At 42.0% G+C, this 140,750-nt stretch overlaps 13 protein-coding genes across 32 annotated transcripts in view; 5 read left to right on the top strand and 8 right to left on the bottom strand.

The window, feature by feature from the left end:
- Positions 1-26,539, bottom strand: part of LOC110979041 (beta-1,4-galactosyltransferase 6-like) — a 43,907-nt gene extending 17,368 nt beyond the window's left edge. Inside the window, exons 1-2 of one of the 3 annotated variants that reach the window (XM_022234526.2) lie at positions 26,376-26,539; positions 8,507-8,650 (exon numbers count right to left, since the gene is read on the bottom strand). In XM_022234526.2, the coding sequence (XP_022090218.2) occupies positions 8,507-8,650; positions 26,376-26,475 (244 nt within the window). In that variant the 5' untranslated portion in view covers positions 26,476-26,539. Of the gene's footprint in view, positions 1-8,506; positions 8,651-24,282; positions 24,939-26,375 lie in introns of those variants that run through there. The other 2 variants (XM_022234507.2, XM_022234517.2) reach the window with 2 other exon arrangements.
- Positions 26,540-27,537: 998 nt separating this feature from the next.
- On the bottom strand, positions 27,538-29,997 carry LOC110979767 (protein mab-21-like 3). Its single transcript, XM_022235819.2, has 4 exons — positions 29,508-29,997; positions 28,994-29,132; positions 28,552-28,729; positions 27,538-28,278 (listed from the first exon to the last, which is right to left on the bottom strand). Exons 1-4 carry the CDS (start codon positions 29,922-29,924, stop codon positions 27,777-27,779), a joined length of 1,236 nt encoding a protein of 411 aa, XP_022091511.2. The 5' UTR covers positions 29,925-29,997; the 3' UTR covers positions 27,538-27,776.
- Positions 29,759-35,604, top strand: LOC110980137 (dynein axonemal assembly factor 11-like). Of its 3 annotated transcripts, XM_087148925.1 has the most exons (16): positions 29,759-29,879; positions 30,401-30,478; positions 30,962-31,055; positions 31,539-31,612; positions 31,738-31,815; positions 32,081-32,177; positions 32,388-32,463; positions 32,604-32,714; positions 32,815-32,900; positions 33,050-33,145; positions 33,278-33,370; positions 33,539-33,619; positions 34,045-34,180; positions 34,281-34,376; positions 34,537-34,634; positions 34,867-35,604. In XM_087148925.1, exons 2-16 carry the CDS (start codon positions 30,469-30,471, stop codon positions 35,039-35,041), a joined length of 1,401 nt encoding a protein of 466 aa, XP_087005051.1. In that variant the 5' UTR covers positions 29,759-29,879; positions 30,401-30,468; the 3' UTR covers positions 35,042-35,604. The 3 variants fall into 3 exon arrangements, with proteins under 3 accessions (XP_087005051.1, XP_022092208.2, XP_087005052.1); XM_022236516.2 differs by lacking the exon at positions 29,759-29,879 and having other exon boundaries at positions 30,268-30,478; XM_087148926.1 differs by lacking the exons at positions 29,759-29,879; positions 32,604-32,714 and having other exon boundaries at positions 30,268-30,478.
- Positions 35,605-35,784: 180 nt separating this feature from the next.
- Positions 35,785-39,790, bottom strand: tekt2 (tektin 2). 2 transcript variants are annotated; one of them, XM_022236533.2, is made up of 6 exons: positions 39,637-39,790; positions 38,837-39,291; positions 38,381-38,595; positions 38,035-38,257; positions 37,646-37,869; positions 35,785-37,131 (listed from the first exon to the last, which is right to left on the bottom strand). In XM_022236533.2, the coding sequence occupies exons 2-6, from the start codon at positions 39,260-39,262 to the stop codon at positions 36,927-36,929; spliced, it is 1,293 nt and encodes a 430-aa protein (XP_022092225.1). In that variant the 5' UTR covers positions 39,263-39,291; positions 39,637-39,790; the 3' UTR covers positions 35,785-36,926. The 2 variants fall into 2 exon arrangements, with proteins under 2 accessions (XP_022092225.1, XP_022092218.1); XM_022236526.2 differs by having other exon boundaries at positions 38,837-39,277; positions 39,637-39,775.
- Positions 39,636-45,479, bottom strand: stpg1 (sperm tail PG-rich repeat containing 1). The gene is made up of 9 exons (XM_022238032.2): positions 45,081-45,479; positions 44,433-44,554; positions 43,946-44,050; positions 43,207-43,386; positions 42,925-43,036; positions 42,389-42,492; positions 42,153-42,220; positions 41,435-41,628; positions 39,636-40,955 (listed from the first exon to the last, which is right to left on the bottom strand). The coding sequence occupies exons 1-9, from the start codon at positions 45,157-45,159 to the stop codon at positions 40,879-40,881; spliced, it is 1,041 nt and encodes a 346-aa protein (XP_022093724.1). The 5' UTR covers positions 45,160-45,479; the 3' UTR covers positions 39,636-40,878.
- A 3,051-nt stretch (positions 45,480-48,530) lies between these two features.
- LOC110979313 (ribonucleoside-diphosphate reductase subunit M2-like) lies at positions 48,531-54,891 on the top strand. Of its 3 annotated transcripts, XM_022235009.2 has the most exons (8): positions 48,534-48,765; positions 49,062-49,112; positions 50,405-50,461; positions 50,722-50,814; positions 51,028-51,332; positions 51,885-52,113; positions 52,778-52,996; positions 53,169-54,891. In XM_022235009.2, exons 1-8 carry the CDS (start codon positions 48,676-48,678, stop codon positions 53,319-53,321), a joined length of 1,197 nt encoding a protein of 398 aa, XP_022090701.2. In that variant the 5' UTR covers positions 48,534-48,675; the 3' UTR covers positions 53,322-54,891. The 3 variants fall into 3 exon arrangements, with proteins under 3 accessions (XP_022090708.2, XP_022090701.2, XP_022090716.2); XM_022235016.2 differs by lacking the exon at positions 49,062-49,112 and having other exon boundaries at positions 48,531-48,765; XM_022235024.2 differs by lacking the exons at positions 48,534-48,765; positions 49,062-49,112 and adding an exon at positions 49,189-49,402.
- A 626-nt stretch (positions 54,892-55,517) lies between these two features.
- Positions 55,518-63,230, bottom strand: LOC110979331 (putative E3 ubiquitin-protein ligase RNF144A). Of its 5 annotated transcripts, none has more exons than XM_022235038.2 (9): positions 63,068-63,230; positions 62,034-62,225; positions 61,298-61,402; positions 60,714-60,774; positions 60,489-60,598; positions 59,740-59,864; positions 59,108-59,252; positions 58,773-58,862; positions 55,518-58,245 (listed from the first exon to the last, which is right to left on the bottom strand). In XM_022235038.2, exons 2-9 carry the CDS (start codon positions 62,160-62,162, stop codon positions 58,105-58,107), a joined length of 906 nt encoding a protein of 301 aa, XP_022090730.2. In that variant the 5' UTR covers positions 62,163-62,225; positions 63,068-63,230; the 3' UTR covers positions 55,518-58,104. The 5 variants fall into 5 exon arrangements, with proteins under 5 accessions (XP_022090730.2, XP_022090739.2, XP_087005053.1 ...); XM_022235047.2 differs by having other exon boundaries at positions 63,072-63,228; XM_087148927.1 differs by having other exon boundaries at positions 62,851-63,227.
- Positions 63,231-65,989: 2,759 nt separating this feature from the next.
- LOC110979149 (patched domain-containing protein 3-like) lies at positions 65,990-84,383 on the bottom strand. Of its 9 annotated transcripts, XM_087148581.1 has the most exons (7): positions 80,425-80,765; positions 78,084-79,340; positions 77,380-77,612; positions 74,103-75,618; positions 73,114-73,176; positions 71,940-71,987; positions 65,990-67,920 (listed from the first exon to the last, which is right to left on the bottom strand). In XM_087148581.1, the coding sequence occupies exons 2-6, from the start codon at positions 79,228-79,230 to the stop codon at positions 71,977-71,979; spliced, it is 2,970 nt and encodes a 989-aa protein (XP_087004707.1). In that variant the 5' UTR covers positions 79,231-79,340; positions 80,425-80,765; the 3' UTR covers positions 65,990-67,920; positions 71,940-71,976. The 9 variants fall into 9 exon arrangements, 7 of the variants coding, with proteins under 7 accessions (XP_087004707.1, XP_087004706.1, XP_022090440.2 ...); XR_015428266.1 differs by having other exon boundaries at positions 73,114-75,618; positions 80,425-80,764; XM_087148580.1 differs by lacking the exon at positions 71,940-71,987.
- A 253-nt stretch (positions 84,384-84,636) lies between these two features.
- On the top strand, positions 84,637-91,955 carry LOC110979182 (uncharacterized). Its single transcript, XM_022234777.2, is given in 3 exon segments — positions 84,637-84,779; positions 89,872-90,007; positions 90,009-91,955. Coding segments are annotated over 2 exon segments (1,041 nt in total). The 5' UTR covers positions 84,637-84,779; positions 89,872-89,890; the 3' UTR covers positions 90,933-91,955.
- A 1,882-nt stretch (positions 91,956-93,837) lies between these two features.
- On the top strand, positions 93,838-107,325 carry vps28 (VPS28 subunit of ESCRT-I). Its single transcript, XM_022237613.2, has 7 exons — positions 93,838-94,062; positions 96,579-96,610; positions 97,037-97,164; positions 97,913-98,018; positions 98,667-98,768; positions 99,609-99,754; positions 105,033-107,325. Exons 1-7 carry the CDS (start codon positions 94,020-94,022, stop codon positions 105,154-105,156), a joined length of 681 nt encoding a protein of 226 aa, XP_022093305.1. The 5' UTR covers positions 93,838-94,019; the 3' UTR covers positions 105,157-107,325.
- Positions 107,326-107,466: 141 nt separating this feature from the next.
- On the top strand, positions 107,467-112,629 carry LOC110980698 (actin, cytoplasmic A3a-like). The gene is made up of 6 exons (XM_022237603.2): positions 107,467-107,680; positions 108,109-108,246; positions 108,650-108,889; positions 109,426-109,672; positions 110,273-110,413; positions 111,056-112,629. Exons 2-6 carry the CDS (start codon positions 108,121-108,123, stop codon positions 111,430-111,432), a joined length of 1,131 nt encoding a protein of 376 aa, XP_022093295.1. The 5' UTR covers positions 107,467-107,680; positions 108,109-108,120; the 3' UTR covers positions 111,433-112,629.
- Positions 112,630-113,841: 1,212 nt separating this feature from the next.
- Positions 113,842-122,376, bottom strand: spo11 (SPO11 initiator of meiotic double stranded breaks). The gene is made up of 14 exons (XM_022234252.2): positions 122,366-122,376; positions 121,487-121,556; positions 118,774-118,964; positions 118,282-118,395; positions 117,880-117,968; positions 117,489-117,555; positions 116,881-116,989; positions 116,541-116,627; positions 116,380-116,416; positions 115,886-115,995; positions 115,484-115,583; positions 115,214-115,251; positions 114,691-114,879; positions 113,842-114,592 (listed from the first exon to the last, which is right to left on the bottom strand). The coding sequence occupies exons 1-14, from the start codon at positions 122,374-122,376 to the stop codon at positions 114,473-114,475; spliced, it is 1,332 nt and encodes a 443-aa protein (XP_022089944.2). The 3' UTR covers positions 113,842-114,472.
- On the bottom strand, positions 122,323-139,722 carry LOC110980863 (uncharacterized). The gene is made up of 2 exons (XM_022237895.2): positions 138,129-139,722; positions 122,323-124,350 (listed from the first exon to the last, which is right to left on the bottom strand). Exons 1-2 carry the CDS (start codon positions 138,732-138,734, stop codon positions 124,285-124,287), a joined length of 672 nt encoding a protein of 223 aa, XP_022093587.1. The 5' UTR covers positions 138,735-139,722; the 3' UTR covers positions 122,323-124,284.
- Between the last annotated feature and the right edge of the window lie 1,028 nt (positions 139,723-140,750).

Here is a 140,750-nt window from a genome sequence, read left to right as displayed (position 1 = left end):
ACCATGAAATACAGGTACCGGTAGTTACTTGCAATGTACATTTTGCACATTTGTAGTCTATCCACTGTCAACTGATCAGTGTCAATTGATCAGTGTCAATTGATCAGTGTCAATTCCACGAGTGGCATGCTCAACTCTTCAGAAAGCTTCTGAAATTAAAAAAGTGCTAACTTGTCCATCAGGGATGAGCTGAGGTTACAGTCTGGGCGCCAACGTACCGTATAATCAATTCAGAACTCGGAATCTTTTTTCTTGAGAAAACCAGCCACATGCTTATCTTAGATCTTTGGGTAGATTCAAGGAGCACCAGACACTTTGAAAGTGGGTCGACCCAAACGTGACTTTATGGGGAAAACTTGAGTCTACAGAGCTACAAGTGGGTCAATCTTCCTAACATTCTTCCTAGGCTGGATGCAAGATTTGCACGGGGCACTGTGTCTTCAACTTCAGTGTGGAGAGGGGGATATGGTGTGCTGTGTGACTAATTGCGAGCTTTGAGGTGCTAAATTAGTTGATACACGTGCGAGAACAATTTAGAAAATTCAGCGTTCATTGTTCCTGATCATGTGACCATGTGAACACAGTATTTAATACGAAATGTAACAAAATGAAACTTTCGTTATATTATTCTTTATAATTACATTAGTTACATGTTCATGTTTGACGTCTCCATCACTCCCAAATAAAATGACTGGACGTGCACGGAAAATCTTGTTGCACTTATTTCTTTGAGTACCTTGGAACAGGTCAGAAAACTTTTAAAGAGATGGTAACCAACTACATGTACATGTAGGCTCAGAACTGAAGAAAGCTTAATCAGTACAGTTAGCACCTGGATTTTTAATCTGTTGCCTTCCAGGAAGCCAACGGAAGATTTACATGTACCGGTACACTGCAGGGTTGATGGCTGTTGATGTCAAGCCATGTGCTTCACTGAATGTCTTTTTTAATTAATTTACCAGCCCAAGTGATAAATTCCTACGGAGATGTGCCACATTTTCCCTAGTTTGTAAATAATAAACCATATCAACTGTTACCGATACGTGTACGAGTAGTTCTAGACCAGGCATTGGTAAATTCCTATGACATACCCCCATGTGAGAGTGAGGTAATGTGTGGTAAGTGGGTCAGGTGTTTTCGACGCACACTGTAATGGGAACAAGATTGTTAACCGTAATACAGGTAGTCATCCTCCCAATGCTTGTATCAATACAGGACTTCGGTAGTAGGTTCTACTTTGGCATTGGGCTATGCCGATGATGAACGTCGGTCATCATCACAGGCAAGTCACATGTGTACTATTTGCATAATCCTATTGTCCAAAACAAAAAAATGATAACTTGGTTGAATCGACTTTATCAAGCATCACCATGGTTACATGTACCATTAAGACCTGGGCGAACACGATAAATAGCTGTCCACGTGCCTATGACATCAAGCTGTGACAATGACAAACACTTTAGTCACCAGAGGATGACGATGCGACCATAGCAAAATTAAATCAATCAATCAACTCTCCATTGAGAACTATCACCAATGAAATGGGACGATAAATTGGAGGACAAGGCTAGATGTGAAACACTTTGAAAATACCAGTATTTCAGGAGAAAAAGTTCACCCGTAAAACCCATTCCATCACCATTTTCAAATGGGACGATACAGAATGATAAGGTCATGCAACGTGACGTCAGTGACGAGATTCACAACGCCAACAACAAACAACCGTTTCTTAGTCCAGCGTGACAATGAGGTCACGACTCTCAAAATAAGCTCTGTGCGTGACTGCATGGTGAGAGTGCCACCTGTACGGTCATGGTCATTTTGACCTCCGACTAATACTCAAGCACTCACAATAGCCAACTACATGTACATGTATTGTTGCAGCCGTTTTCAGCTCGGCAAATAAGAGCCGGAACAAAAGAGGGTGCTATTTTCTCAGCGACGGATGCTCCTTTTTCCAGATCCAAAGAAACCATAATGCTCTGACATAAATCAAAGAATGCCTCCTTCACAGAATCTCCAAAGCCACTTTGAAAAAAAAAACAAAAACAGCCCCCTTAGCACAAAGCTAAAACCACAGCCAGTTACATCCAGGGTTCTTTTTTCCATTAACCCTCCTATGAAAAGACGCATTCTCAACACAGTTGTCCTATCAGTCAAAATCAGTCAAGTGGCATATGATATGTCTATGTGGAAGGAATTTTCGACTGTTTTTGACGGTTACAGCAAAAGGAAGCTTAATTAACCCTCCTAGTGTTTTAACTGTCAAAAACAGTCAAAAAAGGCCTTCCAATTGATTTCCCCCAGTACGCAGACACGTATGGGAAATTTGACTGATTTTGACGGATATGACAACTGTGTCAAGAATGTATCAAAGCTTACGAGGGTTAATAAGGCATCATCACTGAATAATACATGTACATGTACAATTCGAGATCAATTTTCTATGTAGCTCTTGCTGAAATACAGTTCTACGTTAATTGTTCCTGATGAACAGTACTTTCCACCATTTCATTACGTTACATTATTCTTCATAATTACATTAGTTACATGTTCATGTTTGACGTCTCCATCACTCCCAGATAATAAAATGACTGGACGCGCACGGGAAATCTTGTTGCACTTACATGTAGTTCTTTGGGTACCTTGGAACACGTCAGAAATTGTTAAAGAGATGGTCATCAACTAGGCTCAGAACTAAAGAAAGCTTACCCGGTACGGCTAGCACCTGGATTTTTAATTTACATGTACATTGTACACTGCAGGGTTGACGGCTGTTGATGTCAAGCTACATGTATGCGCTTCACTGAATGTCTTTTTCAATTAATTTGTCAGCCCAAGTGATAAATTCCTGTGGAGATGTGCCACATTTTCCTATCCTCTCCATACATTCAGACAATATCTGACAGCTATCCATTTGGGTAATTGGTCTTAGATCTAGACTGATGTTGCCTTCAGAGTAAACTGTGAGGAAATTTACCCTCTGTCCAACAATTTGGCTTGACAACGTGCCGTTTTCAAGGATCCGGCAAGTCACCATCTACATTACCTCCACGGCAATAGACATCAGGTACATGTATGACAAGGAAGACATTTTCAATCTGCTTCTCTAAAACTGTTTTTACAAATTGTTAACTGTTGATTTGGATGGTACCAGACTGTTTTCTGATGGCGTGTGTTCAAAGCCTCCCTTCGACGTTATTCAAAAGCTGGGTTAAAATACAAAGATACTCTAAGTTTAATTATTCATCAGGTAGCCAGGTACTTATTCATTATCAAACTTCCTAATATCGCTTTCTTTCTTGCTCTCAAGTTTCAAAAAAGAAGAGTTCATTTCACTTTCAATTTCAAAATGGCCGACCCATGAATAAGGGCTAATGATGTACGTGTACTCTGTCCTAAAAATATATGTATACCAGAAATGATGTATTTTTCCAGACCTTCCCGTGTGCAAATAATCTTTTCTCCAGTCAAAATAACAGGTTTACACTGTTTCCTGGAACAAACGGAAAGAAAAGGTGAATGCAATTTCCTGTTTGTTAATTCATATACATGTACAGTAAGTACATAAAACTACCTATGATGCATGTGTTTCAGGGGAAACTAGTGATTAGGCAAGGGCCGTTAAGTGTTGCCAGCCGGGAAGTGCAAAGAACCGGGAACAATTTTCTCATGAGCTTATTACCTGGAATCGTGACATGATTCGCCGCGATAAAGGCAGGTGTACATGTACATGTGCATTTCTTGCATGTTTTGTCGATCACTTCCAAAGTTCCTGTAAATGTGTTAGTAGAATCACCCCCTGTCAAGTGATCGCTCAAAGTTGAATCTACATCATTGTACATGGGTACATTGTAAAGCTGGGCAATTTTCCTCCGAAAACAAATCCTTTACGGGGTACTCTTCTTTTTCTTCTGATCCCAAAAGAATTTCTTTTTCCTGCAGCACTTTGTTACAGAAATGCAGGTGTGTATTGCGCTAGTAAAACTGAACAAAAGTGTGGGTTCAATTTTTGGACGGGTTTCTTTTTGGACCTCTTCTCCTGTCTGTATCCATAATTCAACCATGTACCGTAGGAGGTATCCATGCAGCAGAAATACCGGTTTTCCATGAAATTTGGCAACGCACAGTGTTTTTAAATTAGTCAGGTTAACTACATGTACATGTTAGTGCAGTTCAAAAACATGTGTGTACATGTGTGTGCCTATTCATGTATGATACATGTAAATGGGAGAGGGTTGCGGACCACATCCACAAACATGTATAGATCTATGTACATGTCTGTACATGTACAGTGTACATGCACCACTATTTCCCTACATGTACATGTACTACACATGTACCAGTATGTAGCATACATGTACATGTAGATGCACATACATGTTAACCCTAACCCCCCAAGGGTTGCTAGCCCTAACCTTCCCCATTCACACAAACAATGACAAAGGTACACACCCATATGGGACTTTGTGCGCAGAGGCTGTTGGACTTTGTTTTCCTGAGGTATGCCAAACCCAATGCAAAAGCTAGCTGTTATGGGCCTACCAGACCTATCCCCCCAAAATTAGACACTTCACTGCTGTTTAACTCTGTGTGGTTGTGGAAGGTTAGGGTTAAAGTACAGTAAAGTACATGAAAATGTAGGTGTACATGTACTGATGATAAACAGAGATTAAAGAAGTTTTCTTGTTTTTCGTTGTCTGTTGCAAACACAAGCCCTTTGACACCATTTCCTACAAAAAAGCTACCTGCTTGAGACATATTCCAGTACAACTGGAAATTTAAGGTCCAGTTTTGTCCAGTTTCTGTTACCAGTCCATCTGGTGCATGGTTTCTTAAGTTTCAAAATTTGTTAATTTTCCAAGAGCGAATGCAAATTAACTGCCGAACAAAAGTACAGGACATACTTGTATAGCTTGATATCTCTTGTCAAATTTTGCAGGTCAGGTGTAGCATGGACAGAAAAAGTCAAGTGTTGGACCCACAATTAATAGAATGGCTCAACTACACATGATGGGTACCGGTATGCAGTTAAGGAACGTATATCGGTAATTTGGGGGTAGGGAGTAAATGGATGTCAAATATCCCTTGTGTGCGTGACTCCTTACAGAGAATTTTCTAACCAACGATGAGAAGTGAAAGCTATCCCATCCCAATCAAAACTTAGATGGATACTTCGCTGACATTAAAACAATACTGTGATGTTCCATGCCACATTGAAACGTTATGACGATCACCATGGTTACAGATCCTACTGCCCGCGTGCAGGACGCCAGCTGGCAGTATCATATAACACTGCACAGATATACGGTACCAGTACTCTGCATGAGTCAGTGACATCAGACTGCGCACATCTCTTAATAAGTTCGCTGACGATTGGCGTCACGTACTACATGTGGACGTTTGTGGAGGCAGCATTTTGGCCGAGATGCCTGGGCATTCATTTTACTTGTATCCTCAGCGCGCCGCCTGGGCACGTCAACACTTCAGGGGCAGGAGACGTCAGAGGACGTCATGTCATGTTAGACATGCACACATTCGCAGCCAGTGAGTGCTCACAAACGAGATGGTCAAACTCTGTGAATGTATAGGGCACGTCACGGCCCGTCCACAGTCGTACCAAGAGTGCGAAAGTACATGTATCATTGGCATAGGAGGGTAACAGGAAGAGAAATGAGCTTGGTTGTAAATGGGTCACATTTCTGCCCGTTTTGAACATTTGTTCCATGATCTAATGTGTTTTAAACACAGTTTTACATCAATTTAATCGTATGAAATCCTCATGCGAACATGCAAAAGAAAACAAAGTACAAAGAAAGTTTATGTTTCAAAACACAGCTACTTAAATTTCCTCCAAGTCCATAAAAAAATCCTTTGAAGTCTTGCAGCCCTTCTCTCCGTGGAACTGACCCGGGGGACAACAAAATTCGGCACAAACAGGCCACGCCGCACAAGCGTACGTCATGCATCAACACAAAAACAAGTGTGCAAAGACTATGGGGAAATAAGCCTGCGTGGAGACGCACATCATGGGTGCCCTCGCTGTGTTTCACTTTCACACCTTTGGGAAAGCCAACATAATAAGGTTCTGGCTAGCTCTTGTATGGACGTCACGTACATATAATGCACGCTCTGGCTTTCTGACGTACATGTATAGGCCTAGACTTTCCCCATGATGGCCCGTAACACTCTCACAAAATGTGATATCCCCCTTGTTGTCCCATTCCGCTTGGGCTCACGCAATCCGCGTCCCCCGTCCCGGCAAACAAACATTGCAGTCGTGAACAGAATGAGTCAATTCGTTTTCTACGATTCATGTACATGTACTTTCCCACAATTTTAAAAAAATAAAACAAAATGAAACGAAATTTTAAAAATAGAGAACAATAATGAAAAGGTAAACGGTAACTCGGATGAACATCCTGACTGCCTGGTGTACCAGTACAACAGGTGCCATGACAAGCAGTATCACTTGAATATGCGTCAATTCCCAAATGTTTCACAGACATTTATGTACATGTACATGTACATACTGTATGTAGATAAACCATGCATGTGCCCATACAAATATATGGCACATGTACAATGCACATGTGAAAAAAAGCTCAAATGTACATGTACTGCCATATGTGTACGACAGTAGTGTAGAGTACATGTGTGGATAAATGTACATGTACACTGTACACTAGACAGGCCTCCAACACAAAAACATGAAGCAGTGTACATTTGTACCAGCAGGTACCTGGTTGCACATGTTCATGGGAGCAGTGATTTTGAATAGCACTGCTGTCACCAAATCAATCTGTATGGCCCAACATTCCACTCAAGGAAGCTGGCACATGTCTGTAATGTAAGGTACAATGTAGGTAACTGCCATTGAAGGGAGGGGCCTTTGTGCTTTCATAACCCCACACACCATAATTCAACCTGGAAAGCTTCACTGGCAGACTGAATGGGCCATGGGTTGGACCATTGTGCTCCACTTATCCCATTGTTAAGGCACTGTCTGGCCCTGCTTTATTGAAGCCCTTTTGGGGAGTTGATCTAGCTTTTGGTACCAGTGCTTTCTTCCACAAAAAATACAGGCATTGCCAAGGAAACATAGCTGTGGGTAGCCTGACTTGACCTCGGCAAGGCAGTTGCAGTTTAAAATAACGCATAACCGTAGCTAGAAAAAATCAATAGTGAAATGTGAGTTGTGAATGGTACATGTACAGTGTACATGCACTAAGAACAGACTACAGGAAAAACAGTCCTCCAAGTCTGCTTGGGTCTAAGCCACGGACATATGCAGCAAGGTATGAGACGGAGAGAACCCCCCCTGCTTTGTGTTGGTCATTGTCTCGCAGGAATCTGGGGAATTCCTTTCAGACATCTTGGGGGGGATGTGTTACATGTAAGTAACAATAGTCTGGAATGTGTATGGAGATTGGACATGTTGGGGGGGTACCCCTCGGTCTCATTTCTTGCTGGGTACAGCTACGGAAGCAAATTACATTGTAGGTCCTGCCAAGGCACTTCGTTCAGTGTTTCACAGCTGGAAATTAAATTGTGTCTTCTAATTACAAAAATATGTGAAAGACTGATCAGCGCACATTATCACGTGTTCTACATGTACATTTACTGCTGCATGACGCTGTTCAAAATCGGGACTTTGTAAGGTTGAAGTTTTGTTTTTACTATTAATCTATCCACCCTAGGCTGAAGTGCTCCCTCATAAGCAAACGAAAGACAGATGGTACCGAGTTTTCCAACCAGGTCCTTGCACGCGTTCAGCGTGCACGAGAAGATCATATACTATATGCAGGACTAATTTCGTTGCACGTACTGAGCGTGCTCTGCGTCAAATGCGCATAAACTTGCATGCCTATGCGGTGAGTGCATACCAAATGATGGTCAATTTCATTTCAAAGCATGCCCTCTTTTGTTCCTGCTTGGAGTGGATTAAATGTGGCAGGAGCAGGGGGCCTTGTGAATACAGTGGCCTGGTGGTCTGTGCTTGCGATTCCTGATTAGGTGGTGGGGGGGTCGAATCCAGCAGCTGGCCCTATGCTGTGTCCTTGGGCAATCCACCTCATGCCAAATTGCCTCTTTGCACCAAGGATGATACTTGTGCAAATGTACAATGTAACTGGGCACCTGTATTATGTAAGGAATAACCAGCCATCAAATAGCATCCCATCCTGACAGACTAGAACTTTTTTGGGTTATTTTGTGACAAGGAAAGTGGAGATCAACACTGAGCCTGATTAGCCATACAGGTACCAGCTTGAGATAGACCTTTTCTCTCCACAGTCATCGTGTAATGCAAAAACCTAAACAACAACCTGAAATCCTGACCCACAAAATGTCCAAGAACGGATAATTCCTGCTGTATCTCCAGCTGGTGTATAAAATGCACCGCTGTTGAGTCTGGTCAGTATCAAACAGGTCTTACTTTCTGAGATGGTCGGGATTTTGTCCAATAGGTCTACAGTAAGGTGCAGGGAGAACAGACCTGTCTTACCTCTTCTGTAAAGGCATTTTTTGTCGTCTGCTAGACTGCCGTCAGCCCCTCTCTCTGCTTTGGTCGACCGTCTGATGTCCCTCAGTATACCGAGGATGTCTGTGTGCGGCAGCACAGGGCCCGAGTCTACGGGGACTTCAAAGACTGCAAGAGGGGAACCAGAAGGCAAAAAGAAACGAGTCAAAGATAAGCTGCTGACCTGGGTTAATCACACCCTGCTGCCCTTCATCTTACAAGATCTTTGGAGGGCGAGAAATGGGGCATTCTTTGCGCTTTCAATTCAGATATTCAATTAAATACATGGGTAGTTGAATGTATTATGAACTTTCTCACTGATAAATGTTGAAGTGGAAATTTCACTACACACCTAATGTATCAGTTACAGCACTTTGGGAAATTGGTGGGGGGGCTCTGCATTTTACATGTAGGGGCACAACCAAAAGAAGTAATTAACAACGATATTTGAAACCCTCCACCGGTCTTGAGAGGAAACAGGACTCTCTCAAGGAGTTACCACACTTTTATAGCCAGATCCCGAGGGGTGTGAAAATGTGAACAACAGCCATAATTAAAGGTGCTTCTTGTGAGCTTTGACAAACACAAAAACCGTCTTATAAATGCTGGTACCAATGTAAGTGTACCAGTGCATCTTCACATTATTAAAGTCAGCTAGGTACAATGGAAGACTCGTGAATCAAGACAGTGTGACAGCTATCGGTTACCAGTACATGTATAGTGCATGTGCATGTTTGTAAAATGTTGCAGATAAAGAGGTGGGCTATATAGATGTACATGTATGTTCACCAAAGCAAAATTTACTGCCTTCTAGAGATTCAATTGCAGGGGCTGACTAGTGCACGCAGGTACATGAACATGTACCTACATGTACCTACACTATACAATGTACATGTGCATATACAGTATTCTCATAATCTCAAGGCCCCTCAGCTACACTGCACATTAGCATACTCAATGCACATGGGCCAACACACCCTTGAGGCCCCACGCTTCAACTGACACTAACAACAAAACTGTGCAAGCAACACACATGTTGGACTAAACTCATTCTTCACAGCTGCGCCCCAAAAAATCGGGCGTGGGACAGCCCAGTTCTTAGGGAATTCCCCTCCCCCACCCCGAGATGTGAGATGGTCAGAGAAAGCCGCCTATTTCAAGGCTAACAAACACGCTGAGTCTGGTCATATTTATGATAGACAGTCTAATGCCCAAGTAATCAAATCTGTCGTGCATCTCCCAGACCACATAAGCGGCTAGCAACTGGCGAGAGTAAGCTGTAAATGAAACTGGTGTGGACAGCAGCAGTCTCCTTCATTTCACAGCTGAAAGATTCTCCTTTTAAATCTGTCAGGTAAAATAAGGAGAAACAATTATCTCCGATCCTGTCTCCCCCCTCATAAAATGAGTCATAGATCATGCACGTGGGGGTCATACATATGAAAGTCTGGATCCTTTGTGGAAATCAAGGTATGTACATGTCCATGCACACGTACAATCGAGATTCAAACACAAAGCCTAAGCCATACGGCTAACACTCACTACCACACAGGTACAGCGTAGTGTATGTGTACTTTCTGAGGGGCCATCGTGAACAAAATTTCAAACAAGACCTGCCTAAAAATTTTGTTATGTTAGTACTGTACCAGTACTAGCACTAGACAATACAGAATTTATTTCAGGCCTTTTTGAATATACTTGCGTTTGTTTCAGGGGCTAGAATTTTGGCAAATTTGTTCGACCACCTAAAACATATCAGTACCCAGGGGAAACTCTGACGTACATGTACGTTGCCTTAATCCTTCAAAATCCTAGGGCAATTCCTGTCATTGCATTGTGGCAGGCACATGATACATCCTAGAGCAGTGCCGATGATTTCAAAGATACTGTACATGTACATGTACCACTATGTACCATACATGTATAATCCAGGCCTGAATATACACGTACATGTACACCTAAATGACACGAGGTCTATCGCAAGACCTTGAGACCATAATGCATCCTTTGCCATCGGCCACATCTTTTTTGCCATTCAGGCTCAATCCCCTAATGTCCTCCACAAACCGCCCAGAGGGTTTAGGAATTAATGGGATTAATGGGCTGGGATTAATAATTAACTTTAATTTCCCCTTTCTAGTGAGCATTCACCCGACTGGGCAAAATCAATCATATTTACTCCATTCTTAAACTTTTATTTTTCTACATATACCTGTCCATGCGTGTACTTGTGCGTGCATGCGCATTAATTTTTTAACATAATTGTGGCATACACGTAATGCCTCTTTTGTGCAAATCCATGTACAGTGTACAATGAACAACGTGATCATAAATTGATGGCGTCCCCACTACATTTTAACTATTGATCTGCTATCCATATTGGAGCAGCTTGAACGATATGCACATTATAATGCTCTGAATCCATACAACACAAGAGGTACAGAGACGCGTACATGTACTGTGCGTGGCCATGCAGTACCGTACATCCAGCCAAAAGCCCCTCTCCTGTGAAATACGCCTATTCATACTCTGCCCGCCTCCACGTTTAATCCCAAGGGTTCGCAAGTTGCATCAACGGCCCGCCTCGGTGAAGGGGGCGACTGACAGAAGTGCATTCACCGGGAGGTAATCACTGGCTAATGTTCCCCCTGCAAACTGTACATAAACCTGTATAGATCTAGCCACTATGGTTGTAGGGACGAGAAATATGGGATGCCAGCTGTTTTCAGGGGCTGGATGGCTGAGCCAGTGTAAATGTACCGTACCCCGGTAGTTAACGTAACTGCAAGAAGGCACTGTGCAGGCGTGCAGACCAACTGAGTCCATGAACACTTGTGAATATTTTAAATAAACAGAGTATCCAATTACATACATTTCAGTGTTTTTTAAGCCCTTTCTCAACATCAAAACTTTACACTTTCACAATTGCAAATAACAATGGAGCTAAATGTTCTCGTACCGTGGGCTGGCAGGTAAGGGCTGTGCATTTACAAGTATTTTTGGAACCAGGTACCGATTTTATGTCAATGCCAGGTATCCCGATACCCTTTGGATATAAAGAACACTTAACAAATGGCATTGTGTGTAAGTACCCGGCCTGATATATCGATGGGTGGGTATATGTACCGTACCAGGGTACCCAGCACAGGCAGGCAGGCAGGCTTCAATTCAGCCCAAATGCTGGCCAGAGATTTAGAATGCTGGCTAACACCGGTGGCAGCCAGTGCCATCTAGCATTGGTAGCTACCAATACAACCCTGCTAGCCACCCCAATGGGCTGCAAGCTTAACCAAGAGAGGACGGTACCAGTATTTTCCAAAGCAACAGAGGCTCCTTTGGCATTGAACTGTACTTCATTGGTTCACGAACGACTACAAAATGCACACGTCACAGTTGCCTCACTACGGCCACATGAAAGCTCCGACCAACACGGCTCTTTTCAACCGATGAGGGGGTGATTCTGTTCGAGGCGGACACCCTCTCCAACCTGACCAGGATTCTTCCCCATATCTTCCTATGCCCTCCGAAATGCAAGAGATCAGCAGAACATTATTTGCACTTCAAGCTACCGACAGCCAGGTTTACTTGGACCACATCACAACCGGACATGAGGGCAGAATCCGGAAGGCTCTGCCTTGGAAAACAAACGTATTGTGACAATATTGAAGTAATTGCCCAGGAAGAGGATAATGGATTCTCAGAATCTCAGTAATAAAATTGCAGTTTCTGCCATGTACACGTAGCGGTACACACAACATCACTGCTCTGGCTGTTGACGACACATTCAAGACGTAAAAGCCAGAGAGACCCTGTAACACAATCCAATGTCCAAAAAAAAAAACTTGAACATTAACACAAGGAATGGGTCATAAAGGTAGAGACATTCAATTTCGCAGGCCATTTGTATGTCAAGTGCCAGGTGCACTGAACAATACTGTTCATCTCATTTCATTTCCTTACATGCCATTCACGATCAAATGGTTTTGTTTTAATATCGGTATATACCAAAGTGACTGGGGAATGGTTTGGTAGTCAACGAATCCACCAAAACAACCCTCCATTAATTTCTGAGAAATATGGAAGGGTTGCGTAGCACCGTGATCAGAATATTGACAAGAATATAATATCAAATCACAATGCACATGGCCCAACCTACGTAAAAATATACATTGATGCTGGGGCATTTAAAACAAGCAAAGTTTTAGAATCCACTTTTTCTCCAAAATCCAGGAATGCTGAAAGGAAAAAAAAAATGTCACAGGCATCATTTACAATCAAAATGAACACCAGACTCCATCAATAAAAAACATCAAACCTCTAAAAGGGGCAGTTCCATTTGAAAGTTTGGGAAAATCTGTAAACGGATTTGAAGCCTTTTTTTTTTGTTAAAACGTGTCAACATCCCACCCTTAGAAGCCATCATCGTACCGGTTGACGTCCAGCGTGCACTCTGTACGTGTATGCTCCCACAGCAGCCTGCTGTTGGTCACCTGCTTCAAACTACCGTTACATGTAGGGTAGAAACAAGATCTTGGCTGTTCTGACAGTGACTGTGTCATGGCGAACAGTAAAAACTGGGAAACAATTGGGCCTCAAAAAAAATAGATGTAGCAGAAATTCCAAACCTCCGGTGGGAAAAAACAGCACCAAAAAGGCAAATACTTCAACACAGTACTTCACAAAACTCATGATCACACCGCGGCGCCGGTTTGAGTGAGGCCTAAATGTTGTAACGAATTAGGGTTTACTTGGAATACATTATTGGAAGGGGTTTGACAGGGGTTTGAGCACGCCATAAAGAACACACGCCAAGCACCAACTTTTAAAAACATTAAGTTCCAAGTTTTGTGTACAGATCCAAAAACACTTTGGTTTGTATGTATGCTCCAAGTAAATCACACAGCAGGGTACACTTTCCCTTCTCTGGCAATGCTTTTAAGACCAGGTAGTCTGTTTACCGCTCACCGCCGTCATGGTCTTGTTTTCCTGTCTACGGCTAATAGCCTCAGCAGCAACAACAAGAGCAGTTTGTCACTGACGTCTCCAACTCATCATTAACAACGTCAAGTCCATCGTTTCCTTCTTTTCCCAGGTTCTCTGTCTGGCAAAGCAGCCTCTAGAGGTGCTCCGATCAATAACGTTGGCTTCTCAGTTTCTGTATCGCGCCAGGTATGGACCCTAATGGAATCCTGAGTGTTTGGCCAAACGGGGCACCACACAAATATTAAACACCATTGACATTCTCTTTGTTTGCTTAATGAGGCTTACGTATTCGTACAGGTGCAAGAACCGCTACACGTTCACTGTGCGGTACCACCTACGAGTACATGTACATCGCGTACACCCGCACAGATATTGGTACCGATAGTAGTGTCAGTTGTGCATTCGTTTTCAAGGAAGCAGGTTTTGGAATCATGTTAAACCTCCATGTACCGGTAGTACACATGCAATGTACATGTACAAACATAATTTTGTTGTACATGTACATGAATGCCCATAAAATGCACATACATATACTGGTAACGGTCCATGTACAGTATGGACATACATGTACATTTGTACATGGGCATTGTATGTGTACATGTACATGTACACACATCTGAACACACACCGGTACATGTACATTAAACACGTCCTCAAGCCGACCTGCTAGAATGAATCTTACATGTAGTATTCTAATCTTTAATTTGGAATCACATTGGTTGAAAATTTATCGAGGCAAATGTAATTTTGTTGTTCAAATGAAGCTGTCTCAAGAATCTCAGGGTGAAACAACTTATCTTCAAGAAATTGACAAATGATGCACATGGCAAATAAACTTCCTTTTTTCTTGGCTGCAGGTGAAGCCATTGGGTCTCGTACTCTCAGTTTCTGAATTCAGCTTGTAAGCTGCGTTAGACGGGGGTCGCTCAAAACCAAACCGTTACGTGTCATTTTAGCACCCAAAATGCAGTCACTAACAGAAAACTTTTGTTTTTTGACAAAAAACAGTATTTTTTTCTGCTTTGTCTGCCTTGTAATGTGCAAAAAAATACTTGTAAACTGAAAATCCAATTCACTTACACGGAGGCTCACTATATGCACATCTGGGCACACTATTACTGTCCTCATACATGCACCAGTGCATATACATGTAGTTTACTTTTTGAATCTTTTACAATAAATTTACAGAACAAGTAAAGAAACAGAAATTCCTGTAACATACCGAAATAAGTATTTCGGGTTTCTATGATAAACACAACTCGGTTACAATGTAAGTGGAGAAAATTACCAGTACATACAAGGTTCAGGGTAAGGCACGATGTTTTTTTTTTTTACGTGCCTGGAATTCATCAATTTATTTCAGCCACTTCCTCTTACTAGAATTAGAAGAAACGTGCAGGTGGAAGTAGAATAATCCCAAGCCAACTGTCGAAACCCCTTCAGGGACGAAGGCGTTGCCATGGGCACAGCTTTTACTCGTTAGTTACAGATCCAATTACATTTGGTAAAGACATTTATGTGATACCTACATGTAACTGGCATTTTACCTCTGGAGGTGAGCGGTGAATACTACATGCATACATGTACATGTATGCATGTAAGGTGCCTGCACAAACGACCCCTGTTTATGGTGGCCGAGTGTCTACCAATTTGCACTCAAGACTGGTTTCTTTTCCCTTGAGACGTGAAATATGGGACTAGTGGGGGAGAAAACAGGCTTTGTACAGGGAAAAATAGCAACGGTCTTGCATTAAAGCAACAAAGCACAAGGACTACGGACAGCAACGCACACGCTCTATTTTCAGTTTTGCTCTGCAAGGTGAATCATTTACATGTAGCACAAGGATCTAAAACTGCCTACATGTACAGAACAAAGGCATGGGACTAGACTAGAAACCAACAATGCAATCTGCTAAACCAACAAAGGAGATGTTCACCTAGCAGGATCAAAGATCAGAAGTACCTTACATGAACATCAGACCAACCATAGTTTGCCTGTACTCTCCAACAACATTACAATTATACATGTGTACTGTAGGGTACACTGTACATTTACAAGTACATGTACATGTAAATGTATGTCCCAACAGGAACCTTCTCAATAGGAACTGGTTCAGCTGTATTAAACCTTCAATGGATTACAGCTACCAGTACATGGTAGCTGAAAACTTGCCCTCGATTCTCAACATACATGTGTACATGGTAGTTGTGCCCCTTGACAACAAGCCTTTAACTTCAACACAGAGAGGTAAACAAGTCAACAATGAAGACTATGATACATGACATCAATGACTAGAGGTCCACCAGCACTGGTGCATGTACAGCCCCAATGTGTGCAGTGTCCATACCTGTACTATCGGTGCATGTACATAAACTTATGCATGGGTAATTCTAGAAATTAGGAGTCCGTTTTTTTTTTTTCCATGTCCCTGTGATGAGTTTAATGCAAGTTACCTGCCAAACAAATATTAGTAATAGTTTGAAATCAATTCCGTTGATAGTTCCAGCTCACATAACAAAGGTCAGATGTAACAGGGATACACGAATGTCACACTTCAGGACCGCTACTTTCTGGGATTACATGTATTTGTGTACAGAATTAAGCAAAATCTGGCAAAGTGCATTGGACCGACCGGTACATATACATGTACATGTTCACATCTAGTTTATGAACATTCACAGTGTGTCTTCATGCAATACATGAGCATGTGCATCAAAGGGGGTCGACTCACGATTTGCCACACCATTTAATATTCAAACAATCATCTAACTTCACCCTTACTTAGAATATCACACATCTTCCATGTGCACTCCACAGTCTGACACCAAGTTAGATTTACAAGAGTAACGGTACCACCGATTCACACTGGAGGACCCATGTATTCGTAATACTGTGAGTCCCGAGCTGGACCAAGAGAGGGTGCTATTTTTTCAGCGACAGCCGCTCCTTTGGTCAGAACTTCCTTCACTGGTTAACAAATGACTGTGAAAAACGCGCATTACTGGCACATTGCTACCAGCAAAATGAACACCCCTGACCAACTCGGCTCTTTTTCAACCAAGGAGGGGGTACTTCTGCTCAAGACGGATGGGTTCAGCCACGACAGGTACCGTTACACCGTATTTACATGTCCATACCGGTAAAATCATCTTTCACTGCACCCGCTTCAAGAACCCATTCTGCTGGTAAATGTTTTCTCTTTTTTTTTTCAATGACTAAATTCCAGGCAAATTGAGCTGAAAAAAGGAAGGATCTGCAGGCGTCTGAGTTAATACTCAAGGTTTTTTTTTAGCTCTATGGGTAACAGGATGTGTATAGGACCAGTAATGAGTATGAAATCTGAAAAAAGGCGAAAACCTCAAAGGAAATAGAGAGTCTGCATTATGGGCAACCATACCAGAAATGGTAGTTTACTCACAACAAATTTTGCTATACAGGCACTCTTATTAAATGCCAACATGAGGCTTGTGCAGGAGTAACCTGGTTCATTTGGGTCAACATTTGGCAGGGAAAAAAATAATTAGGCCTACATATACACGTACAAGTATCGAAAGAAAGAATTTGTTCTGCTTGGTACGGTAGTACATTGTAAATGCATACAGGCATCTGAAAACAGATACATGTATTAGCCATCAAGCAGGGTCCACTGAACATCTGCAGTCAGTACAGAGTAAACCTCAAACTAATTAACAAAATATGCAACTTTTACGGAAAATGAGACGGCTGAAATGAAATTTCACTACCTGACTACCCCCCCCCCAAAAAAGTATTCCTCCTGATGAAAATAACCAACATGAATCATGCTGCACCATCTGTTACAACTTCACAAAAGCCAGCCATTACACGCAGCGTAAATTCGTTCATCATGGGAATTAATTTCTGGATAATCTTGCATGCGCGTGTGCACCCATGCTACAGGTGTGTGTGTGCACACATACATAATGCAGGTTTGCAGGACGTGTCGATTCCAGGCATAACTTTAGCCCTAGAAGTCCTCAATCCTCCAACAGGTGAAGGATGGAAGAGTGTTAGGGCTAGTTATTTAAGTAGCATATAGGGTACATATGTGAGTGCAAGGGAAAAACCCAATCCTTCAGTGAATTTTTTTTTCCATTTATTTTTTATATACACATGGACCGTTACATAAACAACGCATACATTATCCACCATGTACCGGTACCCTTAGGTTTATACAAACAGCCACTGCATGTTATTTTGCCCAAGGTTGCAAAATTATTTTGACAGGGTATACAAACCTACTCCTCAAGCTTTAGCCATCTTTAATAGAAAGATACTTGCGCAATGTTAATAAATTCTCAGACAGTCCTTGGCCCCAAAGACCGTGCAGTTTCTGTGGAAAATGGTATTGTACATGTATAGTACATGTTCGTGTGCAAAGCATTCTATACGCACCAATTCACAAAAAAATTGAAGTGACCACGCAGGGCCTATAACCAATTAATGAATTAATGCATATGAATTAATGCACGCCTGTAGGCTATAGTGTGACTGCAGGTCAATGACACGAGATTGGTGCTTCAAAAGCAGTCCCCATCCTGTGTCCCGTCTACACATCTCTGCGAGACACGCTGCATGAGGCTAGGTACAATGTAATGACTTTCCCCAGGACAGCGTGCCGCCAAGCCCACGCTCGTATCTAAGCACAACCGGTACCTGTTAGCCATACATATTGGTGTGTGAACGTTATGGCTCTTTTATGACCATGTAAATTGCAGACGCTACATACACTTGCACAGGTCTAAAGAGAGCTGCCTAGAATCTGAATCGGGAAAATGTCCTAGATACAGCATCATGTATGGACATGCAATTGTGCAGCTACATGTACATTATACAAGCAAACAGGTGTTTTGGGCAATCGTGGACGTTCCTATTGTCCTTTTTTGTTCATACTTTAACTTTTTTGGAAGGCCTCTAATATGTTTTGTACACTTTTGGCAATCGTGGACGTATCAGGAATCGTGGACGGTCATTAATTCTTTTGTTTAACGTCCACGATTGTTTGGGAACATCAATGCATACATGCAGAAACTTCACACGAATACATGTAACTCAAGAAATCGGAGTATCTTCCAAATGTACCAGTAATCCTTAGCCTTTCTTTAAAAAAATGCATTTGCCAGTAAATGCTGTTTAATATACCGTATTTTCCTGAAGAACTGCTGATCATTTGAGAACAAAATAATTACCAGTACATGAAGACAACACAGACAGAGAAATAACATGATACATGTAAATGGAAGAGATCTTATCCAATAGAAGCATAGCAGAAAGCTGCTTATGCCCATATACTCAAGTGTATACTTCAAATGCTGAATTACACAAAAATTGAGACAATCAAACACACACACAAGAGCAAACAAGTGCCATATCTAGAAGCACCATGCGGTATGTTGATGTTTGCCTTTAGCCAATGAAGGAAATTTATACCCCCATCTACCTGTACATGTACATGTACTGGTGGGGGAAAAGGCATCTTTTTTAAACCTAACCAGGATAATACTACAAATTACTACTTGTAGTAAAATGTAGTAATCAGTGCTGCTGCTTGTCAGAGGACATGACCGCATTGTTCTGTGAAGCCACGAATATGATAGATAAGACAATGTACATGTACCATACAGTGCTGTGGTACTATGAATGCATGGCTTTATTGTGCTCTGTACAAGTAACAATGGATTACCTAGCCAGAAGTAGTAATTTGTAGCGCTAGGTCCTTCAGGCTCAGGCTACTACTTAGTATTTTGCAGTACTGAGTACTGTAAGCCAAACAAAATGCTTGGCGGTTAGGGTTAATGTGCTGGTACATCATAGACACGTACACGTACATGTAGTCCTCTGGGTATTAATTTGAAAGGTCGAGCCATTCACTGGAATTCTTCACGGCATTTCTACAGAGTGCAGGGGAAAAAAACGGGCATACATGGGAAAAAAACGGGGACAGAAGGACTCTGGACCCTTGTACCCAAGCTGCATCTTGAACATTAATAGGGAGTGGCCATTCAGATGTATAGTACACGTACATGTACGTCCCTTACTGGCAAGTTACCCTTTGTACCTAACTGTATAATGAAGGAACTGGCGCATGATTAACATACATACAGACTGTATACAGAATGTACATTGTACATTTCTCCATTGCAAATTTAAATACAATTCTCGGACAGGTTGTGTGATCGGTTAACCTTCTTTGGACTTTTCCCCTCACAATTTCAAAGGGTATTATTAGGCTTACAGACCTGTGCAGTATCTGCCTTGTTCAGCTCTTGTGTTCGTGAGAGTTTCCACAGACTGTGATGTCAAGCCAGGAAGACAACCTCAATGTTACTTTGGTTTGTGCACAAAAATCTTTTCCTTTTTGTTTTTCAATTTTACTGGCCTAAATTTTCTTTTCTTTGATGATTTACCGGTACTGTTGTGTGTAAAATACCCAGTACTAGTGCACGTACCGGTACCGGTGTACGTGGCAATCAACAAGCCAGCAAACCTTCCTCAGAAATGTATCCAGAGAGTAAATTCTACATGTAGGTTCACAAGTGTGAAGAGAAAACCTACAGGTACATGTACCTGTAGGATGCACTGAACAATGTCTTTACTGGATGACATCTCAGCAACAGCGCCCTCAACTGTCCAACAAAGCACAGACAATTTTCAATGTAAAAGGTGTCCTTTTCGATACACGACATGTAAACTACTGCTACCTGTAAGCGGGATACTGTCAAAATAATTTTCACACACCGAAGGAGGGTAGAGAGCTGCAACAAAGTTGAGTCTACAAAATTTATTGCTGCCACCCTCTTCACGGTAATCTGAGCGCGTGTGGTATGCTCAGAAGTTTTCTGGTCAGCCTGCCAGATTCAAATCACATGTACCACGAATAATCGCGCATGCACACTGCCAAATACTGCAGTTTGCATGGCGCGCGGTCTTCGGCAGTACCTACACGTACACTATTATTACTCATGGTCTTGAGCGCGCGAGGCATGCTCAGAAGTTTTCCGGTAAGACCGCCAGATTCTACAAGACTGGTTTCCGGCAGTTTGTCTCTCGTGAATGTAGCGCCCTCTATCGGTAGTGCTATTGGGCTGCGCTCGCCAGCCCATGTCGCCTGCATGCACAGTGCACCAGCCCAAAACAGGAACACGGGCAAGATGACATTGATACTTGATGTACCACAGTACCAGGGTACCAAAGAAAGAAACTTCACCCCAGATTTCAAAGAAAAAAGGAAAAGCAACTGACGATAGCAGATTGGAACTGCCAACTGTGCCTTACAACCAAAGACACTCACCGATTAAACTCTTAAATTTGGGCACTGTACCAGATAGGGTACAAGAACAGGATAGAACAGTGTTCATTAACCCCCTCCCAGAAAATACTGTACACTTTTAAAATATTCTTTGCTGTCTGCCTGAAAAGACAGTAAATAAAATATGGTTATAACAGTACATGTACACGTACATGTACATGTTAACATACATGTAAGGGAAACGATTGGCTGGTAACAAAATTATAATATGAAATAAACCATTTCATGCGTAGGGTATTTTTTCTGACTGGTACCACTTTCGTTTAGCACACACCTCAACCCATCGGTAATTTACATTGTAGGTTGTATTTCATTCTCATGTACAGGTACAATGTACGGTGTGGAAGCCATATGGCCAAGTGTCCTGATGTTTACGGTAACTCTAAGTGCAATGCATATTTAATACACGCTAGACACTGGCCAATTTAGCAAGGTCCCTGGAAGAAACGCCGGAGGAAATTCTACAGCTCACGGTCTCACGCTGCAAAAAAAGAAGGCCAATGTTCGGCCACGACATGTGATTCTGCATTAATGCGTACAGACTGCGACAAGCTCTCTCGTCATAAACCAACCATTAAAATTTATTGGAATTTCCACACAAACCCACACCTTCACATTTTGAACACACACTGTCCTGTGCACATCTGTACATTCAATTTGTTGGGGTCATTTAGTTATTTATTTTTTGTCATTTTATTTATTTAACTCTTTTATTTCTTGGAGACGGCAGATTTATCGGCGGAAGAAACAGCGTAGATCATCAAAATGATTTACCATTCATGATTTGTGTGCAAGAAAAATGACAGCCTTATAAAATGCAAGTGGAAAAGGTACATGTATATGGTACGCCAACGAGGAATCAGACAACTCAATAATGGGACACCTAAAACGTTCTGCACATAAATTGTAACGGATCTCACTGCATTCTTCTGAGATTCTTTAAGCTTCATCCAACTGGAGTTGTATCTCCAGCCTCTTCAATAAATTGGACAATTTCAACTAAAATACGACAATTTTGCCGTCAGGCATTTTTGGTGTGGAGTTTTTTCAAAGCACAATTGACTCTTCCAGCAATGTCTGTGAAAAACTTCTTCTTTTTTTTTTCACTGCAAAAAAAAAAAACAGAGAAGAAATTCTTGGACACTGTGAATGTGCCTCCAGTTATTGATGGCTGTTCAATAAGCCATTTGCGAGTTAAATTTGAATAAAATCTGGTACACTGAGTTATCTGATTGCACACAAACATAAGAATTTCAATTCCCCAGACTAAATACACTGTTGGGGCAATCTTTTGCTTAGCGACCACCATCTCTGGAATGGACTGGTTCCTTTGTGCGCTTCTTTTCCATTGAGAACAGTGTATTGTTGCAAGGTGTCTCTTATGTAACTAAGAAAAAGCTTGCCTCGAATCACGAGGTATAACAACAGTGGCTTTAGTATGGAGAATTCCAATTGTTATGTTCATTTAAAGAACTCTGTGTACCAGATTTTATTCAAATGTAACTCGCAAAAGGCTTGTTTTAAAGTGTCTAGAAAAGGTACACTGTATATACCGACGTACACTGTATATACCGACATACTGACTGATTTGAATGTGCCAGAGGATGAGCATGTACCGGTACAAGAACAGTAATTCTATCAAATGTCCTTTGTCTCAAACTAACTACAGAAACCTTACATGCACTAGTACATGTATATGGTCAAGGACTATGCTTAAAGGTCCTCTTACAAGCGACAGGGCTGAATACTACATTTTACTGCAACTAGTAATTTGTAGTATGATGTAGGGTTACGGTTTTAATGTAAATGTGATCCTTTGTGAGAATGGAAAACATAATAGTTGAAATCATCATGTCAAACAATACAATCTACAACAAATAATTTTTTTTGATACAACAAAGTCAACCCGTGAAGTGAAAGGACTGCCTTATAAAGTTGGAAAATTAAGGGACGTTTCTTTGTTCTTGTATTCTATGGTAACAGTAATTTCACTTGCACCACAGTTACAGTACCTGTGCAAATTCTGTTGCATTCAGAAGCCCACTCCATCTTTTCTCCCTTTCTAAATGCAAATTTGTCTTGGGAAATAAAATGCAGATTGGAACAAGTGAAAATCGACCTGTAGTTTATGCATGCACACAAACCAATCATTTTAAATTTAAATGGACATTCTCGAATGATTAACTCACAAATTAACTTATTTATCAAGATCCTCTTACCAGAATCCCTGAGCTCAACACTGGAGCAACGACAGCTGCTGGGGTTTTCCAATCACTTTGCCCAAGGTTACTCCCCCCCCCCAGCAGTTCTACAGTAAACCCCGTGACCACATCATCCCATCACAACATCGTCCCATTTTACCCCAGGCACTGTAACCTTTTGTGTCTTTTTAAGTTTAGTTTTAATGTAATTTATAATGACGCAATAATTTGTGAACCTAATTGGCTGTAAAATACAGTGCAGATGTTAGAAGACAAATGAGAAATAAACAAAAAATACAGTATCAGGTTTACAACTCTGTGACATTTGAATCAGGGCCAGTCTGGTTGGGCAAATGGGAATAAGTCCATCTAGTTCATGATGTCTTGTCACAGCCGTTTTTGTATCCGTGGCAGAATGCAAGTTTTTCAAGTAAAATTTCCTGTAGGTGATGCGTCATTTTTCTAGAGTTTGCCTATGACTAGCGCACTGAAGGTGCAAAATCTACGGTACTCATGTAAGCATTGTATTTATACACGAACACTGACAACACAGTAATCACCTGTGTCCACTGTCACGGACAATGATAGAATGTGACATGGGTGCATGCCGCTCACACCCGGGTCATTCGGTGACGTTGGGGCACAATTTTGTGACGGTGTCGGTTGTTACATCGGTTCCGTAAAAATGAACAGCTACAGTGAACATGTACCGGTGTTTCCCTGCATGCGGATTCCAAATGGACATTTGGAAGGCTACATCTTGCAAGGCTGAATTTACAGAGTAAATGACCTACTCTACAGGTCACGACAGGTGGTTAAAAATAACCCGATTTAACAAGGACACCATCACAAATTGTGCCCCAACCTCATGGAATGACCTGTAATCGATGACCAATGGACGAAAACACTCTGTCAATCAATGCAATCTGTTGATTGCATTATATATATCATTATATCATGCAAGTGATACTGATAACTTGTGAGTAAAATTTAGCTAATCTTCCTAAGAATTTACTTGGAAAACACTTTTTTCAGACAAGTCTTGTAGGTTTGTGCACGGGGGCATCAAGTGTTTTCCCAACCAATATCAAAATGTTAAAAAGGAGAAAAATCCTCATGATGATCATGACAGCACACCTGTTTTGAATAACATACACGACATGATGAAAGAACAATTTTATGTCACGATTGCACTATGATAACTTAATAATAAACAGTTTTTCAACTCCAATACAAAGATAATACTCACCACTCTTTAACTGCAGTGAAATTAGAACTGTCCAGATCATGAAAAGAGTCACGCAAATTAGGAACAGTCGCGACAGCCATGTGTGGTGTGTCCTGTAAACGACTGTTCCCATTATCATATAAACACGCATGGTGAACTCCTAAAATCACTACCCCTTCTCCGGTCCAATCACCGGCTGGGGTAGTCCAACTTGAGGGAAATAAGGTCGATAGATAGATGTCAGAGATATCCCAGAAATCCCCTTCGATTCGGGGCACTAAATTCAAGACGGGCAACCGGTGAGCTCGCAGTCCACCCACCCGGCCGATGTTGCAATAATGTCCCGCTCGCGTTGCCAGTCCAGCCCCAACGGCTCCCGGCTCGGAACCTAGCCATTCCGGACGACTCTCATGGTAAAAAATCCACGCCGAGAGAACGCCTGGAAGACCCACCAGATTGAAGAACAACGATCCAAAGTGTCCAGGCTACGTTTCAGATGACATCCTGGCGGAAAAATCGCGAATAACTACGGGAAAGAAACTGACCAGGATTTTTGCGGCAGTCCACCATCTTGCATGCATGTCTCATAACTAAGCGGCACGATCACATGAGCACAATGCGTGATTCACGCATTACCGTACCCACAGCACAACGCCTACCCGAACCCTCTGTGCATAGTGAATGTATTGATCTTCCTGGTTAAAATAAGCACTTCTGATTAGTCAATGGCCTTCTAAACACCGCCCTCTATGATTAACTTAGGCCGCACAGTGATGGGTGGGGTCGACTAATTGTCAGTGTACTCCAGCAATGGCTACTTGGCCAAAATTAACGCGCAGTGTACATGAATTATTGTCCAGTGTTGAATACGGAGGCGAACATCGAAAATATGTCCAAACTGAGAAAATATCAAAGTCTTCAGGAACTCATGGCAAGCGCAAGCCAGACTCGAGCAACACCTAGATTTCCGAAGTGGCTAGGGCCTGAGGCAATGAAAAAAAATACCTGGGTGGGTCATGCTTGGGACGCGAAGCCTTCCATGAGTTGGAAGATAGGGTAAATACAATTAAGCACAGCAGGTTTGTTGAAAACATCTTATGAAAAATGTTATGTACAAACTGATTAAGGTGTCATCAGGAACTGAAGGCTAAACCCTTCAATTATGCACGAGAACGGTCAACAAATAAAAATAAAAACCACAAAACACCGTCCCGTTAGTTCCTGATGTAAATCATATTCATAATCATTAATGGCCCATACATGAAAAACTTTAATTTCTTGACCATATGCATAAGAAATTGTATGTTTGCGAGTGTGCATGCATATATTTATGTACATAAACAAAATGTGACCCGCATTTACAGGTCTTGTACGCACCAACTTTTAACAAAGTTGGGCGAAGCTATGGTAAAGCGCGGTGACGTGTGAAATGGAAAGGGGTCATAGTTGGAAAACAAACATCATTAATGATTGAACTCATCCATTAATGACTTCATGATTTTTAAAAATTCCTCTAAAAGGCGACTCTTTTAAATATAAGATTTCGCGGACAAGAAATATGTCTTACAGAGTGTTTAAATATTTTTTGGAACTTGAAGTTGTCAACTTATAAGGGAAGTCGTTGACAGTTGCGAATGTCGAAGCTCTCGTTGGAAGAAGGTTGCTACAGAGATGTGATGCTGAAATACCCTCTAGTGCCTGCAACTAAATTATCTGACAAGTGCTGGGTAAAATTAAGGATAAAGAGACTTTTAAAGAATATGACAGACTGCAGACGTAAACTAACACGGCGGAGTTGCAGGCAAAACGTAAAAATGTGCGGATAATAAAAGTGGGCCTAATCAATTAGGAGTAGAGATATAACAGGCAGATTTCACCTAAGAAGAAAGACAATTTCCTGTTACTGTGACCTCATTTAATCCCGGTTTTCCGATAATAACAATCTCTGTAATTTTGCTGAATAGCTATACTTTGGCTGAACGCAATGGCATAAATTATTTGCAGTTCCGCGTCACCAGCTTTGGGCGGGAACTTTGTCCGAGTGATATATATAGCTCCCCACCCTTGCTGTCAACTCCCGGGTTTCCCAACTGGAAAATGATAAACCTACTCACAGTGTACTCGGAGCATAATTCCGACCAACTGAATAATACAGAGAAGAGCCACCAAGGTGTATATCACTCCATGCCGAAGAAACAGACAAGTCAAATCCATCTTGGAAACAAACAACCTAGAGTCTAGATATCTTGGCTTTATAGTAATCCGAGTACAGTGCGAGTCATTTCTTTTATCTCCATAATCACATAATTAATGTTGGAAGTCGCGGTGGTACTTTGGACCGGAGTTCGTGCCCCGCTACTGAACAATGCCGTGTCCAAAGGTCTAGGCCCTATGTGACAAGAATTCTGTATTATTATACGTTTTCAGGCTGCTCGGGTTCATTGAAAAGTGGTCCACTGAAGTTAATATCGATTGTGAAGGCATACCAGCGAGGCACACTTTCATAGTGAGGGTAGTGGTGGCATCGAGTATTTTGACCTAGCTTTGTCGACCTTGTCCTTCTAAACTTAGCCGATTACTTCATAATATCACAAATCAATATCACGTTTGGATCTACAAGTGAATACGGTTTAAAATAATTGGTTAAAATGTAGAAGTGGGAACGGTGACTAACAGTGTGAACCAGATAACGAAGACAGCGGTTAACCGTTACGTAAAAGAAGACCGTAACAAAGCTAACTTGTCAAGGTGTGTACTACTCCGAAAACTCAAATAGCGGCAGTACTTCAACGCCTTGCACATACAAACTCAGTATAAAAAGAACGTTGATGCAGTTATAGGAATTGTTGGCATTTTCAAGGTGAATTTTTATTTGAGGGGCTATTTCAATGCTTGTGGCCCGACAAACTTTACGCTCCATCAGGCACGCCCTATTGAAGCGATATCGAGTGTGACGATCCATGCATTTCAAGCGGATACGCATCTCACGTAATACAATTCTCTCAGAGCTCTAATAAGGCGGCATACCGAAGCAGCGCCCCCAATGACCAAAGCCAACTCTCGTCGCCACCGAAGGAAGGCTTGACACCCCAACTGACAGTCAATTCTTCTGTTTAATCCGAGACAATTAAGTCTCCACTCATAGTTCTTTTAGTGAAAATCGTAAACAAGGAACCAAAACGCCCGACACAGCAATGGGGTTTTGCGGTGTAATGCCAACCTCCCACAAGAATAGTCATTTTGTGTGGATTAAAAAAGTCAAGTTTCAAACAGATCTTTCATCCAAGGTTTTTAATATCTTCTTGGGTCATTTATAATTTTCTTTGAATACAAAGAAAGGTACTATGCAAAATATGTTAACAACTGTAAGTAAATACAAGTTTATTGTAATTAAAATTATGTTTACTCCCCAAAATCTGCAACAACATGAACAATGTTCTATCCGAGTAAAAATAATAGTTTCATCCTTTCTAAAAGTTCTTTTCAGCCTGCTATTTGCTGGTTATCACAGTATGTTAGAATTTCGGACCACAAGTTGTTTTCAACAGAGAGAATTTCTTCCGTCCACAAGAGTCTCCCAAGAAGTTGGTTTGGTCAGGACGCTGCACAACGTCATTCAGAATCACCTTGAGGTGGTCGGCAACCCGCCTCAGGTCTTTCTTGTCGTAACCGGCCAAAAGGTTTGTTTGGGGGAGAAAGAAATGAGAACAAGCCCCTTTGATAAGGCCTTGGATGATGGCCAGGAAAAGGTCCACGAAGGCGCGGCCCAGCTTGTCTGGTTCCCAGTCTTCGTCCTGGGGATACTGCACACATTGGTGCAGGAATGCAGTGCGGATGATGCGAGAGGTGACTGGGTGGAAGTCCTGGCGGTTCTCGTCCTGCACCGCGAGCATAGCATCCAGGGCCCGATGTCGGCATGTATCCTTGCTACCATCATCTGCCTGTGAGGCTAGAAGTATCTCACCAGGGTAAAAACAGCCACACCACAGTTTACGAGCATCGTCGGTCCCTTTAGGCCTACAAGTCAAAACAAAAATGGATTTCTAAATCAAAACCAGTTAAAAAACTGGCTAGAATACTTCAAATTTTACAAATGGTCAAAAAGTCTTTGAAAAATGTTATTGAAGATAAACATCCTTGGCTTTTTCTCCATGGAAAGAAATAAGAAAGTTCCACACACAAAAATTATGATGGTAAGAAATAATAAGGCATTCTTTTTCTTGAAAAAAAGGAAACTTCTCTGACAAAAAATTCCTCTCTCATAATATCTGTCAAACTACGGCCACATACCTTATTGCAAAGAGGTAGAAATGTGATTTGACGGACTCAATTTTGTTCAATGACATCCATGAACAATGAGGCCAATGGCTCAATATCTCCACTGGCCATGAGTTCACATGAATGGCTGGTAAGAGACTAACAGTGTAGGTACTGCCCCTCATGAGAACAGTCAGTGTCACAGACGGTCCTGAAATCAGAAAGGTCATGTATCTTTACTTGAGAGATCTTATACAACACAATCCTTCAGCAAATTTAAAGCAGAATTTGTATGATTACACCCAGTTTTATTGAAATAAACCAAGAAAAAAAGCAAGTATGAGTTTATTCGAGAATCTGGGTATAGGTATTCTGTCCAATGTCCTAGATACTTGCACGGTGAAGTCTGGCTAAAGTAGCCACCCAAAGAAAAATGGCCACTGTGGACACTCTAGCACTGTATCCCTGAACTGACCTTCCAGCTGGATCATGACCTGGTAGACTGTCGGCTCTCGTTCCCAGAAGCATTCTTGCTCCAATGTGTGGACTGCTGCCTCAATATGACGATGGAATCGACGCAGGACTTTACCAGGCATCAACAAAGAACCCTGCTCCTGTGAAAGTAAATTCATTGGTACATTCATCCCCTGAACTCAATAACACTTGGAATTAAAAAAGTTAAGCTCAATGTATCATCCTTTGTAAACAACCCAAGTCTACAATCAACTTTATTTAACAGGTATATTTAAATTGTGCTTTTATAAGCGTTGCAAAATATTTTTAAAAAATTAAATTCAGAGAATTTTAAGAGATTTTTCAGAGAATTGCTTGATTGTTTATTTTGTTTATTGTATTCTAGGACAATTTGGAGAATTCTGAAATGGGAGGGGAGGAGTGTTGAAAGTTCACAAGGAAATGTTTTTAATGGTCGGGATGGGGGCATCTAACCCACAGAATCACGCCCGCCATCTGTAACCATAGCAACCTACATCCTCATTTCTGCCGCACAAATCCTGTAGAAGCGTGACAGTCGTGTCTGTCCTCACAAACCCAAAGCCAGGCAACGGCTTGACGTAAGGATTAGCGCTCTGACTAGAATCCGTGTAGGTGAAGCACTCCGTTTCTGCCGGTACACCTTGACTTTTCCGGGTGAGGAGATTACGAAGTGGGACCAAGATATCGAAGCGGTGTTCGCCAACGGCGGTCACCCCGAAGGTACAGTCTGAAGTGCGGGGTACATCGGTCTGAAAACGGTCGTCATTCTCCCCGACAAGCTGAAGAATTGGTGCCACAGTCCTGTCAATAAGTCCCTGATGAGACAACCTGATGTTTCGCTTTTCTGGGTACACATGGCCCTCGAGGTAACTGGTTATATTTGCGGTTAAACTTGGCTGGGACTTAGCCATCCCGTGTCATGTTTTTGCGGGTTTTTTCACAAGTGGAATGTTTGGTCGGTACCGCGCCGGTATGCCCCAGGCATGCACGCCATAGTTAGGAACAGGGAGTGGGAGATGGGAACTAGACACTATACCCCCCCCTCCATCAGGTTATCCTTAATTTCGGATGAATTATTCTTATTTATTCAGTTTCAATCTACAAAAGGCAGACGGTACAGTAAAATTGGGAGAAATCTTATAATAAAAATTAAATGGTAATAGCAGACAACAGTCTTCAGATGGATTTCTAAGGAAACTATTGATCAGACGATCTGAGCTATTGGTGGCGCTATTTATTCTGTTTACACACAGCTAGCTACTCTCTGGTTACATCAAACTAGACTGTGGTGTGTGAGTAGTCAATTCAAACTAAGTTTGTTAATGAAGTTTTGTTTATGCGTCGCAAGGACAGTTAAACCACCAGAGGTTCATTACTGCTCTCCTAGATTCGAACAAGTGAAGTATTAGTCTTGCAGCTGCAGTGGTGGTGAATTTAGCTCTGGTCTTGACAAAGATGGTTCGAAGTAAGTGACGACCGCACTTTTTTCCCAAGTTATAACGTTACACGAAAAAAAATTGATGTTGCAAGATTTCTTCACCTTAATTTTTTAGTATTTTGTCTATGTGTGTATTTTCTGTGTTCATCAGTTTAAGTTTAAGTTGTTTTGCTCGTACTTGAAGTGAGCATGTTTCCACGAAATTTCCTGCGTGCTGAGCTTTATTCGATCACCCGGGTACAGCTGTCCAGATGCAGATGCATGATCAACAATTACCAGACCGATGTGAACAGAATTGTGTATGTCGCTTTGAAATAAACTTGAAGAGGATGAGAAATAACACCGATGCTAGTCCAACTGGAAATGGGGCCTGGTGGAAACGGGGCAAAGTGGAGATGGGGTGATGTGGAAATGGGGCGAAGTGACTGTAAACCGTTTTATTATTAACGTTAATAAAGAGATTTTTCATTGCCTTTCTGCATAGTGTCTTTTCATTTTCACCCCGTCAAGTTTCAGAGGACCTAATCCGCAAGCGGGCAGAACACAATAACATGGAGATATCAACACTGGAAGAAATCTCCCTCCATCAGCAAGATATTGAACGGTGGGCTCAATTTTTGAGCTTTCTTTCATTCAGAATCCCAACCTCTCTCAGTTGCATGCAGTTAGTTTCAACAGGTTTTATTTAGTTATCTTAATTGTGTCAAGCAAGTGAACAGTGAAGTTTTTTAATGACATCTGGTATGCTATTGTTGTTCCTTAAAATCCCACATTTGTGGAAAACTTGCACAGTTTTCAAATTAATAATTTGAATTTGGGAAATGAACACTTCTTTTTTTGTTTCCCATTTTCACATATGTGTGTGGTACTAAGCCCCAATAATGATTTTTCAAGGTATTTTTCTAACTTCTATTTATTTACAAGTAAAACAAAGTCACAGAATATCAGTACAACTTTTATATAAGTAGGGATAGAAATTTTAATGCAAGCTTATATCAGTGAATGGACCTGTCTGACACATGCCGCTGATTGGTTTATATATCCTTGTATTTCATGAATATTCATACATGTTTATCCTCATCAATAGGATAGAGCATTTGGATAAATGGTGCCGTGAGCTGAAAATCCTGTATCTACAGAGCAATCTCATTCCCAAAATAGGTGAGAATGAACCCAGAAATTTACTGTAGAAAATAAGAATTTTTACCATACTAACCAAACCGTATTAACCAAACTGACATTATTTTCTTGACCATAGTTTCATTGTTTGACCTTTTTTTTCTCAGAGAATGTCAGCAGATTGAAGAAGATGGAATACCTCAACATGGCACTGAACAATGTTGAGAGAATCGAGAGCTTGGAAGGTGAGACCAGTCATGTTTTTGTCCTTACAGCTGCCCGCGTTCCGCCAGCTTTGCCCCAGAGAAGAGACAGAATTGAGCACGGGCAAACAAGAATGCAATGCTGCAGCATGCATAAAAACAAAGTGATCTGATTGGCCTAGTGACTCCACAGAGGGAAATGGTCAAGGTTCATATGGACTAAAACAGTTTGTTCTCATGTGTACCCCTACAACTCACAAAGATTACGTGGTACCATTCTTTCCTCCATCTCCCTATTGTTCCTCAGGGTGTGAGTCACTCAAGAAATTGGACCTCACCGTTAATTTTGTAGGGGAGCTCACGAGTCTTGAGAGCCTGAAGGAAAACTACAACCTGAGAGAGCTGTAAGTAAAATCGATATTTGCGTCGATGCAAGACTTGTGTGATGTTACAAGGCATTTGGGTGTACAGTATATTTATTCACCGTAAGCCTGCGAGATTCTTCAAAATTCTCTGGAGGTCTGGATTGATTTTTTGTAGGTTTTTTAAAATTAACCCAACCAAAATTGCAATCACTCCAAGTATCGTTGTATTGCCTCGTGTTCTTTATTCAGGTTCTTAACAGGCAACCCATGCACAAAGTTTGAAGGATACAGGGAGTATGTCATTGCCGTCTTGCCACAGTTAAAGGTAAGCAATTTCATAGGAATGAGCACAAAAGTACAGGTGCAGAACCCCCACATTTCATTACTTGTAATAGACTTTCTCTTGTCTGTTGAGAATCAATTGCAGTAAAATGACAAAAGTGATGAGGGTTGTTCTTTGGACAGTATCTTGACGGTAAAGAGATAGAAAAATCGGAGCGAATCAAAGCGGTCCAAGCCTTGAGCAGCATCCGACCCAAGATACTTCAACAAGAAGAAGAGTACAGAATAAAAAGAGTAAGTATCAGATGCACTTCTGTTGTTCATCATCCCTAAAAAAAAAATGTGTGAGCAGAATGGTTTCAGCCTTTGGATTTGACACTTTCTGTCTTGGAAGGAAAAAGAGAAAGGAGAAAGTAAGAAAATGGAGGAGAACAAAAGGCCTGGATTCGATGGTCGCTGGTACACTGATGTGAACGAGGGGTGAGTTTACTTCATATCTGTGCTGAAACATTGAGGTATTTACACTAATATGAAGTTTTACAAATGCTTATTAGTCAAACCTTGCAACTAGGTCCAAGCTGATGTTGATGTTATTTGATTTAGAAAACTTTCCGTCGCTGTTTTCTCAGGGACTCAACCAGAACAAAGGAGAGCAGCTCAAACGGCCAAGGAATTCAGGAAGACGATGAGACAGAAACCATGGAAACGGAAGAGGACTTAAGCAGGTTGGTTTCTCCTTTGGACACTAGTTTCAAATTGAAAGGACTGGTTTGAAGGTTTTGAGATATGTCAACTGTCTTAAAGCAACAGGATGGAAATTTGAAAGAGATGTTTTTGTGACTGCTATTCATGTGCAGTTTCTGGCAGGAGGAAACAGAATTCACTCCCGAGTCCAGAATAGCAGTTCACGAACATGTCAAGAAGGCGAGGGAAAAAGACGAGAAGAAATCGTAAGTTGATATCATTTTCCTCAATCGTTTATCATTAATTTCTTCTCCATGCAATAAAGCAATGGTAATTCTCGATCTAACCCAACCAGACCCCATGCTGGTCCAATACTCTGTTTGCACTCGTCCTTGACTCCTGTGTGTTATTGCCATTGCTTTTGCTCACGGAAGGAAACCTGGTCCCGATGTTCCCAAACGGAAGATCCGGTTGAAGACTGACAATGGCAAACTACTGAATGTCAATGAAGCAAAGTGAGTCCAATTTTAACCCTTCAAGGAGAAACAAATAATGCAAGCCTTCATGAGGTGTCATAAGCGGATGTGTAATTGTAAGTCAGTATGAGGGCAAAGAACTGATCTTTGGAAGGATGTGAGCCTTTAGATGGCCAAAACCTGTGTTGCAATGCTGATTTTTCTCCCCCGGCTAACCTCAAATGGCTGTTCCCACGATTTGAGAATGGAATATGCTCTTGTGCTGCAGTCGTTTGTAGGAAATCTGAATGTACACATGTCGACTGTTCGTTCTGAGTGAGTTGCAGTGAATGGATGATCCTCGGTCGTTTGACTTTCATTGCCAAAAGTCGGGGACAGCTTTGAAGTCACTTTACTGGAGATGCCATTGATGTCACATCGTATCTGCACGTGCCATAACAGATCACAACTTTAACTCTTGACAGAATTGACTTCTCACTGACAGACGACGAAGAGAACAATTGTCTATGCCTGGATGTGGCATGCTATAAATACCTTGATACCTCACTCATCGATGTGGATGTCCAACCGACCCACGTCAAGGTTGTCATCAAAGGAAAGGTCAGGAATCGGCTTGTCTGTGTTTCTATACAACAGCAACTGTAAATTTGTCAAATTGATTACGGACCAATCTCACTTTTTTTTTCTTCGGTTTTCACAGGTGTTCCAGTTGGTTTTGACAGAAGAGATCATGCCTGATAGCAGCAAGGCCCAGCGGTCACAGACCACTGGACATCTGCTTATCACAATGCCAAAGGTAAGAGGTCAATATGCCAAGGTCAAAGGTCACATTCCTTGAGGTCATCTGGGCATAGATATCTTTACCTGAGGCAGCACTATGGAAGTACATGTACATGAAATGCGATTGCCAAATGTTTGTAATTGGTGATAAATTTTTAATATTTTTTATTGTAAAGGCAAACAAGGTCATTAAGGCCAAAGTCACAAAACCAGCCAACACCGCAAGAGACATCAGATCCATAGATGAGGAAAAGCAGAGGAAATCAACGGGAAGGTTTGTTGTCATTTGTTATAATTGCACCCCATTAATTTTTTCAAATAAGGTTTGCCTCATCCTTAATCCATTTGTTTAGATGAGTGACCCCACGTTTGTTAATGAAATGAAATTAGTTAGGCATAGATAATGTAAACATTTGGGGTGTTGTATCTTTGTCAAAATGACCTGGACTTTATCATGTCTTTGGCAAATGGTAAAGCCCAAGATTGCTTTTCTTTCCTCTCCTCAGCCCGTTTGGTGGAACATTGGAGGTCGATCCAACGTTGGCAAAAAATGTGGACCTCATGGTGACAGAGAAGTCTGGCCAACATGGACCGTATGAGTGTACAAAGAGGAAGGAGGCTGTGGATAGACCCAATAGTGAGGACTTTGTGGATGACCCTGACGTACCTCCATTGATTTGAAATGAGGGGTACGCTGTGCTCGTTTGCATGAAATGGAAACAATGTTTTAGTTCATTGTTTTTTTACAAGCGAATAAGGACTGTTCACGGTTATATCACAAACAGACATTGTTTCATGCATGCCAAAACATGCCCCAGGGTGCTCATGCGGAACATTCCAACTGCTCCATCCGTCCATTAAATAATTTGATAATAAATTCCATGGAAACTGCCAGTTGTATATTTGTAAAGTTGGTATAGAATTGTCTTGAAAATCGTGATGGCACGCACACTCTTATTTAATGTTTGCATATACATGTACTTCTACACGTACAGGTGTATTCAATTAAAAAATATCTTTGAACTCTCTGGAAACTTTCAACTGCTGCTTAGTTCTGAGGGAGGTTGTTTTATCTGAAGAAGTACAGTCCTGTGTCTGCCGGATTAGCGAAAGGTGGAAAATTTCCATTCATCATATTGTATTTTTTTCATGCTTTGTGTTCGAGTGCTCGATTTCAGGAACCTGTGACATTACATGTCTGTATGGTTATGTCTGTACATAAATTTACAAAAAACGAAAAATGAGTTTCCTTGTTTATTTAGTCTTTCTTTCTACACTTATTTTGCAGTCAAAATAACCTATAAACATGCTGAATGTTGCACTGGAAATATGTACATGTATAATGTGCGTTCTATTTCTTTGTAGCGTTTGGAAGAAGACTTTGACAATGGGAAAAACACTAGTCAAATTGAAGAAGTCTGAACTGAGTTTATGACAGTTCTTTATTAGAATATTCATGCATTGCCACATTAAAGAAAATTTGATGCATATTAATACTCACACTATATACAGTGCTGAAAATAACAGAAATTGCTCAATGTGCATTTGACAATTCACTGGATTTCTATTTCACTACAACCATGCAATAAGGCATTTGATAAGTTAGACTTGAGTACAAAATAAATCCATGCATATCATTGTCCCTTGCCTAAGCCCCCTTCCCTCCCTCCGAAGTCCGATTTACTGAAGAAAAACTCGACCCAGTTTTTACTGCTTTACTTCTTCTTTTCACTCAAAAAAATATTGAAGATAATTGAAACAGGAGAGCTTTTAAGTTTTAAGGTTTATAATTGATTAAACTGCGCCCTGTAACTGACAAAGATACTGTTGGTGTGGTGTTCCAGCCTCAGAAATGTTGCTGCCAGCCTACACCAAACAGTAACACGACAAGCCAGTTAAATCATGTTACCTTTTAAAGCATATTTAATATTAAAAAAAAAAGAACAAGCAGCTCTTATAAAATGCTGTCTGGCTGCAACACATGGACAGATTTTGCAGGACAGTAATTGGCAAAGTGGTCATTTGCTTTACTCGTGTTGAGAATTATTGGAAGGTAAAATTTCACAGTCTCATGATGGTAAAAGGGTCAACTGACCAGAGGACTTACTGGAAACATTGGTTATTCTGTACAATGTTTTTGGAAGTACGGGATATAAATTAACATTTCTCTCTCGGGCTTGAAAAGGAGGACATAATCTATCCACTTGGTAGCAGAAACGCTGACTTGGTAGGGCTCTATGTAAATGTGTTCTCAGAATAGGGAAAGAAACAATGACAACATTTGCTTTCATGTCTCAGAATCCGTACAGGTTTACAAATCTGATCTGGTTTGAATACGGTACACCTCTGACTAAAAAAAAATCTCATCAGAGAGAATTCGGGAGCAGTTCTTGAAAAGTGCCGCTCGGAACCCAAGACACTCCGAGGTGATTAGCAACAGTGAAGAAAACTCCTTTGTCTCTGCTACCAAGTCAACAGATTTCCACATACTGCAGTGTCGAATAACTGGACCTCCCTGTTAGAGCTCCGACCAACAACTCCCCCCCCTCCAAATCCTTGATAAGCCTCAATATTGGATGGCATTCATGGCAGTGTACAGCTCCCGATCGGTCCGGAATGTGCCCAAGTTCTTCTGGGTTTGGGTGACGGGGCCGGAGGTCAGCTGCTCCCTGACCTTCATGCACTTGTTGTCCAGGTCCAGGGAGTTGTTCTTGAGCACTAGATCCTGCTTGATGCGGTCAAGTTGCTTCTCGTTAGCATCCCTGATGTTGCTGTGAAAAGAAAAGGGTAGTCAGTGGGTTAGCTTTAGGTACTGGGAAAACAACCAAACAAACCCAAAAAAACACACTGTTTACTTCAGTATTTTACAGGGGTATTTGAAAATTCATTAGTTTTTTTTTTCATATTCTTTTTTGCAGTATCTCTCCTGGAATTAAAAACTTCACACTCAGCATTTGTAGCATTGGTTTTTATTTAATCTCAACTATGTCTCAGGCTTCGTTTCTGACGTGGAAACAGTTTGCAGGCCAATAATGTCGAAACTAAATGAAAATGCATGTATATTCCCATCCTTCTCCAACGAAACCTTTTCATGATCTGAAACTCCAAAGTCGGGGGTAAAAATTAGGCAGAGACAAACATAAAGGTTGAGATTTGGAAATCCTCTTGGTGCATTCTCAATTTCTTCTCTATGAAGATTAGGCAGTGACCCAAAGGCAGCATCTGAAGCATTGCTTTACAGAGATGATCCTTGTCAACTATGGTTATTAAGACTGAGCGACTTACTGTGAGTCCTGCAGCTTGTTCTGCAAGGCCTTGATTGAGTCCTGGATCTCATGTACTTCCCCCACCAGGCCGTACTGGGCATTGTCTCGGCAGAGTTCCACGTTGGGTCTGTAGGTGCGGTTCTCCAGGCGTGTCATGGCCAACATCAAGGGCTTCTGCTTGTCTTCAATGGCGCGCTCGAGATCTCGAATGTTCTTCTCCTGTTTGGCAATCTCCTCTTCTGTCTGTTTCAAAGGAAGAAAATACATCAGTGATAATCATAAGGTGTATCAATTTATGAAATGAATTTTTTTCTGTCTGGAAATAATGTGACTTTATTGCATTTGAACTTGTCCTGTGTCAGGTCCAAAGTCTGAGTCGTAAGTCACGAGACTCTGTCCTGCACTCACATTTTTCTTCTGCCACTCGTCCTCATCTTTGGCCTGCTCCATCTCGTGGATGCGTTTCCGTAGCGCAAACTCCGAGGCCTGGCGCTGGGCCTCCAGGTCGTTGTCGGTCTGTTTGATGGTGTTGTTGATGGCCTCGCGTAGGTGGGTGGATGAGCGGATCTCGGCATTGGCGCGGTCTGTGTTGTACTGGCTGAAGTCCTGCCATGTCTGAGGGGTCACACTCCTATTCAATGAAATTCAAAATTCGGATATTAATACGCGGCATACATGTACTCGATACAAAAACACCGAGAGACCATTTGTTGGTTCAATTTTCTTAACGGGTTTACAACGCAACAGGACCAACCCCTTGGGCGTGCGGGTGGAGTTTGGCTGCAGGCAGATGTCGGGTGAATCGATGCTGAGATCCTTGCAGTATGTGTCGATCTGTTTGGCCTCCGTCTTGTCGCGCAGGTCTGCGGCCAGCTGCTGGCGGGCCTCCTGTAGAAGACACAGCTGCTCAAAGGCCGAGGCCACTTTGGCCTGCAAGGCCTCCTTGATGCCTTCGATTACCTCTACTTCCTGGTCAGGGAAATAAGAAGTCATGTTTACATTCTGAAATGAGGAGTTTTAGGTGACAAGTGTGTTGTAGAGATTTTACAATGCTCCATTGCTGAAAGTAACTTTACTCATCCCAGGAAAGAATTTAATTATTTTGTTTATGACTCTTAAATAAATAATGTAATCTGCTGTACATTTTGAGTTTCTTTTTCCATCATTTCGTGCTTCATTTTTATAAGCATTTCTAGACTTAAGTTTTTACCTTATTCAACTGTGAACTAGCCTCATCATCAACAACATCAATTTTTCTGCGGCCGTCTCGGAGTGTTACACACTCAGTCGCAACATCAAGGGGCAACGCTTTGGCCTCCAGTGCCCTCTCGGCTTCATCCTTCATCTGAGCGAGTCTAGCAATCTCCTCGTCCGTGTCAGCCAGTGTCTTCTCCAGTGTTTCCCGCCACTTCTCGATGTCGTCGATACGGTTGGACAGCCGCGTGGTGCTGTCATGGATGCCCCAGGCTGTGCGGTTGTAGGTCTCATTGCGGAGTTGGTGGGAGCTCTGGCGAGTGTCATGGGAGCCATCGCGGAGCTTCTCAGCGTTTGTGGCAAGGAGGTGGTTGTTGGTGTGCCAGTCAGACGGAGCGAAGTGAGTGACTGGCTTGCTGGCTATGTCTGCTCTGATAGACATGATTAGGCTAGGCCCCTATGGAATTTTTCCTGCAAGACACAGAAAAAACAAATAGGCCTAATGCGCACAGAAAACATAACATCTTTCAACATAAAATCTGTAGTGTTACCAAGCAGGGATAGTATCATCTGTGGACCTAGGTCTACTAGGCCCTATTCAAACCTGAGCCTGTTGGCCTTGGCGCGTTGGCTCAGCCTAAGGTGGTCATTAAGATTAACATGATTAGCCTAGCCTTACGTCTGAAAGTTAACCTAATTTCACAAATTTAGGCCAAACTTTGGAAAAACAATATAACGTAAGGCCTATCGTTTAGCAAAGTTACGGCAGGTAGCTCAATTCATTCCAAACATGCTAAAGCTCAGCAATCAACTCACCACAAATACACTCAACAGAAACGGAAGAAAAATGTAGCTTGCTACAACACAAGTAGCTCAATAAAACCCTAGTTTCTTCTGGATGTGTGAGCCCGTAGATGTGTGTGCGCTTTTTCACTCTCACAACACGACGAATACTAGCCTGCCGCATGCGTGTGGCACGACCAAAACACACTCCCATATGTTCGTCGCTAAGCAACACAACATCCACCGAGTCACAACTCAAAAGGGTCTGCTATTTGCCACTTTGTTTTCATTCTGTGTTGCAGCACCAATCAAATGATTGTTTATAGACCCCGCGGTGGCGTGTTAGAAGGCGTCGTGTTAGCGCCATGGAAACCGTGACGTTGGGTGGCTTGAGCAGCAGTTACCGTTGGTGGCGCTTTTGTAAGTGAGGAGTCGTCTGCACCAGACACTTGTTCGTAAATTCCAATGCTATGAAATCGGACGAAATCCAATTTTAAGGTTTGGATGAAAAATTAAGAAAAACCTTTTTTTCTAAAAAATATACACAAAGCACAAAATTCATATCACCTTTTTTATTTTAATATTATAGATATATACATTTAAAAATTAATTTACAAGCAGGTACGTAAATGCAATTTTATTTACAAATAAATATTGCAAGCTTTGGAAAACAAAATGCCTGTATCTAAAAATCTTAAGATTTTTTTTATCCTCCTGACAGTAGAAGCAGTTTTATACACCAAAATTAAAAAAAAAGATTCTGGACGGATCACAGTTCACCTTCTATTCCCAATTCACAACCCCCTAAAAAGTGAGTGTCAGTTAAATTCCTTGTAGGAAGATTTCAAATATTTCAGGACCCATCTGGAACACTCATATTCTATTTATCATCAGGCTTGACTTGTTACACTTTTAGAAAACACTCCAAAATATTTTTACTGAAAAAATGAAACTGGATTTTTAGGGGAGCAATGCAGCTTAAATGCACTGTGAAGTTTCAGAGAACGTTTTCATTCCAGAGCTGGACAACTGTAAAAAAAAAAACAACTTTCCATTCCTTTAAGCTGACCTCGTACATTTGTGGACGTGTTGTATGAATAGCTTAGCTTACAGCTCTACGGGTTCTGAGGTTCTGTTTCAATCTTTCCAGAAACAAAGTTGCGAATATCTTCTTTTCACACTTCGATAAAAATTGAAATCCTGCCATCCCCCAAGGGGACAGCTACGACAGTCCACAAAACTGAGGTCGGACGGGTAAGCAGGAGTTTTGGAGGATCATGGTAGGATCCATTTCTTCTGTGCGTTGTACAGGAACGACTGGCCTTTATTGACAGGTTCTGGTCGGTACGTTGCTGCAGAGTGAATAAAAAAAATATGGCAATCTAGCATTGATCAGAAAGAAGTTTCAATGCCTCTTGAGCTATGCAAGTCTCTGTTACAACAAATGGTACTGCAGATAAGGAAATGAGCAGGCGGGATGACTTTGCATGCAAATGCAACCTGGGTTTATGAAAGCAAGAATTTGGAAGCAGGGTTTGTTCACTTGCTGTGGACTGCAAAGTTGAATACTTTTTTAGTAAATGGAAATTGAAGTGGGGAAAACAAAAACACAAATTCAATCAGGGATGTCCTGAATCCACAAGTGTACCCTGTAGAACCAAAGAGAAGCAATAAATCTGCCCCCATCCGGACGTCTGATCCACGTTTTAGGCCTCAACAATTTGACTGCCGACTACAAGTCAACCTGTTAAGCAGCAGAGACCAACTTCCAGAAATCCAATCCACTGTGACAGTCCTGAAGAACAATGTCGAATCAACAAAAAATGTATACCTGGTCCCGGGTTATCCAAGGTCCTGTGGACGTTGCCCGTCCATCGACTTGTCGTCGACACAAACACTGCTCCGGACATGTAATGCTTAGATGGACCCTTGTAGTTGACCAGCTCGTAGCTGCCCGGGCCCGGCTCTGGTAAGGGAGGTGGGAGGGGCATAGCAGGGGCGGATATACACAAGTAATGCTTTCTCCTGCAACAGATGGGGTAGGAGGCCATTAATGATAGTAGGCATTGCTTGTGATTCCCAAAGTATGGTAAAATAATAACCACGCAAGACCACACACTCCCGCACCGTAGTTGTGGGGACATATACTCGACATATCACCTATTCTGTGGGGACCCTAAAAAACGTTGTGGGGACTCAGAAATGCCCCAAAAACTCGGTTCAAATTTCCCTAAGAAAAGAACTTGTCCCCTGAACGTGGTGAATGCCCACCCACAGTAACTCCAGCATACACACCACATGTTCGTACGACATTTCACCTGCATTTGTAGATGATTTGAAACTGGTGCTGTACCAGATTGAAACTCAAGTATAGCACTAACTTTCAGTCATGCAACAAAACTATTCTGTACCTCAACTTTGTCAGCGACAGAAGTTGAGAGACTTAATAAGCAAGGATGTAGGAACAAAAACTAGAATTCAAGTAAGCAGTTGCATGAAATGTGCTTATTTGGAAAGAAGAAACACTAAAAACCGGACTGTGAACTTACGGCATCAGTAACCTGTTAGCAGGCTCTTCGACTGGTTCATGAGGCTTGTAGTGGCCGGGACCTGGGTTCTACAAAAACATAAAGCAAAACAGAAGATTATGTGAATTGTGAACAAAGGCGTCGTCTTCTTAGCATGAACTGTAAATTTTTGCTGGATCTTGGAGTTCATGTACTTGGATTTATGCGTTCATATCCAAGTGGGACGCAGATGTGCAATACATGCACTTCTGACTTACATTGACAGGCATGGCAGTCATTTGTCGTTTGGAGGTCGATTTGAAGCAACTGGTGGGAACTTTGCTGGAAGTTTTGGTGAGACTGTCGCTGATTGTATACTGGCCTATAGTGAGAGAACAGAATAACATTACAGAAATGAACCAAGATCAAAACTAACTATTTGAGAATTTTCTTTAACGAGCACGCGCGTTTTCTTTCTCTTCATCATCTTTATAGAAAAACGCTGGGCTCGTTTCGCCTAACTAGCATTAATTCATGTAATGCACCTTTTTCTTTGGTAAATTAATCACTCAATTATGAAGCACATTTTCACTAATTTTTGGTCTGCTTTTTTAACAAATAACAGGTTGTGTTTAATTAAGGACAATGAGGGGCGAACCAAAATTAAACAAGAACAACAACAAAAAAAGCACTGGGTAGTTCTTCCTGCCCTTGTTATTTTTACTTCATCTCCAAAGAGGTCTCCAAACATTTAAGTGAAGAGAACTTGCTAAAAGTCAAAGACACCCTAAGCTTTTGAGGCTGAAGTACTTACAAGGAGCAGGCGCTAATGTCTTGTGTCCCTGGAAATCTACCCTCTTGGAGGTCGACTTGAATGACGCTTGGAATTGGCTACCATGGTGCTTGTGTAACACATTGTCGGATATCTGTATCCCAACGAGAAGGCAAATCAAAATTTGATTTTTCGCAACGGTGAAAGTATCACATTATGAAAACATTGATTTTGGTTTCTCAAGTTGGCGTACAAATTGTACACAGAGTCGGTATAGATAGGTCCAGATATGACAACAGACAGGCCAGTTAAATGAGCACTCACGTTGTATTGATTTGGTGCTGGTTGGTTCCCGCGCTTGTCCTGCGCGACCGCAATGGGCTTGTGGAAGGAACTGGAGGCCGGTGCCTGGTTGTAGTCTGACTGGGTCCGTAGCAAGCTGGGGAGGCTGTAGGCAGCTGCCCCTGGGCCGAGTGTGCCCTTCTGCCTTGGCATTCGATGCACCTGGTTAAAAAACCATGGGAAATCTGAACTCCAATTCTTGTCTATGTTTGGGTCCAATTTCACGACTCTGCAGTCAACTGAAATTTACATTTATGATCCCTGTCTTTTGCTCATAGCAGATAAATTCTTAGTACTTAGCTCTAAGTTCAACATAAGATGGATGTACGTGCTTAATCTAAAATTCCTTGTTAGCCTCCAAAATTTTTTAGTATTAACAAGCAGAAAGCCTTTGCTCATGGTAGACAGATACATGAAAATCAAACCTTGCTGTCAGCTGTGCTGGAGTCATCAACAGTGACACAGTCCTAACTAATAAATAACTTGACAAAGATGAGACTCAAGTTTCTCAGTTTTAGGAGTTAATAACCCCATTGAGAGTCAGGCTGGCTTCGATACCACCCCAGATCCCTTGCTTTCGTGCAATGTGACACAAGTGGGATGTCCCACTCACAAGTGTAATTGTTCATGGAATGAAGCAGCATAGTTTTGAGGAACTGACTGAATGACCATACCTCAGACCCACCCCCTTAAAACCCCAAGTAAGTCCCTCACCACTTACCTTGGAGACAAAGCCGACGCCCATCCCTTTCTTTGAGAAGGACGTGCTATCCTTGACAGCTCCCACTCTGAGATTGCCATAGGTTCCTGGACCAGGATTCTCATTCTAGCAGAATGGTGAGACAGCACAAATACTTCACTTATACTTTGCTGACTAAGTATTGGTTCTCACTTCAAAACGACTGCTATGGCAGAGCTCAGTTTCAATAAGAACAATGACCACCAAAGTAAGTTGCAACGAGAGATGTACATGTATTTAAACCCTTTTTTAAGTATTCAAGATATGGGATGAGTGTAAATACACTTATTGGTGAGTGTTCATGTACAAATGAACACCATCAACAGTAATAAAACACCGATCTGAAGTTCAAGTAGTTTACTACGAGGTATATAACATCTACTCGAAAGTAAAGAGCACCTGTTAATTTATTAATTACACTAATCATAAGAGTGCCTGTGTAGACACAAGTCCAAATCTTTATACTTACAACGTTCAGGTCATAGTTGAATCGTTTTGTGGTCCCGCCAAAGCCCCTTTTATCCGTATTTGGTGTAACAATGGTCTGGTACTTGGTTGGTATTGATGATGTAGCTGCTACAACGCCTGGCCCTGGGTGGATGCAGAAAAACAGAACATGACACAAAAAATGCTTTCACAACATTGAATTTGAGTCAGTAGAGCTAAGTTAGGCCAGAGGGCAGACTACAGCAAAGGCAGAAGTGTCTTAACGGGTACTTTTCACAAATTCTGTAAGGCTACAGAGCCGACAGTCACAACTTATGAAAGTGTCTCAGTCATTGGGAATCATTTCTTTGGCTATCTGACTACACCTCCCTCAAATCGAATAGCCTAAACACAACCAAAAAAGACATGCACACACAAAAATTGTCCAAAAGTAAAAGTGCAATAGAAGTGGCAAGGTCAAGGAATTAAATTTAGTGACATTGCATGACTAAATCAGCTAACGTCTGTCCTACTGCTACCAAGACCACTAGCTACAGCTGAAAACCTTATTCATATTTTTTATGGTGATTCCAAATGACAGATGATACAATACATGATATTGCAGCCATAGCCAGTCAGTGACTCGAGCATGTCAAGTCGGTAAACTAAACACTTTTCGATTCGGACCTACCTTTGTGAATTCTACCGGATTTTTCCCCACCTACAGACCTTCTGTAACCGGGCTCTAACGTCTGTACACTATCTGCCATTATTTTCCACCACAATGATTAATTACAAGCTAGAATATGATCCAAGTTTGATAAAGCGCACATGCAAGCATTGCACCGTACAGACACACGTCTTATTTTGCTAATGTGCCCTGTAGCCCTTCCTTGTTTGCTAATGTGACTGCGCTAGTGAACTATTTTGTTTTAGTGAAAATTCGTAAACGTGAAAGAGAACCGAGTGGGGTTGAATCTTTCTCTAAATTATTAATTGCACACCAAAGACAGCTTAATGCTTGAAATCAACTATTCTGTTGGTAAATTAAACGGTATGAATGCAGAAGCGGAACAATATCGTAACCATGGCTACGAAAGTTGTCTTCGCATTTGGTACGGTATGGTGCCGGTGGTACATGGTTGGGCCACTATAATAGAATTTATTATAGAGATCAGTGTTTGGGCCTGCCTGCAGCTAGCCCAGTAGTCTTGGGCCAAGACCGCAGAACTCGATTGAGCATTATTCGCGCGTCATTTCTATTGCGCCCTCTCGTGACTTCATTTAACCAATCGACTAGTTCTACCTTCTTGGGAATCTCCAACAAACCGTTTAACTTTTTCTTTACTTTTCCTCCGAATTCTGGAGGAACCAATCGGCGCCCGGGAAATTCCAGTTGAATCTGTATGTGACGAATATGGATCAATGACCGGCATCACATGACCTACATGTATCACGCGATTATGTACAAACCACTACTGCGCGACGCTAAACGTACTACTTAATATAGAATATTGACAAGAATATAATATAAAATCAGTGCTTTGAAATATGTGATTGCCGAGCTTTTGTTAACTGAGTACCTTCTTCAGGGCAAGCAGACTTAAGCCTGCGTCTGCATCCCGATTGAGTCTGCCATCGAGTTCTGCCGTCTTGGCCCAAGCAGCTCACAGCTAACCCAGCCGCGACATTTTTAACACACGCTCTGACAAGCCGACTTGAATGAAGGCTAAAGTCTTGGCCGGAGGATGTTTTTTTCAAAATTATTTGCCCGTAGTACATGTTGTATTTTCCGATTGTTATAAAAAATATTGGTATTGATAACTAGCGACCAGGGAACCGAGACTACGTGATGTAAGTACCTGCACGCGGCCGTGCATGTATAGATTCATTCCAAATATTTCGGTAGTGTACATAAATCCAGTCTTGTTTGGAAAAATGTAATTTTTAATTACCAGGAGTGAACATTAAATATAATATTGCCGTTCCAGGCCTGAAGTCCTGGAATGGCCGAATCTCGCGTTGGACGGGTTGGGTACGTATTGTCTTCATTGACAAAGTCACCAGCTTTTGGCCACTTCAAACTCAGTGCCCATATCCTAAATTCTGCAGGTAAATCACGATGTACACTCCAAAACTTATTTGTAATAACGTTATTTATTGCACAAAATAATCCAAAATTGGATCGGAATGGTGCATACGAAGTGATCTAACTTTGATTAAGGTTTGGGATTATAAACCTTTAAAATTAAAGGAGGGCGCCTTGACCATCCTTGCATTACGTTTATTCTAGAAGTTCTGGTTAAGAGCTCCCGTCCTGCATACGTGTCAGGGCCTAGCTGAGCGGATTTTTATGGCCATGGATATCCAGGCTAGATTAAAGGCTAGACGTAAGTACAGTACGTTTGTGTGTCATCAATACGAGCGTTTTACAATAGTGCGCCACCAAGAGTTTGCAACACGTTGGCCAATTATAACGCACGAAAATTGTCGACCCTTTCCAAACGCGCACTGGGTCGACAAATTTTGCGCATTGTGATTGGCCAGCGCGTTCCAAACTCTTGGTGGCGCACTATTGTGAAACGGCCGTATTGTTTTTTTCGATCAATATTTTTCAGTTGTATTCCACTTTCAAATGCAGCAAAATTCCTTTCCTTTCTAATTCTTGACTCTTTAGGATTTTTTTTTCAAAGTCCGAAATTTCAACTGTCACGAGAGGTGAAGACTAGTCTCCTTCCAAGACTGGCTATAAACTATTTTCCCAATCACATTAGAGTGTGGTATATGTCAAGACTATATATTGTGCAGAGTCGCTGACTCGAGTCATGTGACTTGGACTCGAGTCCGACTTGAGTCGCTATTTTCGTGACTTGTGACTTGATTTGTAAATACCAGCTTTGACTTGTGACTTGACTTAGAGTTGCAAAAAATGACTTGTTATCAACCCAAGTCAGACGCTACTTCACCGGCCCCATGTATTTGTATAACTTGTAACTCTGTAAGTTGACGCCTAGTTCTTTTTGCTTATCACAGCTGGACAAAATAATGTGCAGCTAGCTTGACTTGTACTTGGACAATGAGACTTGTGACTTGACTGGTGTTTAGACCAGCTTGACTTGTGACTTGACTTGGACTTGCAAAAAAAGTTTTGCTGCCACTCCTGATAGTGTGAAAAAAATCTTGCTCCCGTACAATCAAAAGATGCATAGCAGTGTGTTTATCGCCACACTGTTGTATTGCCGTGCTCTCTCAGATTCTTCGAACGCCCCAGACTTTTCGATCTTTAATGAAAAAGATGTGGTTGATACTTAAATGTTAAGGGCACCACGTTTTGTGACCAACCGATTCTGCTTCTGAACTTACTAGAAATTGTTCTCTGAACTTGAAACTTTCAAAATAGAGATATTTTGGTAGCCCTTTTTCCATTGGCGTCATCGTACCCATTAGCTACTACCCTTGACACTATTCTTTCCACATCAAGGACGCGTCGAGGTCATCATGCCTGGGAAAGTTTTTTTAGAGAAAAGAAAAACGAGTCTTTGATTCACATCGCTCGCTAAAGGTTTTTATTAAAAAATTGTAAAAAAGTAAAGATAGAACATCACCCCAGTGCAATCATGTTGGTCTACAACGCATTATGTATATTTCGGTCGTCTCATCATTTGCAGAGGATATAGACGAAAGGGGGTTTTGATATGGGGAGGGAGTCAGGGGACTAGGGGCAGGACACAATCAGTGATAAAATAGTTCCGATTGTGGTCCAATGTCTGTTGGACTATTCCAAGTTCTCAAGGTTGTCTTAAAGGTTATCTTTCTAATAAATTGCACTACGGCTAATTACCAACATTTAATTAATAGTGCACGTAACTCATATGTATAATAGATTTATTGAAAATATTCACGAGTACAAGTTACTGCATTTTACCCTTTGAATGACCTTATTGAAGAGACAAGATCGGTGAACACCCCTGTTTGCATTCTATGGTCCTACCCAAGTACGCCATCTCCGCATGGCTTGCACTCAGCAACCAATCATGGGAAGTTTATTGAGGTAAGATTAGTCAAGAGCCAATTGGCGTACTTTATTCTTGGCGTTGTAGCCCGGTTTGTTCTCTTTATGTAAATATGCTGGCGGCCGGGGCGCCGGCGCCAAAATCAATTTTAGGGTGGAAGAACCGGTCTTTCATTCGACCAGTTGCTCCCGTCCTGTCCACAAGTCCATATCCCACCTCAAATACCATCAGTTGAACTGCCTTTCCCGCCGTAAGGTAGCCCCCAAACTCAAAATGTTGTCCATGCACTCACCAGATTCTACCAAGATGAAGACCCTGACCAACAACCTCCAAAACGCGAGGATCAACGACCAGGAAAACCAGGTAACTTTTTGTGTTGGTCATGCTTTTGTTCGGGAATCGACAGACCCAGGACTAGTCGCCTACTATAACTGTACTTAACTTAGAGTGCACTGAAATTTGGAAACGTTCATTGGGAAGTTTTGACATTCACTGAATTCACTTGTTTCATTTAAAACTATGCCAGTAAGCCTACATATTTAAACTTAGTGATCAGATCATGGGGGAATAAGAACATTTTCGTCAGTAAAATGATGGGTTCCTGGTTTAGTCAGGACTACCATGACCTCATGGACCGTATTTTTCATTTCCACGTACAGCACCCAATGAAGACGAAACAATTAAAAGTTTTGGGAGACAGTCAGAAACACGTAAGTGAAGGCGAATGTTCTTTGTTTGCACCGACCTTAAGTAATGTTTCGGTTAAAATCGGTTGGGATTTTTTGTTCTGCTTGTGTAATCAACTGATTATGCAACATTAGCTGAGCGCGGGAAGGCTAACCGAAGCCCATTGTTTGCGTGTCTTAGAATCGAATGCCTGCTGCGTATTCAGAGAGGATCAACAAGTGAATGGTGGTGGTCGTACGTGGCATTGCCATGTTCAGTAGTGGGATATTTCAACAGCGTGGATTGAATGAAATCAATTCAGCAGGAATTTAAGGTGGGGACTGGGGTTTCGCTGCAAGACTTGGCTAAGCCTAACTTAATTTACGATCATGCTTACGTACAAGTAGAAGTAGGCCTAGGCGTAACATGGCTAATGCAATAAATGCACAACTGTTTGTTTGAAAACTTAAGCTTAATTGATAGGCCCTAGGCCTAATTAGAAACCAGGATTTTGGTGAAAAATGTAGTTTGTTCAAAAAATGGTGGGAAATAAATGAGTCTTGCATCTGACGGCCCAAGGCTTTTTATAACCCTACCCTGCTCATGTACTTTACGGTTCAATAAACCCTTGCATCAAGGCGGAGTTGGAGGCTATTTTTTATTTCAATTTAATGACAATGAATACACAAAAGATTTACTCAAGCCTGTCGATCCTAGAGAGGAAGAAATGCCCTCTAACATTATGCCATACACAGGGGGTCTATACGGGCGATTCACAATAGTGCATCTCCAACGCAAGAGTTTGCAACACTTTAGCCAATCACAATCAACATGTCCTCAGGTCGTCTGTTACAAAATATACATTTATATTTCAGTCTGCATATTGGACATCTCGGTATGATATTTATGAGAAAAGAGATATGTACATTGCTGTGAAATAAATGGACCACTTATGTGCCTGGATCAACTGCAAGGCAGAGATAGTTTTTGAGCCCGTCCCCTCCTTTCATCGTTTGCCTCTGGAATAAAGACTCTAGGAAAGAGTTCCATACACAGACATCGCTACTTTCCCTGCAGTGGTACATCAGCCATCAGAATATAACGTGCCCTAAAAAGTCAGAAGGGCAAACACTGAAGCAATTCCACAGAAATTAGAGTTTGTGCACAGGGCGTCAAGTGATGTCCATGCATCCATGAAACTCTTTCCAATCTTTAAATTGGTAATTCTTTTTAGCTTGAGGTTATTTTAATATGCTGTTTGATTTGTCACATTTAAAGCTGGTAAATTTTTACCGAATCTCATCCTGGAAATGTTTATTAATGTTTCCCTCTTTAGAATATTATTCATACGTCAAAGACCCCCTCCAAAGAAGAAAAAAGGAAAGAACTGAAGGTGAGTGGAAAATAATTCCAAGGAATTCATGTTATTTTTCTATCAAGTTGCTGTGAGCTAAATGCATGTACCTCAATATCCGACGGTGACGATACTTCTTAATTGCGACATTCTCCCTGCACAATTCCCACAAAGTATGACTTGCACTGCAGAAGTAGAACTATTTCAGTGACAAGTGGAGTTCAATTATGCTTTGAAATTAACCATTCCAGGCCATTTATTACTCTTCGTGTTCAGAATTTTAACTTTGTTTTCCACAGGAATTTAAGAAAAAACAGCAAGACCTACTACAAGATGAGCCTTTGCTACGAGAGAACCCCCGTCGCTTCGTAATCTTCCCTATTCAGTATAAGGTAATGTCAACTAAATTATCCTAGTGTCCTACCTCTCCTATTGCAAATTGCCTTCCCTCTGTACATGGTTGGAATTGCCACCTACCCCACCTCTTCAAAGTGTAAAATGTGGAACTCGTCCATTAAATAAAGACAAGTTTGGAACGTTGTTTGAAATGGCCGTTTGTTGCAAGATTGATAAAACTTGATTCTGGCTGTCAATTGTCATTTTAGGACATCTGGGAGATGTACAAAAAGGCCGAGGCGTCTTTCTGGACAGTAGAGGAGGTTGATCTCTCCAAGGATCTACCGGACTGGGAAACGCTCAAGAAGGAGGAGAAACACTTCATTTCGCATGTCCTGGCCTTCTTTGCCGCCAGTGACGGCATCGTCAATGAGAACTTGGTGGAGCGCTTCAGCCAGGAGGTGCAGGTGCCCGAGGCCCGCTGCTTCTATGGCTTCCAGATAGCAATCGAGAACATCCACTCAGAGATGTACAGCTTGCTTATCGACACCTACATCCGGGACCCAGACGAAAGGTACGCTGCTCACGCTCACAAATGTAAAGGTCACCCATGTGCTCTGAATCTTGAATCTTCCTATCTGCCTCAAGCAGGCTAGCACTCCCTTGTCGAGTTCATTGGTAGCGATGCGACCGTGTCACCTGCACTGTATGGTTGTTTGTGAACCAGCAAAGTTCAGTTCTCGAACAAAATAGCCTCTGTCACTGCGAAAAATGCATCCTCTCTTAATCCGGCTAGAGTCTCAGTAGAAAGCAGTCCTTCAAAAAGGGTCTATCGCTCATGCCAGAATGAGGCAGTTTAGAGCCGTGTCCAAAACGGGCTTCCAGAGCTTGCAGCCAGGTCTGTTGTCTGTACTTCTCCACCTATTTCCAATGGAGTGAAGACCAAGACCTAGCTGATTCTTAGGCAGCCTAAAAATGTACCCTGATTCCCCAAAACGTGTACACACCTGTAGATCTAGCAGATTTGAAACCACTTAACTTCTTCCATGGGGAAGTTTGAATATTTGACACGTGCATACTTTGTCTTCTGAAACAGACGATTTGTTTTTTTTTTCTCTATTTGAAGGACGTTCCTGTTCAATGCAATTGAGACTCTGCCTTGTGTTAAGAAGAAGGCAGATTGGGCTCTGAACTGGATCAACTCGGACTCGACCACCTATGGGGAGAGGGTCGTGGCCTTCGCAGCCGTGGAGGGCATTTTCTTCTCGGGTTCATTTGCTTCCATCTTCTGGTTGAAGAAGAGGGGATTAATGCATGGCCTGACCTTTTCTAACGAGCTGATCAGCCGCGACGAGGTATGTCGCACTTCATTAAGGTTTTTATCATTACAAGTTGCTAAAAAAAAGCCTTATACATGTATTGAGTCTTGTTCAGCTTGGAAGATCTTCAGCTTGCCAGTTATATACTTGTGGTCAAAATTTAGTGTCCATATTCTTACTGCTGCCAATTGTTGGCCCACTGATACAGTGGCTTGTCAGGGGGCCTTGGGCCCTTTGGCGCTCCCTCTTAGAATTGGTGAAGCAATAGACCGATTGTACCCACTAAGTCACATGACCTACATGTACACTGGGTGTGAAATATCAAACATTGTGTCTGCCAAAAGTAGTGTTTCATGAGTATCATTTACCAAAAATAGTCGACAGTAGGTATCGGACTCGGACTGCTGATGTTCAGGGTGCTTTACCGTTAAACTTGGTTATATTGTTTGTAAACAACACTCTAAACTCACATTGCCACGGGGTTGATACCCACTTTAGGTTGCGTGATTAAGCGGGTCCATTATGAGTTCAAACCAAAATTATGGCCAGACACAATGGAGTTCCTCCTGCAGAAAATAAGCTTCCGAAGTATGCCCTTTATGTTGGGCCCGGTTATGCTACTGTATCAAATGTTTTGGCTGTAAAGAATTGAACAGTGTTTCGGTTGTTAAAGTGACTCCTTTTTTCAACCAATCCTCAGGGGCTGCACTGTGACTTTGCCTGCCTTATGTTCAGCCATCTGGTCCACAAGCCGTCGGAGGAGCGCATCAAGGCCATCATCAGGGAGGCTGTCCTGATCGAGCAGGAGTTCCTGACAGACGCCCTGCCCTGCTCCCTCATTGGCATGAATGCCACGCTCATGAAGCAGTACATAGAGTTTGTGGCCGACCGGTTACTCCTAGAGCTGAAATGCACAAAGGTATGTTCCTTTCTGGTTTTGACTGTACAACCTAATGGCCACTAGTCCAAAAACTGTGTTTTGAAGATGGCAAACTCGATCCCCCCCTCCCTAAGAACACCCGATCAACTTCTAAAATATTGTTGATCAAGCACTAATATATAAATGTTTTTTTTTTACTGATTTCATGCAGATCTGGAATGTGGAAAACCCTTTTGACTTTATGGAAAACATCTCGCTGGAGGGTAAGACAAATTTCTTTGAGAAGAGGGTCGGCGAGTACCAGCGATCAGGTGTCATGGCGTCCAAAGAAGAGCAGGTGTTCAGACTAGACGCAGACTTCTAGATAAGAGACACGAGCAGATGAGATATATCTGAACCCCCTCTACATTTGCTGTTAATCCCAGTCATTCTTTCCTTCAAGTCAAGTGTAATGCTTCATAAATGGCAGTTGAATTGTGTCAAAACAAGTCCTGTAAGATGTAATTTTGGGGGAAACGTCATGTTGCAATAAGTTTCCAACAATTATCTTTGTGGTGCTACATTTTAATCCTTGGCGTTGTGTAGTTAAATGTGTTACCTCCCTTCTAACAGTTTTGACAAAATCCTTTATCTCAACTTTTTATACCAGAGAGTCTTTTTACCCTGAATTTTAAAGTTCTTTTCCCGAGTGGATTAAGTGGTAGACTAAACTCAGTGTGAGAATACAGATATCATGGGCCAATGCGAGCCGGGATATCAGCTAGCAATGCATGCTGGGACAGTGGCAAGCAGGGCAGCTTCAATGTTTGTATTTTCTGTTTCCGTTTGTCAGCAACAGACTAGAGCAACAATGAACGAGCAAGTGGTTATTTCTATAATTAAGTTTTTATTCCGTCAGCATAGCCATTTATGGGCACTCTACGGATATGAGATTTCTACTTAAAGAGTTCTACGTATTGTAAGGTCGAAAACAGTAATATGGAAGTTTTTTCAGTCAGGTTGGTTTATGCTTTGATACAAAGAAAATCAGCATGCAAGTTTTATTGTAAATATTAGTTATTATTGGGCACTTTTTATATTCAGTCAGAGTCGACCAGCCAAACACTGCCATTTAACACCAATCTGTCAAAATAAGTGAGAATTAGCAACGTTGAAGGCAAGTTTGAAATTTTGCTGGATATTTTTTTCAAACTTTCATTTATAGGCAGATAGTTGCCATTAGGACGTTTGAAAATTAGACCAAAATGGAGGATGACCTGTACTTAGCTTACTTTTTGTGTTTTCACATTTTTTCTCGTGTACTTAAAAAGTGATTTATGTAGCATGCATTTTATTTGTTCTGAATGTTTTTTAAATGGTAATGCCATTTGTGTCTTAAACTTGAAAGTAAAAATTTTTAACCAATATTGAAATAGTGGAGTGATCAGGAGTGAATGGACATGGATGGAGACCGATTGCATAACTTTGCCGGAAATTCCTTTGTTTGTAATACATTTTCAAGGTCATTGAACTTTTTTACTGCATTTGTAACTACATGTACACGTTTTTACTACCCCACATTCCATGCAGTTATCTTTTCCTCATTATACCTCTAAGCTCGTAATTTGTAATGACTTCTAGGGCTCATGGCTGAACAAGTGCTCACCAAAGCAGCTGTCGTGTCTTCATCTAGCTGTCTGAAGATGATGTTGTGTACATTTTATACATTCCGGAATTGTACCTGAACTTCCCTTTGAATAATTTAAAAGTTTCAACAAGGTTTTCTCTTCACTGAACTGCAATGACATACCTGTATACACTTTCAGCCTCATTTTACACTGGAGAGGGAAGAGAAATCCTTGTACAGTACTTGTATTGACAAATCTTCACGTAGACCTGAGTTTGTAAATATAATTTAATCCTGTTTCTTGTCTTTAAAAATAATAAGCAACAAACCTGGTGTACGTGCCATTTTTTATTGCAAAGTTCTGTAAGCTTGACGGTCTTTTGAATCATTTAAATTTGGGTCTACTTTGAATTATTTACCCATGGAATTAAGTCCCACAAACCAAGCTTTAGAACGCATTTTAAAAAGTACATGTACTTGTTTTTACGTGAATCCGAACATTTCTGGGGTTCTGCAAGACTGAGAATTGTACAAAGATAAATATGGAAGAATGGACAGCCTGCAGCTCGTTTCCAAAGCATTAAACGGGTGTGAGAATTAGCTTTCTTTTGGAAAGATGTCGACCCTGAATTTTAGCTTTTGGTACACCTGGTCTGTACACGAGTATGGAACTCTTACATTTCAGCCTTTTTGCGAGCCGTTTTCAGCTTTAATTTTAAGTGGCCACTCACACCCCTGATCAAAGTTAATCTTTTGGAATGGGCAAATTCTCTATTTCAAAGACGTAAGGTCAGCAGGGAACAAGCGTGCGTGGAAGTTGGTGTGAAGCTGCATGGATAGGGCAAAACATGCGCATCTGAATGACCTTGCTTCATTTCGGACGTGCACTTTTGGAATAAGAACTGGCTTTTTTAATGTACACAATGGGGGGGGAAGAACTTTCAATTCATGAGATGCATTTTGTGCAGTGACTTTTATTTACTGTATATACTGGGTGGTGTAAATGAACACGAGGTGGGATTATTAACAGTTTCAAGATTTCATGACATGTTCAGCGGCTGCTGGACAGTTTCGGAACGAACACTTTTCCCGACCTTGACAAAATGTGCTGTTAGCACCACACAAAAGTCACTTTCTGTAAGTTTTTTTTCTAGGCCTTAACTAGATGAGCAAAACAACTGATAATGACTGACGGGCCAATGAAAGGAGGCGGCGCTCGGTCATGTAGGCGACCAGGCAGCTCTTTTTAGAGATAGCCCTGCCTGCCTCATTCCCAATCGTCCTTGTAAACATTTCTTAAAAGCACATTTATCAAACTTTTAGGTGTTTAAAGATCCAACATTGGTCCCACTTGTATAAAATATTGTTAAATACGCACAGAATAGTTCCTGGCTATTAAACCACTACACGTGGGATGGGGATCATTGGACCAGTGAGTTGTACAATAACACGGCATAGGTGACCTGTGATGGACATAAGCATTTTTAGACTGGAGTTTCTGGAACACTGCACAGGGAGTCGAAGTACTTATGCACTTTTACTTCATCTGTGTCATGTTATCCTGACTTCTAAAAAAAACTATACATGTATACTCTTAACATTATTAATGCATAACCAAAACTGTTTATCACGTAGTGCTCAGTCAGTGTGCCGTGGCCTATGCTGTTTTGGCACATGCACATGTATTACACGACTCCATTCAAGGATCTTACAGCCTTCAATGTTAACTCCAAATTTCATCTTTCATTTTTAAACTCCATATGTCGCCCTGTGTTTTGTAACCTGTACACACTGCCCTTCATTTTACATTAACCACTTGCTGAAGGTGCACTTTTGGGGCTGAAAACCCAACTTTCGAAAGGGCAAGTAAATCCGCGGATATTTGAAATTCAGCCAAAACACCACAGGTAACAAGCTGCAGGTCGTGCAGAGTGGCCACGGACTTGTTGTGTCTATACAAAATAAATGTGAGACTAAATGTACGTAAACGTGTACTGTACATGTCATTAGGCACGGGGGGGGGGGATCAGCAGTTTATCCCATCAGCTTGCCTTCCCCCATGAAAAAAAAATTGCCTGATTATGTCTACTTGGCCTCCATAGAGCAAACTGGTTTGCAGAGAAAGACAACTGTGAAACACGTGCGGTGGCAACGGGTAAATCCTTTTCCCAGAAAGACAATTAAAATAATATACCGCATTTACAGTTATACATTTGTAAAAGCCGTAAACTGTGCCAAATTAGAATTGCCATCTTGTGCATCTTGTTGGAGAATTGTCTATGCAAGTAAAAGAATGACATAATTGCACAAAATGCAAGAGTTCAAGGAATGTGCATCCTTACGAACAAACTTTACGCGTAAAATCAAGTACACACTGTATGGCCATACATATGAAACCAAAACTAACCTTCAGAAAAATAAAAGCGTATACGGTGAAGAATTCACACTGAGGAAAGATCAGGTGGTAACAAACGGTCCGTGCAAGCTTCGCACTGCAGTAAAACTAATCCATTACATGTACATTGCAAAGTTCAATTTTTTGGCTTCTTCCTCAACCAGATTCAAGTAAGTCCACTTGTGAAACTAAAGCATTATTTGCTACAGTGTGCCGCTACCGTCAGATTTTTTTTTCCTTTTTCTAACAAATGCGTACATAAATAAAAACAACTATATATACACACAAATGGTAAGTAAACATATTTTTAATTGGGTTACACTCCTGCTCCAAATTGTACGGATAAGCATGGCTAAATTGCATCAAAATCGTTTCCAAACTCGAGATCAAAATCTTGGCTCCCATTTGTCGGCAGAATCTCTGTGTATTATGAAGTAATTAACAGTCACACGCACAAAAGAGGTGACATCCCATAGCCCTGATTCCCAAACAGGTGTATACATCACATAGAATCTTGCCAGATTAGGTGGAGTTGGCAGGTTGAATCTGTGTCCTACTTGCCAATTGCATCCTTCACCAAATGCTCAAAAATCTGCGTCTGTACGCAACGGTTCCCAACAAAGAATTGTCCTTACATGAAGAAGCCCGCCCTCTCTTGTTCTCACTCAGAGTGGATACCGTCATATACATTGCACTACTGAACGTGCTCCGGCATAAAAACCAATGTGAGGCTGCCTCCAACAATGTCTTGGTCATGGCTGGAGAGGACGTGAACTCCTATAAAAGCCAATGGCTGCAACCTCTCCCCATAAGCACGTGTCTTCAGAGTCAGCCATAGCCAAGTAAACCAGACAGGGCTTATCGCTTGTTCTGTGAAGGGGTCCTATGGGTAACAGCAGCTTTAAAACCAGGAGACACTCAGCTCAACTTCTGTGTCAAGTGTTCCAAGGCTATTTCATCTCAGCACTTCCCCCGTACATTACTGTGCAATGAGGCCGACAGAGTGCATCGCCAATAAACGCGAAACGAGTTGTTGAGACAGGATCACACGACTTCCATTTTTGCACATGTGCAAGGGCTCCCCAAAACGAGTTGTTGAGAAAGGATCACACGACTTCCATTTTTGCACATGTGCAAGGGCTCCCCCTAGGCTGGGGGTAAGTCATCGTCTTCGTCGCAGCATCGGCACCACTTGCACTTACAGCAGAGGATGCAGGGAGCTATCAGCAGGAGGAAAGGGGATACTAGCAGGAGGAGCAGGCCAAACCCGGCAAAGATGCCAACCACCTGTTGGGCAAACAGACACAACCAATCACAGTCAACAATCAATGTGCCCTTGGAATCCAGAAACTGTCACACGACGCTGTTCTTGCATCAGGCAGGGCAGAGCTAAGCTTTGAAGAATATTTGTGACCGAATCTTACAAACCAAGTTGCAAGTCGCTATAGCCACCTTTGCACGTCTTGCACACCAGTAAAGTAATACCAATCAATTAATGTACCGAAAAATGAACGCATAACTCTTTTTCTGGGATCTAGTCACATCTGATCTATAGGTACGTACAGCAATTCATTTGAAAATGATTCTTTTTACAGTAACTGAAAGCACCTCTTGGCATGAAGACACAAAACATGACAGCTCATCTGACCTTGATAAACAACAGTCAAAAAGTGGATTACGTTTTAAACCCTTGTTGTCACTAATTTCACCCTCCAAAGCTACACAAAATCATCAAGAAAATAGGAAACTTTTCCTGATAAAGTCCTGCGGAAGAGAACAGCAGACTTTTGCTCGGCAGACTTTGTTGGTCTTACCTGCGTTCTGTGCCATATAACTGACGCTCTGGAGTGTCCAAGCTTGTTCTTGCAAGGTCCTTTGTCGTAGTGTCGCAGTAAAAAATCATCCTGCAAATACAAAGTCCGTATACATGAGGGTAATTCCTCAGACTTGCCAACTTCAGAAGGACTAGGTTTCCTTGTCAAAAGTAAGGGACAAGGATAGATGGTCAACGTGAAGATTTACTAGGCGATATTTAGCTTTGCGTCGGGAGAGTTTGCAACATTTTTTTGCAACATTTGGGCCACACTGAGAATACAGCATATGAACATACTCGTGTTAGGGCAAAACCTGGGGAAAAACGAAGACTTACGTCGAGGTTTGCTAGGCAGTACCAACAGAACACGTGCTTGCATCGCTTGCACATCATCTGCGCACAGCCTTCGTCCCGCTCGATGGGGATGTGGCACATGGGGCATCGCTTGATCTTAGCAACCTCTTCATTGTCGAAAGGAATGCTACAAGACAAGACAGGCAAGACTAACTTAGGATAACAGTGCGGTGAAACAGTTGAAGGGGTCTGGCTGAATGCCGTGACGGACTCTTGGCAAATAGGACTGATCAGACTTTCTTGCGTCAGTATAGCTGAGATTTCAATATTTCATGGAGATCTTATACACAAAGGAAGTGCATTTGGAAAATTGCTGTTAGATGGATTGAAAGTGCAAAGATGCCTAGCGTACAAATGAGCTTTGCATGTAACGTGTCCAATGCTGTCATTCAACTGATATTGAAGGGATTTGCACATGGCAAAATTTGCTTAATGCAAGTGCCTGCTTACCAACTACAGGCAGACAAGCTGCAAGCAGGTAATAGCTACTCAGTTTTACGTGAGGTATTGATTGTGAGATGAAGTGAGCTTGTGAGCGACACATCTCAAGCAGATTGGAGCAAGAGGTTGTCTTTTCGCCTTGGTAAGTGGTGCAGAGTAAAATGCGGTCTTACCCTAGCGCTTCCAAGACTTGGGTGGAGCTGGAGCCTGTCTTGTGAGTCAATGTTCCCATGTACTCCCCGCACGACAGGTTGGCATGCCAGCGCGACTTGCAAATCGAACAGAAATCTGTGCCACACTGTGATAAAATCCAATATCTAAAATTTATGAGGCGGACATTTATGAAGGAAGTGAACTGTGGCATACATGCAAGTTGCCGACTTTCAAAGTTTCAAATGATGGGCAATGTTGGGATGTGGAATTCCACGGGGGGAGGCGGGGAGGAACTTGGCTACCCCACAGCTAAGCCTCTGACTTCAAGACAACAGAAATGGGCAATGCATGTTGTGATATAGAAAGAAGCCTTGATGCACCCAGGATTTGACGTGGAGGTGGGGAGGAGCTAATGCCCTCCCAACCTCTCGTTGCGACACAGGGGACTGGGATGCATCAGCGTCAGTAGGTTAAGATGTAGGTGCACAGCGTATCTTCGTCTTTTCAGAGGGTGAAAAAAACATTCAAAACCTCGGGGAGGGGGGGGCTGGCTCAAGCCCCTGGAATCCCCGTCTTAGGTAGGCCATTGCTGGAAACATTCCTGGCAAAAGTAACTCAACATTTTCAAAAAACAGTTTGAAAATAAAATTTGCATAAACTAGCCCTTGGTCATCAACATGTCTCCTTCAGAGGTGCTAAACATCCTTTTGTTGAACAACAAACTCTCAATATTTTTTCTTCAGGGAAGGGGCGAGAGTTCCATACTCACAGTCGGGCAGTGAACTGGTTTAGCTTTAGATGGGTCCCCAGCGCAGACGTGACAGATAGTCTCACAGCCAACTTCGGGGCACCAGGTTCTGTTGGGATCCAAGTCCACCTCTGAGTAAAGAAAAAAAATAACATCTCAAGTTTCCATGGCAACAGATGCAACAAGAACCCAAACCTCTGTAAATAAAACAAGCAATTGTGGATTCAATCAAGAAAGTGCCCTTACCCAGTTCAAATTTGACATGTTTGTATCTTTCAAATACCTCACTCCCGACAAGAACTTTAACCTGTAACGTAATCAAAACAAAAATTTGGAAAGCTTAAAGCGACATGTGAAGTGGTAACAACAGAGGGGGAGGGTACACATGCTCTCCTGTCCTCTACTAAAGAACCAGATCAGTATTTCAAAACAAGACAAGGTCGTCCTGCAACAAAGCGCCTGACATCTTTATCAGTTTGAACATGTTCAGTGCATCTGAACCAGCGAAAGGCCATGCTGATAGCGCCAGCCTTACGCCCGAATGCCAGAGTATGGCACTGTGCTTCACATTTTTGCCAATGGTTCCTTGCCAATGTTAAAGGAACCATTACTGAGTACCAGCTTCAAGGGGTCTATTGACTTTCTCGAATGACTTTTGCTTTGAGCATGTGCTGTTGAAGTATCAAACTGGCTCATTGTTGTACGAGCTTCATATGTCTCATATACATCGTCCATACTTCATAGAGTGCTCATCCACATTGATTGGGTCATCGTGATTTCGGATGTGAAGTGGCATCCTAACTCTCAGCGCCTGTGGGATGATCTCCTACCTCGTTACCCTGGACTTTGCCCCTTTCTCGGCATGCTGCATCTGGGCAGGTAATGCTACTCACAGCGCCCTCTCGAATGAGAATTGATAAGTACTGACGAAGACACTGCAAACAGAGGGAGAATGATTAAACACCCACTGACGTCATTTCAACACAAAAAGTAAATGCATCCAACAAAATATGTAGTGCAGGTCTACAAAAGTTTACCCGTTATGCAATGAGCAACAGACACTTTCCTTTTAAGGTTGCAAACAACCAGTGTGGTGTTTTTCTTCCCTTGTGCAGTGCCATCATGCATGATGCACTTTGGGTCAGATTCTGTTAACAAGAGCTGGTACTTTGTCGTCGAGCAACCGCTCTCTGTAAGCTGAACACGCCTCAATGCATAGGCTTGAGTGGTTATGGGACAAAGTATACAGAATTGATTTTCATTAAAATGTGCACAAATTCTCAGGGCCTACACAAGGGTAGTGGGCATTTAGAACAGAAATGGTTTTCAAGGGCCAGGTCTATTCTCACCCTCTTTGACTGACTTAGGTCCCAGCAATGGGATAGTCCCAACCACAGTTGAAACGGATGATAGTCCCGACTTTAATTAAAGTGCTGAATTTGGGCTGGCTATTGTAGCTGCGACAGGCCCATTCACTACTTGGACCGATGCTACAGTTGGAGTGTTGTATTACTGTTGAGAGGGCACAAGGAGCGTACAATGTACATGCGTCCGTAGTTTACTCACCGAAATGCAATAAACACAGCTACATTCCTGCATCTGGTGCATATCCTTCATGGAATATTCACACAGACAGAGCTTGCATGTTATGAGGGGATCCAAGGCAAGATCACCGCTCACCGTACTGATTGCCATGACAACCCTTGTTAGGTACTGGCAGTGAACACTTCAAGGCGCTCATCCAAAGGTCTCATCAGTCTGGGTGACAGATCAATATTCATCTCAGGTTATAAAAATACCATTTTATTCAGGTGAAGAGAAGAATTTGACACAATTTTCATTACAAATTCCAACAATTTAAAAAGCCTTGGATAAAATTACAGGATTCTAATTTGATGTCAATTTTCAGATCAAAATATTGAACCACTTTTGAGAAATTTCTACCAGTTAGAAGCGAACATGAACCATGTCCAACATGTCCAAGGACGATGGGCAGACAGGATGCAGTTTAACACAGAAAAAGTAAAAACACAAAAACAGTTCATTAAAACTGGAAGCTAGCAGTATATACAAATCCATCTTTGCAGTAACGGGAAGAGTTCCATATATTAAGACGCCAGTAATTTTTCCCTACACTGACTTATTATTAGCAATCAGAAAGCAAAATCATCAGCTTATGTCCAGAAAAGTTCAATTTAGGAGGGAAAATACGAAGTCGTTTATTTAGGTAACACATAAAATTTTTCAGACCTGGCACAAAGTGGCAATCTCTAGGGTTCTTGTCTCATAGGGTTTGTGCACGCACGGGGTTGCAAGTGGCGTCCGTATTGTCACGTATGTGGAACTCTTTCTGGCTTTCTAGCTGTACACTATGTATACTCACACACAACTGACAATAGTGCTAGGCCTACCGGGTCTTTCTGCCTAGGCCTAAGCTGTTTCAGATCATGATGTAGGAAGGAGGGGAGAGATACAGTCTTATGACTGACTAGTGACAGGTTCAGTCTGCCAACAATGGAGCGAGCGCTAGCTTAGTATGGTAAAAGCATCAGCTACGGCACAAGTTTCTCACATAAAGTCATTAGTCTTTCAATTCTTACTAACGGGAGACGAATGTTATTCCGTTGCTCAGCGGTTACTCCATAGCTTTACGACATTACACAAATTGGAGATTTGCAAAGCGTTTGCGTACATAGATTTATTATACTGCCATAGCGTAACACTAGCAAATTTGATTATACGTGTACACATAAATGTGTACATATACGTACGCGCATGTCGCTTGAAGTTCCGGAAGCATTGTATTGACGGTACCACTTAACCTTGAAGGTAAACCAATTGCGAGGGTTCGCGTTGATCAAAATAATATTCGTGCTGTCTGACCACTAGTTCACACTTTTCAAGCTAATGAATTTGTGAAATTTAATATACATACTATCTTTCTAAAGATTATGTTTCTTTAAATGTTTGATAAATTCCTGAAATAAACAGGACATTGTTTTCTAAGGTGGGGTATTTCCCTGTGATGAAAATTGGACGATACCATACTCATGGACGAGTCTATGGAAGTTGCCGCAGCCAGTTCCCATAGAGTCGTGTGTAATTGTAAGCCACAGCCAAGTGATTCAGACAAGCAGCAGCACAGGTTAGACTGGTCCCCGTCCCCAAGCCTACAGACATCTGTCGCGAGGACCTCGATATTTTTGCATTGATCTCCAATGAAGGGAACAGTGGCGTAACCAAGGGGGAAGGGAACACATTCCCCCACAAATTTCCCATGCCCCAGGTGCCTTTCCTCTCCCCAAACCACATCATCACTGAAAGCCAGTGTTGTAACGAGTCGAGTCATTAACATTGTGACTCGAGTCGAGTCATTAGGTCAAGGTCGAATCGAGTCACTTTACCGTAGTCCAGTCAAGAACCGAGCTCGAGTCAATTTGAGTAACAAATTTGTGAACACAAAACAATAAAAATACAACTACATGCAAGTCATTTTGTGTATTTTATTTTCATTTAAAATAAATTAGCATGACAAGTATCTAGCCAACTAAAATTTTGCTTTTAACTTTTTTGAGACACGAGTCACAAGCTTGTACTCCAGTTGAGTCTCCATGAGAGATTCGAGTCGAGTCATTTGGTCCCAGAAAAATTGTGACTCGAGTCGGACTCGAGTCGAATCACTGACTCGAGTCATGACAAATCTGCTGAAAGCTGCTGGTGTCCCCCCCCCATAAGATGCTGGTGGCCCCTTTTTGCCCCTCCCCTACTAGTAAAATCCTAGCTACGCCACCGCACGGGAACCACTGAGACAAGAGCGGCCGCTCGCGGCGCTATTTTTTTCGCCAGGCGGCGCTATTTTTTTCGTCAACTGCACTCATGTCAGAGACTGTTGGCGCACGTTCATCTGAACATAATGCAAAACATACTATGGGGTTTCGGTTTTTAAAAACGAATAGAAATGACAGAAAAGAAAACTCCTTTCCTGCCTGGATGTGGCAATCCTGAAAAATTAAAAAATACAATCTTCGTGCTCTGATTACTAATAAAGCCCAGTTTAAAATAAGTTTTCCCAAACACAATTCAGTACGGCGCTATTCCTTGGAAAGGAAGGCACATTTGCAATGGAAAACATTAGAGCCCTGGTCTTTTGTTAGTGTTTTTTCATACAGTTTGGAACTTCAACGTGTAGAGAGGTAAAAATAGTAGCATCGAGTATGTCACAGTGCACACCCCTTTGAGTGATCGATAGTTGGATGTATAAATATCGATTATCGACACGTGCAAGTTCAGAGTCTGGGCAAGCACTTTATTTGAGGGAGTGTTTTTGAAACATTGAGGAAAAATGCTGCCTCTGAGGAAATCGAAAGATGAAAAATAATTTTTCTACACTTTAACTTTAAAGAGTTTGTTCTTTTTCCGGCCCAGCCCAATAGCAAAGATACCTCTTGCAAGAGTTGTTACATGATGACCGGATGAGACTTGCATCCTAATACATCAGTTTACACGCTGTTCTGTTTAGGTGGCATTTAGACCGCTCAGATATTTTTTACGAAAAATTAGTGCAAACATTTGTCCTATAATCAGCCATTCCGTATGAAAACTCTGCCAAAAGAGCATGGCTCAGTTTACGGCACATGTTGCTTGCATGAGTCCATAGTACCCTAGCTTATCTGACAGCATAACTTCGGTAATTCAAACTTGTATAATTAAGGTATCTGTAATGCAAAATTGCTACACTAAGTTGAGGGGATGCGCGTTGAAAAGACGGAGAAATCGACCAAAAAAATCACACTGGGTTCTGTGGAGATTTGGCTTTCCTCCAAATTTCCCGGCTCGTCAACTAAAACCCTCGGAAAGCCTAGGCCCTGCCAAAAAAAGTGCTCAGAAACTAGATTGGCCAAGTGGACATTACCAGGTGGTTTTTAAATGTGGTTTATCGATCACGTAAAAGCATTTGAACTGCGAAAAGTACTGCAGGCGTTTAAAACGACAGACCCTTATGCAGTTATGCAGAGGCCAAACACGTCTCGGTTCCAATTTGCTTTCCTCCAAGTTTGACTCTGGCTTCAAGGTTCCATTTCGCTAATCTTCAGGACAACCAATGTGTCGCAACATATTTTATCATCGACCTATTTTTGCCGTAATCTTTATTTTATCTCCATTTTTATTTGCAAAGTTAGCCGTGAGACCTTTTCAGGGTCAGACTGGCATCTCTGTCTTGTAAAAGAGTGATTGGCACAGCCAAAAATGAAGCAATACTATAAATATGTAATGACTAACAGAAAACGCTATTTAATATTGATGAGGCATACACAACGGCGGCGGAACGATTTTTAAAGATGGGGCAATTGTGAAAATATCATTCAGCCATTAATAGGCCAATCCATTAAGCCCCACACCACCTGCAAAATGATAGGCGGGGCATGAGCCCCCCCCCTGCCATTGGGCACATATTAACCTCACAACAACCTTGTTGCTTAGTTTAATTCACTCACATTAAAACACACAGAAAGAAAAATACATCAAATATACCGTCAAGTGAGTTTTATTAAGTGACCCTGACACAGCTACCAACCGATTGGGCAACAGAGGTCTCTGGAATAATCCAGTACTGACATGAACCAAGTCTCAGCCGAACCTGAGACGTCGCCTATTTGCTGAGGGCTTTGTATATAACGGTATCCTACGTGAAGAGTTCGCTAATTTTATTAAGACTAAACCTCTTTTTTATAGCTCCGTGTTTTCACGCACTGGCTAAAGCTGCTGTTCCAACATGATCTTGAAATGCAGAACTTAAAGTTGGCTGCTAACTCTCATGCACTGAGCGTCAGACTCAAGCATTTTGGTTTATTCTCACCGTCACGCTTACACGGGATTTCCTAACATGTACATGTATAAAAGGATGGCTCAAGGGTTGGACCTCGCATTTTTTTCCCCTCGTACTTGAATTTTACATCGACAGTGAAAAAGCACCTTTTGACTTTAGAAAAAGTTGTCAACCATCCTATTTCTCACCTTGAGTAGTGTGGGGAGGATTAGCCAAACCACTTGGTATTTCGTTCACTTCATGCATCTATGATTGCACTGTCTCCAATTAGGCGATCATAAGTATTATTGTACTGCTGGGTCAGTGGGTAAAAACCAAGCCCAGAAAGTAAAAAGTGGTGTTTTTCATTGGCCATCAGTGTATGAGAGTCCCTTCCCTTGGGAGAAATGCACCAGTGTTATGGTAACATGTATATTGGAAAATGAAAGCACAATTAACTTAGGATTTACTGTACTTATTTAATAACTTTCAGTACGTCAGCACTGCTCTGCATGCATAAAATACAGTCACCCTCGCCCCGAAGGAAACAGTCTCCCGTCTCTTTAAGAACTTTATTTTCTGTCCAGATCCCATAGAAGCTGACTCAGAGGGCATGTCACAATGACTTTTTTCCCAGTTACATTCCAAAATGCAAGAAGGGATCTTCATTTTGATCTTTATGTAGTCTCACACCCCGGACAGTAAGTTAAAAGACAATTCAAAGTTCCCATCAATTTTCACCGTGGTGCATGATTTTTTTTCAACAGGCATACTTCTAAAAGTAACCTTGGTGAGCGGTGACCCAGTTTCATCGGTAGGAGTGCATTAAGGTCACCGCTTCCATACTTTTTACAATCTTGTTGGATTGGGTCACATGACGATGAATAATTACTTGGGTAAATGGGGTCCAAATATGTTCGCACACAAGAAGTATTAAATTGTTATTAATTAGAACTTGAAAAAGTTAGAACAATGCTCTAAACAAAACTGCAGCAACATTTGTCACTAAAAGGAACAATATCTGTAGGCCAATATACAAATATTGACTACGTGCATTGTCGTATGCATAAGTTTAAAACACACTCAAGAGACCATTCTCTGTTTACATTCAATTGCAGAAATATTTCCTTCCTTCCAATTATTTTTCACAAAATAAATATTCAGTTTTCTATTCAGGCTGTCAAGATCACCACTGACTAAATGTTGTATTAAAAAAAAAAGCATTACTTTGATAAATAGCACAATACTGTGGCAACATATTAACGAACCTGACAATTATACCGTACAGGTAGGAACACCAGTTCCATTTTATGTTTAAAACAATCAGCAAAACTGTTCTTTACATAAGCCAGGATCATACTTTGTCAGCAAACTTTAAACTGCATATTCATTTGAAAGATTTTTTTGTGCATGTGTGCATCTTTAAATCTTCTTTCATCTTGCCCCAACCAATACTTGGAAATAAAATGTTTTCCCTTTTACTGGAAGAGTTCATCCACAAAAAAAGCCTTCGGCAGCAATTATGTCTGGCTCCCGTGATGTCATGGTTAAGGATGAATGTCTTTTTGGGAGTCACCTGCATCCATGGCAATAGCTTGTGCCTCTGACGCGTGGGTCTTGCACCTCAACTTCTTCAAACTTTTGGTTCTGAAAGTAAAGTCAAATGGATTGGTCATTATATATGACCACAGCCCCTGTGTGGCATCAGCAGTCTGCAGTGATTCAACAGACTTGAGATTTACCCCCCTCACACAAGCAAGAGTGTATTTGCCTGCAACTGGGGACCCCCTAGTGTTCCTCTTTTGTTTGTACTTAAACTTTTTCAGAAGACCACCCATACGTTTTGTACACAGTTGTCAATTGGGGACCTTATTGTCCTTTATTGTTCAGGGTCCCCAATTGCATGCAGAAACAAACTCACACACACACAAAAGTCAGGACACTCATACATGCTTGGATTAACACTCAGTGCCATAGAATTGGGTCCTCAGACCTTGGCTCCTCAGCACTTCAGTCCTCACTTGGGTGAGAGTCAGACCCGTGCAGCAGGTAGGGAAAAGTCTTAATTAAAAATAGCTTTTTATCTGAAAGTACTATTTAGTGTCTTCTACCTATGTCTGGCTCAGTAACGTCTTACATGTAGCTAATCTTCTTTGTTTTTGTTTTCTTAGCTTGCTTGCTTACAAGTAGCCGGTGCGCCTAACTGGGGAGAGTACACATATGAATGCCTTCCCTGAAGTGCGTTCACACCAAGACATTAGCACATTTATGTATTTAAACAACTAGACACACATAGATTGTCCTCGAACAAAGATCAGGAGGTACATGTTACGTGCATAAACCCTCCCTCTCAACACACCCCAACAGCTTCATACTTTGCCCCCAAAGGTGGGTCACACTATTTTCCAACAAAACCAAACAAACTGTGTTTCAAAGGGACTCGGGCACCAAAGCTGAATTTTGGTCTGAGCAAAGCTCCCAGGAAGATGATCTCCATCCACCTTGTGTTTAGACAGCTTGTAAACATGCCACATGCAGACTGGGGGGGGGAACTTGGAAAGATTCCAATGTCTGGCATTGCCCCTGATTAGCTTTGCTGCCTTTCCCTTTACATTAAGTGATGGTGAGTGAAGACTCATTTTGTGGGACTGCAGAATGCATTTCATGCCTGTTACATACTGGTCTTCAAGGTGAAAAAACAAGGAACTGCACATGTACTGGCAAGCTTTGAACAAAGGTGTCTTTTACATGTACCTTCAACCGTCAAACTGTCATGTACAAAATAATAGCCATGCAGATTAAAATTAATTAAACGAAATCAATCTGGCCTAAAAGAGAAAATATGTACAGAGAAACATGCAAAAATAAAAAAAGCTTCATTTTTCATTGTTGTAAACAATGAAAAGAAAATCAGGACACTCAGAAGACTCTGATTGTCAGTTTTTCAACCACATCTGGATTTCAATGCTGTGGATGCCTCTGCTTTTGAAAGAGTAAATCTTGTCTTTTTTTTTTAAATTGTGCCACTTCTGTGGGAAAATGTTCCATTGATGCATATAGGCTTTTTCTTGAGACTCTGAACAGAAAATTCCACCGGGGGGGGTCATAACATACTAGTTTTTAGAGCAACAGTTGAGTAGGACCACTGAGTTGAAACCGGCTTAAATGCATGCCAGTTAACAATCCCAAGAAGCTGTGTGCTACAAAATATTGCACAATGCAGCATCCGTTCTCCACAATCACACTGTGACCATGTGATATGGTCCTAATGTTGACTTTTGGTTTCAAAGGAAGTGAACATAGTCAAGGAAATACTAGCCAGGAGTTACATGTTGTGCTGGCAAGTATCCAAACTCAAACCCCAGTTTGTGCTATTTGTGCATTCAGAGGTATGCACAAGCTAATGTGTCAGGAGGAGAAGCCATTTTGTTACCTAAGTCATGCTAATTATATACAACAGGTTTTGCCCTTACCCAACGTATATTAATAAGCACTGTATGCTCAGTGCTTGTCCGAGAGCTTGCGAAAAAACCTCACAAGCTTACTCGGGTGGGACTCGAACTCACGACCTCCTGCTTACTAGAGCAGATGTCTTAACCACTCGACTACCGAGCTTGCCGGGGTCAGCTGGCCGGTCCGAGTCAAATGAAGCAGCGGGTACCGCAAACTATTTTCAACATGTATTTTTTATTATTTTTTTTTAAGTCATGCTGTCTAATAATTGTATAATACCCAATTCAGAGTGTTTGGACCTAACAGTGTGGTTCAAGTTTTAAGAACAATAAGTGTCATCTCACACATTTTCAATGATAGATGTCATCAGCAAAAACTAACCCTGGTTCACAAGGACATCATGTGCTTGTGGATAATTCTAGAAATTTGGGGTCCAAAAGTGTGACATTTTCGTGTAAATATCACCGAAATTGTTTTGCATTGATTCATCACTCTTAGAAATGAGAAAATGTGTTCTGATCTTACAAAATCATGTGTCAGATGTAACAGGGACACGAAAAAAATGAAGCCTAATTTCTGGAATTACCCACGTACATGTAGCCAGGCTGCATTTCAGAGCATCACTCAACATAGACAATTTCTTTTTTCACGTCTGCCCCTTTTTCACTGGATTGTTAGCAATAACAAGCTTGTGGATTCCCCCCCCCCCCAAAGTTTTGTTAATCAAAAGCAGGGTACCAGCCAAAGCGCTTTAGGGGAAGTGGGGCCTGGGGCTTCTTGGTACAGAAAATATCTACTCTACTGATAGTGAAATCAGATTACCAACCAAAAGCCACGCAAATTTAGTGGCTGTCGGGCTCAGTTAATATACTCAGCACAATTGGCTTGGTAAGTTTTTTCGCTTTTGTTTTTTGCTTCACAAGGACATGCGTGTGACGTGACCTGGGCACTAAGTTATCTTCCCCGATAAGCATGCTCGCATCTTGGGTACAGCTGAGACCACCCATCAGTTCATGAGTGTCCCTGTTCAAATAACCAGACAGTGCAATAGACCTTGACCAAAGTTCAAGGTATGATGGTGTGTGAATGCATGGGCCATGTCATTCAACACACCTACCTGTACATGTAAATTCTGTGACCCTGAAAATTGTGTCATGCAATTCACCACTGAATCCTGCAAACTGAGTATCAGAGGCATCTATGCATGCAAGTTGAATTTAGGCCTGAGCCAAGTTTGGCCAGGCAATCCCCTTCTCATGTCACACTGCTTGCAAGCCAAATAATCGCAAGACTTGACAGAGGGAAAATATTTCAAGCATCTTCTGGCTTGCAATATGTTCCAGGACTTTTTGGCTTAACTCCAAATGTGCATTACGACTCATTCTGTAAGACTGTCTCATCCGTTCATCTTCTTTAACACCTTACACTGAATGCATAAAGTGCACATACATGTATTTGGCTTCGTTGAAAAAAAAAGACCTTACAGGCTTTGAAGCCAAGGTTTCATATTCAACCCTTAAACTGCCGTGCAGAGAAAAAAGCCATGCAGATTCAGTGAAACAAAAGTCGTGCAACAAAGTCACAAAGTCCAAACCATTTCGATAAAAATACCAATGTAAGCAGCTGTGCACAAGGGCATGGGAAAGAGAAAAATCACCCCCCCCCCCGAGAAAATGCTTTGTGTAAAAATTTGGCAGAGAGAAAACATGAACATACCAAATAAACATTGTCACAAAATAAATTCTTTCTAAGATACTGAAACAGATTGAAACAATATTACTGTACTGTATGTGCCCTTGTTTGGCATGTTAAAAACCCATGATATCAGCATTAAACATTACCTTGACCTGTGATCAGATTATTTTGCTGCGACTTGAAATTACATGAGTCTATGCCTGAGGCTGTCACCCCTCTCCATAGAGTTGTGTGCAATTTTAAGCTGCAGCCAACTGCATGTGATTCACACATACTTGTAGCTGCAATTTGACAATGGGATTTATAAGAGTAATTGATGGGTAGTCCAACTGCCATTTGATTGATTAAAATTTGCCTCGATCGATAATACCTTAGTTAGCTTTAACATAATACGTTGAAAAAATGACTGTGAATATATTATTCATGTACAATTAAATGTTAGTTTGCACATCATTTACACAGAGGACAATACAAACAGACTTCCTGACAAATTGGAAGACAAAAAACTTGGTACATACCTGCCTCGAAGGAGATTAGGATGTGAGGAAAGAAAATCTAAAGAAAGGCTAGTCAAACAAAAGTGACAAAAATAAGAGGAAGGGTGAATTTTGGTACTGGTACATGTAAGTTGTGACTTGTGAGGGATAGATACATGCTATCTGGAAAGGATGCTTCACCGATGGACCCAAAATACAAATGGATGGACAACTGGACAGCACAGTGACTAAACAAGGGTGAAATGATACAGGATGAAGTCCTGATACTGAATGGAATTTCCACATCAGGATAAGACTACATTGGTCACTTTGACTGCACTCAACACCTTCACTTGTTCTTTTGTTTCACCCCGGCTGTGTCGATAGTTATCGATTGCTTGAGAACAATTGACGAGGATACAAGTCACCGACTAAAGACTCTATTTTGGTGGCTGTTTAAACTACACTGTACATGTACCGAATAACAGATTTGCTTCCTCGGCTTGAAAAAGAAGTTGGTTATTCCAAATGAAATTGTGCATTCTATTGAGCCGAGATGAATTATTAGTATATGTGAATCCAGTCATTTCCAATCAAAATCATCACGAACTCAATTAACAGTATGACAGGCCTGTTTTGGTTTATTTCTGTTCAGGTAAAACAAACACTGATCCCTGTGACTGCAGATGAACAACCTGACTTCAAGGAACTTGTAAAACAGAGTGACTTCTATAAGTGAAAAACTAATCCTGACGAGTGTAGTTCACACACCAACAGAGTTTGTAAGGTATGACTTTGTGCTTTGTGCAGGCACAAAACAAAGGAACGTTCTACATGTATTTCCTTTCCCGTAACATCTGAAAACAGGGTCAACTGTGAGCAGACAAGAAAAAAACCCCATTTTTTCACTTAAAGAAAACACTGATCAAGCGTGCAGCTAGGTGTTACCCGGTTAAAACTATATTTACAACAGCAAGAGAGGTCAGGTGGTACATAAATGAAATGAACGGCACTTTGAAGGATATCAGTCACCTGTATAATTAATATTGTGCATGCCAAGCATTTGCTGCACAGGTGGACAATGAACTCCTCCACATGGAGAAAAAACGTGAATTTTGTCTCATATACAGTGAGAGGTTAAACCGGAGGAAAGTGTGCAAATGGATATCCTGTTTGGCATGCATACTGTAAATGTCGGAAGTGACTAAATACTAACCCGTGAAACCTGGTCTGCTATTTTTCTCAAGACTCTTAGAGGGTTCATGCTTGGACTCTGTTTCTGCATCAATTGAAAAAGGAAATGCCAAACACAATGATAAAATTGGAAAATGAATAGCACAAATGGGTCTGAGTCGAACCAAGGACTGTGGATCTGTAGTTCAAATCACTACCAACAAAGCTATCGAAGCGACGTTGTGGATTCCCGTTTCTGAAATGTCTTAAATGGTGTATTGCATTGTCCCCTCTTCATGAATCATTGGTCACCCCAGCTACTGAAAAAAAGTAGCGCACCAGGTTTCACGGGCTAGTATTAAGTCGCTTCCGTAAATGTCAGTAAGTTACATGTACATGTGCATGCAGTACAATTTGGTGCACAGAAAAAAAAGAGAGCATTCAAAGTTACACAAATACACACATGTAGCCAGTAAAAAAAAAAACCCACCACAACACAGGAAATCAGTCAAGGTGAGGTAAAGTTACTTGTTAGCATGTGTAAGAGACTTGTTGGAATGTGTAAGAGATTGATTACACAGGCATGAGTTTTTCCTGTGTTGCAACATGATACACACACTATCTAAGCGAACAAGGAAGACACACACATCTCTGCTAGTATGGATTACAACATGCAGCTTTATCATTAGTGGTTCATCCATATTATGAGCACACGGAACAAGCTTAAATGCAAGATAAAGTTTTTCTTCACGTTCATTCACTAACTAATTTTGTAAATTTTTTTTTTGGGGGGGGGAAGAAGATAAAATTGAAAACATTCTGAACAACGACATTCATGCCAAGTAATTGCATTTAAAGGACGGCTTTATTGAAAATGGACGTACAGCTTCGACATAATCGACAAGGATTATAACACAGTGAGCATTTCTACAATCCGTGCTTTCTTTGTTAATTTGGAAGCATTGCCACTGTCCCCATCTGAACTGTCTGTCTCAGCAAACACTTCATGTAAGAACATTTCAAGACTAGTACCTTCACATTCTTGGGGTTCCTGAGTGGATGAAGCCTTGCTGTTACACTCCTCCCTCTGTAAGTCCCTCTCCAGGTCTCGGTGTGGCATCTCTTCCAGGTTTAAATCGAAGTCGACCCTTGCTGCACTGTCCTCCTTTGTGGTCGTCTGCACATCTGAGGCAGGCTTGGGCTTGGGCTGTCCCAGGCGCATGCAGGGTCTGAGGAGGGTGAGAAGAACCGGCAGGAAGAGTATGCCGTGCAGGAGTCCCAAGGTCATGACCAGGAACATGGTCTTAAAGAAACTGCGAAATATGTAGGCCGGGGAGTTGGCAATTGCGATGATGCCCAGGACGGTGGAGGCTGCCCCCTGGAGGATGGGCATGCCGAGGCTGTGCAAGGCAAAGATGGCCGCCTGGTTGCCCGTCCGGCAAGGCGCCGTGACAAAGGAGTAGGTGATGTGGGCCGAGAAGTCCACACTGAAGCCGATGCAGAGGATGATGTTGATCATGGAGACGCCATCCATGCTGACCCCCCACAGGGACATAAGCCCGATGACGCCCAGCTCGATGGAGATGACACAGACAGTGATCATGGCCGCCGAGATTGGGTGGGGGATGAAGACCAGGGAGATGATGCACATGGAGACGGTGGCGATGATGAGATTCTGCATGGTATTGGGGAGAACAACCAGGTACTGCTCAAAGAATTCAAACGGCGGGGATGATATGAAGAGCGGGAGGGAAGCGTTGTCCGCAATCGCCCTGACGGCCAGCATCAACTCACTCTCCCCCTTGGTTGTCGTTAAGTTTCCTGGCAGAAAGATCAAACGTGAGGCAGAGATTGCATTCTGACCGGATATGTTTTCGAATTTAACATCCAGGACAAAATGTTCAAACAGGGGGTTTGTCAAGAAGTCTTCTTGAAGTATTGCCAGAAACCGCTGCTGGTCTAACCCTGTAGCATTTTCTGAGTCGTAGATGTTCTCCATCTCCAGATACTCTAGATATTTTCTCAGCCACGAATCGGAGAATCTTGAATCATAGATGTGGTTGACAGACTCAAAGGTCCTGGTAACATTCTCAATTTCCTCTTGTATGTCCTCTTCCCAATACGCCACTGGTTCATTAATGACCACAGAGATCGGAGCGGCAAATGCTGTAAAATATTCAGCTCGCTCGCTCATGTAATGATGGGCGTATGAATCATCGGAAAAAATATCCTTATACTGCATCCCTTCTGTCAAGGACAAACATCCAAAAATGGCTGCACCAACGTACAAACCATACAAGATAACTGTTATAATCTTAGCACTGGGCGAGGTGATAAATGGACCATAGTAATCCCTGAAGAAACCCATTATGGCGTGGTCGTCGGGCTCCCCTGTAGGTGACTGTTTGGACACGCCTCCAGAACAAAAGAGGCGGTAAAACTCTGAGGGCGCCTCGTCCTTGGGCAAGACTGGTTTGAGGGTGGTGCAGTGTTTCCGCTTGGCCTCTCTCCGACCCGTGTAAACCATGCAAGCTCCGAAGAACGAGATCTACACAGAACAAAGTGAGGTATTCAAATGTAAAGTACAATTATTAGCTTGGTTTTGCTACGAGTTGGATGGTGTAATGGGAGAGGCAGAGTTGATGTGGGGGGGAGGCAGGGTTGGCTGATTTAAATCACCGATTTAAATTGTGATTTAAATCAAATGAATTTAAATAAATAATTTAACGCCAAACAACTCATGTAGGTATCGTTTGTAGCTCTTACTTGACATGTGCAAGAGTTTATCCACCATGAACACGGGGCGAGGGTTCCCCTCATTTTCTCTGTTTTCTCCGAATGACGCAATCTACATTCAGAATTCACATCTTGACATGAACAGAAAAACAACCCTTTTAAGCTTGCTATACTTGAGCTCTGAAGACAAATGACACTCGATTCCATTTGGATGCTTACATATTTATTTGAACAGACAAAATCAGAGAAAACATGTTTTCCTTTGAGTAGCTCTTTAATCGAATTACTTGATTTAAATTTCTTAATCAAAATCCCAATTTGTTTTCTTTTGTAAAAAAAAAAACAAATAAATAAAAGAGAATTGTCACACATGCTGCTAATTTTCTTGCTCTTGAACAGATAGTTGAGCCAACTTGTCTTCACTTTTTGGAAAAATAAAAAAATCTGATTTAAAACAAAAAATCTGATTTTAATTTTAAAAAAGAATCAAAATCAAATACAAAAATCACAAACCCTGGTTGTCCCCCGGGGAGGTTGAGGCTGGGGAAGGACAGGGACAACTATTTTTGGCGCAGTATGTTCATTTGACGAACGCTTACACAACAAACGTGGTACGTACGCGCAAAGGATGAACCAACAAGCGACACTCACAGGGCACAATATAATTATGACAAGTACTTTTCCAAACACCGATACCTGGCTCTGAGGGTACTGGTTTGCTCCGCATGGAGTGTGACCGTCAGACAATTGCTGAATTGCGAATGTCGCAATATTTCCCCCCCCCCTCACTATTCCCTACCCTGATGCAGTATATCACTTCTGCAAAAATGCGATAAGCTTTTGTACCTTGAGCTGAAATTTTGGACGAAAGCGCTACATACAGGTACATGCATTACTCATTGATTGAAAGTGACTTGACATAAACCCTGGTCCTCCAATAGTCACGTTTCATGGCAGCCCCATGCTTTGCCGTAGAAGAGATCAGCAACACACTTCAAGGACCACCAAGCTAATCATATGATATGCAAATTACAACCTTCAATTCACTCTATCTTAAGTCTTTGCTGATATGGTGTGGAATCTTGAAAAGCTCTGTTTGGACAATGGGGGGGGCATGAGCCAGGTTGGTACACATACATGTAGTTCAAAGGGCAACAGTCAATTAAGGACAAAACGTGTGCAAGGGAAAGGACACACTGATAAGATTGACCTTGCACTCGCCTACTGCCCCTTCCAAATGACCTCGAACATGCTTCATCTTTCGCATGTGCTGTTAGAATACAGAAACTGTTCCCAAACTTATCTGGCTGAACATGGGCTGACTCCCTCAAGAATATAGCGAGAAAGAAAAGCACTCAGCACCGCAAGTGGCCAGAGGCCAATCTGTATGGCTCCCACAAAGAGCAAACAGGGTGGCAATCTCTGTATTGGAACTCTGAAGTCAGCTTTGCCGGACAGAAAAGAGCCAGGCAAGTGGGGGAGCCATGCCCTCCAGTAGAAAAAGTGGAGAGGGAGAGGGCACTGGCCCCCCCCCTTCCACTGCCAGTGCCGGGCATTCTTCCCAGAGCCTTACCTGGTACAGGTAATCAAAGATGATGGCCACTCCACTGTAGAGGCAGAACACCCTGATGGCTGGTAGTCTGGTGATGGAACCAATGCCAAAGGCCAGGGCATCGGTGATGCTGGTTATGGTGATGGACACAGCGGCCTCCGCGTACGTTTGGCCCAGCCGCTCCTCTATGGAGAGCTTGATAGAGGTCTTCCGCCATGCGGCCAGCATGATGAACATGTCATCAATGCCGATGCCTGTCGTAAACACAATGTACAATGAAAATGAACAGAATGAATGAAGTGAGGACTGCTAAAATGAGTTGCCTGGGCCCTGGTGACTTGTGCAAGAACAGTGTACAAAAACAAAGTTTAGCTTCCAAGAATAGAATAGAACAGATCTAGCGTGGGGTTGTAAATTTTACAGCAAAATGCTGAAACTAATTGGATTTTTATAGCTGATAAGGGTGTGGTTTCCTATAAATGGGTATTCTTCCATAATTTGTTCACTTTTGGTACAATAAATACACGTATATATGTTAACATTAAAATGCCAAGATTACCGTAGCAAACCTGTAATATTACTCAGAGAGTTTAATTCCAGAATTTTTAGAGGTCGAAAATCCTGAAATCAGGAAAAATCTTGAGAACATACATGTCCCTAATGTCACCAAGAGAGGGACAATCTGCATTGTTTCCTGAATTTTAAACATGTTTTGTTGGACTCACCTATTGCTAGAAATGGCATGGATGCAGAAACCTCATTAAAGGGCAGGCCGCAGAATGACAGCAGGCCCATTGAGGACGCTATGGCCAGCATAGCCGATATAACCCCAAACTGTCCCAGCCAGGGTTTACTGAACACCCAGTCCATCATCATGCACGATCCCACGGCAAAGCCGATCAAGAGGCTAAAGGTGATGCAAAACCGGGGCATGACGCGGGTTGCCATGGCGATGAGCTCATCTGACAGCGTCGTGGAAGCAAATACTGACACTTCAATGTGCAGGTAACCACTGAAGAGTGTCAGGAAGGTCTCTAGGAATGCTCTTTCCCACTCCTCTGCCAGGATACGTTCCTCTTCTGTTCCCGATCGCAGAAAATACATGATGTTTAACGCCTTGGCCGACCTGATGACGTCAGAGTTTTCGTACAGGACGACACCCCCTAACGATGCACCAATATTGATGCTGATGTTCTGTGGCCCAGTGGGGATGAGAAAGCTCAAATCAGGAATGCCATCTTGTTGAAAAGCCAACTGATCGACACTTCCAAATGGAAGGCCCTCCATGAAGTCAAAGGAAATATCAGTTGAAGATACTGGGAGGTCTATGAGATCAATGTAAGAAAATGGATAAGTGAGGTTCATGGAAGTCACACTCTTTGAGGAGTAGTTCAGAAGTTTCAAAACTGGGTCTTCCAGACACTGATCGTGGGTGAAGTGACAGCAAATGTCAGCGTAGGTTATGCTGCTATTTGAGCCGGGTGCTTGGATCTCCAAGGATCTGAGTGTGTTGTCTAGGTGAATGATCTCAGCCATGACTTCCTCCCTCAGAATGTTGCTCCCATCTCTGGTAGTAATCACCACACTGCCGCCAAACTCTTGAGTGGTCAGGACACGGTTGGGGAGAAACTTCTCATAGTTGACCGGAAACAATGCCGCCATCTCTGCCAGCTCGTCGCGAGCCCGGCTATTGTCTGGTGTGAAGAGGTAAGCCGCATCCGTTTCAATTGTCAGGAATATCATCCCGGAACTCAGGCAACCCGCGACAATGAGTGGCACAATGAGGAATATGGCCGGGCGTCGTGCAATCAAACGGCCATAGCGGTAGAACTGTCGACTGATCACTTGGTTGAAACAGTCAAACTTTGCCATGTTTTTTCTTTTTTAAATTTCAAAAGTCAAAATTAACATTCCACTAGAATCAGTTCACCACGCACAGTGTCACTTATGACATACCGGTAGACTGATGTTGAGGATCTGAACTGGTCAAAGAATAACACAAACTGTAAGAGCCTTTAGTACAAAATAAAATGTATTCATGATGAAGACAGACATTTCTACAAAATATTATCCTTTCAAAATACCCGCAGTACCTGATTAGTAAGGTTGTTTTATCTGGCGTATGATTAACATGAACATGCAATTTGTGAAAACATGTTTTTATGCACACGCAGGCCTAATGGTTATGTATACAGTTTTGAAGGACATCAGTTCCCAAACAAAGTAATTATGTTTATAATGGATTAATTCTTGTGAACAAATTGTGCTCATCAGACGTTCCTTTTTTTCTTAGCCACGGGACATTTGCTTCTAACGGCACATGCGGCTTTGAGACAAGACCAAAAGACGAAACAAGAATCCCTTGAGACAAAGTTCCACAGATCTGACAGAAACTCTGACATCAAGGTTCAAAGTGGGTTAGTCCTACTCGAGCAGCTACTTTTGTGACTCATGACTCGACTTGTAACTATCAGTTTTGGACTTGTGACTTGACTTGGACTCAGTGGCGGCTTAACAATTTTCAAAGTGGGGGGGGGGGTTATGAGACCACCAGATATCAGCCATTAATAGGCCGATCCATTAAGCCCTGCAAAAAGTGGGGGTTATGCCCCCCATCAAAATTCTCCCCTAGCTCCCCCCCCCCCACTTCTGCTGCCAGTGCTTGGACTCACAAAGAATGACTTGTGAGTTGACTTGAACTGGCATGTAATTTATGACCAATGCAAGTTAGAAAAGTATCAACTTTATGCCTTGTAGTCTTAAAATAATCAGTGCAGACTTCATTTGTTTCGCGACTTCTACTTCAGTCTTGTCTGTCAAAGACCACATCTGAATCACTTGGCTTGAATATGCACCATCTTGTTCACGGGGCAAAATACGCCCCGCGTGGCTCGCTTAAATTCGCGCACTTGATCTGATGTTCGCCACACTGTTTTTTTTTGTGTTGGGACCAAATTGACTTGCTTGTGACTTGACATGTGATCAACTGAATTGAATTAGGACTGGAAATGACTTGTGACTTGGCTTAGACTTGCGAAAACACAGGACAAAACGAAACAAGCCTACCTTCGACATCAGAAACACCGCGCACCACCGACCGTTATCCACGGGGCACAGAGACAGACAGACGGGCCATACTTTACAATTACAACACCTCTGCGCTAAGTGCGAGGAAGTTTTCAAGTGAAATGCAGCAAAAGAGTAATTCTTCTTCCCTGTTTGATGTTCTGATAAACGGACTCTAGTCTTATCGCTTTATTACAAACAGCCTAAGTAAGACCCTGCGTAAACAAATTTAACATAGATTTTATCACATGAATGTTTGCAATTAATTTGATGGAGCATGGCATGATCATGATAAGGTGAAACTGAAGACCGGTCATGACGTTTTTGTGTTGTTGATACGTACGCGAGAGGGCGCTCACAAGACGAAAAGCTAGCTGGCTGGAGGTGTGTATTGCCATAGAGCTACTGGTATAGCTAGCTTCATCTGAGCTGCTGTGGGGGTTGCACTGCATCCGAATCTGTCGTCTAGAGCTAGGTCTAGGTCTTCCCTCCATTGGAAATATGGGTAGACAATAGACCTAGCCGTAGCTCTGAAACCCGTTCACGGAGATCAATGGTTGCGCGGCACCATTAACTACGCGCCCATGAAAACATTGCAAAATCAGACCGAAATAGCGCCGCCTGTTGACTTTCGGGAAGAGGTTGGCCTCCGTTTTTTTCAATGGAAATTCAAGATTATGACCAGAAGATCTCTTTTCGTTTCAATTTTATTGGGGTTAGCCACGAAAACAATTTTTATTCGCCTTTTTTCAAAGATACCCGCCCTCCAAAAAATAGTGGTTCCCGTCCCATACGGCGTAGTCTCCAGACCTCTTACAGACGTCCTCCGAACGTGGGGGTGTAGCCTACTAATTCGAGTGAGATTTTCTGGCCAGTAGTCATTAGCATTAAAAGTGCCCCCGCAGTATCTTTTGAAAAAAGAGATTTTATGGCCCCCAAAATGGTGAGACTGTGTAAATCTTTGCCAGGGTCAACTCCCTGGGTCTTTTGGCTTTCATCTGACAGCCGAACGACTAAAAATATGGTTGAAAAATGATCCTAAGTGCCCCGAAGGTTGAGGGTTAATTGGCACTTGAAAAACGGCAGCAAGCAGACTTCGGGGAAAATCACTTTTAGGGGGGTAATTTTGATTTATGGGAATAATTACAAATGTAATCTGATAACCCACAGAAAATAGAGAAAGGAAATTGAAAGATTATGGACCTTTAATTAATTTAACGTGTTTCAGAAACCTCAGGGGTGTTGGTACGCAAGTTATTGGGCCCGGAACAATGCCGATGTTACACTGTTTTCAGTGGTGCTGCGATAGTGGACAGTGCACCCAGGCCGTAGGGACCGGCCACGTATGTTTACAGAGGGAACTTATTAACTGCGCATGTCCCATTTTAGGGCTATTTGCATACGTAATGCTGACCACGAGAATCAGCCAGTTCGTAAATACATGTACTGCATGTGCGCTACACTTGCACAATAAAACGAATCGCTTCATCACTGTGCGTCCTGAGCGGGCGCCCTCCTGTGACATTCGTTTTTGTTTTGTGGACCGTGGCCCGATCAAAAAAGGTTTTAAGGAAGAACATTATTCCACATGTCGTACTTGGATTAATCAACACTTAATTAATCAATCTTAATTTGTATGAAATTATCTTATAGTTTAAACTCGTACCTATGTAAAATTTCAGTTTTCTTCTCCTTTTTTTAGTTTCATTATTTCTTAAAGATACTGCTTTCCTTAAAGTTTTCCTGGAGTGAGTTCCATATACGAATGTCACTTGACACACTATGGCTGGTCTGAAAAATCTAAATGTTTTCTAAGAAAAGGTTTCGATTTCCTCACTTGTTGGTTCTGCCCTATTTTTTGTCTTTTTTTCTATGGTAAGATAAACCCTTATCCTAACATGTTTTGTAAAAATTAAATCTGAGAAATAGTACCTGAGTGGTTAAAACTAGTGATTTTTGTGAAAAACTCTTTTGGTAAGCAGTAGTTTGTTTACGTTATGCGACTTTCGAAGGCTCGAAACAAAGAATTCGAAGTTTTCCTGAAGTTTTCAAAAGTGGGCTGTGGCGGAGAAAGGTGTGAAGGTTTTAGCTTTGCTGACGGTTTTTTTGTTAGATTTTTTGCTCTTCCCGATCAGACACGTTAGCATATCACCGATTCCGTTTATCCGTGATTATACGGCCTTGCATGCGCAAGAATTCAGTGACTCGGGAACGAAAGACTAACACAAAAATACAGTAAGTTAACATGAAGTTTATTATTGAAACCGAGGTCTATCTGTGATTATAACATTGCTAGGAAATGTTGAACTTCGCGGTATATTTCCCCAGTTTTACAATGTACTATACGTGCATGAACCACATGATAAACATTTTTGTACAGGGGCTCTGACGCATTAAATGTACCGTTACACGTACGGTACGGTCCGCGTGTAGGCTGCGCTTCTTGGGGATAGTGCTGGATCGGTTAATTTTGTGTATGTAAAACATGCTGCTCAGATGAATCTAAAATATAACTTGTAAAAGTCAAACAAAAAAATCCAGCTGGATAAAACTTATTGTATTGTGTAGTTGAGATTCTGGCTAGTCGTCAGTGTCTCATTGTTCTGGGAAAACCTCTAAAATGAGAAATATAGTGGCAAAAGACCAAGAGATCGATTGGCAATATTTTATCATCTCAGCAACCACCTTGAGGCCACTCAAATTTCATGTTTTTATATAGCATCATTCTTTTCACGAGTCTGAGGTGTTTTATTTGGTTCTAGAGCACATACAAAGAATTTCAATCAGTGATGGTTTGTTAATTTTGTGCAAACAAAGTCTTCAAAATGAGAAGGCTCAACAGAGGGGGCCTATTATTAGTTTCATCCACTTATCAAGACATACCTGCAACCGTCCGGCTTATGGAGTTTGTTTTCTGAGTAAGGAAAGAAGAATGAGAAGGACTGACAAGTTCAAGTTGCTGAGGACAATTCCGTATGATTCACGAGGGTCTGGTCAAGTAACCGCCGCGAACGGTCAAAGTCGTTCATTTCCACACGTCGAATGGGAGTGCTGATAGCATATCTTACTTTTTCTTCTTCGTTACCGAACTAAGGCACCATAAATTGTTCATTTTCTCACAATTTTCAATGTGAAATTTCCAAAAACATGGTCAGCGCAGTTTAGACAGCATTAACCTTTTGGGGGGGGGGGCAATGACCAGCTTTGTACAGATTAAAATGACTCAAACTTGGGGTCCCTAAATTCACAATCCGCCAGATCTCAAATTTCTCTTTGAAATCTGCACTTTGCCTTGTTCAACCCCAAACACAACAACTGAATACCATTTCTCTCGGTTTCGGCTGTGACCAGGTTCAATGCCAATGGTAAGCTATGTGAGTACATGTACCGTACCCTGTACGTACAGTACATGTATGCTACATTGAGCATCAGTACGCTCCGAGTTTACAAAGGCACAGGTTGGCTCCAAGAACACTGATGATGTAATTTATACTATTTACGACGGAAGGGGCCATACTAAGAAACGGCGGTCTCGCTCGCAGGAAAAATCACGATTATAAAGTCTTTTTACAGAGTACTAAAATCCGGCTTACATTAGAAACTAATAGCGAAAATGATTTAATGGGATTTTCTGAAGAAAAAAAACGTACAAAGCCAGAAAACCTGAGAGAAATTAAATAATCCTCTAATAGTCGCACCTCTGTATATTTTCAATGGCCCACTCACACTTCTTGCCGCCAAGGCCATTTGGCGCATGCTTGCATAATTATGAATTTACTAGTGAAAAGGTCCCCCATTTCGATTTATCTCTAGTACCTCCCACTTACCAAAATATGCTCCCTTTATCACATTACCGGCCCCTGCAATGACGGTCCTGCGATGAGCAGAGCACTGCTGAGCCGAGAGTAGACGCCCCGTTTTGACGATTTGTGATCCTCATCAACATGGATGGGGCCATATCGTATTCTATTCATTAAAAATTACTAAACAAATTATCTTCATAAACTAAGCAGGAAGGGGAAAAATTATCATGACAATAACTTCCATTTATGCACAGTCACGATCTTCAAGTACTATTGTGCACAATTTGGCCCAAACGCTGCGAAGACACACGTCACACGTGTCCATGACGTGTACCCGTATGACGCGAAGTACATGTACATGTGTACACTATGTATGTATGTACATGTACATAGTGCATAATGAGGTCCATGCCGGAATCTCTGTCTTGACCCTGTGCCGGCCTCGCTCCCCGCTGATGTTTCTCCCCCACGCTTGTATTACCACTCACAAAAACGTCTTTCCTTGTTCCCGCCAAGGAGGAGATAGACTGACTGTGTTCCCGACAAGGCAAGGTGGGTAGAGCCTGTCTACTGTCCAAAATAACACCGAATCGAGAGCACGTGGACCACATAGTTTATTAGATGGCCTGTGCTGATCTTCCACTGTGATCCTTTGGCCTTGCACATGCACAAAGAATGTGCAGTGTTCATGCTGAAAAATGAGTGGTGTAACGTACTAGCTGCAAAGCCAGGGCGACGACCGCCCGTAATGTAGTTAGCAGCGTGTGAGTGGTGTTTGTGCAGCTAGTTTGTGTAATAAAGCGAGCCAGGGAGTAATTTTTGTATCGGAAAGACCGATTCACCATCATTTTGTCGCGTCCATTTTAAAGAAAAATAAATCAGTCGAATTGGAACCCTGCCATGCCATTTAAAACACCCACATGTTAAAATGATTTGTGGTGTCCAAACACACTGTTTCTTTGCTGATATGATGGCATGCACGGGCAAACCTTAACTGTGCATATCAAACGATGTAAGAGACTTCGCAGGTTGTAAAATGTGAAAGCAATCACTGAACCGTGCTCCTACAAGATCACATAGACCAGCTACTGGAAAGGGCTTTCAACGTGATTTGCCACAGAGCAGAACTGAAGCGCACACAAACTCCTTTGTACCCAGAACATGTAGAGATTGGAATAGGCTTCCCGATACAATTGTCTCAACAATTCAGTCACCTCTTTTAGGGATCAGGTTCTTGAGTTTATTGGATCCAGCGATTAGGACTGAAATTAACTTTGTGCTTCTCCCGTGGCTATACATTAGGTTCAGCGAATCTGTTGCTACGTACCGAACTGAAGAAGAACCACTGATTCAAGTAATTGTGATTATGGCGCCACTCTGGTTGTAAACCCCTGTAGCATCGCTAGCATGTGACTGAACTGAAATCACCATCCAGATTTCAGTCGTCATGGTTAGGCTATTTCATTCACAAACAGACTTTGTACATTTTGTTATTCGTTTCACTCACAAACAAGCTTGATCGGGCTCCATTATACCCGATTTAAAACTGCGTGAAAGGAGATTTGTTCTGCAGCTGCAAAATATGTCTTGTTAACCTAGCGTGGATGCCAAGTCTTTGTGGTTTATCCTGAATAAGAGGAAGGTAAAAAGAGAATCTGATGGTAAAGATGGCAACTTTTGTGATTTCGTTGTGCAGTTGAAATTAACCAAAAGAATGACAACCACCCGGCTGCAGAGGACCATAGAGAAAATGTAATTGTCACAATAAAAAATTTATGCATTTATTAAGGATTGTGTGGAACTGATTGGGATCGTATCTGAAGGGCCCAGAGAAAGGATAGAGCCCATGAAGTACAGGTACCGAATTTGATGAGGTTATGAATCGATTTGAGGCTCGTGGATAACAGCTATAATTCTTGAACTTGGAAAATATTTTACTGAACAGTACACGCTAGGAAATGTTCACGCTATACTACTTAAATGTTCACTAAATACCCACTTCAATCTACTGGTAAATATACATTTTTTACAGGACGTATTGCTTCATTTCCTATGGGACTTACGGTATGATAGGATATTCATGCATTTCCCTGCGAATTATGTATCTTCAGAGCAGAATCCACATAAGCGGAATTATTTTTTTTTCTCATTTCGTAACGGAGTTGAAAAAAAGTTTCGTAACAATATTCGGGTACGCAGTTACATCAGTAGGCTTAAGTTCATTGACATCGAGGTGTTGTTGGAAAGATTGCAGGTATATTTGGCTTTGTCAAGTATGCACAGACCTACTCTAACATTGCCTCTTTAATTTAAAAGCTGCCTCTATTCCGCACATCTGACTTCTACTGGTATACCACGAGTTTTCCATTATTATCGTGCATGGATGCACGAATCGTCAGCATGATGGACTTAATTGCATTTTCAGTGCTCAATTTGCCTAAGTGTAAATGCACGGAAGCTAATAGGGCTATCTGGGTTGACTTTTTTAAAATCGTGTCTCGGTGTAAAGCTGGAGTTTTCACAGACGGCATTTCTGTCCTCTTCCGAAGTTTGACATTTTGCGACCAGAGGCATACACGTACATATATGGAAGGGGGGCAGCCAGCATAATTATTGTCCATACAGCGGGACATTTGGCTCAGTGCCTGTCAAGTCATCAACGGCGACAAGTGGCGGTTCAGAGTGGTTGGCCTGGTATATGTCGGCTGTAAGGTTAGGCTGATATGTCAGAGAAAATCTTCAGATCCAAGTCTGTTCTCTGACTTAAACCATGTCCCTCCAAAGGGAACAGAAAGTGTCGATTTGTATGCCTATTAATGCTTTGCGCTATGAGATGAATTCGATCGGCAGTCCAGCTGTGCAAAGCTGGCTTTTCTGGGTCTTACTGTTGACCCTTCGCACAGTTTTGTCACTCAGCATAGGCTAAGTAGATTATCCACTCTCTCTTGCCTCTTACATATACTCCATCCAAATGAATTTGATACACTTCTCAAAGTTGGACATGGGGCCATTTGAGTAAATTTAGATATGCACGAGAACATCAAAAACAGGTGTTGAGTGATTGCAACAAAAGTCTTAGCGGAATAGTTGGTAAAACTTTGAAAGGAATTTCAAAAAATTAAAACAGGTTCTTAAAATCCCAGCTATGAATTTTTAACAATAGTTAATTTTTTTCATAAACGTCGTGACTTAAAAAAAGGTACACCGAACACGCTATCACGCAGGATCTCCGATATTCTATTAAATGATTCTACTGTGCGTTGCAAAGCTGGAGAGTGGAGAACCCCATTGTTTGGCACACTTCCCGCTGTGTTTATCCGGTTCGTGACTGCGTCACACACATGGACGCGCCGGGAATTGCAGGCTCTCATTGGACGATCGCTGTAGTTGCGCGTTAACTTCCAGTTCTATGGTTCCATGTAAACGGCGCGGCGTTAAATTCAATGCATGTAACTCTGTGTGCAGTGCATGTGCAGTGGGCGTGGTTTAAACTGAAGTGACGTCAGACTTACAAATAGGTTAGATTTCACAGCTCAACACGAACTCTGGAACAACGGAATCACCCAGGCCTTGCAAAACTTGCAAAACCTGCCACCCCCGCTGAAGGGTTTTTTTTTCCGAAAAATGTTTCGTGAGTAGGAAAGAAAGTAATCGGTATATTAATTTATTCATCTCATAATTGGCACTTAACTTACCCGAAGAAAACAATTCAGGAAATAAAAGCAAGGATGTCGGGACCGTGAGGCTTTTTATTTGTTTTCTCCTTGAACATCACGTTGAAGTGAGCCCAAAGCTGCATTCGCTTTTGAACCCCCCCCCCAAACCAACCGACGCCGCTGAAATTCTCCTCCCTTACTGTTCCTGCTCTCACCCAATGAAGATTTCGGCATTATGGCAGTGTCAATTGGTGTAGAACGGTCTTTGAAAAACACAGTGACATTAAAATGTCAGTGACATGCAGTGACATTAAAAAACCTTCAGGTTTACAATGTATACAACACTATATGGAAGATTGTTGGCCATTTAATTGCTGTGGAGCATTAAAATACGCCTGATGCTCCGAAATTCGAATCGAATTACACTTGGTAGACATCGTTTAAGATCACGTTGATAAAATGCCCCAAATGGGTTCCACTGAAACGTAGGGACAAAATTTGTAGACCGACTTAAAATTTTTTCGCTTCATTAAATGGGCAAACGTCGAAGCCTCATATCATGCTGGGCCTCTTACTTTTTGCTGCAGTAATGCTCTGTGCACAGATTTATATTTTTAAAACCTGCTGTGTGTTTTAACTGCCACAAGTTGAGTTTCCAGTGTCTGTTCTGGCCCGGATGGATCCGTGAGGCTCATACATGCAGCTCGTGTATTCCCCATGTACCGCTAATAATACTTTCATGCGTACGTACACTCTAAAAAGGATCAATCAAATCTGACTAGAATTCAGTAAAATTTGACTGGCTCCTCAGGGTCAGCTGGGTGCAACTGGAAATTAGTCAATCTGAGTAGATTTTTTCAGTCAGTTCATTGATGTTTCAAAAGGCATCGAACAGGAATCTTGCCAGAAAGCATGATTTGAGTTTGACTGAATCCCTAGTCAATTTTGAACAACTAGGAAAATCAGTCAGCATTTTGGCTAGGTTGTTTTAAGAGAGTAGGAAAGATGAAATGGACGGCTGGATATTCAATCCTCTGTCAAACGTTTAACCATAATTGTATTCCTAGCTCTATTGTTTAGCACAGTCACGTTTGCGGAGACCTTACGCAAGATGTCTGCCGGCCGAGTGCCAGCATAAATTCAAAACATTGCTTTACATGTATACACCATATACATGCATAATTTTGTAAGTTGAATACACAAAGGGCCTGGCCGCGGGCTTGTGACTCGATCTCCCAGGCGATTATTATAACAAAAAACCCACCACATTTTGTCAGAGAAACTTGCAAAGGCACTCCAATATCAACAAATTTGTTTCTGTTGCAGCTGATGGAGTTTTTATTCGGCATTTGGTTGCTGTTTTTTTTTATTTTTATTTTTCTTTTAAATCTGATTCATTGAAGATTCCTTTTTCCTCATCGAGGGCCTGATGAGAATCGACAATTTCTAGCTTGTGTAAGGGCAAATCGAAACGTGAGGCTAATAGCTTATATTTTAGGATTGAACTCTTAAGGTTGGTCGTTTCATCGTAATAGACTAGACCTCAGCGTTTGAATGACGGGAGATTGCCACTTCTAAATAAAGATCTGCGGTCGTACATCGATATCCCGCAAGAATAAACCTGTGGATTTTTATGGGGGAAAAATGCAGGAAATTTTTCGGGAGGGGTAATTTATCGCTTATTTAATTTTTACAGCACATTCTTAGGATATGGGTAATATCATAATACAAAAGGCATACATTCATTTTCAAATAGAAATGATATAAAGCATCAGACCCGTTGCACTTGTTTGATTGGGCCTATCATAGTACGGTAGGACTAGTGACAACTCTACTTCCTATTACAAAAGCAGTATCCGTGGCGTGACCTTGTAAATGCATGTATGTCGCATAACACCACGCATGAGTGATGCCATTTAATATGAGTTGAATAATGCTATGAGTTCGGTTATTTAATCCCACTACATTTTATAAATTCCTCATTTCAGCTGAAATATTTCAAGGGGTATGATGTCGTCCCTCAACGGAGTTCAGAACGGCGTTACCAACAGTGCGGATTGCTGCTGCACTGTGAACCATGTCTTGGTGACAGGAGGGGCAGGCTACATCGGGTCTATTCTGGTACCCCCTTCTGCTGGAAGAGGGGTACATCGTCACCGTCTTCGATACCTTCCGTTGGGGAAGTCAGTCACTCTTCGGACCGGTCGCTGCCAACCCAAACCTGAAAGTTGTCCGAGGTGATGTGCATAATGTGGAGGACCTCTCGGAGGCGATGGCCGATTGCGACGCCGTGATTCACTTGGCGGCCATCGTTGGGTACCCAGCCTGCGAGAAGGAACCGAAACTTGCCCGCCAAGTCAACGAAGACGGCACGGCGCACGTGGCGAGGCTCCTACGGCGCAACCAGAAGCTTGTCTACGCGTCAACTGGGTCATGCTACGGAGCTGTGGACGGCGTCTGTACAGAAGAGACCCCCATAAGCCCGCTGACGCTGTATGGAAGCTCAAAGGCAAACGGGGAGAAATCGGTACTGAGTGTGGGTGGAGTAGCTCTCCGCCTGGCCACGGTCTTCGGTACGGCTCCACGCATGCGGATGGATCTCTTGGTCAATGATCTGACGCACCGCGCTGTCAGCCAGAAACATTTCAGTCTCTACCAGGGCAATTTTAGACGTACGTTCATTCACGTCCGAGATGCAGCTTCCGCGTTCGTGTTGGCGCTACGTAACTACGATAAAATGCGGGGCAGGGCGTACAACGTGGGGCACGAATCCATGAATATGACCAAATCAGAGCTGGCCTCACTGATACAGTCCCTGGTTCCCGGCTGCAAAATAACCCAGTCGGAGGATGGAGAGGATCTGGATAAACGCAACTACGAGGTGTCGTACTCGAGACTGCGAGAGTTCGGGTTCCGACCGACGATCACTGTCCGAGAGGGTGTCCTTGAACTCCTCAAGACAGTCCCCTTCATGTCCGATGAAGAATTGGATCGAGCTCGGAATGTCGGCCCGTTCAAAGTCCGTATCATGGACAACAACAACATTTGAAAAGCACCTGATATTTAGACCAATTCAAATTACTAGGCTTTCAATTAGATTAGGGGCCTATGCGGAACTTTAATGGGACGTATGTTATCGTGAGGTTTATATATAAAGTATTCGTTTCGTTTACCGTGGCGTGCATAATAAAGTGGTATGCTGACGGAAGGACTGAAATGTTGAAATTTTGAATGGCCTATCGCAGTTGTGTCCTCCAGCAAACAACATAAAATATCAGCTTTTGGGGGATTTTTGGATTTTTTTGGATCCAAGACCAAAATGTCTTTGTTATCGATGACCGTTTTACGGGACGTCCGATTTAAGACGATGTTTCCTCTTGCCATTGTGTTTGAAAGCGCAAAAGAAGGTATTTTGTTGCAGTTTATTTAAAGTCAGTTCAACACCTTACAGAGCTAGATTCAGTAAACGCTGCATTGCTTAACAGGGTACTTTGTTGCATGTTTGTGAAAATTACAGAGGCAGACGGGGCTAGAATGTGATAGGTTAAAGCTATAACTAATACATCAAAGAGGTATAAAACGAGAAGTGTGAATAATTGTCGGTTTATGATTAAATTTAAACACCAATATCTTCAATTTCCTGAAGATTGTTTTTTCATGTGCTGGCTTTAATTACCCCAAGATGTCGAAAATTTTCTTACTATATATATGGAAACTTGTTCACTCTAAAATTAAAATTATTGCATGCAGCTCAGTTAAACTGCTATTTAGTTATTTTGTTTTCAACATTAAATTTTTGATATTTAACATTACGGAAAAAATATAATGCTTTGGTGAAGATATACAGGTGTACAGTATTTATATCTAATTTCCGACTTAGTGTAAACAGCGATTTTATTGTGCAAATTGTCACAGCTGATTTTTTTCGATACCCACAAGTAAAGAATTGGGTTTTATTTTGATCCGCATGCTCGGAAAATTATGGTTTTTCAGATGCTCAAAAACCTAAAAATTCCAGTGCACACCATGTTTAGATGGTAGGCCTATGTGAAATAAATGGGGAAAATTGGAACTTTTGTGTGACAGTATGCTCTTTCCTGTAATACTGGGGATTCACAATAGTGCGCCTTCAAGAGTTTGCAATGCATTGACCAATCACAGCACGTCTGTATGTCAACCCTTTCCAAACGCGCATTGGGTCGACAGATTTCACACATTGTGATTGGCCAACGTGTTGCAAACTCTTGGAGGCGCACTATTGTGAAATACCCGTATTGATTTGCATCTTCTTTTCCGAGTATAAATCTACTTTATATTTGTGACATTTTATAGCGCGAACTCAGTGAGCCAGGTGCATGTAGTATGGACGGCTAAGCCTTGACTGAGACCAAATGAAGGTACAGTGCAGCCGGCGTGTGGAACTAGTTTTCCGGGGCTTGGCTTTGCCCTTATAATTTAAACAGTGAAACGCCAAAAGGGAAAGGGCAGTGTAAGCGCATGCAGTGAAACTTTTGGTGTGGGGAGGGTGGGGTTATTCCTGAAAAAACGTCGAAATTGCCCATGGCCCGGGTTAAAATGTGAGGGGAGAAATTATCACTTGGCATGCATTAGCAGCACTAATTGAAATGTGAGAGAAATGTGTACATCGATACACATGTTTACATTAGTGATAGAACTATGTACTTTGTACACGGCCCATGACAACTTCCCTAAACGTAAGTTACACCATCGGCTAGGGGGGCTATGAAGAGCAGCCTCTGGTGTTGCTCAGGGCTGTGTTGGGTGGGCGCGTGTTTAAAGTCAGCGTCTCTCGGAGAAACAGCCGCATATTTTTTGACATTTTCTCCTGCCCATAAAACCATCTCCTTATAATGCGAAGGGTTGCCAATCTCGGGGCCTGGCCGGGTCTATAGATGTGGCCCCATTCCAACCCCACAGTGCACAACAAACCGACGAGTTGGAGTCTGAGGAATGAAATCAGCTGTCGACGTCGAAATACTTGATCTACCTCTATTGGCCGCTAGCCCAGAACCCCTTGCTCAACTTTGCCGCGGGATGATCTCCCGCAAAAATTATCCGTTGGCTGTATTGAAGACCTACATGCACCGTGTTTGCTGGCGTGGTGGTGGTGGTGGGGGGGGCACCAAGACGTCTGAACTCATTGACCTAGTCCCAGTAGCGTATCGGAGTTGGGGCCTGGGCATCTAATATTATTTCTCTTGTTTTTGTAAAGGAATCAAAAGCACCAGCATTCTAGAAAAGGTACAACCACCAGCTTGCTTGGACGAAAAAAATGTAGTCTTTTTCGAAAACAATTTTTTTGCACCCCTCGCATGTCCTATACTATAGTCTCCTGGTCCCAATACCTGGATACGCCACCGCATTGACCCTCCCCAAACTTCCTAAAGCCCACCCAGTGGCGTGGCTGGGATTTACTAGTGGGGGAACAAGGGAGGGGTTACCATGCAGCATCTTATGATAAGGGGGCACTAGCTTCCAGTGGTGTGGTTTTTTGGGGGGCGAGCTATTGTTAGCCTTGATCAATATTAAGTGGGGTGAGGCACCTGGGGGCACCGGGAATTTTTGGGGGGACGTCCCCCCGGCTAGTGAGCCCACCGTCCACGGCATCGGCAGATGATTATGACCATTATGATGCTGCGCTACTATCGATACATGCACGTGCATGTCGCAAAGGCCGTGTCTTGGGAAACTGGCTTCCAAACCTACGGCAAGGTCTGCCTGTCTCAACGTATTTCCAATGGTGTGAAGATCCAGCAGCCAGTCTTTTAATATGGAAGGGCTGCGTAGCATGCTAGCACCGTGCTCGGGATGACATCATTGCTGGAAATAGTAAACACAAAGGACAGGTAATCCAGTCTATTTCCTGACATGTCTCCGAGCGGTACCACTAACTATATGTATGGTATTGCAAATTGGAGCCAGACTATTCTTGAGTTAGCTAATTTCATGTACTGTACATTATACGTGCTGTAGGTGAATGATGGTTATAAATGTAATCTGTTTTCCTTTCAAACAAATTTAGGTGTTTCATGCTGGCTACTGTCTGAAGTAAAGGATATTTACTTTGTTTTTAGTTCAGATGTTCTGTCAAAACAGAGTTTGATGTTGGAAAAGGATGTTTTCTACGGTGCCAACAACTCAGAGTTCGCAAAATCAAAGTGAGTTAGCTTAGTGCTGGTTTAGACCATGTTTAGACCTAGCAAAAAAGTAGCATTATTTCATGTATTTAGTCCGACTCCGAGTAACTTGGACCCTAAAATCGCCTTTTTTAACATTTGGGGTTCAAGAAGTAAAGAACCTTCCATTGGCTTTTTCTTCCATTAATTCATTTCACTCAATATAGCTTGTACCCCGAACCAAATCCTCCGAATTCACCTCCAAAATGGTCCTTAAACCATGTAAACCGTCCCGACTGCCCGACAAAGGCTAACTTAAAGCGCTAGATAGGGAGGCTCATAAATATTTCATCATTTTTTTTTCTGTTTTCTTTTTGACGGGATCTTGGAGAGGATGTCATGAGAAACATTTTGCTATATGTTTGGATTCCACCAGTCCTTGCAAAGCAAAGAAAATACTGATTTAAAGTAGGAATATTTTGAGATGTTATGGGACTTTTTTTGTACATGTAGGCTAGGCCTAGTCGGCCTACATGTATAATGCAGAGCAAACTGATTTTTGGAACACAAAAGAGAGCGTGGATTTTGATTGAAATGCTTAAAATCCATATTTTCATAAAATTGTTGTTCTTATCTGTGCCTTATTTCAATAAATTAAATGTTGGCTTCACTTGAAATTTCAAAAAAATTGACATTGGAAGTTAAAAAGAGGAGCTAGAGCATGGGGAAAAAAGACAAATTTCAATCACAATTTCCTATTTAAGAGAATGAGATCCCAAAAAAACAGCGCCCTCACTCATTCATGCAAGTCCAAAGCCTAGACCTGTAAACAAGGCCCGACGTACTTTGAGAACTCGAAGTCACTACTCTGTCATACTCTGTGTGATTTTGAGCCAACACAGTTTACATAGTGTTGTAACGCTATGGGGTTTTGGAATGAAATTTTTGTGGTGAAATGATTGACTGGTAAGAAAGCTTATTAAATCAGGTTTTACCCTGTCAGTAAACCTAATTAATCTGTACCTCTTAAAAAGCGGGATAACAAAGTTTCAGAGCATGAGACAGAGTATTTTGGGAAAAAAATTTGATTTTTTCTCACCATTTCTCGCTTCTACCCGACAACTGTCGTTCCGTTCATACCGTTTGTGTTTGTCAGACTGCACATACGTCGAACCCACCAATGACCACGCAGGCTCCGCATCTTGGCTCGACCATTTGGTGGTGGGGAATGAATCTTGTGTTGTTTTCATTATGGGACTATCCTAGCTGCTGCTGTGACCTGCAAACACCCATCGGCACTGGCGGGAGGCGTGACATGTGCTGTGTTGTGTAGCGGTGACAGATTGCGAGACTTAAAAAATCTCCCCCCCCCCGGATCTTTTGAACTTCAAAATTTAGGCACAGTTAGGGAATGGAGAGGGATAGACAATAATTCCATTGAAGTATTTGTTCAGTTTAGCATAATTTGTTGTGCTTGTGTGTCAAACATGTCAAAGCGTACACTTTGCCTCCAGTAGGTCACATATTTTTTCATTTAATGAAATTGATACAGATCTAATCCAGGTGGGGCCGTGCTGGTGAGTTTTTTTCTATCCAACAATCCCCAAATCCCACAACAGATGTTCAGTGCTTGTACTTGTAGCACAGTGTAGGTGTACTTGTTATTTGAAGTATGTGGTTCTTTTGTCCAAATATGGGATGGTTTTACTTCACAGGAAGTCTTATAGAGCCGTTACTAACTTTAAAATCTGTAAGATTTTGAACAATTTAGTCACTTGTTTTTTGGATAGATACAAATGGTCCACACTTCCTTTGACAACAAATGTTTTTACAGAGTAAGCCAGCCTGGTGTAATGGTGTAAATGGACCTCAGGAATAGAAATGGTAATGCTAGGCCAGTTGACTTATGCCTGGACTCTCCGGTTCGTAAGTGACTTTGTCACACATGTACATGTACACACGGATGTGCCACGATTTGCAGACTCCCGTTGGATGATTGCTGAAGTTATGGGGTATTCTGGTTCCATGGTTCCATGTAAACGGCGATCAATGCAAGTAACTCTATGTGCTGTGCATGTGCAGTGGACATGGTTTAGCCTGAAGTGATGTCACACAGTGTGAACCGGATTGTGCCTTTCCAACTTGTAGTCAGATCGACCCCAACTATAGTGCAGGGGTTGGACTTGCCCAAACTGTACTGGACAAATTTCCTCAGAAAAATATCTCAACCATCTCCACATTTATGCTGCTCACACTTGACTTATATGTTCTTGATCCAAAATATGCCAACCTGGCATGTCGCCTATGACACAAAGAAAAACTAGTTTCTGCCTTTGTGAGCTAACATAAACGATATTTGTGTTGGTTCATGCTAACACACACCTGGCACGGTGCTATCACTGGGCAGGAACGTGTTACACTATAGTTGGAACGTAACAGTAATACTAGATTTCATTTTGTAGTGATTGCATTCCAAGACTCGTGAGTTTTGACTCATTCAACATTTCTACTCAAACTGAATCCTCAATCTCAGTCGTTTGATTTTTTCATATGAACAGGTTCATCAGCTAATAGGCCTGAACTGTATGAGGTAAGTGTGCCTACATACATGTACATGTCTGTGTGGTGTTGCTCGATGTTGCCGTGCAGTTCCATCACCATCAGTTGTTAATCAGATTGATTTGTAAAAGGAAGATTATAGTGTGAGATTTGATCCGGCATTGACCAACAGTGTTGCATGATCGTGAGACAATGCAACAGATCTGCCAATTGCACTTGACCCTTACCGTGTCAAGTTGAAGAAAAGTCTGAGTGATTTACCTCAAGGTTTCGTGTAACTACATTGTATTTGAGTGACCTGGCCTGTTTGGCAAAATTTGAGTGTATGGCCCCGCAACTTTTTCAGTCCTTGAATGGCTAGGATCATGCCAAATTGTTACATCTGTTGCACTTAATAGTTTAAGGCGTCCAATTTATCCTTTACCCAATCGTGTTCTTTTCTTGTTTTTTTTCCCAGGAAGTGAAGCTCTTCCGGAACTTCCGGGAAAGAGAAAAATATGATAACATGGCAGAGCTGTTTGCAGTGATCAACACATTGCAGTGGTTAGAGAAGGCCTACATACGTGATGCCATCACACCAAAAGAGTATGTTGAGGAGAACACTCAAGTCTGTTTAGTATTTCAAGAGGAAATTTGTCCGTTTTTCCCTGCGAGCCGAGAGATATTCTATATGTGGGTGATTGTATCAATTAGAAGTCCAACTTGGGGACATTTTGGTGTTCTGTTACGGGTGAAACCATTCAGCTTTTCTGGATGGAACTAATATTAGTACTGTTCACATTCTGTAGATCAAACAGGATTACATTGTTTATGACTTGTACAATATACAGTTCAATCTGCACAATGTTTGATAATGTGGTTACAATTTTACATGAAGAAAAGTTGGATGGCTTCACCTGCAACAGGACACCAAAACGTCCCCAAGTTGGACCCCAAATTTATAGAATCACCCATGCGTGTTTGGGTTTGTGTAGCGTACACAGTTGAATACATGTAGCTTGGAACATGCACATAATGGAAGGTATTTGTAGTTCATATCTCAGAGTTGTCGCCTTTGATGACATCCAAGAGCAAGTTTAAGCGATCAAGTGTGGAAGCTTGGCGTCATGTTTAGGAATTAGACGTTGAAGTTGGAAACACGACGTCTGGATCAGTGTGTCATGATATGATTATCAGTTTGCCCCAAACTCATCAGGATATGTGAAAACTTGTTCTGAAATTGTAAGACTCGGGACTGTTTTATCGATGAATAAGATACATATACATGTAAATATATCTTTTCATAGATGGAGACTATACATTTGTGGCTTTATTGTCCCCTTTTTCAATGCAGGTATACGGCAGCCTGCTCCAAGTTACTGGTGCAGTACAAGGCAGCTTTCAAGCAAGTACAGAGCGATCAGATACCCACTGTCGAGACGTTCATGAAGAAATACAGGGTGAGGTTGGATTGAAAACTCAACTGATGAAGTCTCAGTGTCGGATTTGTCCCTTGTTCCACGATGACATCAACAATCAGGCTCTTAGCTGGACTGAAACCAGAAATTGGTTTTTCTGTTTTGAGTTTCAAAATGAGTTGTACTTGCAGAGAAAAATGCATGGAAGTGCCAGAAATTTTTGTTTTTGACCACAAACGGGGATGAAAAAGGAATTGAATATGAAAACCGAACCATGGCTTCAATCTAGTCGTAAAGGGGCTACATGCTACATGTAGTTTGTGTACACGTGTAGAGATAAGAAGAAGAACTCGTAAACCACTGCGGAAACACTGCTTAACTTGACTGGTTCCCTGCATTGTAGTTTTTAATCTTAATACAAACACATTTGCTAGATATGAGAACAGTTATGTGAGCTGGTCACATGGCCCACATTTTGACCACTTGTGAAACTAAACTTTTAAAATTTGATGCTACATTTTATGCTGAAAATAATTTTTAAAATTGTAGTGACCTTGTGTTTGGAGCATTTACGTATATCTTATGCATTCTATTTTTTGACTGGACCAGTGAGCAAATGTCATTTTCTTTCAAGGACCAAGAGAGTAGTTAAGTTCATTGATGTAAACTTTTGTCAACACAATTTTTCAGATGGATTGTCCAGCAGCTATGGAGAGAATTAAGGAGGATCGACCAATCACAATCAAGAATGATGACGGCAACACAAGTGAATGCATCGCGCAAATCGTTTCGGTGAGATATTGAGCAACCAAGTCATTTCTGGGCCTCGCTTGCATATAGATGGCAACTTGGAAGCTGGTGTATGCTTGCATTGGTGCCACGGTTATGTTTTCAAGGGTTGGGACACATCGTTCCATCTGTGACGTTGCCTCATTTTGCTCCTGCCCTCATTTCAAGGGCACCGTGGCCAAGCTTCACCAAGTGACACATGCAGGCACCCATGCTAAAGACTGAAGCATTTGTATTCAGTTCTAACATTGTAGACCAAGAAACATCGGATGTTAGACATGAAGCCTGTAGCAGAGACTTTGTGAGTAGGGTCGCATGTGTACCGTAGTACAACTCTATAGTCCCCGCACAGATCCAGTGTGAAATTGTAATGCCATCGAGCAAAATGAGTTGTTTGTCATTTTTTTAATTTGAAACACGTCTCAGAACAAAATGTCCAGCCTGAAATCTTTTCAGTGTTTCAGCTTCCACTGCTGTTAATCCAAAGGTTGTTTGAAAGTTGGGACTTTCATAGGTATGAGGTCGACAATGTGTACTTATTCAAGGAATGGAATTCAACAAATTGGCCTGGGTCCACAAATGACTCGTTTGGCTTGATCGCATCACAGCTGTTCTTGCAGTAGTACCTCCTATGAAAAACAACCTTTTGAAATATTTTTGTAGCGTACCAAGTTCCCCTGTTGATGTGTCTCTGTGTTTTACATTCCTGGGAAAGTTGACATTATTGAGTGAAAATAATTTGTCGCTGAGATTTGTGGACAGTCCTTTGGTAACTCGGAGCTCATGTTTTCCTACTGAGTCACATTTATCTCTGCTCTCCCTCCCCGCTCCCCCGGTCCCCAGCTGTTCATCACGGTCATGGACAAGCTCCGATTGGACATGAAGGCTGTTGACGAGATTGAACCCGAACTGCGGGAACTCAGCGAAACCATGAACAAGATGACCCTGCTCACCGACGACTACCAGGGGAAGGAGAAGGTCAATTCCTGGTGAGTTGTTGGAGGAAATCCTATCCCCCCCCCCCCCGTGGGATATGCGATGGTGTCATTTGAAATGTGCTGTTGTCAGCACACAAAAGTGAACAGCAGCATGGCCTACTTTTAACAACCGTTGACTGCTGCTATGTGGGATACCATGTTTTGAAAACTCAAGGGACCCGAGGTCGTTCAAAAACTCGTGTCCCACGTCACAGCAGTCAACAGTGGTTTGGTCATATCTCTGTCTTGATGATATTTTTCTGAAGGAAGGAATTAAATGTGACAAAAGACCCTTTGAATATTTGGACCGAATGGTCCCTGCATTTTCTTGTACGCTGCCGAGGCGTGAGTGTGTCTGTAAGATAAATAATCCTGGCAGATGTGTTGGTTAGTGTGACATGTGGTTACGGTATGGTTACAGTATTACGCCCTGTCCAGGGCTGATGAAAAAAACAGTATTCAAGACAAACGTATGACAAGTACACAATCATCTGCTCTTGTTGAGGTAAACTGCTTGACATGCAAATTGATGGCATTATGTTATCCTTACTTGATACACCTCACACCTGTTTCATTTGCTCAGGGATACTTTTACATCTGCTATTACTGTTCATTACACTTAATTTTGCATTAAATTACAATTATCAACATTTCCTATTTAACTCAAATTGGGAAGTTGAGTCCTGTATACATGTAAATTTGTTCATGCAGTCACTTTTCTTCAATTAATTTTCGGGAAGGTTAACTGTTGCATTTTTGAGAAATAGTCACGTAGGAAGGATTTTTATAAGCTTGGAAGAGTTTTTTTAAAAGTTTAATTTTACAAGCTTGCCTCCTGTGTCATCCGTAGATTTACAGCCGTAATGTCCGTGACATTTTTTGAATTGTATTCAAGTTCACTCTCTCCCCTTCCCAGTTGTTAATAGATAGAGCGCCCTCCACAACATTCTTGGTTTCAGGCATGTCTTGTCTTTTGCCACCTTAGCACGTTTCAGTCATGTCAGCCAGTTGGCTCAGCCGGGCCTGGAAAGGGATGGAAGGTGGGGGGGCGCTATGACCACGATCAGGGGCCTTCTGTGACAACCACAGAGTGGTGGGGGCCTTCATTCAGGCTGGAATCAAGTCTAAGTAGGCAGATGCTGCACACGGCATTACAATTACAGCAAATGTATCCAATAACCTGCATCTTTGGTTAATAAATATCACAGATGGCTGTCGCTTCGGTTTAATTTTTTGGGGGGAAGGCATCTGTTTGGAAGCATTATTATTCATTTAAATGTGCATATTTACCATAATTGAAGTTCCTCTTTGAATTACACTTATAATCAAGCCAATCATGAAATATACGATGTTACCAATCAGTCTACCACAACTAGGGATTAACAGTGACATATGATCTGAAAATAATGCAAATGACACCAACCATTTGGATGTTTATTGCGATGTTTATTGACTTGTGTTGACTCGATCACAGCTGTCGTTCTTTTTCAAACTCCACAGTGACCTCAAATTGCCGGTTATGCCTTTGTGTGTGTGTGGGTGTGTGGGTGTGTGTGTGGGTGGGTGTGTGTTTTGTGCAGAAGAGGGCTTTGAGGAGGGAGGCTTTTGCTGAGGATTTGGGACTCTAGCGCCACCCTCGTCTGGGCACTAGGAGAGGAGGGAAGGGGGGGGGGCACAAGTCAGTCACACCCCTCTCCTCAGGGGGGAAAAAACGTGAAAAGGGAGAGAGGAAAGAGAAGAAAAAGCAAAAGAAACAAACAAAGAGGAGGGAAAACAAAAATCACCGATTTGCTGAAAAGTATCTCAGAATATAATCCCTTCCACTGTGAATGGTTTGTCAGCAGGTTGCTGAAAAGTATCTCAGAATATAATCCCTTCCACTGTGAATGGTTTGTCAGCAGGTTGCTGAAAAGTATCTCAGAATATAATCCCTTCCACTGTGAATGGTTTGTCAGCAGGTTGCTGAAAAGTATCTCAGAATATAATCCCTTCCACTGTGAATGGTTTGTCAGCAGGTTGCTGAAAAGTATCTCAGAATATAATCCCTTCCACTGTGAATGGTTTGTCAGCAGGTTGCTGAAAAGTTTCCCCCATCCCCCGAAAAAGTCTGTGCCCTGAGTCCTACTTGTACATGTGCTAAGACTTTGCAAACTGAAAGCCAAAATGTGACAAATCTACTATATCTTGTAGTTCGGGGCAAGCTTGTGTTCATGTAGATGTGGAAGAGACGCCCTGAACCAATGCACTGTTTGCAATTGATAAGAAGGGCACAGAGGAACCAGTCCATTCCAGAGACGGTGGTCGCTATGCAAAAGCTTGGCCCAAATCACTAGGTATAGCAACAGTGTCTTTAGTCTGGGGAATTCAAATTGTTATGGTGATGTGCAACCAGATAACTCAGTGTACCAGATTTTATTCAAATTTAACTCACAAAAGGCTGATTGGGTATGATCCTGCCAACAATTCATGCCACACCGTATTACAAACTTCTGTGTTTCCAAAGGCGTTCATATCGACGTTGCCATTGGCCGATTTGTCGTGCCCATTCTAAGGGGACTTGCTCATGTTTCTGCATGCTCCACATTTCAGCACCAATAAGTGAATATCTCAACGTCTTGTTCTAAGGTTGGATGACTCCCCCCTCAGCCACAGCTGGCTCCTATTACCAAAGATGATATATTTCTCATATATGGCTGAAACCATTTAGACAGGTGTGAAATGGTCGTGTCGGTGATGCTGCTCAGTGTCAGTACCAATTTGTGGCATATCCAATGTTGTGAATTTCTCATGGGACATCTTGAAAAAAGGTGGCTTTGCCATGCAGGTTGTGGGCCTATTAATAGTGAAATGCTAATGTCCATGTGCGCGTACGGTGTAATTTTTCTCTGGTACATGTACATGCAAAGCTACATACTGTGTTAAAACAGTGACCTTGAAATCTCCATTAGATTTCAGAGAAACACCAGAAATTTCTGGTAAATTCCTGCTTGATAATAATAATGCAGTTGTTAAGCATGTGCATGGGGCAGATACAATCACACATCTCAGTAGAAATGATTCTTACGGGACTGAATTAATTTGTTGGTAAAAATGGGTGATTAAAAACCCTCATATACATGTACCTGTACATGCAAGCTTTACTTCAGTGTGTATGAATGTCGACAGTCAACTCTTATTTATGAAAAGGTCTTTTGACTTACTGCATTTGTTCACTTTATCGGGAACCTCGTTTTAAGCAAAAGCTATCATCCTACTTGACGTGTGCATCACTGATAGATCGTACATAAAGTATATGCATATTTTCTTTTTGAAGTGTAAGTAAAGATATGAATTTGATTTAAAATAAGCTTTGATCTGTTTATGAAAGAGATAATTATAGAAAACTTCTGTTGGTACAGAACCACAAAATGTCTATGGTTTGTCGCTCTTGTGGTACATGCACTAACAGCTTGATTCAGTGGGGAAAAACTTCAGTGCTTTACTGCTGTACATAAAATAGTTACAGCAGCATCTTACAAAACTGAACGGGTTGGCTGATTAACAATATGCCATCAAAAATGCTCCATGCTGAATACATAACAATACATGTACATTTACTGGCACTGAGCCGGAGACATAAAAAATGCTCATCTTAGCCAAAATCTCGTAACACCTGAGATTGTATTAAGCTTTTGTTCCCCTGAAAGTAATGTACATTATTGAGTCGAGACCAGCAAAATATGCTTGTCTGAGGCGGAATCTCATCCTATCCGAGCTCGTATTACTAAGAGTCGACTGTGTGTTACATGTACAGTGTATTTTGTACATGACTGCCGTACTGTAAGTTTTGTTTTGTTGCGGTGTGACTCTTTCCAGTCCATTTTGACATTGACAACAGGCAGATTCACTTGTTGTTGATGGCAAGGGTAAAGTACCTGTTTTCTGGAGGCCTTTTATGGGCATTGTCACAAAGGCATGTGAGAGCAGATGTTAATGATGGTCTCCGGTCTTTACCCACAATCAGAGTTTCTCACCCATAGCACAGTATCAGGCTTGTGGACACGGTGCATGAACACTGCCTTGTGCTCCCCAACCCTTGACGATGCAGCCCCAATTTGAAAGCAGTGGCGTCTGGTTTGGTTTCTTTGTATTGGAGAACAAAGAAGTGGATGAGCATGACTAGCCTTGGCATGCTTGGGAGCAAGTTCACATTGACAAATCTTTCCAAAATATCAGTAATGTGGACAGTGTCGTAGGCGGACATTTGCTGAGGTAAAAGTACATGTAGGACGAAGAGCCGTACACGACATGATGTTGTTGCTGGCGTGGGCATTGCCGGGGAATTGTTCCAGGATGGTGTTGAGGGGGGGCAGTGCACTAAATAGCAAGGTGAAAAGTTGGGAAGAGGGAGGAAAAAAAAATTGTGTGCTGCAAGATGGCGAGGCTCAAAAACTCTCGTTGCTGTAGGCCTATGTTACTTGACTTGTTGGTTCTACCCGGGCATTTTAAAGTGTAACTGCAGTGAATTTTTCTTAGAATTTGTCTGCAAAATTTGGACAATTCTTCAACGTGTGAAAACTCTTTTATATTCATGTTTGGTTAAATGCATTGAAACGTGCCTTTTGAAAAATTATTTATGCTTTCCTGGGCAACCAAGGGCACTGTTGCTGCGATGTCATCTAGTGAAGACATACCATGTACATGTAGTTGAAGTTCAGTGCATACAGTGTGGGTTTTCGTGTTCAAGTTATGAACCCAGAATTCACTTACTGAAAACATGTCTTAGAATGGGATTGATCCCTGCTTACTGCTATGCACATACATGATGTAAACAATAAGGGATTGCGCAAAGAAGACAAAATTTAGTACAGCAAAATATACAAAGATGCAACACTTTTTTGTGTAGAAACCAATCTAACAATGAGGCTTTCTTCCTGGGATGACATCACAGTTTTGCTCTTGAGTATGGAAGTACTCATTAGCATAGAAACCAAAAAAAGCAGTACAATACCCTTTAAAATATTGAAACAAAGGTTGAAAATAAGGTTAACTGAGACATAAAGGGTGCATTTTGAAGGTTCGTTTTGAAACAAATTGATTACAGCTACCCTTTAAACTTTTGTAGTGTAGAATACATGTAGGTCAGAATATTCAGGATTTTCGGGTAGTCAGTATAAATCTATACCCGACCAAATGCGAGTGCAGTAATTTAGACACAGTGTCATTAGTGAAACACACAGTTTGTTGGAAATAGGAAGTTCTTTATGAAGTCAGGGTGGAGTTCACATATTTCCTTGATGCTCTCTTGCAGGTTAAAGACCATGTCATCGATGCGAGCTTCTGACGAACTCGATGAAGACCAAATCAGACAGTTGCTGCACGATCTGGACTCGGCCTATCAGAGCTTTATACGTCTGCTCGGAACCGGATCGTGAGTAGGTTGAATTGCTGGGTCAGCAAAGTACTTGTGTGAAACATGAAAATCATTCAAGTGTGACAAATTACTCGGAGCATATCATTAGTGTTGAAAACGACACATTGTGAAATGTGAAAGTTTGATCACCCTCCATGATTTGTAGACTGTTACATGATATGTAAAAGAACACTGTATGATGTACATGTAATTGTAATTGTATATATTCTTTAAATGTTTTTGTTATTAACCTAGCTTGATACACATGTAAAGAGTTGTGTGAAACACTACATGCGGGCAATTCAGAATATAGTGCGCCACCAAGAGGTTGCCATGAAAAGGCCGTGTTTCGTAATGCATTGTGGGAAACGGTCAACAAATCGCAGGGTGTATGCAGGGAGCTTGAATTACAATGTATTCCTAATGTTTGTCAGGGAAGAAGATTTGTAAGCGTGTTTTGAGTAGCAGTTGTAATCAATTCTTTTTTCTTTCTGTTGCATGGAATGCCCCAATGAGTCCAACAATTTCTCCAAGTTGACTACTGACACACCGGTACGCTCAAATGCAAATGTCGCGGCAAGGCAGCTGTGCTTTTGTCGACCGTAAACTTGCAAAATGTCCTCTGTATGGCAAGCTCTTGGTCGTGCACTGTATTGTGAATTGCCTTTGTGTATATTCCTGTTCTGTCTGTGATGTGAAAAAGAAGGTCTTACTTTTCTTGCTTCCTTGATATGCATGCATTACTCCTTGGGAATTCTCAAATACAAATGTAGGCTTTTGCAAACACTCCAGTTTCATGCCAGTCCCTGAAAATATGGTAAAAACTTGGATGACTTAGTTTTATTGTCCTGGAAGATTATGTGCCTGTTGGAAAGAAAAATGGCTTTGATCTCTTGAATGTGAGATTAAAGCGGTGTGCTGTAACGGCAACTATTGGTTAAGAGGATGCATTGTACTGAATGGATACTAAAAATGTCGAACATCTCACGTGAGCAGTCATCATTACTATTCTGAAGGTGAAAGGTGATAGCTTAGTGTCGCCAACTCTGGCATACGTGTTGGTGATTTTAAGAACACCACCGGACAGTCCACTACAACTGTCCAGGCTGTCAGACGTCCAGGTAGTAGCCTCAGTTTATGGTCCCACTTTTGCTTTTGGTGATGATAAATTTACTTAGTTAAAATTCTGTCATTAAAAACAGAGTGTGGAATTGATGACGGGTTGCCAACCCTTATTTTTCTTCTCTTCATTGTTTCCCTCAATATTTGTCTAGTTTGAAAAGCAGATGGCCTGACTGTAATAAATGATTGAGTGGAAGCACTGTAGAAGACCAGCTTGTAAAGGCAGATGCCAAACTGTTCCAAGAATTCAGGTACACATGTACCTATCAAATTTATTGGGTGCAAAGAACATTTAATCCCAAAAAGGGACCACCATGCGATAGATATTCATTTTGGATGAAATGCTTAATTTGCACGCCATACAAGTTGTTCTCTTTTTTTTTCTTTTTCGGTAAACGTATAAAAGTGTGAGGGCAGTTTTTATGTACTGGCATGTACATGTAGATGGTCTTTGATGAGCTTGGTTGGACCCTTGTTATTCCAAGGTCATTTCTGGGTATCTTTTTTATCAAAGTTGGTGTTGTAAAAAAAAAAAGCGGGGGAGGGCTTCTCTTTTACAGTGTACCTTTGGTGGGTTTATCAATCCAAAGTTAATGGAACTTTAAATTTGGATATTTGATAAGTGCCAAGAGAGTCTTTGTTGATGCAGTGTGCTTGTAAGGTGCTTGAAAAATAATGTCAAAAACGAAATTGTTCCGAAGTCATCGTATGAGGAATGATTGTTCAAGCTTAACATCTTGCTTACGAGAGGAAAGCCTGGAAAGTTCAACCGACAGATGTTGCAATGAAGCAATATGCTTCATGGGAAATATTTGGACTGGGATAAATAATACCCCGCTGTACTTCTTTCCTGGACTGGAGAGTATATTGCAGTTTTTCAGTATGCCGCTTGAGTGCAAGTGGGAATAATGCTCCTTTGTGGTTTTGGAAATGGTCGCCTCGGTATCCCGTCAAAATCTGATGCAGCAGAGGAAGAATCAGGTTTGCCTAGTTTAGGTTAACCCTGAGAAAGTTAAAAGTATCAAGATTTTAATTGGTGTAAAATAAACCAAAGCGAGAGCAGCCGAAATTTGGAATTCGGGGAAAAACCAATTACTTTAAGCCCTCCCCTCCACCTGGTCCCGACACGTTGCCTTCCCCCCCTCCTGCGCGTCATTTCATTTGAATCACCTCAAGCTGATGAAGGACCAATGGCGCGAGGCCCATTAACCACTCATGAGTTGGAGGGTATCTTGCGGAGGTGTGAAGTTTATTAAACCAGTGGTATTAAAAGATGAGATTGCTTGACACTGGAGTGTCAGTTGGTTGTTGTTGCTCTTTTGGATGGGATCAGAGCTCAGGTTAGCATCTGTAAGGAGAGAGTGAGACGGCAGAAGCTGTTGTCAAAGAGCGGATTTCATTTTGCGGAACAAGGAGTGTACATTGTAAGTACTCGCATTTATTTCTACAGTCCATTGCTTTGTGCGTGTATTTCATGTGGTCATCATCCATCAAATCAGTTGTAAGACCCATTTTTGCTGACAAAATGCTAATTTAGAGTTTTGGACTGATCTTCACACTCTAAACAATTCATAAAAATCCAAAATTTGTGGTAGCTTATTAAGAGAGAAAAAAAGAATGGTCACCCTAAAAGTACATGAAACACAAAATTCTCTCACCTGTAATTCCTAAATCCAGTTTGATTCAAGTATTGCGAAGCAACGTTTCTTGTATTTTGAAGCAAAAACCAACTAAATAATAAAAACAGAGTTTTGTGTGTGTATGAATGAATCAAAAAATTCATAGCACGTATGTTAAGACGGGGATTTACTAAATATTTTGGTCGTAATCTGAGTCTGACGGTAATTCACAGCTGTAATCCAGGATGTGCGATGAAGAAACTGCAGCGTTAGTCATTGATAACGGATCGGGCATGTGCAAAGCTGGCTTTGCAGGGGACGATGCGCCGAGAGCCGTCTTCCCATCCATCGTTGGTCGACCCAGACATCAGGTAGTCTTTGCTCCATCCTGGAGAGCTGTTCTTGATACATTCAGATTTCTGTTGGGAGTGGGTGGAACAGCTCAAGGTCTTGCTTTCTTATTTGACCTTTTCTGGTCTTTCTAAGGGGTGGGGCTAAATTTTGGGGCTTTGTGTACGCTTTGTAAGGGATAAGGCATGTGGACTTGTGTTTGAAACAAAATTGCAACACTGCCCAGAATGAAAAGGGAGATGCTATAAGTTGGTAACATGCTCCAGTTTTTCAGTATAACTTACGTCAGTTCTAATTCTTTCTGGCTGAATTTGTTCAAGTCACACCTGTCATGTTGAGTTTATCTTTAAAATGTCTTTGCAGAAAAGATGCTCATATAATACCTCGCATTTTTGTGCTTTTTCTTCTTTTGAACTAAATCAGGGGGTTATGGTTGGCATGGGACAGAAGGACAACTACGTTGGAGAGGAAGCCCAGAACAAGAGAGGCATCCTGACCCTCAAATATCCCATCGAGCATGGCGTTGTTACGAACTGGGATGATATGGAGAGGGTCTGGCACCACACCTTCTACAATGAGCTACGTGTAGCGCCAGAGGAGCACCCCATACTACTAACGGAGGCCCCACTGAATCCGAAAGGAAACAGGGAAAAGATGGTTCAGGTATTACGTTACTGCATTTCTACCCCTGTAAATTATTCAGAGACCATGAACTCAGTGGTTGCCATTTTGCAGTAAGGGTTTAACAAAAACCAACAATTACTGTTTCATTGCAGACAGTGATTTACTCCGGGGAGGATTGCCCCCTTCCCCCTAAAAGCAATTCCTGACAATCTTGCTTGGGAACAGCACGCTTCAAATACCCATTGGCTGCAAAGCCACAAACTCGAGAACTAGCATGGGGGGAAGAAATACCATGGTCACCCACGTGTACCTCTTGAAAAGTATTACTTTTGGGTGCTGTTTTCAGTATTTGGTAGCACCCCTTAAAAACACCCCTCTCGTAAGACTCGGCTTCTTTGTGATTTGAAACTGTCCATGCCATGATCATTTTTCAGAGGTTAGAGAAAAACAAGCCAAAATGCAATCAAACCAACGGAAATTGGTAAGCCTAATGTTTGGATCTCAAAGAATTATGTACCATTACTCCAGCCGGATATCCCATTTGATTTTTTTCTCATGTATTTTTGCTTTTGCAGATTATGTTTGAGACCTTTAGTTCACCAGCTTGCTATGTAGCTATCCAGGCTGTCCTATCTCTCTATTCATCTGGCCGCACCACCGGCATCGTTCTAGATTCCGGTGATGGTGTCTCACACACCGTACCCATCTACGAGGGCTATGCCCTGCCCCATGCTATCTGTAGGCTGGACCTGGCGGGCCGGGACATGACAGACTACATGACGAAAATCATGACAGAGAGAGGTTACTCCTTCACCACAACAGGTCAGTGTAAGACCAAGGAATGAGCGTTGATCAAATATGTGTGGAGAAATTGGTCTTGTGTCTCGTGTGATCTTCATTAGGGCAGGGTGTTTCCTTGCAGCAACAGCCGAGTTCAATCAGGAACCATTTGTCGACGACTGGTCGATATTCCTGATGATCCAGGCACAACACAATTCTGGGCACCAGGCCAAATCGACCTGGCTGTCGGTTGACTGTAAAACAGCTGTTGATCAGACATTGTCAGTGCAGATAAAGTGCTGTCTCAGAGCCTGTTGGTGTGATTGCTCAAATGGGAATCAACTTGAAGCCCGCGTTCTGCTCAACTGTTTTATTTTGTGTGGGGGGGGTTAAAGTTTTTTCCCTTTGATATCTTCATCTAGCCATTTGGAATGTTCCATTATTTTTGTTCAATATTTCTGGAATTGTACCAATTTTTCTGAATGGTCCTCTGAAATTAGTTAACAATTTTTCCCATCATTAGAAAAATTTTCCTTAAAAAAAAGGAGCCAAAGTTTCTGAACATATTTGTAACTTTACCGGCTGCCCAATATCAAGGCTGTATCAGTCTTTAATATTGCAATGTGTCTGGTTTTGTGACAGCGGAGCGTGAGATCGTCCGTGACATTAAGGAGAAGCTTTGCTATGTGGCGCTAGATTATGAACAGGAGATGAAAATCAGCATTGGAAGTTCAAGCATCGAGAAGAGCTACGAGCTACCAGATGGACAGATAATCACAATAGGCAAGTAGCTTGAAAGCAGTGAAATGATGGAATGGATTGTTATGTCAGGAGATTTTGAGCTGGAGGACTTGTATAGCATGGCTGATGGGTTGAAATATCCTCAACTCACCCTCCTCAACTCGCCCTTCTCAACTCACCATCCTTAACTCACCTCATGCTCCTCAACTCAACCCTCCACTCACCCTCCCCAACTCACCTTCAGCTGACTTCTAAACACACTAATCTTCATCTGTTTTGCTTATACACACTTGGCCGCTGTGCATAGCTTGTCGTGGTAGCAAAATTCACTTTGTGGGTGTGCCCCAGAGTGTTGAAAAAAATGAGGTTTCAGTAAGAATTATGATACGCATGTATGTACAAATATTCAGTATTTGTTCCATTTGGCCATCCTAATATCAGAAATTGGCTACTGCATCTTGCCTATTTCGAAAGTCGAAATTTCTGGAAACAAAATTCCTGTCGGCAAGGGTAAAAAGTTGGGAATTATCTGATTGTTTGAGTTCTGCTTCACATTCTAATATTTGTTCTCTAATTCCCACTTGCAAATGGGCATAATTGAGAAAATAACCTTTACTGGTGAGATTCTAGGGCTGTAGTCTACATGTCTATGAGGAATTGTTTTTGTTGGGTTGTTCTCTGTAGGAAATGAACGATTCCGTTGTCCAGAGCTCATGTTCCAGCCAGCGTTCATCGGCATCGAGTCGGGCGGTCTCCAGGAGACCACCTACCAGAGCATCATGCGCTGCGACGTGGACATCCGCCGGGACCTCTACGCCAACACGGTGCTGTCAGGCGGCTCAACCATGTTCCCTGGCCTGGGTGATCGCATGCAGCGGGAGCTCACCACGCTGGCCCCGAACACCATGAAGGTCAAGGTGGTGGCGCCCCCGGAGAGGAAGTACTCGGTGTGGATCGGGGGCTCCATCCTGTCCTCGCTCTCCACCTTCCAGCAGATGTGGATCAGCAAGCAGGAGTATGATGAGATGGGCCCTGGTATTGTACACAGGAAGTGTTTCTAGTCTCTAGCTCTTTTTTCCCTTTGTGCTTGGTAAAAACACATTTTTACTCTCCAGAATTTTTCCTAAAACTCTAGAACACCTAAAATGTCCCAAGCTAAATTGTTAGATATCTGATTTTCCACATACATGTATGGAAAACCAATGGTTACCGAGTTTCTTCCAGGAAAAGCCGCATGACTTGACAGCATTTTATCCTCAAATTTCTGTTTTGCCTCCATGCTTGCTGTTTTCTTCTGCAGAATTCTCCAAAAATTGGAAAAATTTTATTGCGTATTCTTAGACAGCAGAGTCCCAAGATTTTGGCTTCTTCGAAACATCAGTTTTAGACAATGCAAAGACAATGTACTGCCACTGAACTAAGACCCTCTCTATAATTTGTGACCCTTAACTAAAATAGTTGCAGACTATGAAAAACAAAAGTAGCCATATGGAAGGCGACCTCACAATCTTACGATCATTTGGAAATGTCATGTCAAGCTAATTTCTTGTATTGACAAAGGCAATAACATCTCATCAATATTCTCTTCTTCCCAATCCAACCCTGACAAAACCCTTGATTTGCTAAACAGTATAAAACCTTGTTTCTGTATCTCTGACTTGTCATGCTGGTGAAAAACCCAAATTTAAGTTGGTCTGTACCGTTCTTTTTGAGGATGACTGTTTTACTGCATCGTGTGTTACACTGCTACATTGATGTTCATTTCTGTGAAACCTTCACAATAGTTGCTGGTTGTATTTGGACTGGTTCTGACAGCAAAGACGCTGCATGTTTGTACTCATACTGATGAAATTTAGCGGTGCTGTGCATAATTTATACCACTTGCAGTGAGCCCGAGTGTTGCGTGCATTGTGTCCAAAGCACCATCGACTGTTTGGGCCAAGACCATTGTCAAGGACAAGACCACTGTCAAGAAGGTCAAGACCATTGCCAAAAAACTTGAAACACCAGAGTTTGGCCCCTGACAGTGTTTTGCGGAGTCTTAGGTCTTTGGAATATGTATAAGGCGTTCTGTATATAGTTATGGCTGGGAATTTGAATTGACAGTGAAGGTCAAAAGGCATACAGTCGTCCTGTTCTGTTTTTTCGTGTGTGGTTTTCATACCCAGTTAAGATTGTAGCTCAGTTTTCTAAGAGAACACGTAGACTGTATTAGTGTAAATCCATACTTCAAATAAATCGTTACATCCTAGAACGTATCAGATGGCGTTCGAGTGTAATGAATATCAGTCCATGTCTGGTTTGCAACCCCCCAGATATAGTCTTGTTCATTTGGTAACACTGATGACAATAGCAAGTCTTTCCCACTATTGACCCCCAGAGAGCTCTTACGAAATCTAAGTATGAATCTAATCTTTATATATAAGAAACGAACATCTGTAGTTGGGGGACCCAAGTGGCTCAACAGGTTAGCTTGCTGCCTGGTAGAACCACCCTGGTGGGACGAGAACCCTCCAGAAGCAGGTTCAATCCCCAGCAGGGTAACAAGCTAGCTAAACAAGCTAGCGTGAAAAAGAGTTTTGCTTTTAATTTTATTTTATTTAAGGCTCAGTAAAAGAAAAACCCCCTGCTTCACTGGGACTTGAACCCAGGACCTCTCAGTCCAGAGTTCAGAGTCCTAACCACTGGACCACTCAATTTTCTTAGTAACATATGCTCGGACCATATATTTATCTGTAAGATTGAAAGGTATGGATCTTAAAAATGTAATGAAAAAGGAACAGTTGGGATTTGAACCCAGGACCTCTCAGTCCAAAGTTCAGAGTCCTAACCACTGGACCACTTGATCTTCTTAGTAACACATGCTCGGACCATATACTTATCTTACAGATTGAAAGGTATGGATCTTAAAAATGTTATGAAAAAGGAACAGTTGGGATTTGAACCCAGGACCTCTCAGTCCAGAGTTCAGAGTCCTAACCACTGGACCACTTGATCTTCTTAGTAACATATGCTCGGACCATATATTTATCTTACAGATTGAAAGGTATGGATCTTAAAAATGTTATGAAAAAGGAACTTGTTGGGATTTGAACCCAGGACCTCTCAGTCCAGAGTTCAGAGTCCTAACCACTGGACCACTTGATTTTCTTAGTAACATATGCTCGGACCATATACTTATCTTACAGGTTGAAAGGTATGGATCTTAAAAATGTTATGAAAAAGGAACAGTTGGGATTTGAACCCAGGACCTCTCAGTCCAGAGTTCAGAGTCCTAACCACTGGACTATTTGAGTTTGTTACAGACATGTGTGCGGACCATATACTTATGTTACACATTAGAAAAAAAAAACACCAAAAAAAAAAAAGAAAAGTGCTGCAGTTTGAGCCCAGGACCTCTTACTCTCAAGATGAACATCCTAATACTGAACCACTCACAGTATAGATTTGAAAAAAAAAAATCATGCACATTTTTAAAAGGAATTGCACTTGCCAAAGTCTGGCTTTTTTCATAAACTGTTGTACAAAGTTTGCACAGAAATCTTTAAAATGACTACAGTTAAATTCTGGCAGAGCTAAATATCATTTAAGAATCACACGAAGAAACATTCAATAGATAAGGTTATCAATTTACCGGAAAATATAGCCTTTATAAATATATCTTGCAAATAAAATCTTTTGGATTGCATGAAGGTAGTACGGCTTTGCAATAAATTATTATAGAAGTTTCCTCCACTGGGTATGAATATACATGTTTTAGTTCGAATCTTAAATGGTTTACAGATCGAGAGACATTCAGCTTGTTTCAAGCATCCTTAAACTTTGAAACCCTAAAGAAAATATGCTGTCTTAAGAATCTTGTACCGTTCTGAAAACATTAGCACATTGGTGTGCCTTGCAACAAGCAGTTGAGTACCAGTTGCAAATGGTAGACTTTATAAGGCATTTTAGCTGGTATCCCATTTGTACAGGTACATGATGCAAACTTGGCTGTGCTCAGCAGTGCTATAAAGTTGGTGGGGGGATGGGTGAATCTGTGAATTTTTTCTTAACCCAATATGGAACTACGGGGCCACGCACTGGGGAGGGAAGGGAGATTCACTAGATCCATCCTCCGTGTCTGATCTTGTTAGGGATGTAGACCTTGGTTAGGTAGTCGCTGGAGATGGCCGTCAGGCACTGGATCTCGCCTTTTCTCTCCAGATTCATCAGAACCTGCATCTAACGAGAAAAGAAACCCCGCGCCTCAGCAGCCTGAAAACTCCTTGCTACTTACTGGGATCGGAACAGGACATAAATTAACCTGTCATTTCCCTTACCTCCTTCATCCAGTCGGGCAGATGTTTGTAATAGGGCCTCTGCATCAGCTTGTGGGCCTTGCGGAGGTCCGACTGGCTCAGTGGGATCAGGGCGTCGCGAGGTACTTGAAGCCTGTCAATGTCGGAGGGAAAGACGCCCAACCAGCGGATGCAAGGAACAGTCAGACTGTGGGACTCGTAGGACATGGACTTCAATATTCATGATTTAAAAAATAACAAAAACTTTAATTTAAATTGATGGGTAGATTTTTTTTACCGGATGTACAATGTTGAACTTTCCATTTGGAGGAGATGGAATAGGTTGGAAAACAGGAAAGTGTTTGCATTTTGAGGGTATATGCATATGCAAAATAAAAGAACAAGTCCTACATTCATTCAAAAAGGGGTATCCAAGTCTCATCTAGGCATTTGGAAAAAGTGAGCTTATTTTATACTAACCGTTCTCAAGCAAGGAAAGGTTCTTTGAATCAACAGTAAGTTTTAGAATCACTGTTTTTCAAGAATGCCAATATAATAGACTCACCTTTGAACCAAACTTGTAAACACAGAGTATCTCCAGCCCTAGCAAGGAAAATATACTACTATTGAATATGGTCGTGTAATATTATATCATATGCTCACTACTACATATTCAATATAGAACTATTCATTGTAAATATCTTATGCTCTTCACTACTGTCAGTAGGGTTGAACTGGATGTTTGAAGCACCAGACTACTTTCCTCATTTTGCACATTCTTAGAATTATCCGTATAAGATATTGAAAGTCCACAACGTTTTGGCAGAGTCATTACCGTGAGGGTCAGCATCCACTAGGCCTAGGATGGGGATCTGTAAGTCGTCCCACAGTCTCCTGACCATCAGTCGAGTGTTCACGTCTGGAAATCCTTTCCCCTAAATGAAACCAAACGAAGACCCAAAAGAGGCAAGATACTATCCTGGCATCGTACAATTTGTCACTGGTTTTTGGACGTAGAGTAATTGAGCATGGCTCTTTGGGTGGGGGGGTTGGTTGATGCATTCGCTGCTTGAACAAGCGGTTCCAAACCATACAACCCTTTTTCCGTGGTCAATTAGAATTGATTGTAAAGATGAAAAAAGAAATTGACGAGTGGGATTCGAACCTGCAATGTCCCGTTGAATCCCTTCAAATTAGACAGGCACACAGACTGAGAGACCTGCAGGAAAGCACTTACAGTGATGAGGATGCAAGGCCACATGTCTCCCAACATCCCATCATCCAGCAGCTTCTGAAATGTGGCATCCTTCTCCACCACCAAGACAAACCTCGCTCGTGATCGCACATCTTGGAGAGGAATGCTCAGGGAAACCAGCAGGGCTTGTGAAAGTCTTACCCCACAGGCAGATTTAAAAGTCCTGTCCTTGTGAGGACTTAAAATGTATCCCTATGAGGACTTAAAATTCCTAAGTCAGAGAAATTTCAAAATCCTATTGTCATTAAGGGATTTACAAATCCTGTCCTAATCAATACTTACAAATTCTGTCCTTGTGAGGACTTAAAATCCTGTCCCTCTGAGGACTTAAAATCCTTATGAGGACAATTTTGTCCTCAGTTCACAAGGAACAATATTTGCCAACTAGTGAGAATGTTGTGAAGCCAACTAAAGTATACTCAAGCAAACTTGGGGCTTTGTCTTGAGTTCCAGTGTCATTTATGTAAAAAGGATACTACAGATGTCCTGGACATGAGCCGGTATAAGCATGCCCTGGAAGGAAATCATATTTGAAATACGAATTCATTCCGTTCAACAGTTACAATGCAAACTTACATAATCAACCTGGTATTTGGATCGCTGATATTCATAGGTGGAATAAAGCCGCCTTGCTTACAGTTTTGGAAGTGCTACAGTCGACACGGTTTCCATTAACTTCAGTAAACTTCAGATCACCAGCAATAAACCCTTTTGAGGTGGCAAGCTAAAAAAAATACATACAACTTAAGAATGTAAATAAACTTTGATGTCCATTTTTGCGATTGATTTGTGGTTAGGTTTAAGGTGCATTTGTGAGTTTCAGAGTGAGTTTTGTATCGTGAGAACAAACTGAGAAATGGATAAAAACAGTCTCTATTGGCCATTTCCAAGCCAGTCTATTTATTTGTAGAAAAATCCCTGATAGTGGGATGAACTATCTTTTATCTTCTTCTTTAAATCTCTATCATAGTACTTACCACGTGCAGGCTTCGCCTCGGCACATTTAACATGCAGCAGATGTTCTTTAAAATGTCATCCAGTGTTGACTGCCTTCCAAACAACTCGGTGTCTTTGTAATACAAGTCCCTGTCATGCATGACGCAAATGTAAACCTCAATTTAGTAGTGGTGTGAATAACCCCGTTTTGATCTGACATGGCCTTTGACCTGATGTCTATGTCAGGTTTGTCTTGGCATGATACCAATTAGAATCGTTATTCCCCTTGGGACACTGGCCCATCTTGGCTAGGCTTCCCGATTTTATCTCAGCACCCATCGACAAAGCATGGGTGCAGACAGGAAATATAATTTGCTTGGGAACAAAGCACAGGTCCAGCAGTTGAATTTCGACACCCAATCTTTCCATCACAAAAACAGACTCTGGTCACTAACGTTAGTTCTCCTCTTTTATGGATAAGGGAAGTTGTGCAAAATTACTGGAGTACAAGCATTCCACCTTTTCCTCAGTAGCAACAAGAGGTCAAATACTTTAAAATAATGCTGACCTATGACTTTGTCTTTTCTTGGAGAGCAGGAGCGGGGAATGAGGAGAAGGGATTTCACACGAAAATAGAATTTACGCTCACCGTTTTGTTGAGAATGTATTACTCTGAACAAGTTTGTAGCACATGGCTATAACTCTCAAAGTAATCCCTGTAAGTTAATAACCAAGAAAATAAAATTATGAAGACCAACAGCTCAAATTATATGCTTGGCCTGAATATATGTGGCATCCATGTTTCAACAATTATCCAACAAAATAAAGATTTGCCCATCAACTGCAGCAAATTTATTTGATGCCATCATACACATGTCTAAAAATGTCCTATTCAGTCCTAGACTAACAAGAACAGAGTTAGCCTTGAGATTATGGCGCTTGAGAGAGAAAGTGAAATTAGAAAAGAATATGCAGTTTTTTCCCTTGGACTCAATGACATGAATCAAGGCAGATGTTCTGAGTTACACACTGTTACTGACCAAACTTCTTTACTGAGTTGACTGCGTCAAATCTAACTTCTGTGAGGGCTGGTTTGCCTCTCATCTCTAAGCCAACATCATCTGTGAATCTAAAATCAACAGACAAAACAATCAACCATGCTGAAATCATCTTTATGTTTGTTTTCACGTCTTAAGAAGGTATCCTTTGATGTGCCAGTGCTTATGGTTAATTAAGTCTTGGACATTTTGTTTTCATTTTCGATAAATTTTTTTTGCATGTTGAAAGGCTGTTTAATCATAACTATAATTCCATCAAATAACTTACGTCAAGAGGATTTTGTTCTTTATTCTTCAACAAACCAAGTTCTTGAAGCAAATGCAAAACACTGTATGCCTGAACATAAATTACAAGGATACACGTCGTAATTTATAAGTACTTACTGTACATTATCCCATCTACTCGTGCTGTTGTACGTCAGAATGGGTGGTTGTTGATGAGATATCCTGGTCAAAATGTCCTCAATAACACGTTCTATTCGCCTCAAAATGTCATCTCTGCAAAAGGTAACTCAAAATAGGTAACACGTGACAGATGTTGTCTGCATTCATTCTGACATTTCACCAAGTTCACAACGAGATGAGAGCGAGTGCTATAAACAGAATTGCATAGAACATTTTTCGTTTTTGTATTTTTTCGGCCTATTCTGTTTTAAGGTTGACTTGTGTGGGAAAAATCTATTACTTTCTGACACGGAGATGAACACGTTTACAATTTTGTTGCTCGATAAAAACCACAACCTGACCATCCTGGCCCACCATCCACCATAACTGCACTGACTCAAAAGTCCTGACATTAGGCCTACTCAACTTCTTCAGTGTCGTCTTTTCGTAGCGAGGCCTAATTGTTTACCTTGGAACTCCCTGATTGTTTACCTTGGAACTCCCTGATTTCTTGTTGTCAAAGGCTCACGGCTATCCTCACAACTTCTGTCAGAAAAGCATCTTCTTTTAATCTGCTTGAGCCTCTTCTCTCGCAGCAAAATCTCTTGCAATTCTGTCAATTTATCCCAATTACTGGGGCAACGTTCAATGCCGGCGGCCATTTTTATTTTGTCGTCTGCTCGCTAAAATAAATGACGTCATAAAAGTTTTCGAAGAGTTCGAATTCATTTTTAAAACTTGGGGGTAAGTCAAATGTAAGGTTCAATAAAACACCATAAATATGATCCGTTAAATTGAATTCACAAGGCGAAAAATTAGAGCAAGGGATTCTCTAAATTTGTATAGCCGTGTTAAATACTTTTTGTTATTATTATTTCTATTGAATTGAAAAACCTCCACCCTTCAAATTTTGTCATGAAGAACACCCCCTCATTTGGGTTGTGGAAGAACCTGTTGATAAGAAGACAGAGGGCGCTATTTCATTTTAATGGTACTTTTTTCAAACAACTAAAATTGAGGGCGCTATAACATGTAAACGGTCTTGATTTCGGTTTGTCGGACTGCATAAAACAGTTTTTTTTTTAAAGAGGGCGCTACATCACTTTAACGGTTCACAAAAGTACTCGGAGCGGCTGGACAATTTCCGTAGCCTGAAAACTTCGAATAAAGTTCTTTCAGCGTAACGAAGTAAAATTCACTTTTTAAAACACCAATGTCGGTGAACTATTTAGACTGGCGACAAAGTGACGCATTCCTCCACCTCGCCAGTGTGGAGAGTGGTTCATGTTTCTTTCATTGCCCAAGGTCTGCGTCACGAACAATCAAGAAATTATTCTCAAAACATAACAGCCGTTTAGTCTCTGGTATCAGAACAACACTTGAGGCACGGCATCAGTGTGAAACCTGGAAAATCTGAAATGTTTTCATTGAGACATCGGGTGTTAGCAAACAGCTACGGGCGGTATTGTTTTGGTAATAACTTTCGGAGCCTGGAGAAAGAAACACAGTAATGTGGCTGAACTTTCCCGAACAACCCGGTTGCAAGCTGCTCAAACTAGAATGTGATTTAATTGTCAATAAATCTCGTGCACATAGATCGGCTGGTCCCAATACTTAATTTCATCTTTGTTCGATTTAGTTTACATTTAGGTTGTTTGCTGTTCGTTAGTGGCTTACAGCGCATCGTGTTTAAAGCAGGAATAGGATTTACAATAACTGGACAATACTGAAAAATACGACAAGTCACCATGCATCATGCCTTTTCTTAAGACATAAAGACGGTCAGTCCTTTTTAATTTGCTCAATCTTCAACTGTCCTGAGACAATCCTTATTTATATCCCAAATCTGTGGTGATTGGGGGTGCCGATCCTGTGCTGTGCATTGTTTTGACGGTTGTCAGTATCAATCTCGCAGGCTCAAATTCACCTCAAGCCAGCCTTGTTCAATGCCCTCAAGGACATCAAGATTTTGCTTCGAAGAGACCTTGAGATTTTCCCATTTCTGTCACTTTTATGGTTGGAAACACCGCATTAATCATAATCTTACTGTGTTGACAAATCCACGTAGAAAAATCACTCTGCTAATAATTATTTGGTTGGAGTAAAATAGAGTATTAAACCCGTCCCCTTGGACAAACAATCACCAAACGGGTAAAGTGCACATTAATCATTGTCTCCACGGTGTCTGACTGATGCGGCGGTAATACGAAAATAATACGGGTAAAGTAAACACCGGCGCGTTTAGCGTGAAAACATCGGCAATGACCCCGGCGGAAAGAGTGCACTCTTCGACAGAGTCCCATCTCCAAAGTACGGGTGGCTCAGAAACAGTGCCCCGCTGCGCCGGCAGCCAATTTACGGACGATGACGCATGGTAGAAAGTGCTAATGGGCGAGGCGAAATAAAGTGTCAAAAAGTGCACCGTTAAATTCATATAGATATTGTTTTAGAACCGCCAGAGTTGATTTGTAGAGCCACGTTAATTTTGAAGGAAAAGCATCTTAATTTTGGGTATACTACAGAGCACGTAAAGAGTAACATGTTAGGTGGAGAATACACACAACTCATAGTACAAGGAGACCGGTTATTTCAAGACTTAAGGATTCATAAGGCAACAGTTTAGGATGGGGTAGTGATATTTGTAAAACGGAATTTGCTCTTTCAACTACTCGTATATATCTGAAATAAAGCAATAACTGTAATCAAAAAGAGTTTGAAGTAATGTAAAGAGTGTTGGTTAAAGCAAATTGAAATACAATCCTAATTCTTCAATCGGTACAAGTTAGTAGCCGAAGAAATTCTTGTAAGTATCGAACTTATTATTTTAGAATTGCAAACACTGCTTTGAAATGGCATTTTAAAAACGCACGGAAGAATGAAAGGACCGCCGAGTACATTTTTTTCCAGGGTTTTTTTTGCCCGCAAAAGCTGGTCGCTTGGTTGTGGCCCAGCAGTTGGTGGCCCGTACTGACAGGTCACCCGATCACCCAAGTACTGACCCAACAAACCGCGACACATAAAACGCATGTTGTGTTTCATAACGCATTTCACCGCAGCCGAACGAGGGACAAAATACTTCGGATGGCCAGCGGCCGTCCCAAACACCAACACTGCAGAGAGAGGGTCGGGTGGATGTGTGTGTGTGTGTGTGGGGGGGAGAGACTTCCCCGCATGCCCGAAGGTCCTTTGACCCTTTTTCTCAAACCCAGCAGGCGTTGCAACCGGAGGGAGAGAGGGGGTTGAAGATGGGCCTCCTCTTTGTCCTTGACTGCGGGCTGTGGGATGAACAAAATACAGCCAGAGTGTGGAAAGTTCGGAGAAAGGAGGCTACGTGGTTTGCATTTCCCCGCCTAATCAAGACAACTCTTAAAACACAAGCCACGGCTTTATTACACATACATGATGTTCCAGAAATCCAGAATCTTGCCTTGTATGTCAGAAAATTTTCAGAACGGTGTCTCCCAGCTGAACAGCACTGCAATTGTTGACTTCTCACAAAGAAACTGACGACCAAATTCAAGTTTTAGGCTGAAGGATGAAAACACTTGTCTCTAAATTCCCAGAAGTTCATGTGCCTCGTCAGGAAACGATATCTTAAAATGCACGATAATAGCCAATCTGCCATGGAGAGGGGTCTAATCCGTTGAAAAGGGAAGGAAGCTTCGGGCAGATATTTTTGGCGCCCAAACGCGGACAGGTTACCGTTGTCAGATGTTCCTTGTCGTCTGCTCAGGCCGATTCAAGTTTGTCGCAGCAGGGACTAGCGCCGACACATGCGGGAGAGATGTTAATTTTACCGCCACTTGTAGCCGGAGGGATGTTGATACGCATAACAAAAAAATAGGTTGCCTATTTGTCGGCAGTATAACAACGTATATTTTTGGCGGTGCTCCGGGCATAACATGTTGGTCAAATATTGTTGCAAGTTATTTTCAAAAAGAAATTCTGCCGCATAGTTGCGTCATTGCGTATCATGTAAGGTATTGACGATTTTTTCTTTGTAGACACACAGTAAAAATGACAGTTGTCGAGTTGTTAAAGTTTTGTTTTGAGCAATTGTTTTGTCTTTAATAATATAACTCACGTTATGGACATATAATAGAATAACAACAGCAAACACTTTACAAGCTTGGAATTTGACTAGACTATTAAGCAGCTTTACAACAAATACAATGATTACATTCTCCATTTCCGAAGACAGGTGAATAAAAATAAAATTGACATTTTGGTATAGCAGGGTTCCAAATGCGCTTGTCTGCCTAACCACCTCACCTTATTGTAGTATTGACCTAAACGGTACATTGAACGTTAGTGCAAGCGGACACACTGCCCAAACTATAGTGTTAAAATCAACACTTTTGGTGTTATCAGATGACCACACCCTAAGGTGTTACTTTAACACCACTGGTGTTACTTTGCACACCTGTAAGTGTTACAATACACTGGAGGGTGTTAAAAGTAACACCAAACAACACCAAAATATGAACATCAGTGAAAAGTGTTGGCGTGTTCTGATAACACCGGGGTGTTAAATTTAATTAACACCCCAGTTTTTGCAGTGTAACCTTTTTCCAGCTAATCTTTAAATAAAAGGTTTAGGAGTGATTTCAAGCCTCATGATTGATGCCTACTTTTGTGGAGCTCCAGCAAAATTAGAGTGAACTAGGCCCAGATCGGAGTGTTAGCTTGCTGGAATTAGGAAAAGAGATGGCACTCTCCTTGCAAATCTGTTTGCTTAGAGCTAAGGCGTGTAATGTCCCATTTATTGGCATGTCAAAACAGTGCAAAACGGGATTTCGAGTGTTTTGAGTTTTGCATTCGCGAAAATGGAAGGCGGCAACTGTTTCTCCTGAAACACTTGCTGCCAGCGCAATTGTCACACTCTTTCTTCCAAATATTTTGTTTGTTCAGCAAACATTGTGCAAAATATGAATAAACCTGATAAAAATAAGAAAATTATATCCTATTCTGTTTGGGCTTTGTTTCCTCTGCACCACAATCTGTACTCGCAGTGCCTCATTTTGCCCAAACCAGCACAGTTTACACCCGATTGTACATCACTCTTCCTTGCTACGAAATATTATCGTCAACAGAATTCCAGAAAGTCGAAGGCTTTTACGAAATTAAGTATAATATGTAAGAAATAGGTAGACAACAGATTAATGCCATTGATTACTATATACTTTCACAATAGCGTAGCGACGAATATGAAGAACATTTTAAGCGAACAATTGAGCATTTTTTTCATTTTAAACTTTGGAGGGAAAAGAAGACGACTATGGAATTTTCTTTATATACACTTTTCTCCCCCCTCTCTACACGCTCACCTGTAAAAGTTTTTTCCCCTTGGTAAAAAGAGTACGTTTTTGAAAAATTTGGAAAAAGCTTTCAAAGTGAGTGAACTTTCATGAACAAATGTACACGAACTCATTAACAAAAACAATGACAGATTTTTTTCCCTATCTTTTTCTTGGAATAAAAACGTTCTCCAATTAAGTGATTCTCGGGAGCATCTGCTGCGGGAACGAAACTTGCATTTACATGAAATAAATTATATATACAACAAATCCATTAACTTTACACGAGTCCATCCAGTATCGATAGGGGTGAGTGTTCTTTTCAAGTTTGATGATGCTAGATCTGTTGCCAGGCAACCACATATGAAGGAGAATGGGAGGTCGGAAGTACGAATACGTGAATACTTTGCTATACAAATTTTTCCATTTTTTAAATTGGAGTCATTGTTTTTGATACCACCTCATTTCCCCCAAATAATCTGGTTTTACGGACCAATGTCGAGCAGACTGCTTTCTTCTACACAGGTTTAGGAGTCATTCATCTTTGGTATCAAGTTGTCTTACAAGTTACAGCTTGTCACTGGTGGATGCTCAAACGACGTTTTCGCTGATCATTTCAGTTCTCAGTCAGCTCCTTCGACACATCGCTCTCCTACTGAAAGAACATCGGAGATCATATCCACCGAAAGCACTCGTTGGAGCCGAATCATGATCCATTAGGAACGCAGCCCAGCAACGCACCTGCGTACAGCCGTGACCTCATCGGCCATTTCTGTGGGACAAAAAGGGAATAGATATGAGAAAAATAAATCAAAATGATAAATCAGAAAAGAAATGCAAGCTCAACATGAAAAAGCCACGACCGATAGATAACACGAACATTGTGATCTGTGTTTCTGTTGGTAAGAACTCAAAAGGTCAAAGGTCCTTCAACAAGATAATTCTTCGAAATTATCGTATCAGCCACTGGACCAATCAGCATTCTCTACACATGGAGTTAAACAGCTGCCCAGAAAGTTCCCTGTGGAGTCTAACCGCTGGATGTCTCACCTACGAAGGCCAAGACAGGACAGGTGTGATAACGAGGAAAATACTTGGATTTTCGTGTCAACATGTTAAAAATGTGTAACAGGAGACAACAGTCCAGCTACGAAAATGTCGAAGAAGGATGTTGTTCGAGACACCAACAAAGCTCAAACCTCAACTGAAGCGTTGGCAGCATGTTTCGGGCGCCAACAAAACTGAATCAGATCCATCCCTCGACTATACAAACAACACACTACGTGTATTTTAATTTTATTTTATGTGTTTTCAGACCCCGAACAAAAATTACTGTGGAGAGCCACTTCTTGCAAATATTGGCAGCACCTTGTTACGAAAATATTGACGAATAGTCCTCGTTCGGAGCATCTACAGGATAAACCACTCAAGCAAATTAATTTAGTAATGCATACACGCTTGTAACTATAGCTTTGCGACACAAGAGACAAAATCAGAAACGAAAAATTATACACTTTTCCAGACTAACTACACAAAATTTGATAATGGTTTGATTTCCCTTGAGCTTTCTGTTCTGTACATAAACGACTCGTGGAAGATGATGAGTCTATCTACTCCAATGCATCATTGCATCAATAGGCCTACACCATGTTGCAAGAAAGGATGGAAAGTGTTGGTCTCCTAATGGCAAAAGCAGGAACCAATAGATTTTGGTAGCCGTAACTTGTAAGGATAGAAAAGCCAGCCTGTCGGCTAAGGGAGCAATTTCATGCACTTACACTGATGAAAGAAAGTAACACTGTATTTCACACCTTACGTGTTTGATAAAGTAGACAAGATGTAAGTGTTTCTGTCAATTAGGAAGATAAAATGGGAGACTGAAATGTTTATAACAAACTTGTTTGGTGCTTCAAATAAATCCACACTTGCTGTGGTGCTTACTGCTTGGTTGTCACTGGCAAATTGCTGTTTTGGAACCATGAACACAGGAGCACAATATTTCATTTCCTCCCGTTATTAATTGTCACTAATTGCTGTGCTTTACCGGGGAACGGACGCGCCCCGAAGCTGGCCCGCAATGTGACAAACTTCGCCGTCTTTCACTCGCTAAGCATCGTTAAGGGAAAGAGGCGAGGATCTCGACGTTAACGACGCGAGACTGGCGTCGGAGTTTTTTGCTGCGGCATTTCAACGAGGTCGTGACGAGCATGGCGTGACTGGTGGATGGATGGGCGCCGCTCTGGGATGGGTGAGGGTCGCTGCCCGCGCTGGGAGTCACAGAGTTTGGTGGCATGAAGCACCTCACTTGCGCTTGTTATACAATCTTTTCCAGTTTCCAGTCCCAATGGTAGCCACGGTATGAACTTTATATTGTTTTTCCTTCCATATTACGGATACCCCCCCCTCGAAACGAGCTCTTGTTACAGAAAAAAATCGATAGCACAAAATAAGGGACTGCTGTTGAGAATTAAAAACAAATTATGGATATGACAAGGCTGCAACAAAACCAACTGCACCAACTGAAGGAAAGGGGGACATCTATGCACGTTTTAAATGAAGGCTGATAGAAAGGAACGTTGGTGTTAAAACAGGATGATCACAATGTATTTCGGTAGTACAGCCGAACACAGATATAAACCAATCCCAATATTGCTCATGTCCGGATTACTTGGCTACGACTGCAAGTAGTACATAAGTCAATGGGAGACAGCTGCAGCCGCTACGGATAGCCGCTTCCTTTGGCGCATGCCATGTATTCGGTAGAAGCCAAGGTATAAAATTGTTTCTAAATAATCAATGCACCACACCTTTGCTCAAGGTAAAACTCCCGGTCGGCACTTGTGGCGAAGAAATAGTTTAATTAAGGGCAAAAACTTAAGTTAGCCAGGATTTAAGGGGAAAACCCGACGGCTTCTCGCGGCTTGATAACATCACCGTTTCCATTTTGTCAACATGTCACTAATATTTTGTAAACGGTTTGTGTTCCTCCTGTGATTTGATATTGTCTTTTCCTGGACGCGGAGGGATATATCCGCTGACGGATAACTTTCAGCCCACCTATCTAAAGCGAACGGGAGACACATCACCCGACTGCTAGGTAGACGCCGTTCTAGTCGTTCCACTGTGGACATAAGACCCTTTTTTGAGTGAAAATAGTTTATGCACCTGCATTCGAAATGGGAGTTTTTAAAGGTTTGGTTCAGAAGTTGTCTCTCAGACTTTTCTGAAGATTTCAATGTCAGATCCATAAAAAAATGTTCATCTATCAGTTGCCAGTTTTGTTAGAAGCTCATGCATGCATATAATTATGTAGGAAGTTTTATTATAGTATTCGCCGAATTCGAATACTTTTCCCGCCCCTCCACTCTCAAGTCACTTGAGGTGTGACTTGGGAATATGATTGATATTTTCAGTGATCAAGGGTCGGAGTTAAAGTTTTTTTTTTTATTTCGTGCTATGGTGAAGTAAAAACTAATGCAAGTCCATTGCAGGAAATAGGAACGTACAAATTCTCAAAATTTCCCTTGCAGCAGAGCCGAAATGGAAATTCATCAGAAAATATATCGGCATGGTTGACTTTTGGGAAAAAAGTAATGGTGAATGTTTTGAGCCCTCAGTGGAGATCAAAGTCGTAATCATCGAGGTCATGCACCCGTCCCGACCCTTAGGAGTATCGATCATTAATATTCTACGTTTGAAGTCAGCATCAATGGTATCGCGTCGAGGCCAAATGACGCATGTAATGCCCCGGTATCGATCATTAATCACCATTTCAGTGAATGTCGATGGACGACTGGACGTTAGCCGGATTTTCAAGTGGCGGATCCGGTGTCATTTATCACCCTACTTAAGGCCCGACGTGAGTATCGATTAAACTACGTTTCGGTCTGCAGCCGCAAGCTGCATGAATGTGGTACTTTTGGGGAGTTTCGAATTGGAACGTTTGGAGAAATTCTTCTTCTCCTTTGTGTGAGTCTTTCAGAGCTAATTAACTTGCAGACAAGGGATAGAAAATAAGCACAGTATCGTTAAAAGTGACGTACACAAAATGAACGTTTAATTATTGTTTTGAAGCGTCCGAATTTAATCAAAACTCATCTGCAAGTTTTCACCCTTTGAAGGAAGTGCAAACATTTGGCTACAAGTTTTAAGATTGCAACAAATCACTACAAGTGCACAGCTTCTCTGAACGATTTGAGGAGCGAGAATAGTGGAAGGTACGCTCATTTTACCCCGTCGGCGGGTCAAGAACCGCCGTTGCCCCCGGTTCCAGTGACGGGGGTAAAGGACGACGGGGCGCCCATGTTCCGATCCGCCCGCGCCGTGGCCAACTGCGGGCGCCGGGCCTTAATGCTCGGCTGTCCCGCGCAATTAGGTCGGGCTCGCTTGCTGAGAGACACGCAGTTGACATTTTTGGTGGGTCTGCTATTATGGGCCTGCATGGATTGTGTGACTACGCAACTGGTTTATTGACCCCAAAGGCTGAGACATCCCAAGGTGCTGGAGGATCTACAGGGAGTTCGAACTCTACCGAGCGATCAAAGAATGATGCAGATTCGAAATTGCAGTGAACAACTTGAGACGCAGAGGCCAAAGTCCCAAGCTCACCAAACAATGCGAAATCTTCATTTTTATCAAAACTAGATTCGTTTGCATTTTTTTCTAATCATTTTTCTCATCATAACTTTCCCCATAAAAATCCACCCTCTGTGTTCCGAGTAAGTAATTTCTGGCCTCTGCCGAATCTTTGCAGAATGTGAACAATCATTTTGTTCTCGTCTTTCAAATGTTTAGACGTTCACGGGCTTTCCACAACTTATTTGCCCTCAGTGACATTTGATAAGATTTTCGGCAATTATAACGCGATGATATGACGAGATGGGAAAGTTCCACTTGACTCCATATCGCCACGACGAGGCGGCTCGATATCCCTTCTGACCAGTGACTTTCCTTGATTTACGCACGGTATGTCAAACCCACTCTGAAAACGTCATAAATTCACGACGTCTCCCTTCTGCCATCGCCTGGATATCTGGCCATAAAAGTGTCTTCTCGGAGGTGATTACGACCCAACGAATCCGTCGTTTCCGAACTGTGACTCCCTGGCTCTTTGACACGATCTCGACTACAAAAGAGCGTGAGAGTTTCCGGGATGGATAGATTGAGTGGTCAAAGTTGAACTAGTCTTCCGATAAATATTCTTAATTGCTTCCAGGTGAAACAATGTCAGCGCAGGACGCTAATGAACTCCAAATTCAATGCTTCTTTTCACAATCAGCCATCGTGTTTCAATCTTGCATTTTAGGTCTTGAAGCTCACCACGAATGAAGTTGCTCACAAGGACAGAGTTAACAGGATAATTCTTTATTTGAACCATTCATGTCCCGCCCCCCAAAAAAAACCTGCAGAAGAAACATTTCGTGGCGAATATCACGTGTTTTTTAATAGACATGCAACACTTTAACACCTTTTTCCACTGACCAAAATACAAGAGAAACGCGCACTGAAGCGCTTAACTGTTTTTTCTTCCTTCACAAGATGGACTTTCTGAAGATGTCGTAAATGGAAGACAGCTTGGGTAAAAAGGTACCGCAGTTGCATTTAAGACCTGTCTCCAGGTCTCTGGAATCGAGTTGTCACTCGACGCCCCCGAACAGGTCTGAACTAGGTCTGAAACGACGCGTGACGCACCTCACAGAAACTCCACAAAACCAGGAGAAGTTTTTGGACGCTACACACTAGTACCGCTATCCCCTGACCGCATCGCCGACTGACGCGAGTGTGAATATCACCGGTGTAAAATCCCACGGGGACGCGCTAGACCAAAATAGTGATCAGAATAAGACTTACTTGGAGAGGAACACGCGACCTACTTTTCAGAAAAGTTGTGCACTCGGGTTTTACTTTCTGAATTGGGATGGTATACAGTCCAAGTAAGAACTTAATAATTGCACCAACCCCTGAGTGGGTCGACCTCGAGTCTAAAGGACAGATTTAGCAATCGAGTTTGCGAGTGACTGTTTTCTCAAACTGAGTGGTAGAACTCATGGATGAGTGAGAGGTTGCAGAATCTTGTCTTAGCTTGACGAGATGGGTGTGAGGTCTTTACAGCCCCGAAGAATCAATATCATAAATTAGTATTACTTGGGGCTAAACGGCCTGATGTCAAATACTTCCTGAGTGGAAATCGAAAGAGAGAGAGATTTCTTTAGAAACCTTGGCCATTTGGGGTGGAATACTTTCTAAAAAGTAAGTATATAAAAATCACAACAAAAACATTATTACAATGATACCGAGATGAGTAAGTGTCGCTCAGGAGGAGTCTTGTTGAATGGTTGCGAAGAGAGTTTTGAGGAAAGACAAGAGTAAAGAAAGTTTAATAACTTAGGAAATCAAGACAAGCTAATGGCTTTCTTTAATTGAGTTTGGCTTGCGCGGGTGCCACGTGCTTTGCTTCAACAAAAGGTGAGAAAATCTCACCAAATGGACACATGATGTCGAACTATAAACATTAACGCCGACGGAATGGGATCATGGCGTCGAGACATCATCCTCGTATCCACCATGGACGAGTCTGTGATTAAAACGATACGAGCCGCGTCCCTGCCCGGCGTGCGTTTGATCTGTCTTCGGCAGTCTCGGGTCCCGCAGCCAATTTCAGCGGCTTCTCGAGTTTCGCCAGTTTTGATTTCTAATCCTTAATGTGTCGGGACCCTCCGAATATGGTGGGCATATTGACGGGTTCCTCGGGAACCAGGTTGTCGCCACTCTGCCATTTGCCGGCGGCTAGTGAACTCCGGGACGAGGCGATTGGATGACACCAAGAATTAGCTCTCGTTGAAGATGACAAACCACTGGAAGATTTGGTTTTCTCTGAAAATTAGGCTTGTGAATCATTCTCGTAAGATACTGAAAACGTTAGATTTGATCACTCACTAGGTTTTATTATCACAATGTTGCTATTTCTACTTTGAACCGAATCCCTTTATACAGTATAACAGTAGGAAAAGATTGGCCTTCAATTAAATCAACAACTAGGCTTTGTTTAAAAAAGTGATGTACCCTCCATTTATTTTATTCTTGTCTGCACCATTTGACCAAAATTAGAATTACAGAGCATAAGTTGAAAAATCGATATTTCTTTTATATACTTGCTGTAAACTTTAAATATATATCAAGGCTTTGAGTTGGAGATCAGAATTAACAATAACAGAAAAAAACTTATAGTGGTTCCAGCCAGTTACCACACAAGTATCAGTCACATTTTATGCATTAATATATCACTGTCAACTTGACCCCGGAAAGGAGATACATAAAATCGTCAGCACATTGACGGAAACATGTCATAAATTGTTCACTGTCCTGAATTTAATGTCTTCAAAGCGATATCGGTAAAATTATGGCTTCCGGCTGTAATGTGACATTAAAGCTCGGATGTTAAAGTGGCAAACGAACTTTTAAAAAAGTACAACTACAATGCACTATTTAAGAAAGTTTTATTGTCATGCTCAAAAATGAACGCTCGCCCTGTATAGAAAACCTTGAGTGCCTTGGTGCAAGTATACTGTTCACTGCGTGTAGATAATGTACGTGCAAAGAGCATCTTACGAGATACCAGTTAAGGAGACGGAAGCCAGAAAACCTGTGCAGGAACCTTGAAGTTGTGGAATAATTTTAGTGTTATCGTTTGCCTAACCTTCATTTTGCAAGCGAGAGCGGTCACCAAGAATCGATCATGGTATCGTTCGTGACTCTGGGGCGGTTCGTCTCATCAACCACGGCCTGGTTGCCTAAATATTACGATTAACGCCAATTGCAGTTTAACGAAGTGGACTCTTCGATCGGCACGCACGGGCTACGAACTATGGACAATTGGAGTAGTAGCCCGGTCAAGGCTAGACCGCGTGCCGGTAATCACAACAATGTTGGTAGGGACTTAAGTTAGTTTTGACTTGGCTGTGAAATTAGACATATCTGTTTTCTAAAGTGGACTACTTGAACGGGGCAGATAAATTGATTTTGACAACTGAAATCCTCGAAAAAACTTCAGACTTATCATCATAGCAAGCGAGAAGCAAAACACTCATAAAACGTTTGACTGTTATGGGTTTTTTTGGGAGGGAGGTATTTGAAATGCAAGATGGCTTTTCCTTTAAGCTAATTTTTGAAACACATATAGAAATAACCACGATCTCAAGGTAGTCAACCCGCACTTTAAAAGAATCCAGCAAAAGGATATTATTGATATGTTAACAAAGGCATCTCCAGTTAGCTAGAAACCATGCTAAAACTTTTGGAAGCCTTCACCAAGCTTCGAGTTGCAGGGGATGACGGGACCTACGGGATACCGGCTTGTCGGCGGGTACGGTCCCCCGGGCAAAACGGCACACATCAAGGGGATAAAGAACTCTTCGGCGAGCTGCGTGACGCGATGTTGCCGATGGACAAAAACGTAAGACTTCAGTGCCTGTGTCTTTGACATTTAAAAAAAATAAGAGACTTTGAGCTTTACTTTGAGTTGAAAGTAAGAGCAAATAGAATCGTGTTTCGGCAGAAAGTAACTTTCTCACTAGAATTATCACGAATCGAGGTTTCATTTTCCATGAAGTCACCAGTCGGCGAGGATTCTTCTTTTTAATTAGTGTTGGACTTAATCCTAAATTTCGACTGATTTAAAAATGTAACTTTGAAGAAAATGTTCGAGGCGGATGAAAGCAGAAATAAGCCAGCAAATGTCAGTTTTTCGGGTTTGTTTATTTTGATAACAGGCGAGGACGCACGGACCTTGAATATCACAAAACCCATTCTGAGGGTAACAACGACCCGGCACAGGCACCAGGTGTGATTTGGGTACCGGTGCTACCCCGGTAAGCTTGACCGTACACCACGCGCTAGGATCAAGGGTTAGCGGACGCCTACAGACTGACCGGTGTCAGTGGCCCCAGTCACTGCGGTCATCAGGTGCGCGAGCTGACCAGCCCAATTTGGCCAGGTGACCCGGACAAGTTGTGTGGTCCAAGACCAAAGTTGTGGTCATTATGCTGGTAATTCCACAACGAAAGAAATACTGTTCATGTTAAAAAAAAATGGACATTTTCTTAAAACTGCAGTGTTTTTTTTGACGTTCTCGGTGTTGAAACGTAGTAAAGGAGAAAAGTTATACAAGATTCTAATTGTACGCGTACTTTTCTCTTTGCCCGAAGACAGAAAAATGATTTTTTTAAAAGGACTTACGTCTGTCTGATTCTTTGGTTCCAAGTATGATCTGTTAGTGCAGCATCCATATACGAGGCGTTTGGTAAGAACAGTACTGAAACAAAACTGTATTGTACCGTGTTCCCCATTACCGGCCACTGATCTCAAAAGAAGTCCTTCCAACTAGGATTGAATACTAAAGTGGGCAACTTGAATAAACAATTAAAAAGAACCAATCGCAGCAACACCAGACTTTAATTTCAAGTACCTCGTCTCATCACTTTCGTCGGGGCATTTCCATTAATCGAAACTCTCTCAATCGTAGATTTGCCCCAAGTCCCTCTCCAGCTAACAGCACTACTCCGAGTCATTAATCATCATGCACCAGACTATACGCTTAAGTTGTTTAATGTTTATCTTACGTATAACTGTCTTTTAGTGGAGTACTAATGATGCGTCTGTCTAAACAGACTCCGCGAGAAGGAAAATCATGAGTCGAGTTCGGCCGAGGGAGTTTTACAGCAATTATTTTCTCTCTTCATTATTTGTTTGCGCATGACCCAGTTGGTACACCGTTCCTTGTATCATTCGCCATGTTGTTGGCGGGCCGCCATGTTGCTCCATTAACCGAATTTGTCGGCCCCGCGAATCTGTCAACGTCGGGCTTACGAACAGCGCGAAATTAAACAAACAGTGTACGGTCCGGAGGCGAATGTAAACGGCTGGGGAAGGACAGCCGGCGAGCCGCTTGCCCAATGAAGTTTTGATGAACGTGTCTCACACTGATGCTTACGGAGGCCCAAAGTGCACTGTTAGAGACTACTTTACCGAGTCGAGTTTAATCAGGTTCTGGCGTTAAAAAAGATCATAGACGTATAACTAGAAAAAAAATTGGGGTGTGACCGAACAGTATTCTGAGCTCTGATAGAACATGTACACTTCGGAGAAACAATTTCATGTGAAGATCTTTCTTTTCTTTCATCGTCCCCTTTATCATGATATTGAAAAACGGAAGGCAAAAGTGATATAACAGTCAGAAAGTGTCTCATTAAACATTACAATTGCGTGCATGTTTTTCTTCAAATCAGGCGGTCTTACGAGAAGACACCCCAGAAGTGGCTCGACTGAAAGCCTTTACCGTAACCTCGCCTAAAGTAAAACTTCAGTGAGCGATTTGACATTGAGCCTAGTGACCGGACAGTCCACTCAGGTGTAGGGCAATGAAAAACCTTGAACTAAAAAGAAGAAGCACACTGGACCTCGAACTCGACCAATCTGGGTGAAACAATCGACTTTCGACTAAAACACGTCTTTATAATTTCTGTGGAGATTTTTGAAAAAAAAACACACCATGCGGTTTCTCCTGACCATTGCTTGCAATCTGGTAATTATATTTCTTGCGTGATCTGCAATATTGACGTTTTAGGGACACTTTTAAAACTATTTTTTGACTATTATTCTGTAGCAAAATTGGAACATGTTTGCTTCCCATTTCCTTCCAAATTTCTGCTCTGAAAAAAGGGAATTTTCTTTTTGGAAAAGAAAAACATCAAGTGTAGAAAATAATTCGGAGTTCATTGATCCTTAAAACAGGGTCCGGGGGTTCACTTGGGGCAACCCTGCCCTCCTGTTAACCTCTCCCCTGAAACAGTCGTCTTAAAACAACAGCACAAGATGTCAGGAACTAAAATACGAACAAGCCAAGTGCATTGGGGAACACGTTCGCGCGCACCTGCACGGAGCAGGCTCTCGGCACACGCGCGGCAGAAACGCGGGCCGCACGACGGGCAAAAAGTCGGCTTTTTATAAGAAAATGTTCAACTTAAACTCACGTGCAGTGATTTGTTTGAAGGAGGTCCAATTTGGCAACTCTAGTAGAATGTCTAATTAAAAAGCAGCCATGGGCACGTCAGAGCAGCGGCACGCTGTGTCGGCAATTACCGGCGGGGGATATATACCGGTCTTTTGTTTTTGCACTCGTTTTACGAGTCTATTTTGATTACCAAGGTAAAAAAAAAGCTAAGTCTATTTTTGGCGCACGTGCAGAAAGACCGCTTGAGGGACCGGTGAGTGGTTTTGTTGCCGTGTAACGAGCTGAGATCTGCCCGGGGCGAAGACACCATTCCACGGCACGAGAGACGCCGGCTGATCGGACACCTGGCCAGTGGTTCCCATGATTTATCTTTAGATAAATTCGAGGGAAATACTTCAGTGATTGTTTTGCTTCGCTATGAAAACGTTTCAGGGTGAAATTGAGGTAAAATCTGTTACTATTAGGGGCCTGCACGTTCAAAAACCAAACATATCAATTGCAACATAAAAAGAGACTCAAATTCTTAGAAATCACAGCACTTAATCTCAGACTCCCATAAAGATTGGAATAGGTCGTTTATAAAACCCTGTTGATTATTCAAGAATACGGTTGACCATGGGTTCAAATTTTCGTTTTATATCACACTGCAAAGCTCGTGTTGGTTTCATGCCACTAAGCTTGAGGCTACTAAGTTAAAATTACCAGACGTAAATCATGTTAAAGTTTCTGTTTGTATTGAAATTAGGGCAAAAATCATGCCCTAATTTGGTAACAGTGTCAATTTTTCTACAGAAAGGGATTTTCCAGCTCTTGTTTCAAAGCCGTGCGATAGATTATGTTTCAATCTCTGAACCCTTCCGCATCTTCCGTGGGATATTAGATAACATAATTTGCCCTTACACCGTACAGAAACTCAAAGTCATCACAACCGAAAGTGGAATGACCTCATAGGGGAAAGGAGATGAGAAGGGAGAGAGCAAACTACCGCCTAGGAAACTTAAGGAGCCGCCGACAGGCCTGGGTTACACGAGGGCCGTTAAGTTACTACGATGACAACTCGAGACCGCTCTTGGGTTGTTCCAACAAGCCCGCGTTGAGAGCGGCCACATCGGTATAAAAACGAATCAAGCTCTTGCAAATCGTCCGAGGGTGTCATTGCTCTCCATAGTTAACATCGCGTCAGATGCAGTGTTTGGGGGGAAAGGATTGAGGTAAAGTTTTTTTTATCGGGGAGGGGATTTTTTGCTGGCCTTATTTTTTTTTAATTTGGGAAACCTACTTTTCAGCATGTGCCGCTAAAATGAGAAAACTTGTCAGAAAATAGATTTAGATCTCGATTTAGAGAAAATAGCACCCGCGAACCTCGCCTTGTGTACGAGGTTACTTGTTTGTAAAATTCCGTAGGCTGTAATAGTGATTTGCATATTAATCCTCAGAACACAAAGTTCAAATTGATTATTTAATTTTCTTAACAATCTAGGTAAAATGTCATTCTTGACATCGCCTGTTCGAGGTAGCTGATTATAAAGTATTGAAAACCAATGTTTCGAAAAAGAGGTCAAAAATGGTGTGCTTTATTTTCGGCTAAAATAGATCACTTTATTGTGAATGTCTGAAATAACAGAAGAAATTGTTTAGCCTACATTTTCAAAGCCATGTTTGGCTGCGCATAAGTGTCAAAGCAAAAAAAAGAAAAGAAAAGAAAGTACTACTATGATGAATGTTTTATAATTCGATATTATGAATAGAATTAGTATTTTTCAGGGATCGATAGATATGCATAAAGATGTATACATGGTCGTATTAGTAAACTATACAGAGGTCGTGGACGTAAATCCCTGGGGATGGGGATATATACCCCCCCCCACTTTTTGAGGTTGGGGGTGGGCCATTGAATCACGTACCCCACTTTTTTGTGATGAGCACAAACAAAAATAAAGCTGATTGTGAAGAACTTACAGGATTTCCTAAAGACTAAAATGTTTAAAATATCACTAAGCAATAAATGTGCCATTCTGATGTAATATTCTGCGTGAATTTGATAAACATTTCAGATGTACGTCTTTATCGTGAACATCGCCCCCTATATAGTGTATATGGTGTGCCGCCCCTCTCGCTTGTCAAATATCTATGGTAGGTCATCCCCCCAATTTCGAATACACATTTTAATACGCCAATGACAGAGGTAATAAAGATTTAACATATTAAAGACTACTTGATATACAAAGTATAGCGTTACTTTCGTAGCAATTAGCCTGTATCTGATGAAGTCATTATCTCCATGGTATCATTCACAATGCAAGGTGCCATCTTTGAATATCGCGTTTTGTAGTCACGATTAACACGGCAGAGGTGTAGAGGAGTGTATGAGACTGCAACGCAGTTACACCTGATCCAAGACCGAGTTTCTGCGTCAGCTCGAGCCGCTGAAAGACGATGACAGCCCGCCGGCCAAACTGGCCTATTTGCGGTCACCTCACACGGTCCGGGTAACGCACGGTACGTGGCTGTGCATAAACTACGCGACCAACTTTGAGTTCAAGTCTACTGCCCGGGCGCGGGTGTACATGTACATAAAGACATCATTCGCACTTGGCCGTAAAGAGCTAGGGCCGTGGGCAGAGCGACCATAAACCTTCGGAGCGTCACTTAAATGTTTTGTCAAAATATTGACTTCAGATGGATCTGAGACATTTATGACTGCTGCTGAATAATGGATCGAGATAAAGTTGGATCGCTTGTCAGTGTATCATTTGTAGAGAAAGAAGATTGCAGATCGAGTTCAACTGTTCATTTTATCACTTCTTAGACCACTGGTTGTCCCAAATAATCATTGAATATTATGCCAAAAAGTCGCAATTTACCTTGTTGTTTCGCCTAGTTTTGTTACAGTTTTGCATGCAGTTTCATGGTTCACTTAACCCGCAATGGGTTTGTCTATTTCGAGTTCACAGGATAGAATTACGAAAAAGCTCCAAGACAAACTTTTCCGTGATCAACTTGAAGTTGCTTGAGATGATTATAAGTTTCTACACAAACGGCATTCAAACAACGACGTCTGGAAAAACGCTTTGCTACACTTCACGAGGAGAGCATATGAATAGTCAACACTGCAGAACTACAAAGAAGACACGGATAAAAACGGTCAGGCGCTAATTCCTCCGACAACAACTTGCGAGCCGTAACAAGACAGAATTTGAACTAAAAGTTACAATGGCCTCTGTATACATTCATGAACGACAAGTGTTCAGAATGACTCACAGAAACGCTTTAAGAAACTTTGTCACCAAACTAGACACAGAAGGGTGAAACGGCATGATATCCGTAACGTCTGTGATATTCAGATTTAGAGGTGAATTACTTTAGAAAGCCATTTAGGGTTTGTACCGAACATTTTGGCAATTGCTAGTTTTGTTTAGTAGGTAGAAGCTCTCATGTTTTGAGTAAATTGCAATGAGCTTTTCTTAAACTGATCTGTAAGTAATACTACGCCTCCTGCATAGAAACTATTATTTCTTCTAATTAATTAACAAAATTCTGACCTTGACAGGGTGGAGGTATCCGTCGGCTTTGAGTCGGTGCTTGTGGTCCAAGTTTGCCCCAGTGTCTCCCCCGTCTTTGCTTCCGCTGCCTCTCGCCTCTCGCCCCGATCTTAATAAAGAGCCAAACTCCGGCACATCGGCATCCCCGTCCAAGGTCTTCATGAGGTGAGCGATGTAGGTCGTCGCCAAGACCAGGACATCGAGCTTGGACAGCTTGGTGTCCGGAGGGACAGAGGGTAGGGACCTCTGAAGATCCAGGAAGGCGTCACGGAGCGTCTTGACACGCGAACGCTCGCGGGCGGCGTTGCAGACTTCGGACCCGGACGAGGAGGACGGGGAAGAATTGGCCGCGGCCCGGGCGGCCGACGCGGCCGCAGCCGATGCAGCGGCCGCCGAAGCGTTGCTGGGTCTGCCCCGGCCGCGTTTGGCGGGTTTGGGGTCCGCTTCTGTCTGGGTGTCAGCGGGCTCTTTGCGTTTTCGTCCTCGCTTCTTGGGCTTGGATTGCTCGGTGTTGTCATGGCCGGTGTCATTCTGTTCCCCAAGCAGGGTCAGTACTGTGGCATCCATTTGATCAGCGTCCAGAGATAATTCGGGCTGCTTCGTCATTTCGAGTCAAAATCGTTTGCAAAGATGGTAAAACGGAAGTATTTTTTTCTGAATTCTGATCTCTTAATTGCTTGCGGATCAACTCAAACTGACCGACCATCGGTGTTATAAATCTTACGATTCCGACGTTGCCACACAAAAGCAGCGTTTCCGGCAAAATGACGGTGTCGAAACTAACCAGGCAAGAGTCGAAAATATCGCCACGTTAACGACTGACTGCCCATGATCATTCGCATTGTTTTAACTACCAGAAAGACACGGTAAAAGCAACCCGTTGACCAATCAGGAAGGGCTAAAGGATAGGGTCACTGCATTTTTCAAAGAGGGGAGGTCGAGAGAGCTCAACACATGGAGGGTGAGCTTGCACAGTGCAGCTGCACGTGCGATGCAATACAATACTTCCAGGGACGGCGTAAGCATACCCCCTCGGGCTTAGCCAAGTGCACGGTCGACCTTAAAATGATCGTACAGTTTATGACTTTTTATTTCAGGAAACAGGGCTCGCGTGGATTAATTACTCATTTCACTGCACTTTGAGGCGCTTGGAAAATTAATCAACCAATAAATAAAGGAAAAAAGTGAGTTTAGAAGTGATTTGTTAATGTTTTTAAAAAATGGTATATGTGTAAAGATTTTTAGGCTACCATCCATGTTGGCAATAGCGTACATACCCAGAGTGGTTACCGTCGTATACTCGGTTACAGACTGAGAAACTCAGGGACAAAAAAAATCTGCCAATGTAAACACAATGAATCTCTTCTGCATAGTTCACAGCCGAACAATTTCTCTAAACATTAATATCTTGAAGATGGGTCCACGCTCCAATCTGTATCCTATAACCCCTCTTTTTTCCCGTCCAAGCAGCAGCATATGTCCTGACTGATTAGGCTGATCCCAACTACGGTTAGCACGCCCCCTGCTGCACAACAGTCGGGATCGATGTTATGGTAAAGGCGTCGCATTTTCAGTTTTATCTTTTTTTTAAGGAATCGCGGTGCATACTCAAAAATGCTATGTCTGCCCCCAAAGTTGACTAGTTGACATAACGCGAGTTTTGCCTTTTAAACAGAAGAAGGGGCAGTGGCCAAACTGGGGTACATTTTGCGAGGGGTACTTGGTAGCCCTCATTTTCTGGAAGGTGGCACTCAGTGGGTTTGGTCACAGTCAAAACGCTAACCAAGACCGAGTCTTAACAGATTTCTGAGCCGGGGTCGGGGGGGGGGGACACCGTGTCTCGGGCCGTGCCTTCTAGTACCGACTCAAGCATCGTGAAATCATTGGCAAAGACAGCAGATTTTTTTGGTGGAACAGGCTCGCCTATGCGGTGAGCCAAAAATGTAATTTTAGTCTCCTAGTTTCCTACAAAAAAAGTTCAGATCAGGGCACGCGGATATAAAACTGATCGTTTGATGATCACTGTTAAGTAACAGAAACTCAACGTAGACAGCTATTTAGATTGAAGGAGTCAATTTCAAATCGGCATGATCAGAATATGTCAAGTACCGTTTCTTCCTCAATCCATTTCCAATTCCTTCATTTTCCCTGCTAATTTCCCCCGTCCTAGTTCCTCTCTGCCAAGCACAGTCACAGATGACTTGGGAGGACCAACCTCTCTCTTCCTCGGCGATTAACAACGGGGTCCCGCCATCCATCATCTCGGCTGGCTGCAACTGTCACCTCCAGCCGGGGTCCCAATAAAGGCGGCCGTGCCTACCGTGTTGAGTGAGCCGCCCGACGGTACACACCGGGCTGGTCCCAGCCGCTGCGCGCACCGGAGGGAGTACACAATGCATAGACGAAGGCCGGGCGAGTGCAACAGCGCGTCGGCTCGGCGCGGCTTCATTTGACTGTCTGGCCTGTGAACTGTTGTCTTGCTTACAATGGGTGGAACTTAGGCACGCAGTCTTCAACAAATAGGCATTTAAAACCGCATTCCTATCTCTGCCCTCCAAACGATATTAGAGCTGAAAATCCCGTTGGAATCTGAATAAAAAATAGTACGACTTCTCTGCCAGT

The sequence above is a fragment of the Acanthaster planci genome, linkage group LG18 (assembly GCF_054643075.1).
Source record: "Acanthaster planci isolate LZ-2023a linkage group LG18, COTS_SCS, whole genome shotgun sequence".
In the NCBI taxonomy this organism is placed as follows: domain Eukaryota; kingdom Metazoa; phylum Echinodermata; class Asteroidea; order Valvatida; family Acanthasteridae; genus Acanthaster; species Acanthaster planci.
This window is presented reverse-complemented; position numbering and strand designations above follow the sequence as displayed.

Bases quoted from the DNA above. Each gene is read 5' to 3' on its own strand.
- LOC110979767 (XM_022235819.2), bottom strand. From the start codon at position 29,924: ATGGCTAAGTCCCAGCCAAGTTTAACCGCAAATATAACCAGTTACCTC. The intron at 29,133-29,507 runs GTAGGTTGCTAT...TTACTTTCACAG, and splicing joins TGTGCGGCAGAAATGAGGAT to GAGCAGGGTTCTTTGTTGAT. The intron at 28,279-28,551 runs GTATGTGGCCGT...TTTGACTTGTAG, and splicing joins TTCTACCTCTTTGCAATAAG to GCCTAAAGGGACCGACGATG.
- LOC110980137 (XM_087148925.1), top strand. The intron at 32,901-33,049 runs GTGAGTTTACTT...CTGTTTTCTCAG, and splicing joins TACACTGATGTGAACGAGGG to GGACTCAACCAGAACAAAGG. The intron at 34,181-34,280 runs GTCAGGAATCGG...CGGTTTTCACAG, and splicing joins AGGTTGTCATCAAAGGAAAG to GTGTTCCAGTTGGTTTTGAC.
- tekt2 (XM_022236533.2), bottom strand. From the start codon at position 39,262: ATGTCTATCAGAGCAGACATAGCCAGCAAGCCAGTCACTCACTTCGCT. The intron at 37,870-38,034 runs GTGAGTGCAGGA...CCTTTGAAACAG, and splicing joins ACGAGTGGCAGAAGAAAAAT to ACAGAAGAGGAGATTGCCAA. The intron at 37,132-37,645 runs GTAAGTCGCTCA...TTCTTTTCACAG, and splicing joins AACAAGCTGCAGGACTCACA to CAACATCAGGGATGCTAACG.
- stpg1 (XM_022238032.2), bottom strand. From the start codon at position 45,159: ATGGCAGATAGTGTACAGACGTTAGAGCCCGGTTACAGAAGGTCTGTA. The intron at 43,037-43,206 runs GTGAGTGCTCAT...GTTGGGATACAG, and splicing joins CAGCACCAAATCAATACAAC to ATATCCGACAATGTGTTACA. The intron at 41,629-42,152 runs GTAAGTTCACAG...CATCTGTTGCAG, and splicing joins GCTAACAGGTTACTGATGCC to GAGAAAGCATTACTTGTGTA.
- LOC110979313 (XM_022235009.2), top strand. From the start codon at position 48,676: ATGTTGTCCATGCACTCACCAGATTCTACCAAGATGAAGACCCTGACC. The intron at 48,766-49,061 runs GTAACTTTTTGT...TTCCACGTACAG, and splicing joins TCAACGACCAGGAAAACCAG to CACCCAATGAAGACGAAACA. The intron at 52,997-53,168 runs GTATGTTCCTTT...GATTTCATGCAG, and splicing joins TAGAGCTGAAATGCACAAAG to ATCTGGAATGTGGAAAACCC.
- LOC110979331 (XM_022235038.2), bottom strand. From the start codon at position 62,162: ATGGCAATCAGTACGGTGAGCGGTGATCTTGCCTTGGATCCCCTCATA. The intron at 60,775-61,297 runs GTAGGAGATCAT...ATTACGTTACAG, and splicing joins GCAAAGTCCAGGGTAACGAG to GTTAAAGTTCTTGTCGGGAG. The intron at 60,599-60,713 runs GTAAGGGCACTT...TTCTTTACTCAG, and splicing joins ACATGTCAAATTTGAACTGG to AGGTGGACTTGGATCCCAAC.
- LOC110979149 (XM_022234739.2), bottom strand. From the start codon at position 79,230: ATGGCAAAGTTTGACTGTTTCAACCAAGTGATCAGTCGACAGTTCTAC. The intron at 77,613-78,083 runs GTGAGTCCAACA...TGTTTACGACAG, and splicing joins CATGCCATTTCTAGCAATAG to GCATCGGCATTGATGACATG. The intron at 75,619-77,379 runs GTAAGGCTCTGG...TGTTCTGTGTAG, and splicing joins TCTTTGATTACCTGTACCAG to ATCTCGTTCTTCGGAGCTTG.
- vps28 (XM_022237613.2), top strand. From the start codon at position 94,020: ATGTTTTCTACGGTGCCAACAACTCAGAGTTCGCAAAATCAAA. The intron at 96,611-97,036 runs GTAAGTGTGCCT...TTTTTTTCCCAG, and splicing joins ATAGGCCTGAACTGTATGAG to GAAGTGAAGCTCTTCCGGAA. The intron at 98,019-98,666 runs GTGAGGTTGGAT...ACAATTTTTCAG, and splicing joins CGTTCATGAAGAAATACAGG to ATGGATTGTCCAGCAGCTAT.
- LOC110980698 (XM_022237603.2), top strand. From the start codon at position 108,121: ATGTGCGATGAAGAAACTGCAGCGTTAGTCATTGATAACGGATCGGGC. The intron at 108,247-108,649 runs GTAGTCTTTGCT...GAACTAAATCAG, and splicing joins TTGGTCGACCCAGACATCAG to GGGGTTATGGTTGGCATGGG. The intron at 108,890-109,425 runs GTATTACGTTAC...TTGCTTTTGCAG, and splicing joins ACAGGGAAAAGATGGTTCAG to ATTATGTTTGAGACCTTTAG.
- spo11 (XM_022234252.2), bottom strand. The intron at 116,628-116,880 runs GTAAGTACTATG...TATTTTTTTTAG, and splicing joins CGAGGCGAAGCCTGCACGTG to CTTGCCACCTCAAAAGGGTT. The intron at 116,417-116,540 runs GTAAGCAAGGCG...ATTTCCTTCCAG, and splicing joins ACTGTAGCACTTCCAAAACT to GGCATGCTTATACCGGCTCA.
- LOC110980863 (XM_022237895.2), bottom strand. From the start codon at position 138,734: ATGACGAAGCAGCCCGAATTATCTCTGGACGCTGATCAAATGGATGCC. The intron at 124,351-138,128 runs GTCAGAATTTTG...TTTGTCCCACAG, and splicing joins GATACCTCCACCCTGTCAAG to AAATGGCCGATGAGGTCACG.